Below are 121,896 nucleotides of genomic sequence, written 5' to 3' on the forward strand. Positions count from 1 at the left end.
TTTTCAAGTGGAAAGAACTGAAGAAAAAATTCAAGCCTTGAGTTGCAATATTGAAGGATTCTATAGGGAAAATACTAAACAATGCAGGAAGCACCAAAAGAAGATGGAAGGAATGCACAGAGTCACTGTACCAAAAAGAATTGGTTGGTGTTCAGCCGTTTTAGGAGGATGCATATGATCAAGAACTGATGGTACTGAAAGAAGAGGTCTAAGTCGCAATGAAGACACTGGTGAAAAACAAGGCTCCAGGGATTGACAGAATACCAACTGAGTGCGATGTTTCAACAAACAGATACAGTGCTGGAAGTTCTCACTCGTCTATGCCAAGAAACTTGGAAGACAGCTACTTGGCCAACTGACTGGAAGAGATCCATATTTTTACCTATCTCGAAGAAAGGTGATACAATAGAATGCAGAAATTATCGAGCAATATCATTAATATAACACACAAGTAAAATTTTGCTGATGATCATTACAAAGTGTTCGCAGCAGTACATCCACAGGGAGCTGCCAGAAATAGAGCAAGGTGGTTCAAATCAGGAGAGTTGTGGGTCGGGGTTGTGTCCTTTCACCATACCTGTTCAATTTGTACGCTAAGCAAATAATCTGAGAAGCCGAACTATATCAAGAAGAACAGGGCATCAGGATTGGAGGAAGACTCATTAACAACCTGCAATATGCAGATGATACAAACTTGCTTGCTGAACATGAAGAGGACTTTAAGTGCTTACTGATGAAGATCAAAAACTACAGCCTTCAGTACTGATTACACCTCAACATAAAGAGAACAAAAATCCTCACAACTGGACCAGTAAGCAATATCATAATAAACTGAGAAAATATTGAAGTTGTAAAGGATTTTATTTTACTTGGATCCACAATCAATGCCCGTGGAAGCAGCAGCCAAGAAATCAAAAGATGCATTGCACTAGGCAAATGTTCTGCAAAGGACCTCTCAAAAGTTTTAAAAAGCAACGATGTTACTTTAAGAACTAAGGTGTGTTTGACTCAAGCCATGGTGTTTTCAATCGCCTAATATGCATGTGAAAGCTGGACAGTGAATAAGGAAGACCAAAGAAGAGTCAATGCCTTTGAATTATGATGTTGGTGAAGGATATTAGGTATACCATGGACTGCCAGAAGAACAAACAAAGCTGCCTTAGAAGAAATACAACCAGAATGCTCATTAGAAGTAAGGATTGTGAGACTTCATCTCACATTCTTTTGACAAGTTAACAGGAGGGACCAGTCCCTGGGGAAGGACATCATGCTTGGTAAAGTAACAGGTCAGTGAGATAGAGGAAGACCCTCAACAAGGTGGATTGACACAGTGGCTGCAACAATGGGCTCAAGCATAACAATGATTGTGAGGATGGCACAGGACCGGGCAGTGTTTCCTTCTGTTGTACATAGGGTCGCTATGAGTCAGAACCAACTCAATGGCACCTAACAACAACAACAAGTGCAATCATAAAGCCCGAAAATATTTGATGCCTTGGAACAAGAATATAGCTTTGAAACTAAAGATTTTTTTTTAATTAATTTATTATAAATTTTCATATTTTACTAAGCCAGGAAAAGAAACCGGGTACCAATGCCTATTAGAAAAGTGATTCCCTAAGTTTTGCATAAATGTGAATAGTTTCAGCAGCTTTGTGACATTGAAGTGGGAGGGGTGGCTTGGGGTCAGCCCTGAGGACCATGTATTCCTTGGAGTCATGGTGTTTCTCTGTAGCTCTTCTCAGTAGCCTTTGGTTTAACACTTATCTGGTGAGAGTCTTGTTTTCCTCCCTAGCCTAGCTGGGTTAGAGTTTTTTGATAGTGTTTTACTGCAGCAAGTCTCCACATGAGCCGCTGATTTAGTGTTGGAACAAAGTAAGTGGTGGGGGAGGCCCTGCTTAGAGTGAGTCAGGCAGAGTCTGATGCCACGTTTTTTGTTAAACACCGTTCCCCTCCAGGTATGCACTTTTCCCCAACAGTCAAACACAAGTCTGGGCTTCCCTCTCCCCACTGAACACTCTGTCTATGAAAGGAAAGGAAAAAAAGTCAATGGCTGGAGTTTGAAAACCTATGCTTTCAGTTGAAGGATCAAGAGCCCTTCAACTTGTCAAACATTATTTGAATTTTGTAGAACAAACACTGGTGTTCAATTTACTTCCTCAAATTCAATATTTGGCACATGATAATAATCTCCGGGGGATTCTTCCAGTTGGTGTGCCTTTTAATTGCTTTGAGGTAAAGTGACAGCCCCTATCACATGATTTTAAGAATTTATTTGAGTTACCCCACATTTTTTTAACTGGTGAAGAAACCAAGGCTTAGAGAAGTTAAGTAATTCATCCAGGATTATATAAAACCAAAAACAAAGAAACAACAAAAACAAACAGAAACTCGATGCTGTCAAGTCAATTCCAAACCAGAGTGACCCTATAGGACGCAGTAGAACTGCCCCATAAAGTTTCCAAGGCTGTAATCTGTATGAAAGCAGACTGCCCCACATTTCTCCCATGGAGCTGCTGGTGAGTTTGAACCGCTTAGCAGCTGAGTGGTTAACTATTGCGCCAGCAGGGTTATATAGCTACTTGAAGAGTGGGCTGGGTAGAGCCCATGGCTCTTAATTCTTATCACAGTGCCCTTTCAACTATACCAGATTTAATTCTCCTTTTGATGGTATCAATATCCATTGTAATAAAATTACCTGTCTTGAGTCAACTTGAAAACACACACTTAAGAAGTGATCTGCCAGTAACTACCCGTTTTTACTATTGTTAAACATTCTGACTCAACTTACCAGCACCTGTCATGTTGTGGTCAAGAGTGAAGATGCTAGGGTCAGACTGCCTGGGTTTGCATCTCAGCTACACTCCTTACTAGCTGTATTATTTTAGGAAATTTCATTTACAGTTTTGTACCTCAATTTTCCTGTTAATAAATGGGGATATTAATAATATCTTCCTTACAGTGTTATTGTGAGAATTGAGATAATACTGGTACAGAGTTCGGAATTGAGCTAATACATAGTACATGGCCAATAAATGTCACCTATCATTATTTCTGTGGAGGAAGTGGTTGATTTGGTGGTAGAGTTCTCGCTTTCCGTGCTGAAGACCTGGATTAAACTCCTGACTAATGCACTCCTTGTGCAGCTACCACCTGTCTGTCATTGGAGGCTTGTACGTTGCTCTGATGCTGAACAGATTTCAGCAGAGCTTCCAGGCAAAAAGATAGACTAGGAAGAAAGATCTGGCCATCTACTTCCAAAAATCAGCCAGTGAGAACCACATGAATCCAATGGTCTGATCTCCAAGTGATCGCAGGGATGGTGCAGGATTGGGTAGCATTTTGTTCTGTTGTGTCACCATGAGTTGGGAGTGACTCCATGGCAGCTAATAACCACAATCCTTATTACTACATGGGATAATAAGGACATTTTAGCTTTGGCTCTGTCTCTAGCCTATTACCCTCTGTGCCTGAGTTTCCCCATCTGTGAGATAAAATTCTTATGCCTGGATCATTAATAATTGAATAAATTTATTTATATGCCATGCAATGGAGACACTTTTTCACTTGTTAATTTATTCACTGAAGGATAGATATTTATTGATTGCCGCCTATGTGCCAGGTACCACGTGAGCAAGACAAACATGCCCTGTGTTCAAGGAGTTTATGGTCTGTTGGGCACAGACAGAAAATTAAGCAGGCAGTTACAGCAAAGGATGATAATTGCTATGATAGTTAAGGTACAGGGTATTGTGCACAGCAGCGGCAACTCACATAGTCTGAGGGTGAAGGCGAGGAAGCTTGGGAAGATATCTTAGATGAAGTGGTAATTCAGCTAAAACCTGGAAGATAGGTAGGAGTTAATCAGGCAATGAGGAGAAAGAATAGTCTTCTAGGAAGAAAGAGCAGAACAAACAAAAGTCTAGAGATCAGAGAAAGCAAGGAAAGAGGAAATAAAGTGGCTCTACCATATTTCATCTACTCTGAGATACCACTGATTTTAAGATGCATCATTATTTCATAAACCTCTAAAACCCGTTGCCATAGAGTTGATTCCAACTCATAGAGACCGTAGAGGACAGACTAGAACTGCCCCAGAGGGTTTCCAAGAAGCTGCTGGTGGACCGGAACTGCTGACCTTTTGGTTGGCAGCCGAACTCTTAACCGCTTCACCACTTCCTTACAAAACTCTGGGAAGGAGAAAAAAGTGTCGGTTAAATTATGGTACAAGACTCTATCACTTAGGATTTTAATACTTTTTCAAAGAGCATTTTTATACTTATTTGGATATTTGGATACAGATTTTATCATACCTTACTCTACCAAATATACTAAAAATGCAGTAAAACCTGCAAAAGCCAGAACCTGGATGGGGTGAAAACCTGTCAGAGAAGGAAAACTCAAATATTTTTCACTAATAGAGAGCGATAGAAAAGTGTAAGACTGCATCCTGTCAAAGTGGAAAACTTCCAAGACCCAGAAAATCCTGTTCCAGGTCTCAGAGGTTTTACTGTTTATACAAAATAATTTGGTTTCATATTCCTGAAACTTCACTTTCAGAGCTAGAGTCTTCTGAAAAGTTTTTTGATTTAGGGACACCAATGTCATGTTTTTCCACACAATATGGTCAAGAACACTGGTGACACAGCATTTCCTAAAAGGATTCGTGGAGGAACAAAACCATTAGGCTGGGCTTGTGCAATGGCTTTGTAATCATGTGAATTTATCCTACTTATGATGTCCACTTGGGTAATGTTGCTAAGGAAACCTTGGTGGCATAGTGGTTAAGAGCTATGGCTGCTAACCAAAAGGCCGGCAGTTCGAATCCATCAGGTGCTCCTTGGAAACTCTATAGGGCAGTTCTACTCTGTTCTATAGGGTCGCTATGAATCGGGATCAGCTCAATGGCAACAAGTTTGGTTCTTTTGTTGAACGTCGGTAAATGCCTCTGATTCACACCCACCTCCCCACCGCTTCCTCATAGCCATTTGTTCCTAGCAGTTTAAAGTATGGTCCACTACTGTTTCTGGAGTTTTCTCCCAAGTTAAGACCCATTCTGACAGTTTTGAAGCTGGTGTTTTTGAAGTTTGTGCACCCATGGCAGAAGCAATTAGTTACAACAGTTGCCTGTTCTACAGTGATCTTCAGGTGTGTCCCAATCTGAGCGCTGTTAAGATGTGAAAAAAATATGCATCTTCAAATGTGACAAAATATGGATAAAGCATAGAGTTTGTGTGTGTGTGTGTTGCAGGGGGAAGAGTGAACAAATGGCAGCCTGTGTTTGGATCAAACAACCCAAGGAGTTCTAACTTTATTCTAAAAGTATTGGTGAAGCAGAGGAATGATAACTCTACAGAGTGTGGAATAGATTGTACTGGGAGCAAGAATAATTTAGTGGCCCTAGGGAGGAGGCAGCTATAGAGGATTCCTGCTTTGTAGGTTATTGTAATAAAAAGAGGAGGAATGGACCTCATTATCTCAGGAGTTCTTAGTGGGGGGCTTGCCAATCCAAGGTGTTGGCTTTCCCCCCAATTCCCTGGAAAAAGTGGTGTCCCAGGGAAAGGATTAAACACAGAAAAGCCCTAGTTTTTCACCTTGAACACCAGGTAACTGAAACATTCCTTGAACGACTGTCTGTCAGCTTTTTGATTAAAAAAAAACTCTTTCAATATTGAATATATTTTCATTCCTTCTTCTACTGGGGCTATTCGTAGGTTGAACATGTTGAATGTATTTACATGCCACCTTCTACTGGGGTCGTTAGATATAGAATAACCTTTTCTTACCGAGGGCTATTGCTTTTTGTTGTTAGTTACAACTGAGTTGATTTGACTTATGATGACCCATATCTGTCAGAGCAGAGAACAGCTTCACAGGCTTTTTAAGGCCTGTATTTTTTTTTTTCTTTTTTTTGCCTGTCTTCGAGGCACCTTTGGGTGGGTTCAAACTGCCAGCCTTTTGGCTAGTAGTCAGCACTTAACTACTTGGAATATCAAATTAATTACTGATTGAAACAATTTGCCCTATATATATATTTTTAATAATAATACCTAATACTTGTTTTTTATGCTATAGTTTTCAAAGCATGTTTGCCCCCATAATCTCAGTTGATCTTCACAGCATTCTTGTGTATTCAAGTTGGGTCCTCCCAGAACCAGCTACTAAAGCAAAATGAAAAGTGCAAGAGATTTATTGAGGGCAATGCCTGTGGAAGATAAAGGGAAAGCCTTCAAATACCATGCAGGTCTGACAACTACGGAAGGAAAGGAGGAGGCAGGAGCCTCAGCCTGCAGTGTAGCTCTGAGAGAGTCTGGACAGGTGGAAGGGGAGCTCCTGAGCAAAGGGCGCTCATTAGAGGAATCCCGCCACAAGCAGAGTGGCCTGACTTAGCTCCACTGCTATACTCAGGGATTGACAAGAAGCCGTCTTGGGGATGTGACCCTGACATGAATGCTTGTAGCAGGGCCCCAAACTGTGGCACCTGTCAGCTAACTATACTCCTCCTGGCAGTTTTTCCTCTTTAAGGGGGATCTCAGCAACAACCCACCATGGCTGCCACACCCTGGGAAGTATGAAGAACAGGAACTATTAGCCCAATTTTAAAGAGGGTTCAGGTAGTTACAAATGTCGAGTGTGACAGTGGCAGATTCACAGGTTTCAAAGTTGTCTTGCTAGGTGTTTTTTTTTAAGTTTCAGATGTTTATTATTTAGTGCAAACCCCAATGCAATACAGCAACATGATTTCATGCATTTAGGGAAGAAATACATCCTGGTTACATGGAAAATTGTGCGGATGGCTTCTGGAAGATCTTCATTCTAAGCAGCTTTATGGGAAAACATTTCATGTAGAAGTCTAGGCCTTCTTTCTTCGGTTTGCTGTAATCCACATTCACTGAGTAGAACTTGTATTGATCATTGGGACCCAGCTTGTTCCATGGTTCTGGGTTATTTTTTTCTGTCCCAATAACATCTAGATTAACAATGCTAGATGCAATTACATACAATGGTGCTCCAGTACCTCTAGCTCCAGTAAATATGAAAAAAGGGATCAAGCTTGGTGCTTCCTGTCCTGACTGAGGATATGGTGGACCATATTTGCAGCGGAGACTCAGGTCTAGAAGATGAGAACAAAGCTGGTAGGCCTGGCATCTAGCAGACTTTTGCTAAGTGGGTTTTAAAAATATTTTTGAAAATCCAGTTTTGATAGTTAGTCTACAAAGATAAGGCCACCATCTATTTTGTCCATTCATACGAGTGCACTGGAACCCCATATCCACAGGTGGAGCCTATTGCTGCATCCCAGGAATTTGGCTGGACCTATGCCTTGCTTGGAAACCCTGGTGGTGTAGTGGTTAAGTGCTACAGTTGCTAACCAAAGGGTTGGCAGTTCGAATCCGCCAGGCACTCCTTGGAAACTCTATGCGACAGTTCTGCTCTGTCCTATAGGGTCGCTATGAGTTGGAATTGACTCGACGGCACTGGGTTTGGTTTTGGTTTTGGTTTATGCCTTGTTCTGACCTTTAGAGTGCAGCTAAAGTGACGTTCTGTAGGATTCCTTTCCTCCCTTTTGCAAACCAGCCACCACATAAATTGTCTGACCATAACCTCATTTCAACCATGAGAAAACATTAGACAGAACTAAATTCAGAGATGTTCTACAAAATAGTTGACTAGTAATCGTCAAAAGTGTTTAGATAGTGGAAGTAAAGCTGAAAAATTATTACAGATTGAAGGAGACAAAGGTGTGATAACAACTAAATGCAATGTAGGATCCTAGATAGGATCCTAGGATAGAAAAAGAACATTAGCGGACAAACTAGTAAAATTTAATAGGATTTGTGGTGGTTCAATAGCTATGCACTTGGATGCTAACAGAAGGGTTGGTGGTTCAAACTCACCCAGCGGTTCCATGGGAAAAAGACCTGCCGATCTGACCCTATAAAGATTCCCCACACCACACCACCACCCAGTGCCATTGAGTCGATTCCGACTCATAGCGATTACAGCCTAGAAAACCCTATGGGGGCAGTTCTACTCTGTCACATGGGGTTGCTAGGAGTCGGTATTGATTTGACGACACAACAAAAACAATGTAGTTTATTTATAGTATTATGCCAATGTTAATTTCTTATTTGTGATAATGTATTAAGATTGGTAAGATGCTAACAGCCTAGGAGACCCTATGGGGCATGTCATGGATTGAATTGTGTCCCCCCAAAATATGTGTCAATTTGGTTAGGCCATGATTCCCAGTAATGTGTGATTGTCCTCCATTTTGTGATTGCAATTTTCCTGTGTGTTGTAGATCCTAATCTCTCTGGCTGTAGTTAATGATGAAAGATCAGATTATGTTAAAGAGGATTAGGGTGGGACTGCAACGCCCTTACTAAGGTCACATCCCTGATCCAATGTAAAGGGAGTTTCCCTGGGGGGTGGCCTGCACTGCCTTTTATCTTACAAGAGATAAAAAGAAAGAGAAGCAAGCAGAGTAGTGGACCTGATACCACCAAAAAAGCAGCACCCAGAACAGAGCATATCCTTTGGATCTGAGGTTCCTTTGTGGAGAAGCTCTTAGACCAGGGGAAGATTAACGACAAGGACCTTCCTCCAGATCTGAGAGAGAGAAAGCTGTCCCCTGGAGCTGACACCCTGAATTCAAACCTGTGGCCTACTAGACCGTGAAAGAATAAATTTCTCTTTGTTAAAGCCATTCACTTGTGGTATTTCTGTTATGGCAGCACTAGATGACTAAGACAGGGCAGTTCTACACTGGGTTGCTATGAGTCAGAATTGACTCGATGGTATACAGCAACAACAACAAGATGCTAACTTTAGGGGAAACTGGGTGACGGGTATACAGGAACCCTCTGAACTATTTTTGCAACTTTTATGTGAATCTAGAATTAGTTCAAAATACAAAGTTAAAAAAAAAAAGAATCTGACCATCCTGACATCACTTGAATGAAAGGAAGCCTACATTAGTCTTATGGAGAAAGAGAAGCCATGTAGAGAAACACTACAATGCCAGATATATGTATAAAGAATTTTGGATCATCTAGCCCAATTTAGCTGCCAGTGGATATGCCAAGTGCATGACTCCAGGTGCACCAAGTCGAGCGAAAGAACATTCCAGCTGAGCCATACCTGAATTCTTGATCCACAGAATTGTGGAAAATTGTAAGCTGTAGTTGTCTTAAGCCGCTAAATTTCTGGGTGATTTGTTATGCAGCAGTAGATAACTGGAACACCAGTAGCACGGAAGCAGCAGTTCATATAATCCCAACAGAGAGCTCCTCTGGAGTTGGAGCTGTTAGGAAACAGGGTTCATTTCAAGGTTGGGGAGTAGCTTTTTCTGTGATGTTATCTGAGGGACCAGAAGATTTTGACATCCAAGCAACCTCTTTACTGCTCTATGAAATTCCCATTTTTCAGTTAATCCATTAATTTAAGGTAAGTACCATAAAAACTGGGAGATGTAGCACACACACACAAAAAGTTTGCTTAAATAAACTTGGGAAATAATTTCAGAGTTCACTTTTTGAAGATTCTCAATGAACATTAGTTATAGGAAAGGTAATGAGAAATCATGAAGAAACCCATGTAGCTTTATATAATCTGGCATTTTATTTAGCCACTCTCCAATTGACACATGCAAGGATTAGCTGAGTTTTTCATACTATGATTTGCATTTTTTCCCCGTTTCTATTGAGGACTTAAAACTAATTACTGAAACACTAAACATGATAGAAATAATAAAAGCTAGAACTGTAATGATGATAACCCTCATAATAAAAATCCTACACTAAAGTAATGTTCTTACTGTTGTTGTTAAGAGCTGTTGAGTCAGTTCCGACTTAGCAACCCGATGTGCCACAGAACGAAACACTACCTGATCCCGCACCATGCTCACCATCGTTGTTATGCGTAAGCCCATTGTTGCAGCCACTGTGTCAACACATCTCGTTGAGGGTCTTCCTCTTTTCCGTTGACCCTATACTTTACTAAACACGATGTCCTTCTCCAGGGACTGATTCCTCCTGATAAAATGTTCAAAGTATGTAAGACACAGGCTCATCATCCTTGCTCTGAGGAGCATTCTGGTTGTACTCCTTCCAAGACTAAAGTAATACGTGCAATATATTACTAATAATAAACCAAAGATTATACTAATACTAAAATTCAAAACTATGGTAATAAAACTCAACGTTGATAAAACTCATTAGAAGAATAAAATAAAATTCAGCATTATAATGGTACTAAAACATAAAACTCTAGTAATAATTAGACTAAATAATAAAGTATGAACCTCATTATTTGAACACATTTCCTTTCTTTCTTAGTAGTTAAGAGCTTCAATTCTGAAATCAGACCACCTGGAGTTAAGTCCCGGCTCTACCTTGACTTTCTGAGTGATGTGTGCAGTTCACCAATTTCGTTCTCGTTTTCTCATTGCGTATCAGATATAGTCTACCTCAGAAGACTGTTCTGAGAATTAATGAGAAAATGCAGAAAAGTGTCTGGCACATACTAGGCACTCAATAAAAGTTAGCTCATAGTTGGAGGACAACAAGTGGTTATGTAAATGAAATTCATTTTCTGCTTCACCCTAGGACAGGAAGGCTGCCCCTATAATCTAACCTTCTATGACCGATTCCCTATTTAGCCCTTTCCTGCTATCTTACCCACCTCTACTTAGATTTCCCTTCTAGGCTTGATACCTTCTTATAGACATGCAGTTTGGGACCTGCCTCCTGTCATAGAATCATGAGGCCATTTCCGGACCTCTGTCTTTAGGGTCTAGCCTTCACTTGCACTCGGGGGTCTGTCTATACCCTAAAGCATCTTTCCTTTGTTATAGTTTTATAAAGAGATATAAGGGCATTGGAGCCAGTGAGAGGTGGACTCATATACTGTCTCCACCACTTATTAGTTGTGTGACCTTAGGCAAATTACCTCACCAGTCTGAACCTTTGGTTCACACACGAAGTGGGGTTAGTAATACTTTTCTCATAAGGTTATTATGGAAAAGCACATGCTGGATGGTGTCTGGCACAGTTCTTGGTACATAGCAAGTGCTTTGTAGCTGACATTCCACCTTTTCTCCGCAGTCTGCTATCTGGTCTGATTCAAAGTGCCATTATTCTTTGTTCTAATAATATGTGTTGTGGTAGTGCTGGGGTGGAGGCTGGACTTCGGGTTTGTGCTAACCTCAGAAACCCCCTGGATGATGTGTGTGTGTTTTTTTTTTTTTTTTTTAAGTTCAAGGGGAAAAATAATCAGCTTGTTCCCTTGTGTGCTTTTTCTAGAAATGGAACTCAGCGAAAATTCTGGGAACAGAGAGTTCAGGTTAGCTGGGTTCTGCCTGAGAGGTTTTGCTGTGTCTCTCACTTAAGTAGGTTGGTCCTGGACTGCTTATTTGTAATGCTATTTTACTTACTCTTCTACTTAATAAGTTACTGCTACCTTTTCCTCAGGGTCCTGAAAGAATTCATACAACTTCGGGGACTCTTAGCTGACTATTAGCATTTTTTATTATCACAGTGGTAAGTTTATTATCTCAGTTGTAGGGAATAGATCTCAAGAGATCACACTTTAGTTTTATAGGCTGTGGAACGATGAGTAAATTATGTCAGAGATTCTTAGTGTGCCTTGAAGGGGTTGGAGTTGTTCAGAAACACTGATGGCCATAGTTCCTGGGTAGCTGGACAGGGTCTAAGGTGGTTAGGAACTCCCAGGGATGATTTCTTTGTGGCTGCCAGTCCCTACAATGTGCTGTGCTATAAAAAACGGTATCCTTTTCTATTTGTGCCTTGCCATGGCAAGACTTGGGTTCTTCATTTGTAAAATGAAGATAACAATAGTATTTATCCCATAGGGTACTGTGAGGCTTAAAATAATTACTATATACAAAATGTTTAGAAGACAATCTGGCACATAGTAAGTAATATATGTTAGTGATTATTGTTTTTAGCTATTATGTGTAAAAGGAGGGCTCATGAATATTTTGTTTTATACTTTGGGTTATAATTTAATACTATGTTATTATTTTATTGATCCCATTGTTCCAGTTTTGGCCACTGGAAGCTTTTTTAGGTTGGCTCCAATGAACCTTTGACATGCTTCCACTCTTTTGTTTTTTGAACACATTCTTATTTTCTGACACTACAAGATGCTCAAGGCTCACCTTGTATTTTTTCTGTCCTAGCTTGGAATCAGCCAATTCTCCAAGGAGCCCTTGTTCTTCTTGTTGGAGAATAGTATTAGAAACCAACATGTGGGCACTGGCTGAGCCACCAGATTTTGATCCAAATAAGTGAGCTATTATGGCAATGTCTGTTAGATGAAACACTGAGTTAAACTGGATAGGTGAGGCATTGCAGGGCAGGTTAATGATATCAAGCCAAGCTCAGTGAAAGAATGTGCTAACTGGAGCTTGTATATACCAAAAAGCGAACTCTGCTGAGGGGAGTCCAGGGAAGTAACTGAAGATGATTTTTTTGGGCAATGTGAGACCCAATTATTCTGGAGTACTAATTTTGATGATTCTTGAGTTGTTTAGTATTGTCTTGTCTTTCACTCTTTGGCAGTATTTGACTGCTTCATAACAATTTACACCCAAACACAACAACCATTATTTTTATTACCTCTCTTGGGTTTCTGTGGGTAGGGGTTCAGGGAAAGGCTGTGCTGATGGTTCCGACTTGTGGATGTGGTTTTAGTCAGTTGTGGTTGGAACTGGAAGAGTAGGGATCTGGAGCCACTGAGGACAAACTAGGTATCTCTCTTGTATCTCAGGGCTGCTGCATGTGGTCCTTTCCTTATAGCTTGGCGATCTCAAAACAGTTGGGCTGCTTACATGGTGATTCAGGGCCCAGTGCAAATTTCCCAGTGAGCAAAGCAGAAATAGCCCGACTTTTCCGACCTAGCCTTTAAGCTCACTTCCACTGCGTTCTATTGTTTATAAGTGAATCACAGCCAGGTTCAATCCTGGGAGTATCAAGGTCACATTATAATAAAAGTATGTGGAATGGGAGACTTTGTTTTGGGCATCGTTGGACAAAAAGATTCTACCACATATTCACTTTAGGTTTGCCTTCAAGATTTATTGTATTTGGTAACATACCATAAACTCTCAAAAGCTGAAAGCTGCTGCTCTAAAATCATGCTGCTTTTATTTGGTATCTTTCTGCATCTCTCTTCATCTGTTTTACACTGTCATGGCTTCTTAGGATTCCTTTCCTACCCACTATCACTCATCTGCTTTTCTATGACATGTTTTGAGATTCTCTTTTCATAGGCATATAGATTTCCTTTAAAAATGCTGTTTGTTCAGTGTGGCTAAAAGGCAGCATGTCATACAAAAAAAGCACTTAGATGGAGAGAAAAGACATGAGCGAATAATGGAAAATACAAGAAGAAACGAATGATGATGGGGCAAAAGGTGTCAGTGGCCTTGAACAATGTGTGAGGGTACATGAAGAAGGGACTGAAAAACATTTATGAGTGGAGGTAAGAAAATAGCAAAGAACGGGGAAAATGGCGTCAGCACCCAAAATGGTCACAGGTCTATTTTCTATGGGATAGTGAACACAGAGATCAAAGGTGAGTGTTGGGGAGGTCCTTAAATCATAAAAATTGCATGCAAAACCACATACGAATGGAGGGAGAGGGTCCACAGCACTCACAAAGAGGTATGTGGCCCAAAAAGCTTTAAAATACACTGATACGGAATTTTAGAAGCTCAGAATGAGAAAGGTTTGTTCAAGGTCACGTGCTGGTAGGAGCAAGGGAGCCCTGGCAACATGAGGTCATGTGATCAGGGCATTGTACTATGTCCAGGTTGATTTTTGTCTCATTTTGGCCACACTGTGTTTCCCAGGCCTGTGGAGAACCCTGCTGTCCCTCTCTTGCAAGCTTGTGCATCTGCTTTTAAGTCATTATTCAGTTAGTATTCATTCATTCTCCTGTTGTCCTTACTCAAATGTATTCTATGCCCCCAGCCTGTCTACCAAGCCTGTTGCTGTCGAGTCAATTCCAACTCATGGCGACCCCATAGGACAGAGTAGAACTGCCCCATAGAGCTTCCAAGGAGTGTCTGGTGAATTCCAACTGCCAACCTTTTGGTTGGCAGCTGTAGCACTTAACTACTACACCAACTCTGCAATTGCCGTGATCCCCTCCATTCCACCACTGAGCTCTTTCTCAGCACACACACGCACATACGCACACACACAACTTTGTTCCTTTGGGCATTGGGAGTCACATTTTTCTTCTATGTGCAAAGTAATAAATTAGACATGAGAGTCTCATGAATAAAGATGGTATGACAAAATCCAGAGGTTAGGAAACCTGTAGTCTTGCAAGGAAGGGGCAGGGATCAGTGGATTCAGGAGGGAATTTCTTCCCTGACAGTCAAAAAGTGGGAACTCTATTTTTTGGAGCCAACTCATAAAGTTTGAGAAAGGAAATACTGTGTGCATATTTCATTTATTTTAAATAAAGGCTTTGGGTTAATTTCCAGTACAAACCACTAGATGGAAGTCCTGCTTAAAGAACACACACACTTATGTGCTCTAATTTGTAAGTTTTCCTTCTGGATGAAAACGTGGTGAATTGGAGCACCAGGTGAAAACTTAATCTCCCCAAGGGGCTCCGTATCCTTGTCTTGTTGTTGAACACATTTCCTCTTTAACATTCTCAGCAATACTCCATTTTCTCACTCAAGAATTGCCGCAAGTATGGGTCATTCAGTATTCCATGGTTCATTACATTTAGACAAGTAGAGAAAAAGTTTCTACTTTTTTCTTTTGAGTGCCAGAATGGCCAGTATTGTCTTTTGCATTTCATGATCCTCAGGTGCCGCCTCTCCTGTGAAGAGTTCTTCCTTGTTGTTAGGAGAACTTCGGGTAACTCAGGTAATCCGTATAACTCATAATTGCCATCAAATCATTTCTGACTCATAGTAACCCTAAGGGACAGAGTAGAACTGCTCCATCGACGGCACTGGGTTCTGGGTAATCTTTATAGAAGGAGACTACAGCTTCTGTCTCCTGTGGAGCGGCTGGTGTGTTCAAACAGCCTTTGGGTTAGCGGCTGAGTGCTTTTAACCACTGTGCTACCAGGGCTCTTTAATCCATACAAAAGGTGTAAGTAAACAGTTAAATCTGAAGGAAGCTAAGTTCTCATTCAGGGCACTGAGTTTTTCTGACCCATACCAATTACTTCATAGCTAAGACATTTGTAGCACACCATCTTTTTACTGCAAGGATTTTTAGAAGCAAGAGTACATTTATTTCACATATAAAACTCTATTAATTTAAATATGCTATATATCAACTGGAAACGCTGGTGACGTAGTAGTTAAGAGCTACAGCTGCTAACCAAAAGACTGGCAGTTTGAATCCACCAGGCACTCCTTGGAACCCCTATGGAGCAGTTCTACTCTGTCCTAAAGGGTCGCTATGAGTTGGAATCGACTTGATGGCAACAGGTATATATATATATATATATATCAATTTAGAGGCACTGGTGGTTGAGTGGTAGAATTTTTGCCTTCCACGTGGGAGACGCAGGTTTGATTCCTGATCAATGGACATAACATGCAGCCATCACCTATTTGTCATCGGAGGCTTGTGTGTTGCTATGATGCCGAACAGGTTTTAGCAGAACTTCCAGACTAAGACAGACTAGGAAGAAAGGCCTGATAATCTATGCCTGAAAAGCAGTCAGTGAAAACAGCATGGATCACACTGGTTTAATCCATAAACAATCAGGGGGATGGTGTGGGACTGGGGAGCATTTCATTCCATTGTAGTTGGGGCTGCCATGAAACACGGTCCAACTTGACAGCAGCTGACAACAATAACGGTCAATATAATGAGCTATAAACTTACAAATATTTGACATTTTTTGTCAAATTGTGTCAACAAAAGCTTCAAGCTAGAGATTTATAAGTGAAGCGCAATTCACAAGGTTTACATTTTTCCCTTTAGTGTGTAAAAAGGCAATAACTTTGCATTTGATAAATAATGATTTGTTCTCTGGCTTAACCAGATGAAGAATTAATTACATTACTGGCAAAACTGGATGTCCATTTGCAAAAAAATGAAATAGGACTTGTACCTCACACCATACATAAAAGCTAATTCAAAATGGATCAAAGACCTAAATATAAAGCCAAAAACGATAAAGATCATAGAAGAAAAAATAAGATCAATGCTACAGGCCCTAATACATGGCAGTAACAGGATATAAACCATAACTGACACCACACTAACTCCACACGATAAGCTAGATAACTGGGATCTTCTAAAAATTAAACACTTAATGCTCATCAAAACACTGTACCAAAAGAGTAAAAAGAGAACCCACAGTCTGGGAAAACATTTTTGGCTATTACAAATCTGACAAAGGTCTAAACTCTAAAATCTATAAGAAAATCCAACACCTCTACACCAAAAGGACAAATAATGCAATTAAAAAATGGGCAAAGGAAATGAACAGATACTTCACCGAAGAAGACGTTGAAGCAGCTAATAGATGATGAGGAAATGCTCGTGATCGCTAGCCGTTCAATAAATGCAAATCAAAACTACCATGAGAAAAACAAACAAACAAACAAAAGTTACATTAATATTACACCTGGGAAATCTTGATACCAAGAATAACCTGAGATGTTTTAACAAACAGATACAGACCTGGAGGTGCTCACTCATCGATGCCAGAAGTTTGAGAGACAAGTCCACATATGTGCCCACTGCAAAGAAAGGTGATCCAACCAAATGCAGAAATTATCAAACAATATCAACATTACACGTAACTAAAATCTTGCTGAATATAATTAAAAAAGGATTGCAGCAGAACATTGATAGGGAACTGTCAGAAATTCAAGCCAAATTCAGGAAAAGACATGGAAAGAAGAATATCATTGCTGATGTCAGATGGACTTTGGTTGAAGGCAGAGGGTACCAGAAAGATGTCTGCTTGTACTTTATTGACTGTGCAAAGGCATTTGACTGTGTGTGTCATAACAAATTATGAATAACGTCATGAAGGATGGAAATTCCCAAACAATCGTGCTCATGAGGAGCATGTACAGAGACCAAGAGGGAGTCACTCGAACAGAAAAAGGGGATACTACATGGTATAAAATCAGGAAAGGTGTGCACCAGTGTTGTATCTTTTCACAATATTTATTCAATCTGTTTGCTGAGCAAACAATATGAGAAACTGGATTATATGAAGAAGAACGGGGGATCTGGATTGGAGGAAGACTCATTGACAACCTGCGTTATGCAGTGACGCAACCTTGCTTGCTGAATGTGAAGAGGATTTGAAGCATTTACTGATGAAGATCAAAGACCACAGCCTTCCAGTACGGATTACACCTCAACATAAAGAAAACAAAAACCCTTACAACTGGACCAATAAGCAACATCATGATAAATGGAGAAAAGATTGAAGTTGTCAAGGATTTCATTTTACTTGGATCCACAATTAATGCCCATGGAAGCAACAGTCAAGAAATCAAAGGACACATTGCATTGGGCAAATTTCCTCTTTAAATTGTTAAAATGCAAAGATGTCACTTTAAGGACTAAAGTGCACCTGACCCAAGCCATGGTGTTTTCAGTCGCCTCATATTCATGTGAAACCTGGGCAATAAATAAGGAAGACCAAAGAAGAATTGACGCCTTTGAATTATGGTGCTGGCAAAGAATATTGACTATACCATGGACTGCCTAAAGTACAGTCTGAAAGCTCCTTAGAAGCGAGGATGGCAAGACTTTGTCTCATGTGCTTTGGACATGTTATTCGGGAGCAACCAGTCGCCTATCGTGCTTGGTAGAGGGTCAGTGGAAAAGAGGAAGATGCTCATTGAGAGGATTGACACAGTGGCTGCAACAATGGGCTAAAACAGCAAAGATTGTGAGGATGGCACAGGACCAGCAGTGTTTCTCTCTGTTGTACATGGGGTCTCTATGAGTTGGAACATAACAACAACAACTCCGTGGCACATAACAACAACAAAATAACAGTTTTACGAACCAACCCCATGACAACTAGCAACCACAACAAGTTAGTTATACAAGTGTTGGAAGAGTTCAGAAGCCTAATAAGGGACAGTAAGGCAACCCAGAGAATAACAATAGCAAGAGCTCATTACTACCTTTATGCTGGGAGGGACATAATGTGTTTTCTAAAGCCAGGGGCTGGGATCACTGGTCAGAAACTGAAACGGTGTTGTTGTTAGGTGCCGCCGATTTGGTTCCGACTCATAGCAACCCTATGTACAACAGAAAGAAATACTAGTCTCGTCCTTGCCATCCTCACAATCATTTTTATGCTTCAGCTCACTGTTGCACCCACTGTGTCAATCCATCTGGTTGAGGGTCTTCCTCTCTTTCATCAACCCTCTACTTTACCAAGCATGATGTCCTTCTCCAGGAATTGGTCCTTTTTTAATAGCATATCCAAAGTATATGAGATGAAATCTCGCCATTCTTGTCTCTAAGGAGCATTCTGGTTGTACTTCTTCCAAGACAGATTTGTGCGTTCTTTAGGCAGTCCATGGTACATTCAATATTCTTCACCAGCACCATAATTCAAAGGCGTCAATTCTTCTTTGGTCTTCCTTATTCACTGTCCAGCTTTCACATGCATATGAAGTTACTGAAAACGTCATGGCTTGGGTCAGGTGCGCTTTAGTACTTAAAGTGACATCTTTGCTTTTTAACAATTTAAAAAGGTCTTTTGTAGCAGATTTGCCCAGTGCAATGCGTCCTTTGATTTCTTGACTGTTGCTTCAATGGGCACTAATTGTGAATCCAAGTAAAATGAAATCCTTGACATCTTCAATCTTTTCTCCACTTATCATGATGTTGCTTATTGGTCCAGTTGTGAGGATTTTTGTTATCTTTATGTTGAGGTGTGATTCGTACTGGAAGGATGTAGTCTTTGATCTTTATCAGTAAGTGCTTCAAGTCCTCTTCACATCAGCAAGCAAGGTTGTGTTATCTGCATATTACAGGTTGTTAATGAGTCTTATTCCAATCCTGATGCCTTATTCTTCTTGATATAGTCCAGCTTCTTCGATTATTTGCTCAGCATACGTACGTATTGAATAAGTGTGGTGAAAGGACACAATCCTGGAGCACACCTTTCCTGATTTTAAACCATGCAATATCCCCTTTTTCTGTTTGAATGACTGCCTCTTGCTCTATGTATAGGGTCTGCATCAGTACAATTAAGTGTTCTGGAATCCCCATTCTTTGCAATGTTATCCATAATTTGCTATGATCCATATAGTCAAATGCCATTGCATAGTCAATGAAATGCAGGTAAACATCTTTCTGGTATTCTCTGCTTTCAGTCATGATCCATCTGATATCAGCAATTATATCCTTCGTTCCATGTTCTCTTCTGAATGTGGCTTGAATTTCTGGCAGTTCACTGCTGATATACTGCTGCAACTGCTTTTGCAGGATCATCAGTAAAATTTTACTTGCATATGATATTCGTGATATTGTTTGAAAATTTCCACATCTGTCAAATCACCTTTCTTTGGAATAGGCATAAATATGGGTCTCTTCCAGTCTGTTGGCCAGGTAGTTGTCTTTCAAATTTCTTGACATAGACAGGTGAGCACCTTCAGTCCTGAATCTGTTTGTCAAAACATTTCAATTGATATTCTGTCAGTTCCTGGAGCCTTGTTTTTCACCAATGCCTTCAGTGCAGCTTGGATTTCTTTCTTCGATACCATTGGTTCTTGATCTTATGCTACCTCCTGAAATGGTTGAAATTCTGCCAATTCTTTTTGGTATAGTGACTCTGTATTCCTTCCATCTTCTTTTGATAGCTTCCTATGTCATTCAGTGTTTTGTCCATAGAATCCTTCAATATTGCAACTTGAGGCCTGAATTTTTTTCTTCAGTTCTTTCAGCTTGAGAAATGCTGACCTTGTTTCCCTTTTGGTTTTCTAACTCCAGGTCTTTGTCCATGTTATTATAATACTTTACTTTGTCTCCTGGATCCACCCTTTGAAATCTTCTGTTCAGCTCTTTTACTTCATCATTTCTTCCATTCACCTTAGCTACTTGATGTTCAAGAGTAAGTTTCAGAGTGTCTTCTGACATTCATTTTGGTCTTTTCTTTCTTTCTTGTCTTTTAAATGACCTCCTGCTTTCTTCATGTATGATGTCCTTGATGTCATTCCACAACTGGTCTGGTCTTTGGTCATTAGTGTTCAATGCGTCAGATCTATTCTTGAGATGGTCTCTAAATTCAAGTGGGATATACTCAAGGTGGTACTTTGGCTCTTGTAGACTTGTTCTAATTTTCTTCAGCTTCAACTTGAACTTGCATAAGAGCAATTGATGGTCTGTTCTGCAGTTGGCCCCTGGCCTTGTTCTGACTGATGATTTGGGGCTGTTGCATCATCTCTTTCCATAGATATAGTCAATTTGATTCCTGTGTATCCTATATGGTGAGTTCCATGTGTATAGTTGCCATTTCTGTTATTGAAAAAAGGTATTTGCAGTGACGAATACTGAACCATAGAAGGCCTAATAACCACTTGTCTGTCACAGAAGAAATTTGCTCCACAGGTTTTTCAATGGCTGATTTTTCAGAAGTGGATCACCAGTCCTTTCTTCTGAGGTAATTCTGGGTAAACTCAAATCTCCAACTTTTTGGTTAATAGCCCAGTGGATTAACTGTTTATACTCCCCAAGGACCAGATGTATTAAACAAACCAAAACTAAACTTGTTGCTGTCGAGTCAATTCTGACTCATAGTGACCTTATAGGGCAGAGTAGAACTGCTCTATAGGGTTTCCAAGTTGCTGCTGGTGGATTTGAACAGCTGACCTTTTGGTTAGCAGCCGAACTCTTAACCACTGCATCACCAAGATCTTTTCTCTCACCAAGGCCATATTTTCCAACTACTGAAACTTCTTTCTTCCCAACTTTCAAATTCCAATAACTAGTGATTATCAGTGTATCTTGATCAATTTTAAACTGCAGAAGTTTGGTAAAAATCTTCAATTTATTTATCTCTGGCATTAGTGGTTCGTGTGTAAATTTGAATAATACTGTTATCAACTGGTCTTCCTTATAGGCACATGTGTGGGTATTATCCTATCACTGACAGCACTGTATTTCAGGATAGATCTTGAAATGTTCTTTCTGATGATGAATGCGATGCCGTTCCTCTTCAATCTGTCATTCCTATCATAGTAGACCACAGGATTGTCTGATTCAAAATGGCTAATACCAGTCCATTTCAGGTCACTAACGCCTAGGATATCTATCTTCAATTTTTCCATTTCATTTTTGCACTTCCAATTTTCCTAGATTCATACTTTGTACATTCCAGTTTCCAATTACTAATAGATGTTTACAACTGTTTTTTCTTATATTGAGTCCTGCCACCTCAGCAGATGAAGGTCCCAAAAGCTTGACTCCATCCACGTCATTAAGATTAACTCTAGTTTGAGGAGGCAGCTCTTCCCCAGTCATATTTTGAGTGCTTTCCAACCTGAGAGGTTCATCTTCCAGCACTATACCAGACAACGTTCTACTGTTATTCATTTTTTAGAAGTAAATCTCCAGGTCCTTCTTCCTAGCCTGTCTTAGTCTGGAATCTCCGCTGAAACCTTTCCACCATGGGTAACCCTGCTGGTATTTGAAATACCAGTGGGAGAGCTTCCGGTATCACAACAATACACCGTATGATATTATTTACCTGCAGATATTTATTCAGTCTCTCAAGCCATACGATGCAAACTTAAAGAAGCTTGCAGACAATTTTATGAAAAAATAAATAATAAGATGTAAAAAAAAAAAATAAAACTGTTGAGAAGTATACCAGTGAACAGATTCAGATATGGCTAAAGAACAAATTAAAATATATGAATATGCTCTAAAAATATTCTGCTGTTATTTTTTTTAAATGTTCAGACTATCAAAATAAGAAGTTTTAAAAATTGTTGAAGGTATACAGACATATGTTGTTTTACTTTTTTTACAATGAATTTTTTTGAAAAAAATTTTTTTTCTTTTCATTTCACTGATCAATAATAGTCCAGGAATACAATTAAAACTAATTTGTTGGTCAGTAAAAGAAATACTTAAAAATAATAAGACATACTTCTCAAAAAAGGTTTTTGTGACAGTCAGGCTAAGAAGTGCTCTTTGCTGACACTGATCTCCCCAACAGAGCTTCAGGTGGCAATCCCCCAGAGCTCTTACCTCTTGCTCCCCTTTATTCTAACCACTTGTGGGCATCTTATCTCCCCAGCGGTGGATTTAAGCCTCTAGTGGTCAGAGAGTCTCTGTGTTATATTTTGTTACCGTCCCAGGTCTCGCAGCAAACTGCTAGTAACTCTTAGTGTTGTTGTTGTTAGGTGCAGCCACATCGATTTCAACTCATAGGGATCCCACGTGTCAGAGTAGAACTGCCCCACAGGGTTTTCTAGGCTGTAATTGTACATAGGGTCGCTATGAGTAGAAATCAACTTGATGGCACCTAACAACAACAACAATGTTTACAGAAGCAGATCTCAAGATCTTTCTCCCGCAGAGCCCCTGTGAGCCAACCTCTCAGTTAGCAGCCCAGTGCTTAACTGTTGTGCCGCCAGGGTTCCTTAGTAACCTTTACTAAATGCTCCCAAATAACCCAGAAAAAAAGTTGGTAGGTTCTTGGAGGGGGCAAGATTCCAGTTCTCTTGATTAGACTGTCGGCTATTCTTACAGAATATCTCCTCATGCTCTGCAGTTACATAATTTAGATAACCAGAAAAGATAAAACAAAAGATAAATTGACTGGAAAATTAAAAAAATGCTACAGCCATTAAAGTTAGAATAACAATAGGATAAAACAGTAAGCTAAAATTAAAACATGAGAAGGGAAAATGAGATAAATAAGCGAAGACTCTAAAAAGAAATGAGATAAGAAACAGTGTAAATAATAATAAAAAAAGATAAAATAGACCAAGGATAATGAAAATATACTAAAAGAGTTCAAATGAAGGGAATATAAGATTCAAAGAATCAATCAAACTAAAATTATACGAAAGTAATTGGTTAGCAGCCAAGCTCTTAACCACTGTGCTACCAGGGCCCCTAGCAGTTCGCATCCAAAAGCTTGTCCTTAGAAATCCTATGGGGCAGTTCTACTCTGTCCTGTAGGGTCTCTAATGAGCTGGAATCAACAGGTTTTTTTTTTTTTAATTTTGATTTAAATCAGTAATTACTTTTGTATCATTTTAGTTTGATTTATTTTTTGAATCAATGAGGTTCTAGATGGCCAGGGAATGTGTTCCAACGAAGGTATTGAACTGATCACCCAGGGCACAAACACACCTGTGTCATTTCCAAAACTTCAGGTAAAAGGTGCTGATTATGAGATTTTTAATTGGACAGGCCTCCTCATCAGAATGTGTTACCAAAACACGTTTCCTGTGGCCCCACCTCCCTCCACCCCCATCACTGGAATTTCACTCTTTTCTTAGGCTTTAGTGTACAGATTTATAGAAAGGAGCTGAACTAGGTGATTTTTCTAAATGACCATCTGCTGCACCATGGTTGGTGCCTAAATAGACAGGCCAAAGAAGTTTAAGCTGCTCATAGCAGCTTTAAGCTTCATAGCACTGAAGGCTCTGTACCCCAGAGTCCTTTCCAGTCGTGCAAGCCTTCTAGAACTTACCAGGCCGACTTAGACAGTATGACCAAGATTGTCTTAGCATGAGGGGATGAGACATAGAGCTCTTAATTCTGCTGAGTTTACTTTCTCTTTAACTGATTTGCTTTTTATTTATTTTTTTAAACCAGTAGCTGGGACCTTTTTGCCATATAAGGTAACATATTCACAGGCCTAGGACACCAGCATCTTTGGGGGCCATTCTTCTGCCTACCACAGGAGCTTGTCATTCCCTGCCATTTATCAGATGGAACAGCATCCTTGCAGAATCACCCACACTGAAGATGCCTTGTTCTTCAGCTTCTGGTCCTCAGCACTCTCCTGGTGGGATCTGGAGGCAGGGGATGCCTTGTGACTTCATTAAATGATGGGGGATTGAGCCAGAGTTGGCTTTGAGACTCCACTTTCTCTTGGAATTCTCAACAGTTAAGACCTCTTAACTGTTTTGTGAAGAATGGAGCAGAGGGTTGTGTGAAACTTTTTATAGTACCAGGCATGTTCATTCAACAAATAGGTACAAATGGACATCAGATGTCCATTTTTATCTGGGCATCCGAAACGCATTGGTGAACAAGACTGATTGCTCTGATTTTACTGATTTGCTGTCTTCCACCATGTGCTAGAATATAAGCTACATTACAGCATAGACCTTATTTGTCGTATACACCACTAAACCCTGATGCCCAGCTTTTTAGGGGTGTTGATGGTAAATTCTCAATAAATATTTGTTGAATTAGGAAAAGATACAATCTTTGACCACAGTGGGCTTATAGTTTAATAGACCAGACAAGAGGTTGGCAAATTACGGCCCTTGGACCATGTGTGGCCCCCAACTTATTTTTGTAAATAAAGTTTCATTGAAATGCAACCATGCCCATTTATCTACGTATTGCCTTTGGCTGCTTTCATGCTATAATGGCAGAGTTGAATAGCTGCAACAGACTGTAAAGTTCTCAGTTTGGGGCTAAAATATTCACAATATGGCCAAACAGAAAAAAATTGCTGACTTTTGGTTGACAAATAAATGGTAATAATATTGAGAATAATAAAATCTGTGATAGAAAATATACTACAGATACCATGATAGAAAATATGCTATGCCTTTACAGCACCTGAAAGTAGTGCCACTTTGGTGATTCTTGGAGCTTCCCATGCTACCAAGGTTTTGTCTTTAGAGAGGCTCTTAGGATATCAGTTATCTGTCCACACTGGTTGTCATGAAGACACTCATTTTTACTGCCATCATGGTCACTTTTGATCTGGCAGGTTTGCTGCTCCCATCACCCATGGAAATCTTTGTCAAAGTTGGGAACTCTAATGTCTAGGATCTAGATTCCCTGGTGGGCCACTCTGCCTTCCTTTCCAAGATGTCTCCCTTCCTGTTGTACTCTTATAAGGTAGAGCCTGGGCCCCTACTATTTATAAACATCTCCCTTTTCCCCCAATATCCTACAGTCATTTTCCATGACCTTGTCACTTCTCCCTGTCCCCTCACCTTCAATGTACCCAGTAAAATGTAGTCTAACATAATCTAATTTCTTCAAAAGATTTAGATGTTTACAAAACACTTCAGCCTCTAATTTTTTCCTATCAGAATCCCCAAAGCAAAAAATTACAAAGCTTGGTTACCTGTTTGGAATAGGCATTAGGTAGAATGGAGATAACAAACAAAAGCTGATATTTTAGAAAATTACTTTACCTCATTTGTATTGCTAGGCAGTTTGGACTATATGTTGAAGACAATACATTTTAAATAAGAGGATGGTTTTAAAGAAGAGGGTGATAAGATCAGCTATCAAGGTGATATTCAATATTTAAAACAGGTACATGCATTGAAGATCCAGCCTTAAACAATGACTATGGCTGTATGGGTACACCCTGGCTGATGATCAGCTAGATTTGGGTTTTGGAAATTGATCTGGCTGTCAAGAATAAATGGAAGGTTCTAGAGGGAGTCTAGGGAGAAGAGCGTTACACTAGTCTAGGAGAGAGATAAGGGGTCCTGAACTTGCAAAGTCACAGTAAGGATAGAGTGGATTGTACAGAACATAGAGCTATTATAGAAGTAGAATCAAAGGGCTTGGTGAATGATTGGATGCAGGGAGTGAGGGTGAGGGAAAGACATAGTTTGCTCATAGGCTATAGGCTTGGACAATGGAGTGGATGGTGGAACTCTTCACTGAGTTAGGAAACAGAGTAGAGAAGTGGGTTTGGAATATGTAGGGAAGTTGTGGAATTTGACGGGAAGGTTAGACTTTACATCCTTTGTTGAAGTCTGTCTCTTAATTGCCAGGTAATCGTCTTAGGTACCCAGGGAAGAAGAAGACCCCTGCATCAAGGGAATCGTTCTGTTTTGTACAAGCCAAGCTCAGGAGTCTTGGGGATGGGTACATGTTGTGATGGGGGTATAAATGTTGACTAAGTCCTTCTTTCCTAGTCTTCCAGCATTCTGCATGTGGATTTTATTTTATTAAATTTGGAGCCCTCTTGTCCAATCTCTTTTTCTCTATTATAGTTCCAGATAGTTCTATGTGACATTTAAGATCACATAAAGTCACAGTAAATCCTCTCCATTCTGATTCTATTAAAAGTTATGTTTTCTTTATTTTTTTCCTTCAAAATAAGTTTCATAAAACTCGTAAAACACAACACCTGCTGGTGCCACTTACTGCGATTCTAATATAAATTTTCCTGATAGGACAACAGATAAGGAATAAGGCAAAATGGACATTTGGCTTGTATTTTTTCTAAACTCAATTATCAGGAGGAAAAAAAACCCTCTTCCAAAGGAACCAAACCAAAAAACCAAACCCATTGCCATCAAGTTGATTCCGACCCATATGACCCTATAGGACAGAGTAGAACTGCCCCAGAGAGTTTCCAAGAGGCACCTGATGGATTCGAACTGCGGGCCTTTCGGTTAACCACTACGCCACCGGGGTTTCCCCCAAAGGAACCGAATCTGTCAGTAGTAAAACGGTCACTTTTTAGGTCAACAAATTATAATTTGCCATAGAAACAGACAGCAAAATTGTATAAAGAGAATATTTAAAACTACTCTCTCCTCTCACTCTCCCTCCTCCATTCCTGTTTTTCTCCTCCTTCTTCTAACCAGTATTACTGATTACCATACAATAGCCAAAATACCATTCTCTCTGCCTAGAAATCCCAAAGTAGGGAAGAGGTTAAGGGATGCATTTGTAAGGAATCAAACGATGGAAACTGCTCAATTTTTTTTTCCAAATAATATTTAGTTTCTGATTCAGTCCAAATTCTTTTTACTTAAGTGGTTGGATCAAACTTAGGAGTTCTTCAGAGAATAAAATAAAATGCTAAAAAGCAAAATCATTTTGGTAATTTTCCAATATTAGAGCCTGCTGTTTCTGTCTTTCCCTTAGACCCAAAGCCAGAGGTAGACAGATGTGCTGAAGATGTAAACATGCTTTTAGAGACAGCTTATTATTTTCAAAAATCCCAGAAGTACTCTGTACTCTTCAGTCACACACTGAGGTAACAACAAAACTAATTAACTCATTGAAAATAATTTTATTGGACAAGTATCAGATATAATTATGATGCAACTTATGATTAAATATTTCAGAGTCTTTTGACTTCCAAAACTCAAGTTCTATACACAGTACTAGGATATTCTTGAAAAAGAATTTTGCCTTGAGATAATAGTTATTTGATTAGTAAGGGTCAAAGGTAGAGGAAAAGAAATGTACCAACCTGAAAAGTACAAAGCCAGGGTAACATCTTTTGAGAAAAAGGAAGCCTCGCTCAAATGCACTTTAATCTCATCTCAGACATAGGCAAATTACTTAGCTTGCCAGAGACGTGCAGTTATCCCAATAACATAAACATCTTTCATTTCTACCATCCCTCAGTTTCACAGACTTTTTTCTTAATAGTTCAAATTCTTTTTAAATCAATTTCATTAAGGAATAGTTTACGTACAGTAAACTTCAACCATATGGAGCTCAAGAACGAGTTTTGACACCAGAATCAAGTTGCAGATTTCCATCATCCCCAAAATATCCTTATGCCCCCTTTTCAGTCCGTCCTTCCCTCTGTCTCCACCCCCGGGCAACACCTAGTCTGTTTTTTGTCAGTGTGTAGATTAGTTTGGAAATCCTGGTAGCGTAGTGGTTAAGAGCTATGTCTGCTAACCAAAAGGTCGGCAGTTCATATCCACCAGGTGCTCCTTGGAAACTCTATGGGGCAGTTCTACTCTGTCCTGTATGGTCACTATGAGTTAAAATTGACTGGATGGCAAGGTTTGGTTTATTTTTCTTTTGAGTAGATTAGTTTGCATTTTCTAATATTTTATATAAATGGTATCATACACTATGCACTTCTTTGTATATGACTTCTTTAACTCAGTATAATATTTTTAGTGTTCACCCAAGTTGCATTAGAAATTTCTTCTATTTTATTGTGTTATAGTAGTTCATTAAAGGGCGCCCTGGTGGCTGAGTGATTAAGCGCTCGGCTGCTAACCAGAAGGTTGGAGGTCAAACTCACCAGCCGCTCTGCAGTAGAACGATGTGGCAGTCTGCTTCCATAATGGAAACCCTATGGAGCAGTTCTACTCTGTCCTATAGGGTGCTATGAGTTGGAATTGATTAGACAGCAGTAGGTTTTGTTTGTTTTTTTTTTGCAGTTTGGTTTTTTTGGTAGTAGTTCACTGTATAAGCAGACTACCTATTGGTCTCTATCCGTTTGCCTCTTCTAGATATTTCATATAACCAACCCAAGCCAGTTGCCGTTCAAGTCTATTCTGACTCATGGCGACCCCATGTGTTTCAGAATAGAGCTGTGCTCCATGGGGGTTTCAATGGCTGTGATCTTTCTGAAGTAGGTTACCAGGTCTTTTTTCTGAGGTGCCTCTAGCTGGATTTGAACTGCCAACCTCCCAGTTAGTGGCCAAACACCCATTTGTACTACCCAGTGCAACAAGTCTGGGAATTTAAAGGTTTTCCTTCTATCTTCTCTCTGCTTTTCAGAGCATTTTTACTCCAGACTGCATTCACACATTTCCCACACACCCTAGTCAAGACAGCCATCATCCTCTTCAGAATGTCTCACATTTTCTTGATGGTTCTGGAAATCCACATTTTCCTCCTGATTTTATCAGGTTCGATATTTGGCAGGGAGCCAACAGCCCCTGCTAGTTTGCTATTCATGCAAAAACCTTGCTTTCATTTCTATATAGTCAAATGGCTATAATGTTTATTTTGTAACTTCTGAGTTTCCAGTACAGGTTTACATGTAATTCCCTAGGTTCATTTTAAATATTTTATTCTTTTTCTTTTTAAGTCATTAGTCCATTTATAATTTATTTTAGTGTGTGTTTAAGATGGGGAAGGAGGGGTTTCAGCTTTATTTTTCCAGAAGATTAGCCTGTTGTGCCAGCATACTTTAAAAATAATTCATCCTTTTACTTCTGAATTCAACTACCATTTTTGTTATACAATAAATTATTTTATACATTAGGTTTTATTTCCGGATTCTTTATTCCATTTCACGGATATAAGGCTCTATTTTAGTATCAGTACAATAATGAACACATTAGAATCATCAGTGGCTCAATTGAAGTTACGGTCAGGACAGTCTTGTCACCAAGTGTGAGACACATATACAGTGTTACCAATGCTGAGTCTGTTTTCCCATTCTAATTAGAAATACTTGCTGAATCACTTTAGTGTGTGCGTGTGCCCCAAAATGCAAAAGGTAAAATTTACCAGAAATCTGCATTCATTATAAAGATCATTTGGTTTTGGCTGGCTTATTAGATGAGTAAATTGTATCTGGTTTTCTTTTTTTTTAAATACCATATCGGTTTTTCAAATTAATTTTATAAGGTACATAATTAGTGACTGTTACCCAGGCAAGGCAAATGGCATTTTAGATGGTCTTACTTAAGAGATTTTCTCGTTGGGTCCTGGTTCAGTTTCTTCAGCACATAATCCTAGTGGTGGACAACTTGGTGATGACTTCAGATGTGGGCTTCTTCGAACTTCAGGTCAGGCCTTCCTTTGGTTCATGGGAAGGAAGGCACACTCTTCATTACCACCGACATATTTATTTGTATCCAAGAAAAAATGCCAGACTTTCCAAAGATGATTAAATATTAACTTTCACGAGAGTTTTATTTTGATTATAATTGAATTCAATACTTCAGAGAGCCTGCCTCAAATTTGAAAGCAGATTGTGTGCGTAGGGGGTGGGGGGGGGAGGTGTTTTAACTACCAAATAAGCTTTCTTTTCACTTGCATATTTATATTCATTGCATCATTCTTATCCTCCCCTGCCCCTTACTGGTCTAACACTTAAATCTCTCTACATTTGATTTAACTCAAAACTAGGGTGGTAAGAATTGCAATTTTGTTTAAGTGTATTAAAAAGGAAACATGATGGTTTATGTCTTAAAATGAAACCACGTATCTATATTCACTACATTTTTCCCACCCTCCTGCCCCACCACTGGTCAAAGAATTAGGTCTGTCTATATCAGAATCCACATGATGGCAACTGTTAAGTGGCATGTGTGCCTTAACCCAGAACAACTGGAATGGTAAGACCTGTAATTTTGTATAAATATATTAAAATGGAAACTTGCGATTTATGTCTTTAAATACATACTTAACACTAAACAGCTGGGTCAGCACACACTTTTCTTGGAGAGAAACTGTATCAATATTTGGGTTCATCTAGCATTAATGACAGTGATATTTTCCATATGGCTTCCAGAGAACGCAAAGCTTCACTCAGAGCCACTACTGACATCATACGTAAACAAGCCAAAAGCACCCTTTTTGCACTCAGTGTAAACATTTTCTTATTATATTGATTTTAGCCATTTGGAGCATTTATCACCAGCATCTTCCCAGCCACATCACAGGATCAACACAGCAAGTGCCACTTTCTTCAAAAAGAAAATGAAGGAAAATTCCCTGTCTTTTACTAGGATCAATTATGAAGTTTGGACCATTTCCAAAAGAAAAATTCCGCACCTAAAAGGGGATGCTTTGTTTATTCAGTAAATATTACTGAGTGTCTGAGTGTCTTCTGGGTCTCTTGTAGGTACCCCTCCCTATACTAGGGATGCTGTAGATAAGTCAATGGATCGATGCTGGTAGAAAATAAAAAAGTTTTTGAGCTTAAAATTGGGTACGTGCATAGATAAATTATAGTGTATTGTGAAGATAACAATGCCAGTGAGAACATTTGCTCAGGGAGAAGAACAAATAATTATGCAAAAAGTCCTTTGATTACAGTTGTGGTAAATACTGCCGAGGAAAGTTCAGTGTATAAGGGGAGTATGTGGTGGGCAAAAGGCTGGGGAAGAAATAGGACTTAATGGGGTTGAGAGAGGAATCTAATTGTCAACCCCCTAATCATAGCAACAGAGTAGGTAGGAAATCCTCTCGGGTGTGCCGTGTGCTAAAGGAAAATAAGGGAAAAGCTTGAACAAGGAGAGTGAAGTAAACGCAGATCAAGTGTGGCCTGTTAAAGGTCCCGCAGGCCTTTTCAGTCAGGATTGAAATCCTTCTTTGGATCAAAGGATCGGAGCACTGTTTCTTAAAGTGTGGTCCTTGGACCACCTGCAGCCAAATCCCTGGGGTGCTTGTTAAATTAAATATCCAGATTCCTAGACACAGGCCTACTGAGTTAGAATGGGACTGAACTGGGATCAGCATTTTAAATAAGCTTCCCAGATGATTTTTATGCAAAGTACTATTTGAGAATTTTTGCACTGATTTAGATTTTCATGTCTATGTTTTGTTTGTTCAGGGCTGTGGATTGGTTCCGACTCACAGCAACTGTATGTTCAACAGAACCAAACTCTACCCGGTCCTGCGCCATCCTCATAACCTTTGCTATATTTCAGTCCATTGTTGTAGCCACTGTGTTAACCCATCTCATTGAGGGTCTTCCTCTTTTCTGCTGACCCTCTACTTTAATAACTGCTGAGCCTTTCATTTTTGTCTCTGGGTTAATTCTTGGATTACATCATAGGAAATGTAAAGTAAAGCCATTGGTCAGACAATTGGAAGCAGCAAGGAGCTGACCCAATTCCACATGAAACTGAAAACCTCACAGTGTGGAAAAGTGGGAAGAGAACTGAATTGGAAACCAAAACTTGTGTTTGGACTCTAACTCTGTCATTCACTATATAAGGCCATGAAAAGTAATTTCTCCTCTGATTCTCTTTGCCTATTTGTAAAATAATCAGCATTTTCCAAATTCAGCCAATTCAAAATAATATCGTCAGTACTATTTGTAATATTTTTCTTTTAGTAGTTAAATAAGTTTAATTTGAAAAGAAACCCAATTACTCCATTGAGATTGCACCTGTCTAGGTCACCAATGATCCCCAAATAGCAAATCAACCGTCACTCCTCAGTCCACACCCCACTTGACCTCAGAAACATTTAGCATGGTTGATCACTCCCTCCTCCTGGGGCTCCCAGGGACCACATTTTCTTGGTTTAAATTTTTAGAGACAGTTAAAAAAATTAAAGCAAGTGTATTCCTGAATCTCTAAAATAATCTACTTTTAATAATTCTGTTATCACACTTTGGGGGTCAATTAATTAAATGATATTTCAGATAATTTTCTGTTTTATAAATCTGAATTTTTAGAGTGTCTTGCAAATGGTTATTTCATTATTTCTGGAGAAAAAAAGTCCAAGCTTGTGAAACAATTTTGAAAAAAATCGACCTTGGACTGTTACCAGGCAAAAATGCCATAATAAAAGCTGTGAAAAAAACAGATTTTTTTTCCAAAAGGAAATGACTTTAATGCTACTCGAATATTTAATTAAATGCTTATACCAAGTATATAGTATTTAAGCAAAAAATATTTTTCTTTATAACAACTGCTAACTCAATCCGTTTTTTTTTCCAAATCATTAAAACTAAATTGGAATTACAAAAAATACTACAGTTTTACCAGAAATGAAATTCTAAGTCTGTTCATGGTACATTCATTATTCTTTCACTAGGTGGCTGGGTGGTGGGGTGAGAAGAAAGTTGGGAGGTGGCCAGGGGTGGTGATGACGCTGAGGGAGACAGCTTCTAACGGGAAAGTTTTGTGCCTAAAATTGGGTACCTGCATAGAGAAAGTGTGTAATACAAGTGGGTGGGTGAGGGAAAGGAAATGAGGTTCTGGCACTAGAATTATGACTTTTCTAGATGACTGAGGACCTGAGGTTGAGATCTGGCTTCATTAAGGGTATAAGGAAGGACAGTACACCAAGCAAGAACCAACCACTCGAACTCCATTCATTTACTCAACAAGCATTTAAGTATTGGAAAGGCACAAATGAAAATGTCTCTATCTAAACAGTTCACAACTTATTGGACACTGTTGGTGCTCTACCCGGGTTCTAGATACATGGCTTTATTTTATTTCCTCAGAGGCACCATTTTGTCTGCCACTTCCTGGCCCTAACACATGCTGTTTGCCCACCTTGCTTTCCTTGCCTGCCTCACTCTCCCTACTTTCCTCTCCCTTTACCTGATCAAGTTCTTCATATCTAGACCAGGTCATGTATGTACCATTTGACCATCCTCATCCTAACTTTTTTCAGTTATCCACCATTTTTCCACACAACCTTGCGCACCTCACATTAAGACCACCTCCCCAGCTCCTAAGACAGATTTTGGCTTCTTGAAATTAATTACGGAAATTCCATTTTTCTTTGCCAGCTATTGATTTAGGACTGTCCACTTGACCCAATTTGGTTGAGGAGATATGACAGGATGCCTGCTGAAGGAGTTCTAGGAAAGTCTTCCCTGATCTCAAGACAGAGACACAGGAAAAAGCAGTCATCTTTAGTCCTTTCCATATAAAAAAAAAAAAAAAAATATATAGCCTTGTCTAAATGTGAAACCTGGAACTGCTGCAGCCATTTCACTACCAGACTGAAAATGAAGACAACATATGAAGGACAGAGGAGTCAAAAGAGCTACAGCGAAGCAGTACTGGAGTCCTGATATATGATGCTGGGGGCCTACCCTACTCCTGCATTTCACATTATGCTAGATAAAAATCACCTTAGGGTGATAGAGTGTTAGAGTCAGACTCTATTAATTGAGGCCACAAGTAGCATAATAGCATATTATCCTTCATTAAACAGCTTAAAAATCCCTTCCTCAAGAAATCCTTCCCTGAGCCCCACTCCTCTTATAGCTTCTTAGTCTTTTCTTCCATAGCGTTGACCACAGTTTGTAACTATTTTTGTGGTTATTTGATCTATACTTGATATTTCCACTTGATCATTAGCTCCATGAGGGCCCTTATGTTTGTCTTGCTCACCCAAGTATTTCCAGTGCCCTGCATAGTGCCTGGCACATAGTAGACACTCATAAATATTATAAGAATTAATGAACGCATATGCATAGCAGTGGGAGTTAGAGGACAGGGTGCTTAAGCCAGACTGGGAGAATCAGGGAAGGGTTCACAATCAGGGGAGGTGAAGCTTGAGCTAAATTTTGCAGAAGAGGAGTTTTTCAGGCATAGAAGATGACAGGAAAGGGTATTCCAGGTAGCTGGAAAAATATGTGCAGAGACCCAGAGATGTGCTTAATTTCTCCAGGTCATAAAGTCCAACCAAATCACATCTTTTAAATTTTTTATTGTACTTTTGATGAAGGTTTACAGAAAAAACTAGTTTCTCATTAAATAGCCAGTACATACGTTGCTCTATGACATTAGTTATCAACCCCACGACACGTCAACACTCTCCCTTCTCAACTTTCAGTTCCCTATTACCAGCTTTCCTGTTCCCTCTTGCCTCCCAGTCCCTGCACCGGGGCTGGTGCGCCCTTTTAGTCTTGTTTGGTTTTATGGGCCTGTCCAATCTTTGGCTGAATGGTGAACCTCAGGAGTGACTTCGTTACTGAGCCGAAAGAGTGTCCAAGGGCCATACTCTCTGGTCTTTCTTTTGGAGTTAGAATTTTGTTCTACATTTTTCTCCAGTTCTGCCCAGGACCGTTTATTGAGATCTTTGTTAGAGCAGTTGGTGGTGGTAGCTGGGCACCATCTAGTTGTACTGGACTCAGTCTGGTGGAGGCCTTGGTAGATGTGGTCCATTAGCCCTTTGGACTAATCTTTCCCTTATTTCTTTAGTTTTCCTCATTCGTCCTTGCTTCCGAAGGGGTGCAACCATTGGAGTACTCTAGATGGCCGCTCACAGGCTTTTAAGACCCCAGACGCTACTTACCAAAGTAGAATGTAGAACATTTTCTTTATAAACTATGTTATGCCAATTGAGCTAGATATTCCCCGAGACCATGGTCCCCACAGCCCTCAGCCCAGCAATTAGGTCCCTCAGGGAGTTTGGATGTGTCTATGGAGCTTCCACAACCTTGCCTTGTACAAGTTGTGTGGGCTTCCCCAGTATTGTGTCATCAAAGTTACCACTTACCTATTGTCTATTTAGTAGTGTTTTTCCATCCCCACCTCACCTGTCCCTCATAATCACCAAAGATTTTTTTTTTTTTTTTTGCAAGTGTAAACCTTCTCGGAATTGACTCAATGGCCCTGGGTTTGGTTTTTTGGTTTCAATTTTCTCATGAATTTTTAGAGTAGTGGTCTGACACAATATTTATTCTTTTTGTGATTGATTTATTTCACTGGGTGTAATGTCCTCCAGCTTCATCCATGTTATGAAATGCTTCACAGATTCATCATCGTTCTTTATCATTGCATAATACTCCATTGTGTGTATGTACCACAGTTTGATCATCCATTCATCTGTTGATGGGTATCTAGGTTGTTTCCATTTTTTGCTATTGTGAACAATGCTATAATGAACATGAGTGTGCATATGTCTACTCACGTGATGACTTTTATTTCTCTAGGTTATATTCCTAGGAGTGGGGTTGCTGGATCATATGGTATTTTTATTACTAGCTTTCTAAGGAAGCTCTGTATCATTTTCCAAAATGGTTGTATCATTTTGCTTTCACACCAGCAGTGGATAAGAGTTCTGATCTCCCAGCAACCTCTCCAAAATTTGTTATTTCCTGTTTCTTTGATTAATGCCAGTAATGCCAGAGTGAGATGGTATCTCATGGTGGTTTTGATTTGCATTTCTCTAAAGGCCAGTTAGTGATCACCAGCATTTCCTCATGTGTCCGTTGGTTGCTTGAATGTCTTATTTGGTTAATTGTTCATCTCCTTTGCCCATTTTTTAATTGGATTATTTGTCTTTTTGTTGTACAAGTGCTGGATTTTCTTGTAGATTTTAGAGATTAGATCTTTGTCAGATTTGTAATAGCCAAAACCTGTCTGTAGGTTCTCTTTTAACTCCTTTGGCAAAGTCTTTTGATGAGCATAAGTGTTTAATTTTTAGAAGATCCCAGTTATCAAGCTTATCTTCGGAAGCTTGCCTGTTGTTGGTTGTGGTTTTTATCTTGTTAATGCCATGTATTAGGGCCTCTAGCATTCGTCCTATTTTTTCTTTTATGAACTTCATAGTTTTTGGCTTTCTATTTGGGTCTGTGATCCATTTTGAGTTGGGTCTGTGATCCATTTTGAGTTAGTTTTTGTATGTGGTGTGAGGTATGGGTCCAGTTTCATTTTTTTTTTTTGTAGATGGACATCCAGTTTTGCCAGCACTGCTTGTTAAAAAGACTGTCTTTTCCTCATTTGATGGACCTTGGGCCCTCGTTGAAGGTCAAAGTGGATGGATTTACATCTGGGTTCTCAATTCTGTTCCATTGGTCAATGTATCTATCGTTGTACCAGTATTAGGTTGTTTTGACTACTGTAACTGTATAGTAGGTTCTGAGGTCAGGTAGGGTGAGCCCTCCTGCTTTGTTCTTCTTCTTCAATCATGCTTTACCTATCTGGGGCCTCTTCCCTGTCCACATAAATTTAAAGATAAGTTTTTCCATCTCTTTCAAGGATGTTGTTGGTATTTGGATTGGGATCGCATTGTATTTATACATTGCTTTGGGTAGACGTCATTTTCACAATGCTGAGTCTACCTATTCATGAGTATGGTATGTTTTTCCATTTATGTAGCTCTCTTTTGGTTTCTTGCAGTACTGTTTTGTAGTTTTCTTTGTATAGGTCCTTTACATCCCTGGTTAGATTTATTTCTAAGTATTTTACTTTTTTCTGGGGCTTTTATAAATGGTATTATTTTCGTGATTTCCTTTTCATCATTTTCTTTATTGGTGTATAGGAATCAAACTGATTTTTGTATGTTTATCTTGCACCTTGCTACTCTGCTGAATCTTTCTATTAGTTTCAGTAGTTTTCTCATGGAGCCTTTTGGGTTTTGAATGTATAGTATCATACCATCTGCAAATAGGGACAGTGTAACTTCTTCATTGCCAATTTAGATGCCTCTTATTTCTTTTTCTTGCCTTATTGCTCTTGTTAAAACTTCCAGCACAATGTTGAATAGGTCTGGTGATAAAGGGCATCCTTGTCTTGTTTCTGTTCTCGAGGGGAATGTTTTCAGCCTCTCTCCAATAAGAATGATGTTGGCTGTTGATTTTGCATAGATGCCCTTTATTACATTGAGAAATTTCTCTTCTATACCTATTTTATTGAGAGTTTTTATCAGGCATGGGTGTTGGACTTTGTTGAATGCCTTTTCTGTGTCTGTTGGTATGATCATGTGATTCTTTTCTTTCATTTATGTGGTAGATTATGTTGATTGGTTTTCTAATGTTGAACCGTCCTTGCATACCTGATATGAATCCTACTTGGTCATGGTGTATTATTTTTTGATATGATGTTGAATTGTATTGGCTAGAATTTTGTTGAAAATTTTTACATCTATATTCATGAGAGATATTGGTCTGTAATTTTCTTTTTTGTAGTGTCTTTGCCTGGTTTTGGTATCAAGGTTACGCTGGCTTCATAAAATGAATTCGGCAGTATTGCTTCCTTTTCTATGTTCTGAAATAGTTTGAGCAGTATTGGTGTAAGCTCTTCTCTGAATGTTTGGTAGAATACTCCCGTGAAGTCATCTAGGCCAGTGTTTTTTTTTTTAATATTATTATTACTTTTTCAATCTCTTCTCTTGTTATGGGTCTGTTCAGATTTTCAACATCATTTTGTTTTAGTTTGGGTAGGTAGTGTGTTTCTAGAAATTTGTCCATTTCCTCTAGGTTTTCAAATTTGTTGGAGTACAGCTTTTCATAATACTCTGTTAAGATCCTTTTTATATCAGTTAGGTCTGTTGTAATGTCCCCTATTTCATTTCTTATTTGGTTTATTTGCTTCCTTTTGTGTTTTTCTTTTGTCAGTTTGGCCAGTGGTTTGTCCATTTTGTTGATCCTTTCAAAAAACAAGCTTTTGGTTTTGTTGATTCTTTCTATCGTTTTTCTATTCTCTATTTCATTTATTTCTGCTCTGATCTTTATTATTTTCTTTCTTCTGGTGTTCTCTTTCTATTTGTTCAAGTAGTGTAGATAATGTTTTGATTTTGTCCCTTTCTTCTTTTTTGATGTGTGCATCTATTGCAATAAATTGACCTCTGAGGACTGCCTTTGCTGTGTCCCAAAGGTTTTGGGGTGATGTGTTTTCAGTCTCATTTGATTCTAGGAATTTTCTTGATTCCATCTTTGATTTTTTTCTATTACCCAGTGGGTTTTAAGCAGGGTGCTATTCAGTTTCCATGTAATCGATTTTTTTTCCTCACTTTTCCTGCTGTTAATTTCTACTTTGATGGCATTGTGGTCAGAGAAGATACTTCGTGTGATCTCAGTGTTTTGGATTTTGTTGAGGGTTGCTCTGTGGCCTAACATGTGGTCTATTCTGGAGAACGTTCCATGTGCGAGGAGAAACAATGCGTACCTCGCAGCTGTTGGGTGGAGTGTTCTATATATGTCTGTGAAGTCCCATTGGCTGATTGTGCCCTTTAGCTCTTCTGTATCTTTGTTGAATTAGTATTGCCACTCCTGCTCTTTTTTGATTGCTGTTTGCTTGATATATTTTTTTCCCATCCTTTGATTTTTAATAAATTTACATCTTTGTTTCTAAGGTATAGCTCTTATAGGCAGCATATCGATGGATCCTGTTTTCTTATCCATTCTGTTACTCTGTCTCTTTATGGATGGATTTAGGCCATTTACATTCAGTGTAATTTTTGATAGGTGTGACTTTATTGCTGTCATTTTGTAGTGCTGACATTTTCTTTGTTCCTCTTACTCACTTGTGCTGAATTTCTTTTTCATTTCTTTTGTTTTTTAGATTTTGTTTTTATTGAGAATTTATGTTTTTCTTCTTTATTTTGATGAGTAGGTTTGCTAGCTTTCTTGTGGTTACCTTGAAATTTACCCTTATCTTCATAGATTTGAACCAGTCTATTATTACTTGATATTGCCTTGCCTTCCTCTCCTTTATAAAGTTCTATACTGATACCATTTCTCCCCTCTTTTATTGTTCTGATGTTGTTGTCATTTACAGATTAGCCTCTCTGGTTCCTTTTTGTAATTCTTTCAGTTTGGATAGTCCTTAAGAGTTAATTTCCTAGGTTGGTATCTGGCTGGTACAGTCTTGAGTCCTAGATTCAGGCCGTGGTCTGATGTTGTTTGTTCTCAGACTGAAGGACTCCCTTTAATAATTCTTGTAAGTTTGGTTTTTACATATTCCCTTAATTTCTGTTTATCTGGAAATGTCCTAATTTCACCATCATATCTGAATGACCATTTTGCAGGATATATTATTCTTGGTTGGCAGTTTTTTTCGTTCAAGGTTTTTATATGTCATCCCATTATCTTCTTGCCTGCGTGGTTTCTGCCGAATAATCAGAGCTTAGTCTTATTGTTTCTCCTCTGTATGTGACTTTTTGTTTTTCTCAAGTTGCTCTCAGGATTTTTTCTTTGTCTTTGGTTTTAGCAAGTGTGATTATGGTATGCCTTGGTGATTTTCTTTTGGGATCTATCTTACATGGGGTTTGTTGAGCTTCTTGGATGGTCAGCTCTTGAGCTTTCATGACATTGGGGAAGTTTTCTGTCTGCAATTCTTCATTGATCCTCTCTATGCTTTCTGTTTTTTCCACCTGTTCTGGAAATCTGATCACTCACAAGTTTTTGCTTTTGATTGTATCCCACATAATTCTCAGGGTTTCTTCATTCGTTTTTTCTGATTTTTGCTCAAAGTTGTATCCAAGTGTTTGTCTTCAATTTTGCTGATCCTATCTTCCATCATTTGAAACCTGCTCCTCAGCTCTTCTATGACACTGTCCATTTCTGAAATCTTGTTGTTTATCTTTTGGATTTCTAATTGTTGTTTTTGTATGATTTCTAGTTGTGAATTTGTTTTGGTATTTTGTTCCTGTATTATTTTCCTGAATTCTTCCATTTTTTTTGTCTATTTTTTCCTCATTTTTGGTCTGCTTTTTGCTTCAACTCTTGGATTGCTCTGAATATTAGAGATTTAAATTCCCTGTCAGGTAATTCTAGTGCCTTTTCTTCTACTGGAAGGTCATCGGATGTTTTATTTTGTATGCCTACTGGAACCACTGTGTCCTGTTTTTTTTAATATGTTTTGATATTGTCTGCTGTCTTCAGGATATCCAGTAGTTATTTTCTTTGTTTATTGGTTGTAGATCTGTTTTTTTGTCCCACTTTTTTGTTTTGTTTGGTTATGTCTCAGCAGGCAGGCTTTCATTCTTTGTTGTTTACCTGTCTATGATCAGGATATTTTTCACCTCCTTGTCCAGTGGGCAGGACCAGTCACTCAACTATGGTTCATTAGGGCAGGTCCAGCTGAAGGGGAAGGTATGGGCTGGGTTGTTTGTGGCACATGCTAGGGCCAACAGGGCGGGCTAAGAATCAGTGCTGGGCAGGTTCCTGTAGGCTGTACCTATGCTGCTTGGGGGTGTGATGTTCAGTTCATGGTGCAGGTAGGCAGGGAGGAGGGGGGAGGTTGTGATGTGTGGAACTAATATGGGTATGGGGAGAGGAGAGAGAAATAGCCAAACACAAACAAGGAGACAAACAAACAAAAAGAGTGCTAAGGTAGCTTGGATATTGAAATGGAACACATAAACATCAGTATCCTAGGCATTAGTGAACTGAAATGGACTGGTATTGGCCATTTTGAATTGGACAATCATATAGTCTACTATGTTGGGAATGACAACTTGAAGAGGAATGGTGTTGCATTCATTGTCAAAAAGAACATTTCGAGATCTATCCTGAAGTACAATGCTGTCAGTGGTAGGATAATATCCATACGCCTGCAAGGAAGACCAGTTAATACGACTATTATTCAAATATACGCACCAACCACTAGGGCCAAAGATGAAGAAATAGAAGATTTTTATCAGCTGCTGCAGTCTGAAATTGATCAAACATGCAATCAAGATGCATTGATAATTACTGGTGATTTTAATGTGAAAGTTGGAAACAAAGGAGAAGGATCAGTAGTTGGAAAATATGGCCTTGGTGATAGAAACAATGCTGGAGATCAAATGATAGAATTTTGCAAGACCAACGATTTCTTCATTGCAAATACCTTCTTTCACCAACATAAATGGCGGCTATTTTTATTTAATGATTTCTTCATTGCAAATACCTTCTTTCACCAACGTAAACGGTGGCTATACACACGGACCTCACCAGATGGAACACACAGGAATCAAATTGACTACATCTGTGGAAAAGAGGATGGAAAAGCTCAATATCATCAGTCAGAACAAGGCCAGGGGCTGATTGTGGAACAGACCATCAATTGCTCATATGTAAGGATGGCGCAGGACCAGGCAGTGTTTTGTTCTGTTGTGCATAGGGTGGCTATGAGGCAGAACCGACTCAATGGCACCTAACAACAACAAAAAACAAGGGAGCTTGCCATTAGAGTGGAGAGATGAGAAACTAAGAAATGTAGAAAAATAAAAGGGAAAAAGAAAAAGAAAATAACTAGATAAAAAATTGGAAGAACAAAAAAGAAAGAAAAGCCCCCAGGGGTCCCACTGGTGTGGCTGCAAAAACTGGGGAAGTGGCTCCCAGGCTGCACAATGTAGCCTGGCTAGAGGTGGTGTAGATGTCATACAGTGAGGTATTCAGGACACAGGAAAAGAAGGTAAGTATAGAGAGATGAGAACTGAGAAATGAGGAAATAAAGAAAGAAAAAAGAAATGCTTCCAGGGATCCCACCTACCTGGCTGAGCAGATTGGGGAAGTGGCTCTGAAGCCCTGCAGTGCAGCCTGGCTAGAAGGGGCTCCCAAGTCATGAAAAGAAAAAGAAAACAAACAAATAAACAAACAGAACAAAGAAAACAACACAAAACAAAGTAAAAAAAGAAAAGCCTCGGGGATCCCACTAGTGTGGTGTTGCGGGCCAGGCAGTGGTTCCCTAGTGGAGTGTTGCTTCACAGCCTTTCAAGAGGAAGCAAAGATGGCAGACAGAGCCAGGTGTTCGAGAGAGAGTAGGAGGAGGTGGTTGGAGGCACGGAAGAAACCAGAAGAATTGGATGAAAGCAACACCAACAACAGACAAATCGCACTCAGTGTGGGTGGGGTGAATTCAAGGCAGCCCGGGACTGAAGCAGTTGCCTCCAGGCCAAGAGATTGTGGCTGGTGGGAAACAGTGAAGGCCGCGTCGGGGGAGAAGGGTTGGGGTTAGGAAAGGATATATCGCTGGTTACCAGGTACTCTGTCCTCTGCTAGGAACTTCGTGAAGCTACATTCCCATACTCCTTGTCCGCTGATGTCCAATGCGGGTGGGGTGAATCCAAGGGACATGGATGCTGCACTTCCGTGCTGGCCGAGCCACTGCTGCCAGCCAGGAAGCATGGAGGTAGAGCAGCAGGGAGAGGATGGGGGTTGGAAAAGCGTGTATCGCTGGTTGCCGGGTGCTCTCTCTCTTGCTGGGAGCTCCCTGAAGCTGGTTTCATGTACTCCCTGTCTGCAGATCTCCGACAGGAGCGCAAGGTGGTGAATCCATGCTGCCTTAGCTGAAAGAGGACTTCCTCATGTATCTCTCCTTGCTCTCTCTTCTCTGTCAGTTTCTTATTCTATTCGGTGTTTGACTGAGTCCTTTATCTCTTCATTTGACACTTCAGGTTCCAGGACTGACGTGTGTCTCTGTTTTGCTTAGTTTTTCCAGTCTTTGCTGTGGAGGAATGGCGCGATGCTTCTGTCTATGGCGCAATGTGGGCTGGAGGTCCTCCAACCAAATCACATTGTCAGCACAAGTTCTTTTGGTTCAAATTTATCCCCCAAATTGCATTTAGCATAAATGAGTATTTTTGTTTATAAAATGTCTCCTATTTCATAGTTTAAACTCCTGAATAGAAAAATTACACTCAGCATTACTCAGTTTATTATACACTTTTTTTTTTTTTTTTTTTCATGGAGAGAAGAGAGACCCACAAAGATACCTTGTGACATCTCATTCTGGTGACCTGCGGTGTTATTCTGATTAACCAGCCAAGGAGCTAACATTCTTCAAGTCAAATCAAAGAAATGGAACAGACGGTCAGGATCCACACTGCCAAATAGGGGTAAATTCTAATCCAAGTTACATCAGGTTTATTATGAGTTTGGGGGAAAGTCAAATCTTTAGACCACTATATACAAGAAACCTAATCATCTTCAGTCAGCACCACCTGCCATAGCCCATAATATGTCATATCCTGTGTAACACTTAAAAATTGTTGAACTGCATCCAACCCTTCTGTCCCTCTTCCCAGGGCCAAAATAATTTTGCAACAGAGGTGGAGGCGGCCAGGTCATGGGTGGTGGCTTGGAATGCTGTTTTCTAGAGACAAAAAATGATATGTAAAAGGTTTAACTGATTTTAAATATAGGCCACCACTGATTCTTTGTGCCTTGAGTGTAACTGATTCCACAACCTAGGCCAATTTCCTTAGTTTATTATCTCATAATGCACCATTAGGGTTTGACTTTGGTAACAGCCATTAAATGCTCCAGGAAAACTAGAGTTGGTTACAACCACCATCTACATGGTTTCCAAATGTGGATTTTCATTCCCGATCACTATCCAGAGCTCTGTGTGTATATATCCAGCTGCCAAATGGACCAGCTCAGGAGCAAGCAACTCAAGCTCAGTTTGCCCAAAACAGAATTCATTTTCTTTCTGCTATTGTGGCTTCTCTCCCTGTTCAGGGGATCATCATTAACTCATGTTTTTCTAACTAGAAGCCCGAGGGATATCCTAGACATCTCCCTCATTCTTTACAATCCAGTGGGTCCTCAAATCGTATAGATTTAAACTCCCAAGCATCTCTTCATCTCCTCTCCCGGTGTTCTAATTCAGTCCTTAATTTATCCTCTGGCTTCCTGCAGTAACCTCAGAAGTAGATTTACAGCCTCTAGTCTTGCTCATTTACAATCCTCTCCACAATGAAGTCATGAATGTCTTTAAAAAATGTGTATCTGATCAAGACAGTTTTTGCTTAAAAGCCTTTAAATGGCTCCCTATTGCTGTCAAGTAAAATACAAACTCCTTAATGCAAAATGCATTTAGACCCTTTATGACTTTGTCCCTGTCTAGGTCCCCAGCCTCATATGTCTCTTCTCACACTAATCTACTCTCTTTTTCTACAACCTTTGTTATTATAATTAATAATAATTAACATTTATTTAGTCCTTACTCTGAGCCGAGAACTATGATAAATTCTTTACATAAGCCTTTTCCAAAGTTTTCTGATGATTCATATCACCTGGGGTCCTTGCTAAAAATACAGTTCTTGGTCTTCGTCCCAGACCTATTAAATAATAATTTTCAGGGAAGGAAGCTATTTCAAAAATCATCATGGTGTGATGTTCATCACCTGGGAAGTTTAAAAAAAAAAACTGCTTTACACAAAGTTTCATTTAATCCTCATAAAAATCTCATTTATAGATAGCAAAATTGAAGTTGAAGAAGGGAAGTGAATTTTCCCAGAGACACGTGGTGCCGTATTAGCATTATTAGGACTTGAACCTGGGAGCCTAGCCCTAGGGTCCACACCACTGTCAATGTTGTAATACCTCCCACTGGTAAATCCCCATGTGCATCGCCTTCACTTTCCTCTGTGCCTCTTCCGCTCTTCAACTTGGAAAGACGTTTTCTCATCTTTGCCTGACTAACTACTACTGACCCTCATAATTCAACTCAGACTGAAGCTCTCCTTGGCCTCCCCGGTCTGGCTTGGTCATCTTCTGACACACCATTTTAACAAAGCACATCATCATGTATTTCCTCATCTGCTCCGCTACCGGACAACAGCAGTTACTGTCAAGTTGATCCAGACTCATGATGACGCCATGTGTGTCCGAGTAGAACTGTGATCCACAGGGGTCTCAATGGTTGATTTTAAAAAAATAGATCACCTGGCTTTTTTTCTGAGGTACCTCTGGGTGGACTGAAGCCTCTAACCTTTTGGTTAACAGAGGTGCACTTAACAGTTTTCACCACCCAGGGACTCCTACCAGATTATAAGGGGCATATCTCAAGTCCTTCTATATCTTTAGTCCAGCAGTGCCTGACATATACTAGGTATACCAGAAATATCTGCCCAATGAATAAAAATGTAATAAGTCACTTTAGGTTGTCAAGGGCCTGGGGCTTAGATGCTGTGTGTGGGTGGAGCTAGGGTTACTCTGGCAGATTATTTGTTTTCAGATGCTGAATGTTGCCTGTTAGAAGCAGGTCAAGCTTTCCAACTCACTTGTTTTCACCCCGGGAGCATCTTTATAAAGATGTGATTGGGAATCCAACTCATTCCTTTTGAAGTTCAAAGGAATGAGCCATGCATGATATACTACAGAAGCCTCAATCAAGACCAGTTAATACTCAAGGATAACGAAAGTCTCAGAAAGAGACAGTATTATATGGTGATGTAGACTCAACACAAGAGTTCAGAGTGTCAGAGGAGAGTGCTGACATGGGTCATAGGCATGCTTGATTTAGGCAGCCCAGTGCCTTGGGCACACTTTGTGGAATGAAAGTAAGTGTAAAACAAAAATTAAGATAAGAATGGAAATAGTGTTTTCACTTGCTCTTAAGGTGACAGGCAGAGATTTGCAGTGGTGGCAGTGATGAAGACTTAGCACAGGTGGCTTGGTTAGGTCCAAAAACTTATGGACTAAAAATCTGTACTACCAGAGTAAAAAGTGGTAACACTGAGACTTCCCTTTTCAGTAGAGGTAGGGAAGGGATAGCGCTCAACAGGAAAGGAACTTCCATAGCTGTCATTGATACCTATGTTCCGCTACCAGGGGCAAGCCAGTGGGCACAGAAGAAACCTAGACCAACATCTGACTTTGTCCAGAGGTTAACAGACACCATGTCCATTCTTGAGTGCTATACCCATCTTGGTTCTACCTCTCCCAGTTGTTTGTTGAAGGTAAGGAATAAGGAAAACTAATTCATGGACAGGTGTAAGCAATGAGGGCAGTTCTTAGGAATATTTTTTGGGTCAAGAGAACCTTAAGAAACAAAAACCCATTGCCATCGAGTCAATTCCGACTCATAGCAACCCTACAGGACAGAGTAGAACCGCCCCATAGAGTTTCCAAGGAGCTCCTGGTGGATTCGAAATGCCGACCTTTTGGTTAGCAGCCATAGCTCTTAACCACTATGCCACCAGGGTTTCCAAGAGAACCTGAGGAGACTACATTTTCTGTTAATTTGGCATGTTTGGGTTTGATGTCTTAATTTAAGTAATAAAGAAAATGTTGAGATTGCCAGGTTGGTGAAGTCTGGATGTTTAGGTAATAGAATTCTATAATAAAAGTGAACAAACAGGTCTTTGAAAACATACAGCCTTCTCGTAGGCATGCTGAAGACAGTTAAATGCAGACTGAGAAAGGGGACTCCACAGGCAAAGGAGCAAAACATATTTTATTTGAAACAAATTTTACTAGAAACAAGTTTTATCTGAAATAGAAAGATCATTTGAAACAAAAGCTTTGTTTAAAACAAAAAGCTGTATTTGAAGAAAAATTTTATTTGATATGAAAACTGTAGGCATTCTGGAGACTCTCACATGTGAAGAAAAGAAATTAAAACATATGTATGACAAAACTGAAGAGGTGCTTTATTTAGAAAAGAGAGAACACTACCACAACATCTAAAAAGTTGACAATTTATATGACTACAAGAAAAGAGTACATTTTGGAAAGACTTACGTATTCCATGTCAAAGAAATTAATATCTAAATGATTTAGATAATGACCTGTGGACCCAAATAAACTTGCCCTATCTTACTAAATATACCAGGTGCAATCTTCCTAAAATTATAGACAGGAGATTCAGTTTCCATTTTCGACACTCTGTCTTAAGATACGAAGCCTTGACATCACCACATCCCAGTCCGCATAAGCTCCTTCTAGATGGCGGGATATCTCTGTTCCAGCTTCATAGCTCCGTCGGCCGTGAAGTAAGCGCCAATTATCAAAAGTAATCACATCACCTAGATAAAAGATTTTTTCAATATGAATAATTATGTGTTTAAATGATTTGCATAGCTAGAAAATATACAAAATACCTCTGCTACTTGTTTCACATCAGGAAGTAGTTAATTTATTTCTTCCCATAAAATTGCCCATTCACTTTTTCACAGAAATCAGCCCACTGGAGCTAAACTGCGTTGGCTTTATGACATTTAAACTACACAGCTTGGTAGTAATTTTATACTTATCTTACAAAAATTATCTGGGTGAACCTTTGAATTATTCCTACTGATGTTGCTTATCTCTTAATTAGAAATGTTTCTTCTCAGTAGAACAGATTCAAATAATCATTAAAATAGTGACATTCTTAGTTCCTAACATTTCATGTACATTATTTATTTCTAACTCTACAAAGATTCCTAAAGAGAGAGTATTATTTCACTTTTTCATACATAGAAAACAGGTCCCAAGAAGCTGAGGGATTTGGCTTAAGATACACTACTATTCCTAATTACGGTGTTGGCAAAGAATACTGAATATACCGTGGACTGCCAGAAGAATGAACCAGTCCGTCTGGGAAGAAGTACAGCCAGGATGCTCCTTGGAAGTGAGGATGGTGAGATTTCGTCTCACATACTTTGGATGTTATCAGAGGGGACCAGTCCTTAGAGAAGGACATCATGCTTGGTAAGGTGAAGGGTCAGTGAAAAAGAGGAGCACTCTCAATGAGATGGAATGACAGAGTGGCTGCAACAATGGGCTCAAGCATGGCAAAGATTGTCAGGATGGTGCCGGACTGGGTAGTGTTTCATTTTGTTGTACATAGGGTAGCTATTAGGTGGAACCGACTGGACGGCATCTAACAACAATTACAACAACACACTACTATTAAATAGTGGAGCTCGGATTTCAACTCCTATTTTTTTTGATTTTACTCCCGTGGCATTTTCATTTTACCACATTTTCTCTCTTAAAATCAGTCTGCTGTGACTATATGGCAGTGGATTTACAGCGGTTTCTAACTTTATTATGCCCAAAAATCAATTTAACATGTAATCATAAGTGAAAAGACTCTTCCACATGGCCAAATCAACAGCAGAGAGAAATTATTTACTATTGATATAAAAAAAGATTCTAATTTGATGGCACTTTATCAAATAGAAATGGCCCAAAAAACACAATGCTTTATGATCCTTTTTTTCAAATACTTGAAATATTTCAAGTAATGCTATCTTTGCTAGTAAGTTCAGTAGGTAAACATTATGTACTTTTTAGTGAGAATTTGGGGGATAATTTTTACTTGTTTACCAGGATAAGCATTAAGGACAAGCTCCAGTTTACACTGAGTTATCAGGATATAAGGTACCAATCTATCACACGAGGATTTTATTTGATCTGCCGCTTGTCTTTCAAATGTTTATTCTTTATGTTGGAGGTTCTTAAGTGTTGGTGTACTTAAAAATTACCTACAGGTCCCTGGGTATGCTCAACTATTAACCTAAAGGTTGGCGATTCAAACCCACCCAGGAGCGGAGGAAGGTTCTTGTGATCTGCTTCTGTAAAGATTAGAGCCCAGGAAGCCCTGCGGCATAGATCTACTCTGTAACGCATGGGGACACCATGAGTCAACATAGACTTGACAGCAACAGGTTTTGTTTTGTTTTGGTAAGGATTAACTGGGGAGCTTGTTAAGAATGAGTATTTTTGAGTCAAGAGAACAGGGCTGGGGGTCAGGAGTCTGCTATTTAAGCAAGTTTCATGCTCATCAACATTTTGTTGTAAGGGTTCCACATGGCAGAAAAACAGCTTTGGATGTCTATCACTCTAGATGGTTAAGTTGAAGAAAATCCCTCCTTCAGTTGTCTGAGAAAATGTATTCACTGACCTGGATTCATCTTGAAGGTGAACTTGAATTCTTTGGAGTTCATGAGATCAACAAACTCCTTCAGAGCAGCATAAAATGGCTGAACTCTTTCAACAGGTACATCAAATATCGTGTCTCTGGTAGCATTATTGAAGTTGATGCGAACCACTTGGCCTTTATCATCTAACCTAATTTTTTTAAGGGAATAATTTTAAATACATAATTCAAGAAATGTCTTTTTACAGTTCTAAGGGTCAATTCCTCTTGGAAGAGATTTCTGAAACACAGTATTAAAGAATCCAAACACACATACAGGAAATACCAAGGTTACCTGTGGTACAATGTATACATTCATTTTTTTCATTCATTCATTCAGCAAGTGGTTTTAGCAATCTCACCAGAAGTGCCAGAAAGAGTCAACTTAATCTAAAATAAATATTACTAAGAGATTCAAGTTGAAAATCTTGTTATGCTTAGTGAAATTCATTCATTCTTTGTATTCCTTGTGGGAATGTCATTATGAGGTTGTCTGTTACATCATATTTTGTAGCGATTCACAGTAAAAATTTATTTCAGGTTTTGGAAGTATCTTGAATCTTATAACTAATTATGCTCCCTCCTTGCTTTGGTCTCTGGACACTCAGAGCTGAAATTGAAATCTGACACTAGTAAATGTGCTGGACTTTATGGTAATTACAGACAGCCAACATTTATTCTGCATTTTCTGAGTCAGGAATTATGGTAGAGACTTCCACATATTATCTCTGTAATTTCCACTTCAATTGTACATAGTAGGTATTAGTATTATTCCCTATTAATGGGACTGAGGCTCAGCGAGGGTAAGCAACCTGTCTGAGACTGCATACCTAGCAAGTGAAAGAGCTGTGTTTCATGTGACTGAGTTGGTAACCACTGGAATGCACTTCTACAGCTTAATCTCAGCATTATTTCCTTTGCCCCAGTTTCTTTAGTTTTTACTGTATTGCATTATACCTAATTCTGTCGGCTACCTCAAAGACTTTTTTTGTACTAGGCAGGACATAGACATTTCAAAGAAATTTAAAAATTTAATCACTAGAAAAATTGTATTACACCAAACATTCAGGAGATGGGAGTCCTGGGCTACCTGAAAACCTACTTTATTTCATTTCCTGTTGGAAATATATCAAGTGGCTTAATGTTAACCACTAGGGATACCCTGAGACCTTGCAAATGGCCAAATTTGGTAACTTGGTAATAACAGAGCCAGGTCATGATTCAGATGGTGACATTCAATTAATCTCACTCAATAGCTAAATTTCTTACATCTGTTCACTAGTCTTACAGAATCTGCAATCATATTTTCTCACAAAAAGGCTCATTGCTGTCGAGTTGATCCTGACTCAGCGACCCTAGAGGGCAGAGTAGAACTGCTCCATACAGTTTCCAAGGAGTGCCTGGTAGATTCAAACGGCCAAGCTTTTGGTTTGCAGCCATAGCACTTAATCGCTACGCCACTAGGGTTTCTAAAACAACCAAACCAACTGCTGTCGAGTCGATTCCAACTCACAGTGACCCCATAGGACAGAATAGAACTGCCCCACAGGGTTCTCCAAGGAGCAACTGGTAGATTCAAACTGCCAACATTTGGTTAGTAGCCATAGCTCTTAACCGCTATACCGCCAGGGTTTCTTTTAGGAAATATGATGTTTCTACCTTTTAAATATATTCAGAAACTGAGTTATTTTAACACTGTCATGCTACCACTTAAACTACTCAGTTCCAAGGCACCATCATCTCTAGCCTGGAGTCCTACAGCAGGTTCTACTTTTTTCTCCTTGCTCCCTGCTCAAATGTCCTTCTACACTATATTCAACATAGTAACCAGGGAGATCTATTTAAAATGTAAATCAGACATGTCTCTCTTCTGGTCAAAATCTTGCAGCTTCTCACTATTTCACTCCTAGTAAAAGCCAGTGTTCTTACAATGGTTTACAAGGCCTGCATGAACTCACCCTCATCTGATCTCTTTTCCTGATACTTTCCCCCTCACTCACTCTACTCCAGCCACACTGGACTTCTTGGGGTTCCTTGGACATACCAGACATGTTCTTAGGGACTTCTTAGTGCCTTTGCTCTGACGGACTCCTCTGCCTGGAACACTCTACTGGGAAAACACTGTCACTCTTTAAGTCTGCTCAAATCTCATCTATTCAATGAAGTTTTCCCTCACCATCCTTTTTAATGATACAAAGTTCCATCCTCCCCAAGTGTCTGGTCCTTCAGAGCCCTCCTAACTTGTCCTACTTTTCCTTGTTTCTAGACCACTTAAAATTTTTTAACATTCACTGTAATTTACTCATTTGTTTATTTTTTTTTTATTCTGTGAGTTGGAATAGACTCAATGGCAATGAGTTTGGTATGGTTTCTTCTCCATTAGAATGTAAGCTACACAAGAGTAGAGATCTTTGGCTGATTTGTTCACCGATGTATCCCAAGCATTAAAAACAGTGGTTGGCTTCAACAAATACTTGTCAAATGAATAAATGAAGGCCATATGTGTTCATGATAGGGCTGAATTTATATACTGGGGACTTGATTATCCACTAGATGATTTAACTTTCATATTATTTGGCTATTTCTCTTAAAAAAAAAGAATACAAACTCGATTCTCAAATTGGAAACACTCCCAAAATTCATTAACTTAAGTCTGATTAAATAACTGTCCTAGGAACACAATGTAAACTAATTCTCAAATAAAAGGGCTTAGTGGCCTTTGTAGGCATATGGAAAAATCATGAGGAAATGTTAAATGAAACAGATAGGACACAGACTGTCCTATGCAAGGAATGTATAATTTTTGTTGGCTTAGCATCTTTTTCGGGAGACATCCTTGTTTCCTTTTCAGTTCATGTGGTTCTGTTGGGGCTAACCCTGCATCAGAAGTCCAGAGATAAATATGAGATCCAGGCTAGGCCAACTGGAATTCTCCAACCCCTTGGCCATGGTGATGGCCTCAGGGGTAGATGTGGACATCAGCTGGGCAGTGAGTCACCTAGCCTTTTTGGGGCTATTAGGAAATAAGTTGTTTTCCTTGTGCTGTGATTACTGGCTCTAAAGATAAGGTCAACTGGTAGTTTCTGTTGACTGTTTTTGAGAATGAATCCAACACAGAGAATGGCAAAACTAAAAGGTAAAGAAAAAAGAGAACAATTTCAGATGATATTGATTATCCCCTGGCATTACCTAATTTGGGTTAGATTCTTTCACATCTGGTGAAGAGTTTTGACTAGTGAAATTACATTGATTACAAGTATGTAGAACTTATATTTTAAAAGGAGCCCTGGTGGCACAGTGTTTGAGAGCTCGGCTGCTAACCAAAATGTTGGCATTTTGAATCCACCAGCCCTTCCTTGGAAAACCTATAGAGCAGTTCTACTCTGTCCTATAGGGTCCCTATGACTCGGGATTGACTCGACCGCAATGGGTTGGTTTGGTCTTTTGTATTTTAAAAACGAAGTGTAGAAAACCTATGTTCACATAAGAACCTGCATATAAATTTTTATAGCAGCTTTATTCATCACTACTAAAAATTGAAAGCAACCAAGATGCCCTTCAAAAGGTGAGTGATGGTGCCTTGGAACTGAGTAGTTTAAGTGGTAGCAGTGACAGTGTTAAAATAAGTCAGTTTCTGAATATACTTAAAAGGTAGAAACATCCTATTTTCCTAAAAGAAACCCTGGTGGTGTAGTGATTAAGAGCTATGGCTACTAACCAAAAGGTTGGCAGTTTGAATCTACCAGTTGCTCCTTGGAGAACCCTGTGGGGCAGTTCTACTCTTTGGGCCTTTGTCAAATATCAACTGCTCATAAGTGGATGGATTTATGTCTGGATTCTCAATTTTGTTCCATTGGTCTATGTATCTGTTTTTGTACCAGTACCAGGCTGTTTTGACTACTGTGGCAGTATAATAGTTTCTGAAATCAGGTAGACTGAGGCCTCCTACTTTGTTCTTCTTTTTCAGTAATGCTTTACTTTTCTGGGGCCTCTTTCCCTTCCATATGAAGTTGGTGATTTGTTTCTCCATCTTATTAAAAAATGTCATTGGAATTTGAATTGCATTGTATCTATAGATGCTTTTAGTAGAATTACATTTTTAAAATGTTAAGTCTTCCTATCCATGAGCAAGGTATGTTTTTCCACTTATGTAGGTCTCTTTTGGTTTCTTGTGGTAGTGTCTTGTAGTTTTGTATGTATAGGTCTCTGGTAAGATTTATTCCTAAGCATTTTATCTTCTTGAAGGCTATTGTAAATGATATTGATTTGGTGATTTCCTCTTTGATGTTCTTTTTGTTGGTGTGGAGGAATCCAACTGATATTCGTATCTTTATCTTGTATCTTAATACTCTGCTGAACTCTTCTATTAGTTTCAGTAGTTTTCTTGAGGATTCCTTAAGGTTTTCTGTGTATAAGATTACGTTATCTGCAAATAAAGATACTTTTACTTCTTTCTTACCAATCTGGATGCCCTTTATTTCTTTATCTAGCCTAATTGCTCTGTCTAGGACTTCCAGCACAATGCTGAGTAAGAGTGGTGATAAAGGGCATCCTTGTCTGGTTCCCGATCTCAAGGGGAATGTCTTCAGACTCTCTCCATCTAGGATGATGTTGGCTGTTGGCTTTGTATAAATGCCCTTTATTATGTGGAGGAATTTTCCTTCTATTCCTATTTTGCTGAGAGTTTTTATCATGAATGAGTGTTGAACTTTGTCAAATGCCTTTTCTACATCAATTGATAAAATCATGTGGTTCTTGTCTTTTGTTTTGTTTATATGATGGATTGCATTAATTGTTTTTTTAATGTTGAGCCATCCCTGCATACCTGGTACGAATCCCACTTGGTCATAGTGAATTGTTTTTTTGATACATTGTTGAATTCTATTGGCTAGAATTTTGTTGAGGATTTTTGCATCTAAGTTCATAAGGGGTATAGGTCTGTAATTTTTTTTTTTTTTTGTGGTGTCTTTACCCGGTTTTAGTATCAGGGATATGCTGGCTTCATAGAATGAGTTTGGTAGTATCCCATCCTTTTCTATGCTCTAAAGTACCTTTTGCAGTAGTGGTGTTAACTCTTCTCTGAAAGTTTGGTAGCACTCTGCATTGAAGCTGTCTGGACCAGGGATTTTATTGTTGTTGTTGTTGAGAGTTTTTTGATTATCTCTTCAATCTCTTCTTTTATTTTGGGTCTATTTAGTTGTTCTACCTCTGTTTGCATTAGTTTAGGTAGGTAATGTGTTTCTAGGAATTCATCCATTTCTTCTAGGTTTTCAAATTTGTTAGAGTACAATTTTTCATAGTAATCTGAAATGATTCTTTGAATTTTAGTTGGGTCTGTTCTAATATCACCCATCTCATTTCTTATTTGGGTTATTTGCTTCCTCTCCTGTTTTTCTTTTGTCAATTTAGCCAATGGCTTATCAATTCTGTTAATTTTTTCAAAGAACCAGCTTTTGGTCTTATTAACTCTTTCAATTGTTTTTCTGTTTTCTATTTCATTTAGTTCTGCTCTAATTTTTATTATTTCATTTCTTCTAGTGCCTGAAGGTTTCTTTTGTTGCTCTCTTTCTATTTGTTCAAGTTGTAGGGATAGTTCTTTGATTCTGGCCCTTTCTTCTTTTTGTATGTGTGTATCTATTGATATAAATTGACCTCTGAGCACTGCTTTCATTCTGTGTCCCGGAGGTTCTGACAGGAAGTGTTTTCATTCTCATTGGATTCTATGAATTTCTTTATTCCATCCTTAATGTCTTCTATAATACAGTCTTTTTTTGAACAGGGTATTGTTCAGTTTCCAAGTGTTTGATTTCTTTTCCCTGCTTTTCCTGTTATTGATTTCTACTTTTATGGTCTTATGGTCAGAGAAGATGCTTTGTAATGTTTTGATGTTTTGGATTCTGCTAAGGCTTTCTCTATGACCTAATATGTGGTCTATTCTAGAAAATGTTCCATGTGCACTAGAAAGTGATAGTATACATTTGTGAAAACCCATAGGACTCTGCAACAAAAAGAATGAGCCTTAATGTAAACTACAGACTTTAGTTAATCTATATTGGTTCATGAATTATAGAATTGTAACACAGGGATCAAATATATTGATAATAGGAGAAACAGTGTGCAGGGGGATGAGGGTATGTATGGGAACCCTCTGTACTTTCTCCACATCTTTTTCTGTAAATCTAACACTTCTCTGGAAACCCTGGTGGCATAATGGTTAAGTGCTACAGCTGCTAACCAAAAGGTTGGCAGTTTGAATCCACCAGGCACTCCTTAGAAACTCTGTCCATAGGGTTGCTAAGAGTCAGAATCGACTCAATAGCAATGAGTTTTTGGTTTTTTGGAACACTTCTCTAAAAAATAAAGTCTATTAAAAAATGAAGTTTACATGAGTCTTTGTATCTTCTCTTATGTTGGGAGAAATTGGAGACTTCATGTGATTTGGTAAAGTTTTTTTTTTTTTTTTTTCCTCTATCACTCTAAAATTTGGTTAAAGAGTTAAAAAAAAATAATGCTCTGGGGTTGACCAAAGCTCTTTCTTCTTTAAGCTTTAGGTTAATGGAGTTTTTTCTGTCAACTTTTTTATTGCTATGATAAATTCATAAACAATACTCACTCTATAATTTTGTGCTTAGATTGTACGGAGAAATCACAATAATCGACTCCAATGTCTGTGAAGTCCACAAAGGTGGAGGACAAAATCTGGAATGCCTGAGGGTTTTTTTCCTTGAGCTTTCGGCATACATTGAACCCATCTACAATTTCTGAATCACCTCCAGTGACTGTTTGCTTTATGCAGTGCAGAAACTGAACCTGTAAAAAAGAAATGGAGAAGTGTGATTTAAAAATGATCTGCACAGACTTTTTTTCTCCAGCCTGCCTTTTACAGTTCAGCTGAGCTGATTAGCTTGGCTGCTGACCCTGGGCTTTTAGAAAATCTCTGGGCCATACTTAGAACAAATCACATTGTGTGTCTTGTCCCCACCACCCAATCCCCACCCAAAAAGTTGACTACAGTGGTCATTTCACAGTCATCATTTAGTTCAAAGAAATCATGTGGTGTTTCACAATCAACAAAATAATTTAAAACATGTGAAGCCAGACAGAATAGTTTAGCCAATAGTGGCAAGAACAATGGGTAACAACAGGGGCACAGAGAAAACAGACTGACGAGAAAACATCAGTCGAAATGAAAAAAAAAAAAAAAAAAGGGTAATTTTTTACTTTGGCTCATTTGTCCTTTATTACTTGAAGGATTGCCCAAATTTTTCACTTCCACTTACTTTTGAAGATAGAGATTTGTGTGTAGTTATTTCATTTAGACAATTTAGCTCTAAAAATAGGGACAAAATGTCCTTTAAAAAGTAAATTCTCTGATCATTTACTTTCTGGTTTGACAAAATGATGATTTTGGAAAAATGTAGCTAGTTTAAAGAAATGACAATTTTGTTAAGATGTAGTGGGATTCTCCAGGGGCCTTCAGGAGGAATCTAATAGAACAACACGCGTTGTTCTCTTCCTTGTATTACATCCCTTTGTAATGTATCTTTGTAGCTCCTTCCACGAGAAATGGAGTCTATTGCCCCACCTATTGAATTTGTGCCGGACTTGTGATTTGCTTCAAACAATTAGCATTACAGAAATGACATTGGGCTGATTCCTAGCCTAGGCTTTCAGAAACCTTGCATATTTTGGCTGACTTTCTGGAAACTCTGCAAGCTTCCATGTGCACAAAGCCTAGGCTAGCCTGCTGGAGAATGATAGACTGTGTGGAGCAGAAATAAGCCATCTCAGCAGAAGCCAACCTAGCCAACCAGTCCTTATCCTATTCAGCAGTTGACTGCAGGTATATGAACACAGACTAGAAGAACTGCCCAGCTGAACTTAGCCCACAGTATGAAAACATGAGCTAAGAAAATACTGTTTTAAGCCATGAAGTTATAGAACAGGTGTTTATGCTGCAATAGCTAATTGATACAAATGATGGTCACGTGACTTTGTAGGAAAGCCCTACATTGTGGTCCTGGACTTTATTTTCTCTTTACTTCTCTTGAAAGTTGTATATTTACAAAGAGACCCCAAGGTGTACTGCTGCAATGAAATCTCTCTTCGCAAACCAAAAGGTGGCAATAGTTACTTCCAGGAAGGAAAAAAAAAATATTTAAAAAATGCATGAAAATCTTTTATCCCTTTGGAATGTGAGGCTACTGAAGATTTAGGTAAAGAGATTTTGTGAGTGTGGATTGTTTAGAGAAAGAAGATCCTCATAAGAAACATTACTTACGTAACGTAAAGCCTTCTAGACTTAAATACAAATATATAAAAATATTGGTCTCTGGCTTGCCTTGTGGAAAATATCTTGAGGCTCACCTTACCCCAGGTGGATGATGAAGGGCTGGATAATCAGTGTGAAAGCTTAACTTCCCAGTTGTATAAGCCACATTGTTTGCATCGATTTTGTCTTGCACTTGCCAAGTATGTCTGTTAAATACAAGAAAACACATGTTTAAACAGGCTGTCACTAAGGCAGAGGAAATGTGTTAGAATGAACTTAATACATGAGGGCAATGGAAAATTTTCATTTTATGAAGTAATTAACACAATGACTAAGAGCTAGGAAGGGAGTCTCACCCTTTTTTGTCCAAAATGGCAATTTCAAAAATGGAATCTCCTTGTTTCTCATCTCCTCTGAGCAAAAGAATACATTTAAACATTACTATTTCTTACAGACTTCATGAAGAAGTGAACAGGTGATTGTAGGCTATTTTTTAAATAGCATGTTGAGTTTTTAGTTACATTCTTGTACCTGCTACTGACTGGCACAACTTTACCAGTAACCCTAGAAGCCTTCCATGTGCCCTGTCCCAGTCACGATCTCCTCTCTCTTCTCCTAAATCACCATGACTTCTATAGTTATTATTTCCTTGTACTTCATAGTTTTAACACCAAAATCTGTATCCCTAGACATTGTGTTCCACCACTTGTCTGTCAGTTTGTCATACTGTGGTGGCTTCCGTGTTGCTATGATACTGGAAGCAATGCCACCAGTATTTCAAATACTATCAAGGTTATCCATGGTGGAAAGGTTTCAGTAGAGCCTCCAAACGAAGACAGACTAGAAGAAGAACCTGGCAATTTACTTCTGAAAAAATTGGCCAGTGAAAACTTTATGAATAGTGGCAGGACATTGTCCAATACAATGTCAGAGAATGGGCCCCTCAGGTTGTTGCTGTTGTTGTTAGGTGCCATCAAGTTGGTTCCAGCGCATAGTGACCCTATGTACCACAGAATGAAACACTGCCCGATCCTGCACCATCCTTACAATCATTGTTATGCTTGAGCCCATTGTTGCAGCCACGGTGCCAATCCATCTCGTTGAGGGTCTTCCTCTTTTTTGCTGACCCTCTACTTTACCAAGCATGATGTCCTTCTCTAGGGACTGATCCCTCCTGACAACATGTCCAAAGTATGTAAGACGCAGCCTCGCCATCCTTGCTTTTAGGGAGCATTCTGGTTGTATTTCTTCCGAGACAGATTTGTTCGTTCTTTTGGCAGTCCATGATATATTCAATATTCTTTGCCAACACCACAATTCAAAGGTGTCAGTTCTTCTTTGGTCTTCCTCATTCATTGCCCAGCTTTCACATGCATCTGATGCCATTGAAAACACCATGGATTGGGTCAGGCGCACCTTAGTCTTCAAGGTGACATCTTTGCTCTTCAACACTTTAAAGAGGTCCGTTGCAGCAGACTTGCCCAATGCAATGCATCTTTTGATTTCTTGGCTGCTGCTTCCATGGGTGTTGATTGTGGATCCAAGTAAAATGGAATCATCTGTGACAACTTCAGTCTTTTCTCCATTTATCATGATGTGGCTTATTGGTCCAATTACGAGGATTTTTGTTTTCTGTATGTTGAGGTGTAATCCATATTGAAGGCTGTGGTCTTTGATCTTCATTAGCAAATGCTTCCAGTCCTCTTTACATTCAGCAGGCAAGGTTGTGTCATCTGCATAATGCAGGTTGTTAATGAGTCTTCCTCCAATCCTGATGCCACAGTCTTCTTCGTATAGTCCAGCTTCTCAGATTATTTCCTCAGCATACAGATTGAATAAAAAAAAGAATTGAATAGGTACGGTGAAATGTTATAACCCTGATGCACACCTTTCCTGACTTTAAATCACTCAGTATCCCCTTGTTGTGTCCAAACAACTGCCTCTTGATCTTTGTACATGTTCCTCAAAGCACAATTAAGTGTTCCAGAATTCCCATTCTTTGCAATGTTATCCATAATTTGTCATGGTCCACACAGTCGAATGCCTTTGCATAGTCAATAAAACACAGGTAAACACCCTTCTGGTATTCTCTGCTTTCAGCCATGATCCATCTAACATCAGCAGTGATAACCCTGGTTCCACGTCCTCTTCTGAGTCTGGCCCGAGTTTCTGGCAGTTCCCTGTTGATTTACTGCTATAGTCACTTTTAAATGATCTTCAGCAAAATTTTTGCTTGGATGTGATATTAATGATATTGTTTGATAATTTCCGCAGTGGGTTGGATCACCTTTCTTGGGAATAGGTATAGATATAGATCTCTTCCACTCAGTTAGCCAGGTAGCTCTCTTCCAAATTTCTTATGATAGACAAATGAGCTCTTCCAGTTCTGCATCTATTTGTTGAAACATCTCAATTGATATTCTGTCAATCCCTGAAGCCTTGTTTTTCACTAATGCCTTCAGTGCAGCTTAGGCTTTTTCCTTCAGTACCATTGGTTCTTGATCATATGCTACCTCTTGACATGGTTGAACATCGACTAATTCTTTTCGGTATAATGACTCTGTGGATTCCTTCTGTCTTTTTTTGATGCTTCCTGTGTCATTTAATAGTCTCCCCATAGAATCTTTCACTATTGCAGCTCGAGGCTTGAATTTTTTCTTCAGCTCTTTCAGCTTGAGAAACACCGAGCATGTTCTTCCCTTTTGGTTTTCTATCTCCAGCTCTTTGTGCATGTCATTATAATACTTTGTCTTCTCAATCTGCCCTTTGAAGTTTTCCGTTCAGTTCTTTCACTTCATCATTTCCTCTTTTTTGCTTTAGCTGCTTGACATTCAAGAGCAAGTTTCAGAGTCTTCTCTGACATCCATCTTGGTCTTTTCTTTCTTTCCTGTCTTTTCAATGACCTTTTGCTTTCTTCATGTATGATGTTCTTGATGTCGTTCCACAACTTGTTAGGTCTTCGGTCATTAGTGTTCAACGCATCAAATCTATTCTTGAGATGGTCTGTAAATTCAGGTGGGATATACTCAAGGTGGTATTTTGGCTCTCATGGACTTGCTCTGATTTTCTTCAGTTTCAACTTGAACATGCATATGAGCAATTGATGGTCTGTTCCACAGTTGGCCCCTGGCCTAGTTCTGACTGATGACTTTGAGCTTTTCCATCATCTCTTTCCACAGATGTAGTCGCTTTGATTCCTGTGTATTCCATCTGGTGAGGTCCATGTGTACAGTCACCATTTATGTTGGTGAAAAAAGGTATTTGCAATGCAGAAGTCATTGGTCTCACAAAAGTCAATCATGCAATCTCCAGCATAGTTACTATCACCAAGGCCATATTTTCCAACTACCGATCCTTCTTCATTTCCAACTTTCACATTCCAATCACCAATAATTATCAATGCATCCTGACTGCATGTTTGATCACTGTCAGACTGCAAGAACTGGTAAAAATCTTCAATTTCTTCATCTTTGGCCTCAGTGGTTGGTGCATAAATTTGAATAATAGTCATATTAACTGGTCTTTATTGTCAGTTTGTTGTACTATTGTGGCTTGCGTGTTGCTGTGATGCTGGAAGCTATGCCGCCAGTATTCAGATACCAGCAGGGTCACCCATGGAGGACAGGTTTTAGCTGAGCTTCCAGACTAAGACAGACTAGGAAGAAGGACCCAGCAGTCTACTTCTGAAAATAGCCAGTAAAAACCTTATGAATAGCAGCTGAATGCTGTCTGATATAGTGCCGGAAGATGAGCCCCCCCAGGTTGGAAGGCACTCAAAAGATGACTGGGGAAGAGCTGCCTTCTCAAAATAGAGTTGATTTTAATGACGTGGATGAAGTAAAGCTTTCAGGACCTTCATTTGCTGATATGGCACTACTCAAATTGAGAAGAAACAGCTGCAAACATCCTTTAATAATCAGAACCTGGAATGTACTAAGTATTAATCTAGGAAAATTGGGAATCATGAAAAATGAAATGGAATGCATAAACATCGATATCCTGGGCATAAGTGAGCTGAAATGGACTGGTATTGACCATTTTGAATTGGACAGTCATATAGTCTACTATGCTGGGAATGACAACTTGAAGAGGCATGGTGTTGCATTCATCATCAAAAAGAACATTTCAAGACCTAACCTGAAGTACAATGCTGTCAGTGATAGGATAATTGCCATATGCCCTCAGGTTGGAAAGCACTCAAGATACGACTGGTGAAGAGCTGCCTCCTCAATGCGTTGTTGACCTTAATGACGTGGATGGAGCAAAGCTTTTGGAACCTCCATTTGCTGGTGGGGCACGACTTATCATATGAGAAGAAACAGGTACAAACACCCATTAATAATTAGAATGTGGAACGTATGAAGTATGAATCTAGGAAATTTGGAGGTTGTCAAAATTGAAATGAAATGCATAAAGATTGATATCCTAGGCAATAGTGAGCTGAAATGGGCTGGTATTGGCCATTTTCAATCACATAATCTTATGGTCTACTATGCTGGGAATGACAACTTGAAGAGGAATGGCATAACATTCATTGTCAAAAAGAACATTCCAAGGTTTATCCTGAAGTATAACACTGTCAGTGATAGGATAATGTCCATATGGCTACAAAGAAGACCAGTTAATATGACTGTTATTCAAATTTACCCACCAAGCATTAATACCAAATATGAAAAAAATTCAAGGTTTTACCAACCTCTGCAGTCTGAAATGAATCAAACATGGAATGCATTGATAATTACTGGTGATTGGAATGTGAAAATTGGAAACAAAGAAGGATCAGTAGTTGGAAAGTACGGTTTGGTAATAGAAATGAGGCTGGAGATTGCATGATAGAATTTTGCAAGAACAACAAGTTCTTCATTGAAAATACCTTTTTCAACAACATAAACAGTGACTATACATGTGGACTTCACTGGATAGAATACACAGGAATCAAACTGACTACATCTGGTGAAAGAGATGATGGAGAACCTCAATATCATCAGTCAGAACAAAGCCAGGAGCCGACTGTGGAACAGACCATCAATAGCTCATATGCAAGTTCAAGATGAAGCTGAAGAAAATTAAAACTAGTCCACAAGAGTCAAAGTATAAACTTGAGTGTAACCCATCTGAATTTAGAAACCATGTCAAGAATAGATTTGACCCATTGAACACTAATTACCAAAGACCAGATGAGTTGTGGGATGACATCAAGGACATCACACAGGAAGAAAGCAAAAGGTCATTAAAAAGATAGTAAACAAAGAAAAAGATGAAAATGGATGTCAGAAGAGTCTCTGAAACTTGCTCTTGAAAGTAGAGTAGCTAAAAGTGAATGGAAGAAGTGATGAAGTAAAAGAGCTAAACAGAAGATTTCAAAGGGTGGCTTGAGAAGACAAAGTATTATAATGAAAAGTGCAAAGACCAAAAGGGAAGAACAGGTTCAGTATTTCTCAAGATGAAAGAACTAAAGAAAAAGTTCAAGCTGTGAGCTGCAAAATTGAAGGATTCTATGGGCAAAATATTGAACAACACAGGATGCATCAAAAGAAGGTGGAAGGAATACACAAATTCACTCTACCGAAAAGGTTTGGTTGAAGTTCGATCATTTCAGGAGGTAGCACAGGATCAAGAACTGATGGTATTGAAGAAAGAAATCCAAGCTGCAAAAACAGGATGAAAAACAAGACTCCAGAAATTGATGGAACATGAATTGGGATGTTTCAAAAGATGGATGCAACACTAAAAACACTCACTTGTCTATGCCAAGAAACTTGGAAGACACCTGTACAAATGACTGGAAGAGATCCATCTTTGCACCCATTCCAAAGAAAGGTGATTCTCCAGAATGCAGAAATTATCGAACAATATCATTAATATTGCACAAAAGTAAAATTTGCTGAAGATAATTTAAAAATGGTTGCAGCAGTATATCAACAGAGACCTTGCAGACATTCAGGCCAGATTCAGAAGAGGATGTGGAAGGAGAGATATCATTACTGATGCCAGTTGGATCTTGGCTGAAAGCAGAGAATACTAGAAAGATGTTTACATATTTTTTATTGACTATGCAAAGGCATTTGACTGTGTGAATCATAAATTATGGATAACATTGTGAAGAATGAGAATTCCAGAACACTTTATTGTGCTCGTGAGGAACCTGTACATAGATCAAGAAGCAGTCACTCAAAACAAAGGAATACTGCATGGTTTAAAATCAGGAAAGGTGTATGTCAGTGTCTTATCCTTTCACAATACTTATACAATCTGTATGCTGAGGAAACAATCCAAGAAGTTGGACTATATGAAGAAGAATGAGGCATCAGGATTGGAGGAAGACTCATTAACAACCTGTGATATGCAGATGATACAATCTTGCTTGCTGAAAGTGAAAAGGACTTGTAGCACTTAGCTGATGAAGATCAAAGACCACAGCCTTCAGTATGGATTGCACCTCAACATAAAGAAAACAAAATCCTCACAACTGGACCCGTAAGCAACATCATGATAAACAGAGAAAATATCGAAGTTGTCACGATTTTCCTTTTACCTGGATCCACAATGAAAGCCCGTGGAAGCATCACTCAAGAAATCAAACAGCATATTGCATTGGTCAAATCTGCAAGTTTTTTAAAGCAAAGATGTCACTTTGCTTTTTAATACTTTAAAAAAGTGAAACTGACCCATACGATGGTATTTCCAATTGCCTCATAAGCACTCGAAAGCTGGACAGTGAATAAGGAGGACTGAAGAATAATTGATGCCTTTGAATTGTGGTGTTGACAAAGAATATTGAATATGTCATGGACTGCCAGAAGACTGAACAAATCTGTCTTGGAAGAAGTACAGCCAGATTGCACATTAGAAGCAAGGATGGTGAGACTTCATCTCACATACTTTGGACATGTATCAGGAGGGATCAGTCCCTGAAGAAGGACATCATGCTTGGTAAAGCAGAGGGTCATTGAAAAGGAGGAAGACCCTCAACGAGATAGATTGACACAATAATTGCTACAATGGACTCAAACATAGGAATGATTGTGAGGATGGCACAGGATGAGGTGGTGTTTCGTTCTGATGTACAATGAGTCCCTGTGAGTTGGAATCGACTTGACAGTACCTAAAACAATAACAGACATTATAGTTTAATCTTACTGATTAAAAAACAGCCGTGTTTAATTTACATTTTATTTAGTCTTCTAATCTACAAGTTTCCCCTCTAGCCCTTGTCATTATAATTTTTTGTTTGAAGAATTTAGGGAATTTGACATAGAGCTAGGTTGCTTCTGCTCAATTAGTCTTTATTGGGACTTGAATTCACTTCTTTTACGGTGAGCAAAAACCTCTCCCTGTTTTAGCTGCTCTTCTCAAGTTAACTTGCCAAACTTTCCAGTGAATACACCTATTGGTTGCTGTAGGGGTGTGTTTTTCTTAGGTCTTTAAGACACCTTGTGATTCCTTCTTTTTTTTTTCCAATATGGACATCAATACGCTACCAGTCTTCTGAATGTTGGTGATATGTCCTTACCAGTTCATATTTTGGGGTTTAGATCTTTTGTAAATGTTTTCTTTTTTTTTTGTGGCTATTCTACCTGATTATTGCTCTGATTATTTTATGTGAGGATTTGGAGACATCGAAAAATACGCCCCTTTCCCTGAGTATGGGTTAGTTTGATTTTGTGCCTGATGATATTGATCACTTACTATGTGCGAAGCACTGGGAATGAATGAGGACATTTTATCACATAAAGAGTGAAGGTTGTTGTTGTTAGGTGCTGTCAAATTGATGCATAGTGAAACCACGTGACAGAATGAACGTTATTGTTGTTGTTTTTAGGTGCCATTGAGTTGGCTCCGACCGCATGTACAACGGAATGAAACACGGCCTGGTCCTGTGCCATCCTCATAATCTTTGTTATGCTTGAGCCCATTGTTTCAGCCACTTTGTCAATCCATCTTATTGAGGGTCTTCCTCCTTTTCTCTGATCCTCTACTTTACCAAGCATGATGTCCTTCTTCAAGGACTGATAACATGTCCAAAGTATGTGAGATGTAGTCTCTTCATCCTTGGTTCTAAGGAGAATTCTGGTTGTACTTCTTCCAAGGCAGATTTGTTCGTCCTTTTGGCAGCCCATGGTATGTCATAGATTAAGATCCCAGTTTCACAACTAGCCTTTGGAAAATAAGTTTTGCCTCTCTCTATGTAAAAGGAAGAAATTGAATAAGCTCAGCTGTTTCTAAATTGTGTAGGTAGTAAATCAATAGGAGGTATTTGCTAAAAATGTTCCATGGTCAAATAAAAATTTGGGAATGTTTAGTTAAAAATTTTACACAGGCCTGTAGGATTTTTTCAGAGTTAATATGCCAGGGTTATAGTGACTCGGATCCCTGGTGGTACAGTGGTTAAGTGTTTGGCTAATAACCAAAAGGTCGACAGTTCGAATCCACCCACTGCTCCTTGGAAACCCTATAAGGCAGATCTACTCTGCCCTATAGAGTCACTATGAGTTGGAATCAACTCTATGGCAATATATATGTGTATAGTGACTCCTGAAAAGGGAAATTATAATTTGCATTTTTTTCTTAATGTTGCGTGACCCACTTTTTTCAGAGCCTCTCTTAGAATTCTGATATTGTCTTGAAGCTCCCAGAAATTCTAGAAGATAGCTAAGGTTTCTCTAGTATGAAAGTGTCTATAATTCTAAGTGATTTGATCCAGACATTAACTAACTATAGTGAAGGAATGTGTTGTTGTCCTTGAAATGAAACACTGCCTGATTCTTCACAAACAGAATCCTTTAGAAACTCCTCTTGTAGACTCTAGACTAGCTCCACGTTCTGAAATTTACTACTTGCTATCTATATAATCTCGGACAAATCATCTATTGTTTCTGAGCCTCAATTTATATATCTGTAAAATAGAACAATACATACTTCAAAGACTTGCTGTGAGAAATAAAGACAAATGTCTATGTCTGACACATAGGAGATGCTCCTTAGGACTCTCTCTTCTTCTCATTTTCCTGAATATCCAAATTTTACTTCTCCACTTAGAACTTCAATTAGCACTTTTTGTTTCACTCAATTGGAATTGAAATTGTTGGGTGTTTTGTGAAGATAATTACAATTTTTAAGGAGGTCTCATATGTCTAAAATCATTTAAATATGTCAATACACAATTCTGCCTCCTTTTCTAGATGGTAAACTTTTTTATAGTGGAGAACAACCTTTCACCTAGCCCAGGGCCAGTCCTAAAGCTGGGACTCAATAGATATTGACAAAATGAGCATAAGCAGAGGAAAGGTGATTTTCCATACCTTCATTTTCTTATGATATGTGGTAAAGGGTAGTTGTAGCAGGGAGGGAAGGGATGGAACACTTAACATTCTCTCCCGACTCCTCCCTTGGGAATACCGTAGCAATCTGTAAACTTTTCCACATCTGGGAATATTTTTCTTAATGAGCAAAAGTATGATTTTGTCCCTGTTCTCTGGGAATAAGAATGAAACTAGCTATTTTTTTCTCTGTTTTCCTCATTTGAATTTAAGACTGAAAGCATGGTATGTTTTTCACTAAAGGTTATAGAGTTACCCATATGTGGACATGAACTGGAAAGAGACCGAGGAAATGTGGTGTATATATAGCCTGCTGCAACTCATTTCAAGTATGAGTCAGGCAATCCATTATAATGCAATGACTGTGGCCAAGAAATACATGTTCTCTATGAAGTTCATGTCACTAGGTAAAAAACCAAATCAAACCCACTGTCATCGAGTTGATTCTGACTCATAGCGACCCTGTAGGGTTTCCAAGGCTGTGAATCTTTATAGAAGCAAACTGCCACATCTTTCTTTTGTGGAGCTGCCGTTAGTTTAGAACCACTGACTTTTCAGTTAGCAGTCGAGCACACTAAGCACTGTGGCATCAGGGCTCCTTTCCTGTCACTCCATAACCCATATATAATACACAGCCAGATTATTGTCAGTTTAGGCATTTTGAGAATAATCAACATGTAGGAAAGGATTTAAGTGACAAAAACAGTGATTTCATCAAGTTGCAACACATGTAATATTTTCTAAATAAGAAGATGATGTTGTTGACACTTTCAGTGTGAAAAGACAATTTGGATTTTCTTTTAAAGAGTGGTGATGATTTTGCCTTGATCCACTTACACTCTCTTTCCTGATTCCTCTTATTATCAAGGGTAAACTGATGGAGTTTTGCTGTAGTCAAGAGCTGGCTAAGATTCAAGGTGCAAGGTTTAGCCAGGAACAGATCTTTTCTTTGTCATTAGCTGGCTTCTACAGGCATAGGGCCTGTGACTTGGCTCCATGAGAGCAGTTCTTCAGCCCTCTGAGCTAACTGGCAGGGGATGATAAACATTTTTTAGCCCCAGAGTGTCTTAGGCATGGTATGGAACATGCAGTCTAAAAGTCTGTACTTACACGTAATGTTAAATCCCAGGAAAGGAGCTAACCAATTCCAGTGACAAAACATTCTCCTAATAGTTATACCATAAACCTGGAAACGTCCTAGAAATCTCATCTGGTCTACATTTCTGCCTCCTTATAGAAATGAGTCATGCCAAGAGAACTGCTGCTGATTGTCTATGACTCTAAGCCCCCACTTATCCTTCCCAAATCCAAACCTACAAGGTAACACAGCAGAAAGAATTGCAAATATTATCCGTTGGCCTGTGGAGAAACTATTTTTTAGAGCCTAGCATTGGGGTCTTAGTGATGTAAGAATGTATTCATATGCATCTCTGATTAGAGTCACGTACTAATGTTGCTCTAAGCAAGGCAACAGGTCAAGCAGATCACCTAGAATTGCTATGGCTGAATCCAAGGCACAGGCCCAGATTCTTCTAAAACTGAAGAGGCAGGTTCAACATAGCATCTTAATTCATGAGTGTAGACTTACTTTGTACTGTACTGGGGCAGATAATTGAAAACTATACAAGTAATCCTGCTTTGGAAACCCTGGCAGCGTACTAGTTAAGAGCTACGGCTACTAATCGAAAGGGTCAGCAGTTTGAATCCACCAGACGCTTCTTGGAAACTCTATGGGGCAGTTCTACTCTGTCCTATAGGATCTCCGAGTTGGAATCGACTCAACGGCAATTGGCAATGGGAATCCTGCTTTTGCCAAAGATGCTATTTTTAACAAACTCTCATTTCCATGGCACGGAGTAGGGGACTGACTTGATGTCAGGCAATAACATATCTAACATTGCTCTTATTCACTCCATCAAATTATTGCAGAAATCTTCATGAGACATCAGAATAAAAAACAAACAGGGAGGCTCTGGGATGATGGTAGTGACATAGTTTTACAAATCTCCTTTAATGCCCCACGCAGAGCATCTAGAGTGCAAAAACAAAAACACATGAGCAACATCTAAACCAAAATTAGGTGGCAAGATATCCCCATGAATCCCAGAATATGAGTGGATAGGACAAACACTCAAAAGCCACATGGCTTATGAAGTATTAGCAATTGTGCAGGAGGAAGCAGAGGGAAGCAACAGGGCCCTGATGGATCTGAAAAATTCCCAAGAGATATCCCGTAACTCAGAGAACACTGTCCCCACTTGCCTTTCCTGAGGAATTTACAGTAAATGAGCTTCAGGCAATGAGTAGATAGGCATTGACGTAGAACTGGTGCTAAGCAGACATATGCATTTAACTGCAGAACTAATTATAAGGGAGAAAAAAAGACATATTGAAAAACTAAAAAATAGGGAAAACCGAACTGTAGTGATAAAGGATGTGCTCCTGGGTGATAAAAATCTAAACTAGGACTTCAAGGAAGTGAGTAACATAAAATTCAGGCTAGTGGTTAATTTGGAGAGAAAGGAGGGGCTTGTGATTGGATGGGACATGTAGATGGGTTCTCTAGTGGCAGGCAAAATTCCATTTATTGACTTGGGTGGTGGTTAAAGGGTGTTTGCCTTATCATGACTCATTTGTTTTACGTGGTTTTCTGTATTTGTGTTATATTCTACCATGAGAAGTTATTTTTTTCTTTTTTAAATTATGTTTAAAGATTAGTAACACTCTTAAAAATGAAGACAGGTGGTGACAGAGAGATGACAACTACTTCTAAAAACATGAAGAAAAGAGTTATTACAATTTGCTCCCAGCAAAGACCCCCAAACTGTAAGGGGGAGGGGGAGAGCTTGCACTTGGGAAGAGGAAGAGGCAGGGGGTGGTGACATTCCTCAGTAAGATGGTCCCTACATAGTTAAACTTTAAGCCAAGGAAATGATCTTTATAGGAGTCCTTAATCTGATATGGTCCTTAACTTGATAAAGTCCCTAACTTGATAAGGTCCCTAAATTGGTAATTAAACCTTAACCCAAGGAAATAGTCTCCATAGGGAGTTCTGTCCTGGCTGTTAAGTATTAACAGAGAGAGATATGAGACAAGAAGTATATAAAACCATAAGAAAAGGACTATCAGGGCACTCAGATTCTTTCTCTACCTGAGTAGACCACTTGATGCTTCCTAGTCAAGTGTACTTTTACTACTAACCCTTTGCTTGTTAATAAACCTCTGCTTGCTTGGCACTGTTTGTCTCAGCGTTTGAATTCTTTCTTACACTGAAGACAAGAAACGAGGCCATTCCCCAGCAACATATTCTGGTGCCATGACTCGGATAACAAGCTTCCTCCTCCTTTGTCCAGAAAATGGTGAGTCCATCTCAGGGCGTGGGCTCTCTTTCTTTCCAGCCCAGCGCCGAGGCATCCCTACCTCTATGTGTGTGTGTGTGTGTGTGTTTTGTTTCTTCTTGAGAGAGAGGTCTGAGAGGTGCTAGAAAGATTTGTCTATACTTAGTCTGACTATTAACAAGAATATAGTAATAATGAGTGTCTGATTCTTTTAAACTCCAGAGAAAAGAGTGTTAACCCCCTTACAAAGAATCTGAATGTCCGAGAGTATACAAAGAAGTGGGCTACAGGAACCTACTTTATGACAGTCCTCTGTGCCCTGATTCCCTCTTTCAGTGTGCTAGAACAATTCATAAAGTATACAGAGAGGGGCAGACATGAGGAATGAGTTTGCTGGTTCTGCAGAGAAAAGGAAGGGAGGGGCCCAGAAAATAATAAGATTACCCCCGTTGGGTATGGACAGAAGAGGGGCTCCCACAAATGCTAAATCATCTCCTATGCCCAATTCCAAGGGACCCCCAAGATTATGCGGTGTGTCAGGGGCAAGGCAATCAAGGTGTTAGCTTCAATGGATAGTAAAGTTTGCCAATAAAATGAGGGCTTCCCAGACAGAGGCACAAAGGACCCCCACTCTAAAATGGCTAGCGGAGTATGTGATAATTAGTTTCTTGGCAGAACAAGGACATCAACAAATATGTAGGTTCATGTCCTGCCAAGACCAGTCATAGACAAGAACAAGGACCCCTGAGACAGAGGCAGTAGGAAGTCTCTAGGCAAGAAACTTCAGGATGGACTACACAGTAAGGCCAGTTAATTCTGGAAGCCCAACACAGTAAGAAGTTTCTAGGCAAGAAACTTCAGGGTGGGCTACACGGTAAGACTAGTTAATTCTGGAAGCCCAATGTAAGCAAGGACCCCTAGGACAGAGGCAGTAAGAAGTTTCTAGGCAAGAAACTTCAGGTGCGGGCTATACAGTAAGACTAGTTAATTCTGTAAGTCCAGGCCTGAGAAGGGGCAGCTTCTCTGGGCAGTTATTTAACGTAGGGGGCACAGGAGATATCCTACCCTCTGTGACTCACCCTGTTCCTTTCCAGATGGAAACCAAAAACCAGTACCACTGGTCTCACCCCTGGAATGTATCCTCAAAAATTGGGACAGGTTTGACCTTCAAAGCCTGAAGAGAAAGAGATCAGTGTTCTTTTGTAACACCACGTAGCCTCAATATAAATTGGGAAATGGACAAATTTGGCCACAACAGGGAAGTTTGAATTACCATACCATCCTTCAGCTAGATATGTTTTGCCAGACACAAGGCAAATGGACAGAGGTCCTTATGTCCAGGTTTTTATGGTCTTAAGAGAAAATCCAGAACTGTAGAAAGTGTAAGATAGACCCCACAGTTCTCGCCACTGTTACAAACCATAGACACCTTAGACCCAAACCCTACCAACCTTGCAACCCTGTGCCCCACCCTTAAATGCCAAAGAAATGTCTGTTCCTCTTACTCCTCCCAACTCCAATTCCTTGCCCACAACACCTTCACTACCTTAGCTGTGTCCCCTTCAAGAAGTGGCTGGCCCTAATGGACCAGTCAGGGTACAGGTTCCCTTTTCAATGCAGGATTTAGGAAAACTAAAAACAGAGCTAGGAAGTTTCTCTGATGACCCTAACAACTATATAGAAAAAATTAAGAACTTAACACTCACCTTTGATTTGGGTTGGAAAGACATAATGATAACCTGCAACCAAACACTCACGCAGGGAGAAAGATTAAATCTCACCGAGGCAGCCAGACGATTTGCAGATGGGCTATATATACAAAACCAACAGGCCTACCCCACAGCCACCACCACAGTCCCAGGCATAGACCCGGGATGGGACTATAATATCCAAGGAGGCAGACGGGTGACAGACCACATGTTAGTGTACCTGGTTGAGGGAATGAAAGCTTGAGGGATAAAACTTACCAATTTTAATAAACTGGCCACCTTCGACCAAGGGCCCCAAGAAAACCCCACTGCCTTCCGAGAAAGACTAAAAGAAAAAAAAAAAAAAATAAGCCCTCTTAAAATATACCAATTTAGACCCAGAATCACCAGAAGAAGAACTAGTCTTAAAGGATAGATTTCTAACTCAAACTGCTCCAGAGATTAGGTGTAAACTTCAAAAACGAGGGCTAGGACCTCAAACTCCCTTAAACAAACTGTTAAAGGTCTCTTCCTCAATCTTCTGTAATACAGACCAGGAAGAAGAAGAAAGGCTCTGAGAAAAGGAGAAAAAGGAAGAGAAGAGACGTTCCCGTCTCCTCGCTGCCCTACAGGACAGGAACCACCTGCTGCCGACACGAAGACCCGAGGATACTCCACCCGGTGCATGTCACAAATGTGGTCAACTTGGCCGCTGGAAAAGGGATTGCCCCCAGAACAAACTGCCCCAGTTGTCCTGTCCCAATTGCCAACAGCATGGCCATTGGAGGCAAGACTGCCCTGAGGGTTGAAGGACTCCCAGGCCCAAACGCTCAATGGAAATGGCCTTAGGCTGACAGGACCCTGAGCTCCAAGAGGCTCCTGGTGAGAACACCAAGAACAACAACATCAGTGCAGAGGAGCCGAGGGTCACCCTAGATGTAGCAGGAAGGTCAGTAACTTTTCTTTTGGACACGGGAGCCGCCTTTTCCGTACTAACCTCCTATCGAGGTCCCCTTTCTTCTAAAAAAAGCATGGTTCAGGCAGTAGAAGGGAAACCCATGGTAAAATATTTTACTCCATCATTACAGTGTCTGTGGTTTGTGTTGGGGTGCAACAAGCTTCTCACATCAATTTTTAATCCTTCCAGTATGTCCTGTCCCACTTCTAGGGAGGGACATATTAAGTAAAGTAAAAACTTGACTGATCTTCTCAACAGAAGATCTAACTCTTACCCAAATAATGACCTTACAAATTAACCAAAATGGAACTTGCATAGATATAGATGAACAACAATAGTTAAACCCCCAGGCACAGGCTATTGAGATACCAGGACGGGCACATAATGCCACCGCAGTAATGGTAAGGTTAAAAGACCTCAACAAATTTCCAAGAAAAAAACAATACCCCATTAACTTAGAAGCTAGTCAGTGTTTGCAAAACATAATTACTACCTTTTTAAAACACGGAATATTAATTCCCTGCAACTCCCCTTGCAATACCCCCATTCTCCCCATCAAAAAGAAAGATGGGAAATATAGGCTAGTACAAGACCCTAAGATCATTAATGAGACTGTAATTCCTCTCCACCCTGTGGTTCCTAACCCTTACACCATCTTGGGAGAAATACCATCTAACACCCAATGGTTTTCTGTTTTAGACTTGAAGGATGCATTTTTTTGCATCCCTTTAGACCCGGCTAATCAGCTTCTTTTTGCCTTCGAATGGTCTGACCCTGCTGGTCACAAACAACAGTTAACACGGAGAGCTTTACCCCAAGGGTTCAGGGACAGCCCCCACCTTTTTGGCCAAGTTTTGGCACAGGACTTAGAAGACCTAACACTTGAAGGGGGTGGGCAAGTTGTTCAATATGTTGATGACCTGCTCATCTGCACCTCCAAAGAACAATCGGGATGCCAACATGTTATTCAAACTCTAAATCACCTGGCAGAAAAGGGGTACAAAGTCTCAAAGGAAAAGTCCCAACTTTTACAATAAGAAGTAGAATATGTAGGACTAAGGCTGGCCCCAGGAGAAAAACGATTATCTCCTCAATGAGTTTTAGCCATAGCAAACATCCCCGAGCCCACCACCACAAAACAGCTCAGATCCTTCTTAGGTTTAGTGGGCTTTTGCAGGCTATGGATTCTTGGATACCTTGAAAAAGCCAGGCCACTATATAACACCCTCAAAATAAACAACCAACAGGAACTAATGAATTAATGTGGACCAAAGAGCAGAAACATGCCTTTGAAAACCTAAAAAAGGCCCTCCTACAAGCTCCTTCCTCGGGATTACCCAACCCAGATAAACCGTTCCAACTATATGTAACAGAGAGAAAAGGAGCAGCCCTAGGAATCCTCACCCAAACCTTAGGGCCTGATAACAAATCAGTAGGATACCTATCTAAAGAACTTGATACAGTAGCTCAGGGGTGGCCTTATTGTCTCCGAGTGATGGCAGCAGCCGCTGCTCTTGTAGAAGAAGCTCTAAAATTAACACTAGGGTAGAAAATTGATTTATATACTTCACACCAAATCAACCCCTTGTTAAACAACAAGAGCCCTCAGTGACTAACAAATACCAAAATCCTAAGATACCAAGTAGTTTTAATAGAAAATCCACAAGTCACAGTAAAACAATGCTCCACTCTAAACCCCGCTTCCCTGTTACCTATCCCCAATCCTAAGGACCCAAACCGTCACAACTGCTATGAAGCCATTAGTCAGATCTATGCCAGTCGACAAGATCTTACTGACCAATCTCTCATAAACCCTGATGAGGAATGGTTTATTGATGGAAGCAGTTTTGTCAAGGAAGAGAAACAACACACAGGGTATGTGATTGTGTCTCTATGCCAGGTAATAGAGGCTAAATCTTTACTTACCGGAAACGCAGCACAGTTGGCAGAACTAATTGCATTGACCCAGGACCTCAAGCTGGGACAGAAAAAGAAGGTGAACATTTTCACGGATTCTAAATATGCCTTCCTTATACTTCATGCCCATGCAGCTTTATGGATAGAAAGAGGGTATCTAAACACTAAGAATAGTCCCATAAAATATGGGCCCCATATTTTATGGCTCCTGGAGGGAGTCCACCTGTCTCTACAAGTAGCCATAATACATTACAAAGGAGACCAAAAAGGAGGTAGTAAAACAGCCCTAGGTAACCAACTAGCTGATCAGGTGGCAAAGACAGCTGCAGTATCCAACCCATTAATTGCCCTACTTCCTTCAGCCAACTTAAAATGCCTTTCACTACAGTACAGGAAAAGAAGAAAACCAGTGGGCCAAAAAAAAAAGGGTATTCCCAAGATAAAGGTGGGTGGTATTATAGAGAAGGGGTCGTTTATCTGTCCCAAAATATTCAATGAAAAGTCCTAAAGGGTCTGCATGATTCATGCCACCTTGGCCAAGACAAAACAACTCAGTTTTGCTTCCGCCTGTTTGCAGGTAAAGGGCTTCAGAAAACTGTTAAACAAATTATCCAAGGGTGTCCCCTTTGTACAATAAACACTCCTAAAGGTGCCCACCCACCACCTGTGCTAGTAAAACCTGTCCGAAGAATTGGGTCATATCCAGGAGAAGATTGGCAATTAGATTTCACCCAGATGACAAAATGCCTAGGCTACAAATATTTGTCTTCATAGACACCTTCATAGGATGGATAGAAACATTTCCCACAAAAACAGAATGAGCCCAAGAAGTTATAAATAAACTACTGAAAGAAATCATCCCCAGGTATGGACTTCCTAGGTCTCTACAGAGTAATAATGGCCCAGCATTCATTTCAACCATGAGTCAAAGGGTAGGTACAGCTCTTGGAATCAAGTGGAACTTACACTCTGCCTGGAGGCCCCAATCCTCAGGAAAAGTGGAAAGAGCAAATCAAACACTAAAAAGAATTTTAGCCAAGCTGGGCCTGGAAACCCACCAAAATTGGATCCAGTCTCTCCCTATAGCATTGCTCCATATGAGGATAAGCCCTGCTTCTCATTTAAAGTTTAGCCCCTTTGACATCCTGTATGGCAGACCCTTCCTTAGAACCGATCTGGTCCTAGATGAGGAAACCAATCAACTAGTACATTTTGTAATCTCCCTGGGAAGTTTCCAACAAGCTATTCAAGAGCTAGGAGTACCATAATCTCCAATATACAGCTCAGCCCCTTTATACGAGCTGGGGACCTTAGTCCCAGTCAAAACTTGGAAGGATGGGTCCCCGACATCCCAACTTGCCTCATTGTGGAAGGGACCCTACACTGTTATGCTTTCTACCCCACAGCTGTAACGGTGCCCAGAATTTCTAGCTGGATACATCATTCCAGGGTGAAACCCTACCACACTAAAGATACATTTGAAGAAACCCCAAGCCAACATCAAGAGTAGACGAGTGAACCCATAGAAGCCTTGAAGTATCTGTTCAAAAGAAAACAAGACAATAACAACAGATAAGTCAAAATGCATTGTGTTCTTCTCTGTGCCATAACACTTTCACTTGTCCAACTAACACGGCCCGAGCCTATCTCCCCCTTTATTAAACCATTACAGAGAGACATAAAGACACTTACACGTACCAAATACAACCAGTGCTGCTGGATTTGTCTACAGGCTCGGGGACAATCCGCAGAAAGCTGGCCCACCTCTTGAAAGGTCTGGGCTCAAACGTCAGGCTTTCTTCACTATACCCTCTCTACCGAAGCACAGGGGGTGTTCGAAAGTCACAATAACCAAACTGTACACCCTATCACTGAGGCTGTGTACCAAGGAGTACAAATAAGAGTGGGGCAAACCCCACTGTGCGTTCACTCACCGGGCCCCCAAAGGTACTTGTATCAGGTAGGATCTCTAAGCCGCTTCCGTTGCAATGTAACCATCACGATAACACACAACCTCAGAAACCTAACTACATCTTTCCCTGATCCTCTGTCCTCGTCTAGCTGGTTAACCTTCCCTTCCAATACCTCTTCAGACACACAGACTACACTGGAGAGTTTTGCCAGGGGAGACCACTGGGTTGCGACCGCTTGGCCCTTCTGGCCATTTCCACATGGAAATCCGACAACAACAGAAATAATTGCACCTTGGTACATAAAACTGTCAAGGAAAAGCTTTTCATAGAATCTATCCACAGAATCATCTTCTGAGAAAACCTAGAAAACAATGCCACCCATAACACTGCCCCCTGCTTTAGTCCACTAACTGTGGCTGCCCCAGCTGCCACATACTTTTGGAAATATACTTCCACCTTCAAAAAGCCAACTCCATACAATTACACCTCATCAAGTGTATACCATGTCTCAGGTTGTCTTCCATTAGCTTCAGGCCTATATTATGTATGTAGAACTGCAGCTTATGTATGCCTACCCACAAATTGGACGGGATTATGCACAGTAGGATATGTCCTCCTCCCTCCTGTGTCTTTAGCTGAAGCAGGAGCTCCTATTCCTTTACCTTTAAGCACCACTCATAAGGTGACAAAAAGAGCATGGCCCCTAATTCCCATATTCATAGGACTTAGCAGTCTTATCAGAATGGCCAGCCTCGCAGCCAGAACCACCGGAGTACTAGGAACTGCTCAAGTTTATGCAAACCTCTCACTTTAACTAGCCCAGCTCAAAACCCAGGTAGCAGCTTCTATAGCTATTCTACAAACCCAAATAAATTCTTTGGCACTGTAGTACTTCAAAATCGAAGAGGATTAGACATGTTGGAGGCTAGTCAGGCGGGTATATGCACCATGCTAGGTGAGCAATACTGTTTTTGGGTGAACCAAACTGGCCAAGTCCAAGAACATATCTTCCACTTTTTAGATAAGGCCAGACAACTCCAAACACAAGCCAAACAAGGATGGAACTCTTGGTCATCCATCTGGTTGTGGGGATCTACTGTTCCTTGGCCCTTTAATGTCTTTGATTCTTTTACTGTTTGGGCCCTGCCTCCTTAAAATACTAACTCGTTTTGTATCCTCCAAATTACAAAAGTTTCAATTACAAATGGCTGTAATTCAGACATTGTCAAATAACGCAAGCCCTGAAAGCCCTTTGGATCAAGCTGCCCAGCGCTTCCAACCTCGGCTCCCAGAGTCACGCAAACCCCCCATTAAGGAACAAGTGCCTCTCCTAGGGCCAGCTCTACACCCCAATGGCAGCGAGAAGTAGCTACAGAAGGCAGACAACCCCCCTTCAACAACCCCAAAGATTTGAAGAGAATGGCACTTGAGGGGGGAAAGATGTAAGGGAGAGGGAGAAGCTTGCACTCGGGAAGAGGCAGAGGCAGGGGGTGGTGACTTTCCTTAATAAGATGGTCCCTACGTAGTTAAACTTTAAGCCAAAGAAATGATCTTTACAGGAGTCCTTAATTTGATAAAGTTGTTAACTTGATAAAGTCCCTGACTTGATAAGGTCCCTAACTTGGTAATTAAACCTTAAGCCAAGGAAATAGTCTCCATAGGGAGTCCTGTCCTGGCTGTTAAACGTTAACAGAGAGAGGTAAGAGACAAGAAGGGTATAAAAAGCTAAAAAAACGACTATGACTATCGGGGCACTCAGATTCTTTCTCTACCTTAGTAGCCCAGGTGACGCTTCCTGGTCAAGTGTGCTTTACTACTAACCCTCTGCTAGCTAATAAGCCTCTGCTCGCTTGGCATTATTTATCCCAGTGTTTGAATCCTTTCCTACACCGAAGCCAAGAACCGAGGCCATTCTCCGGTAACAAAATCTTCATTATAAAAAATCAACAATGCGTGCACTGTAAAATAATGAGATAAGTTATGAGGAGTCCACATGAAGCATAGTTAGTAGCTATTTTGAGTGGATGATCAAATCATGCTTAATTTATTTCATCAGAATAAGAAGTGGATACTTGTTTAAGCTTTTTAAAATGTGAATGATGGAAATAGAAACTTTCTTGCTCTTGTGGTGTTGCCTGATCCTGTGTCAGCCTCATTTTTCGTTTGCAAAAACAGTTGGCTCTAATTTGACTTAACAGAGGGGGAGAGAAGGAATATTCTGGTACTGTCAGTATGACTTCCTTTGAAAAGTTTCCATGCAATCCTGTCAAATTCTTCCTCTGAATCTGAGCTGTGAAAGTCGGTAGAAGCCACATTTGACAGGCAACAATTATGATGTCATTAGGAACTATGGTGGAAATGTTAAGATAACAGACTTCCAAGGTAGCGTGGTATAGGAAAAATTTCAAGCTGCTAAATCCAGTAAACCTGGGATTGCAGCCTGATTCTGCTGCCTCAGTTTTCTTACCTGTAAAGTGGGAACAATAACACTTGTCAGAATTGAAGATAGTAACTATAAAGTCCTCTTTTCCATGCTTAGCATAGAAAAGGTGCTTAATAGAACATGATTTTCTCCCATTTTGATAATAACAGCAGCCTGTTCTGGCTGCACAGGGTATCACAGAGAAGGTACTGGGGATCACAGGGCTTGTGGAGAAGCAACTCCCTCACTAGGGTATCTTCTCAATTTCCTCAAGTGATTTCTAGAGAAGCAGGAGACACAGAAATTATTTTTCCTTTCATTCATGAGATGACCTCATGCTCAAGTGGCTTTGCTGGCAGCAGCATTAATTACTGAGAAACTTAATATTACAAAGGGAACCCAGGGGACTAGCTCTTGGCCGATAACACAAGCTGGGCTTCACAATAGCCAAAAGAACATAGTTTTCTATTTTTTAATTTACTTAGGAAACCCCAATGCTCGCAAGAGTACACACGGTAAAGTTGTTTTTCTTTTTCTTTTTTTGCTACTCAAACGCTATGGTCAGTACTATATCTAAAACAACTCATCAAGAAATCCCAACGTGACTTTTTTTACAAAGCAGGATGGAATTACAGCTAAATTCAGAACTCAAACATATTTTCTTTATTTTCATTCCAAGTCTGAATAGCTTTTAGTTTGGGATTTCACAACCCAGTAGCCATTTTTATTCAAGAAAGACTGCGGTTTTCTTAAGTGATTTCTTGGCTAGAAGCTTCAACAAAATAGGTAAACTTGTTTTTCATTTCCCTTTTCAATCCCCCAAACTTCACAAATGTTTTCCTGTAACACATATATTAAGTAAGTCACCATTTCAAAGTCAGATTTGGAGGTATTGCTAATGGTAGGAGCAATTTCTAAGTGGCCACATGCCGAGGAATAATATTTTTTACTCATATACCCTCCATCTCTAACACAACCTAATGTGTGAAGTGCTGCTGGGCTGGCTTACAGACGACTTTCAGAAACGTCAGCAGAAGTCCAGTGGATCCTGGAAAGGCTACGTAGATATACTCTCCAGAGGCCAGTTCAATAATATTAATTCTTTAACTGGCCTGGCTGGTGTAACTGACAAACATCCCACTAGAAACATTTTCTGTTTGACTTTATTTTATTCATCTAATGAAGTTTGGGTGCAAGGCATTCATGCAATGCCAGGCTGGGCAGTAGCAGTAGCATTTTACATTTTTCTAGCAAACGTTTATCCCAGGTTTTCAGAGGGTACGGCAGGTATTAAAACACTCCTATAGAAAGAATGAGGCAAGTACTTAGTAGGGGAGAATCACAGCTACCCGGGAAATTACATAAAATGCTTAGATCAACTTCTGCTCTACAAATAGCCAGCGCTGTAGCCACAAATAAACTCTGGTTCCCTGTCGGTCCTGTGGGCAGCTGTCTGGGCAGTAATGAGACACAGATGCTCCGGGGTGTTTGGTTTTCAATTCCTTCCTAAACTCTTAGGAAAGGAGTGTTCCAGCATATTTATTTATACGTTTCCATTACAACTTGTGGCCTTGTTAGTTTTGTTTAACAATTATACAGCTTCCATGCATGTCTCCACTGGATAAAATTTAACTTACACCGAGACCCATAAGTTTCTTTTCTTTTAGCCATCTTCCTCACTGTCTGTCCCCCTCTTTCTTTTGTTCTTGAAGTTAATATTTCAGAAAAACATTATTTTTTCATTTTCACATCATTAGTCTTATCAGTCTACCACCCACCTGTCAATTTGTTGTACTGTGGTGGCTTGGGTGTGGCTATGATGTTAAAAGCTATGCCACTGGTATATTTCAATACATCACAGGTATTTCAAATACCAGCAGGGTCACCCATGGTGGACAGGTTTCACAAGAGCTTTCAGACTAAGACTGGGAAGAAAGGTCTGGTTGTCTGTTTCTAAAAATTAGCCAGTGAAAACTCTAGACAGAATATCACGACAGAATATTGTGCAATACAGTGCTGGAAGGTGAGCCCCTTAGCAGTGGCATCAGTGGGGTTGGTGTCACCCAGTGCAGTAACTCACGGTGTCACCCTGCCCATGGACCTCTTCCTGTACCCAACCATACAGAATCCTTACTAAAGTTTTCTGTACTAACGTTACTCACCAATTGTAATTTCTGTATACCACTGAATGTAATGGCAATGGTAGTGACATAAACAAGTAGCAAAATTAAAATTACATCTTTAAATTACACCACCATACACACAGCCTAAAAGTATTTACGTTTACATAGTTTCATGTGGTTAAAGTGAAAATTCAGTAAGGAAACAATAGAATTCAAAGTAAAAATGTTTAAGAACCACGTGAAAATTATGTTCATTTTAATGTTAAACTTTATCATTACATGAAATACATTGACCGATTAAGTTTGCATAATCAATAAAGGCCCAAATAATGTAGAAGTTGTAGACAGATGGACATGGAAATATATGGTAGCAATGAATGCCTGTAGTGCACGTGGAGGAAACCACATAATTCAAAGTGTCGTTGTAACTGAGTAATAATTACAGCTTTGACTGGCATGCATTAGAAGGTTCAAAAAGTAAATTATCACACAGTTTTAGACTTGTAGGTATATCGATACATGTAAGCTGGGCTTATAAAAATTTTTTTGTTGTTGTTACAACAAATGCCAAGGTTATTTTTATAAAAAATGATAAATTTCTGCTGAAGCAGTGCACAAAAATTTTATAGATAGCCATTTTGGTGTCATTCCCTCCAATAGTGTCATCTGGTATGGTTGACACCCCCCACACCACCTTAGTGATGCCACTGCCCCTTAGGTTGCAAGGCTAGAGCATTCTAACAGTTGTGGAGAGGGCCCAGGATTGGGCAATAGTTTGTTCTGATGTATGCTGTTGCCATGAGTCAGAGCTGACTTGATGGCAGCTAATAACATTCTTGGTATAACCTTTGCTGTATGTATTAATGTAACTTCCTTGTGCCAGCAAATGAAACATTCTTAAAAAAGAAAAAAAAATTTTTTTTTTTTCTTTTTTGAGAGAGAATCAAATCCAAACTCCTGGGCTCTACTCTGGAAAGGGGGCAGGCTTACTAGCTGAGGCTGAAACTGCTAGACTTTTCTGATGAAAAAGTTGCCCATGAGGTTAGTTTTTAAACCAAGGACTGGTAAGTATCTACAATGCTAAGAAAGAATTTTTGGAGGTCTTCAATATTTTGGCACATGTTCCCTTTCATTAAAATTTCCTCAGAGCTAGATAACTGCGTGTTAAGCACTGAGCTATTGTTAAAGGTACAATGCTGACTAGGCCACCGTTTCTTCATGCAAAGAGCTCAACATAACAATGGCAATGGCAATGAGATGTGCATGTTTTAGTTTCAAAGCCTGTTCTGACTAGTAGGGTTACAAGCAAGACAACTAGGTAAGACACAATACCGATGGTAAATATTTTCTTTTTAAAATTATCCTGACTCTCTCCTGCAGTCCCCAGCTTACTCTCTCTGTCCCTCTCTGTCACACACATACAACAAACATAGGCATAAATGAGCTTATGTAAATTGTAATACCCTGACTTAGCCAGCTTATTTAACAGTCCGACTAATTAGAAAGGCAATTTTTACTGTTTGATTTTTGCCTCTTTAGGGATAATGATCTGAACTTCTCAGTGTTGTGTCATCAGAATTATAGTCTCAAAAGACCACACATCACTACAGCCCAGCAAACAGTGATGATCTCTTACAACAGAGTTGTCATTTTCTTTTACACTACACACATTGCCACTAAACAAAAATCTTTAATGAAAAATAGAAATTGCCTTATTCTATGTCATGAATTTGTGGGACAGAAGACAATTTCCACATCTCTTTCCTGATGGGCCATCCAGAGTGCAAAAGTGGATCATTTGGTTGAGGAGTAAAATTATTTCGTTCTATCATAATTTCTGGCCTTGGGATGAAGTACTGGTAGTCATCTCCCAAAGCAGAGGCTGGAAAGGGTATCTCTTTCCTAGACCTGCAAAGGCTGCCAGACCAAGGGAGGATCTCAGCAAGTGTGGTTGTTGGAACGGAAGAGGAAAAAAGTTAGTAGGTCAAATGAGAAGGTCCAGAGAGGGCAAAAGGCAACCAAAAATAGAGGCAGACTTGGAATAGGTTGTTTGTAGGCAGAATAAAAGGCTAGGAGAAGGAAGAGATGGGGAGATGCATGCAGAAAACAAGGAACAAGTAGGAGAGGAGTGAAACAGCCCTGAGAAAACAGTTGAGAAAGGGACTGTGGCTGTGATTATCTCTTACCAGTTATTTTTGGCAAGATGGCCAGGAATGTGAAAGAGTGGCATAAGCTAAAAATGACTTGTGTTTGAGCTGGATTAGCTTGGGGATGGGGAGAAAGGGGATGCAGGGCATTACATAGCCTTAATTTAATAAATGCATTTTTAATGCCACACCTATTTACACAATAGCTGTGAGGTGTCTGATGGCTGTAGCTGGACCATGCTTTGCACCATTCTGGGGGAGTATCACCCTCCAGTTATGTATTCCCCTTGAACGACTGTTGTCATGTACTGACTCTGCCGTGTTCCTTGATTTGTAATATCAAAAATCGAGGTTTCCTTTTGAGGCTGTTCCTTGGTTTTAGTGAATTTTTATTGGGTCAGAGTATTTAGATGAAGTCAACCCAAGTATTGATATTCATCAATGTACAACAATCGCCAGAGGTAATTTGCCATGAAGTAGAAACTGGAGTTTAGTTCAGAACAAAATACCTAGCATAGTGCTTTGTACCTACTAGTGTTCAAGAAATTGTTGTTGCACAGATAAGTAAAACAAGGATGCCACAGACGAAGAGACCTTCCGTTTGACTGCCAACAGTTGCACATTTGCAGGGTTTACTCTTGGCGGGGGGAGGCGCTGTATTCTTAAAAACATTCTTACTTGGTCTAATCATTGACGATGGCAGTATATAGGTAGAGTATAGGTTGCAAAGACTGTTTCCAATTGGCAATAGATAATTTCTTCAATAACATCACCTTTCCCAAAGGGACTCCCCCCACAAAAAAAGCAAAACCAAGCCTGTTGCCATCAAGTCGATTCTGACTCATCCAGAAAGCAGTTTTTACTGACTTTTTTGGGGGGATGGGGAGGCAGGGACATGGATGAGGTTTTTTGGCTCTACTCTGTAGAAACAAATTGTCCATAATCAAAGGTCTAAATCCTCCTGAAAAGGTGACCTTTTTACATACTGCTCCATATCTAAAACATATATATACTGAAAACATTGATAGTGGGAGTTCCTTTACCAGCTCTTATTCTTTTCTCCCTGGAAAGCTGTTCATCATCATTGAGGCAATAAGGCTTCTTCGCATGGTTGCAAGAAAAAAAAAAAATTATTTGGATGATGTGCTGACAAAATAATGACAGTTATCTCAGGAAGTACAGATGGTGGAGAATGACATGCACTTTCGTCCTTAAAGCTATTACCATTTTGATTTGAACACAATTTTATAATCATGAAAATTTCTAATAATTATTGTATTTATTTGCTGATTTATAGCCCTTTAAAAACATTTAGGCATGCATCTATTCATTAAAAATTTATTCATTGCTTGCTGTATACCAAGATTGTACAAGATGCTGAAATTCATTTGTTTTTGTTCATCCAACCAACCACTTAACGATTGAAATGACTGCTACAGCCAAAACAGATATTCTCATTTTAGATTTCCCAAACTAGTAACCCTATTAGAATGGAACAATGCTAGTGGGTATTAGTTTCCCCAGAGAAGCATGTCTAAAGTGACACCAAGTTATTACTGTTTTTGGCATCTAAGCAAGAGCAGGCACCAGGCTCCTTGAAAAATTTACATGGAAAGCAAAATTATCTTTAACTTGCTTTTACTTTTTTTTCTATTCCTCTCCTATCCTTGGGAATTTTTCTTCTCCATTATTTATTGCCTTTATTCATTTTGTTTCGTTTTATTCATTCCATTCATCCACTCACCAACCATTTATCAAACAAGAGTATGGTACTTTCCCAGTGGAGAAACAAAAATATGAAAGAGAGGGGCCCTATTTTGAGTAGCTTCTGACTCTGTTATGAAGATAAGCTATGACTAGTCATAACAACAGTAGGAGGAAGAACATGATAAATGAACATTCAGAGGACATAAAGCATCCAAGCTCTACCCCAACTGAGACATACCTTCTCTTGAAGTACACCTTAAGTACCCCTTCTTCTCAAATAGTGGTTCTCAACTTTGGGTGTATCCGAGAACCACCTGCAGAGCTTTTAAAAGTCTTGATACCCTGGCCAAAGTACAGGCCTAGTAAAAAAAAAATCTCTGGGGATGGGACTTAGTCATTGGCATTTTAAGAATTGGCTATTCAAATATGCAGCCTAAGTTGAGAACCACTGTTCCAAATATTCCTCCTTCTTTTAAACCCTGTGCTACCCAAACTTCAATATCACGTTTTTCGCATTATTGCGGAGAGGAGAAGGAGAGAGAGGTAGCTTATGAGCTACTAGGGAAAATATTTGCCTTTTTTCCCTCTTAACAACAAAAACAAAATCAAACCACCCCCCAAAATCAAACCAAAACAAACAAGCAAACACAGACAAAAACGATAACATTTCAACTGTTACCCTTTATAAGTTCTTGAAATAGAAATTAAAGGTTGCCAAAAATAATATGGAAACATCTTGGTAATCAATGATCAGTGATGGAAATGAGAGTAGAGTGGCAAGAAAGGCAATTCTTGGCATGTGGTGTAATTTGAGAGACCCAGGGAAGAAATGTAACCATTTGAGGAAGGTGAGAGAGGATAGTTAAACCTATCTGGTTAGATGGGAAGGTCTTGGACAATGGAAATTGAATAATAGTAGGAGGTCTGTTTGTTTTGACAACAGTCCTTTAGTATTTATTCCAATACGTTTCAGTGGTCAAATTATTGGGCCCTTTTATAGGACTTTATCCTGTAAAAACAAAAACAAAACCCAAATCATGAATCAGGCACAATATAATGATCCTTGATGTGATGGGTGAGCAGTAGTTCAGAAACTCCAACAAAGAACCCCTAAATTTGGCCACTGTTATGAAATTGCAAAATGTTTTGGAATAGACACAAAAATCTGTTGTCAGAAAATAAAAAACTAAGTAAAAAAGCTTAGAAGAGATTTATTTTGATATCTACTTCAAAGTTGTGGGAACTAAATAACAAACAAAATATACAGTTGAAGTGCTTAATAATTCTAAGTCTTGTCCTCCTCTTTCCTTTGTCTTTTATTATTGTGGTAATCTCTAGGGCAACTCAAATCCTTGAAGATGTAGGGAAGATACAAATTTTATACAACACCAGTCTGCCAATGGTAAATGTAAGTTCTTGCAGTAGGGGTGGAGACTGGGTGATCCAAGTTTAGAGCAGAGCCTTCTGCCATGAATGCACTTGCCTGAATCATCAAGGGCAAGTGGTCGAGTATATCTGATCCTCTGTTTATGTCTCCAAAAGGTCTTCCTCTAAATCAAAGTGTCAAGCTCAAAGGCTAGCAGAGCCCTTACAGGCTTGGAGTGGGATTGGGGAGGATTTGGCAAGCTGGAGAGTGAGGCTATACTCTCTCCAAGGTGCAGTCCCTACTTATATCCAGCAGATTATTGGCATGCACAGGTTTAGACACAGTTGTTTCCAGATTTGATTTTTCAAAACAAGCCAGAAATCCAGATTTTTGATGTAAAATCTCCCAATTTGTAAGCGTTGACTACTAATTCCATTTTTTTCAATATAACGTGGGCCAGGCAAAACACATCTGAATACGTACAGCTTCTTTGTTACCGCTTTGCAACCTTTGGATTTTGAGGGTCCCTATGATATCCAATGCTTTTTACTCTATGAGCCCCAGAGTAACTGCATCTATTTTTTGGGGGGGGCTAATAATAATAAGGAGCTCACTGTAAAGACTAGAAATATAGTTATATCTATACAACCCAGATTAGTGTTTCCTATTGTTAGTGTTTCACTATTCATAACTAATATTACCTCACAGGCAATTCCTATGCAAATAGCTTCTTGTTAAAAATCAATTACATTTCCTGCTACTAGCTAAAGTGTATAGACTTTATTTTCTGCAACTTAGTTTCATCTTTTTTTAAACACATCTGGTGCCTAGTTTCAATTCCCCAGGACCCCACTTTATTTTGTGCCAATTCTTGGGGGAAGGTAAAATTTTAATGAACCTTAACATTTGTAAAGCTGAGTAGTTTATAAAAAGCTTAGAGACACAATCTTCCACTTCACTTACAATTGGGCTGATGTCCTTGATGCCTGGTATCTTTGGGCTTTTAGGTTCCTTAAAACTTCTAGTCATTCTCTCAGAAATTCCATTTCTAGATTTGTCTTTCCATCTGACTTTCTTCTCAAGACATTATGGAAATTTCTATATCTCTACTAAAAGGAGTGCCTCCTCTGGGAAATACATCAAACTGTATGCACAGCAGAATGCAAAGATTTCATGACTCACCCATAGAATGTGAGATAAAGGAAACCAATCCTTTTCCCTAGTTTTAAAACTTCTCCTCGTTTGTCAGATGCTCCAGTGAGTCGCACTATGCCTACTTTCTTGAGGGTGGAGAGCCACTTGTATGCATGTTCATCATTGTTTAAAACATCTTCAAAATCCAGAGTAGGTAGCTGGAATTCTGAGCCCCAGTAATGACATTCTGTGAATTAAGAAAATAGAGACATCAGATGTGATTATGTTTTACATACAATGGCAACTTCAGAAAAGCAATTAGTTTATTAGAGTGAACTTTTGATCTATTGTGGAGTTTACTAAATTTCAGACATTCCAGAAAAGGCCCAGTCACCAGGCTTTTTTTCCCTAAAGCCGTATCAGTAGTCCATTTTATACCTCCTGTCCCATCTGTGCGTGGCCCATAACCAAAAATCCAGTCGTCATCATGTTGATTCCAATTCCATCTGTATCAGAATAGAACTGTGCCCCACAGGATTTTCAATGACTGATTTTTCAGATGCAGACCACTAAATCTTTCTTTTGAAGTGCCTCTCGGTGGATTTGAATCTCCAGCCTTTCTGTTCGCTGCAGAGCGTGTTAACTGTTTCTACTACCCAGGGACACTCTGGTGTGTGATAGTTATACAATGCGCTTCATTTGTTGAGGGAGTGTTATTTGGTTTATGGATGACTCTGGGTCTGTATGTCATTAGAGCTGCTCTGCCTGGATACTACTTAGAAATGATCCTGAGATGCTGTGTGTGTTAAAGCCAAGTTATACTGCTCAACTCCAAACAGATGATAAAATCAGAATGGTGCACTGGAGCAGCATACTCCCATTCCAAGAGATAGACTTTGCCATGGTAGGTACAGCTCCTTCCTCCTTTTATTTCACCTGATAAGAAACTTTCTCTTGGGCCAGGGAATTTTGGGGGGTCAACGAGTGCTGGCTATATGGAAGAAAAGAGGAAATTTTTTCCTGGGATGTGTAGACCCTGTGGAGGCAACGCCACAGAAATATGGCCAAATGTCTTCCTTTAGCTTTCTGATTTCTAATGATTAAATGCTCATAAAAATATTTACTTGAATAAGCATAGGGAAACAGTGATTGGCTTACAAGCCAAGGTCTCCTCAAGGAGGTAGAACCCAGAGGAAATCTAATTTTGCCAAGGGAAACAACTCATATACTAACTACTGCATTCAGGAAAGACAACTCTAGTTACTCCGTTTGATTTCCTGTTGGTCTTTGTCACATACTGTTAGGAACCTTCCTAACAAGTGAGAGAATGAGAACTTCCCATCTCAACGTCCTCCTGAGTGATGCCTCACTTTTTATCTGGAGAATATATGTCATGTTATAGAAAACAACCCCAAAGCCCCCAGTTTAAGAATGAAGAATGGGTCAGTGTCCTCGTGCAGTAGCTGTGGACTGGAAATCGCTCCCTCTTTGACGTCGGCAGGTCTGTTTCTGCATAAATAGGGATTCCTCAGGAGTCAGAGTGACTCTAGTTTCAATAGATTCATGCAGGTATGGGAAACCACTTCTTGCTCTTTCACAAATGTTTGCAGAAATGAATAGGTGTGTGTGGGTGGGAAAACTTAATCAGCCTGTAAATGTATATATTGACAATGTTTCTGGGTTATTAAGCACAAACAACTTGCATAATGAACCAGAATTTCCATAGCCTAAATTACAAACTGTAAATTAGGCCTCCGTAGTGACGTGACTCCACGGCACTGGAGCCTTGTTGGCACAGTGGTTAAGAGCTATAGCTGCTTACCAAAAGGTCTGCAGTTCAAATCCACCAGCAGCTCCTTGGGAGCCTTATGGGGCAGTTCTACTCTGTCCTATGGAGCTGCTATGAGTTGGAATTGACTTGATGGCAATGCTTTTTTTTTTTTGGAGTGGCTGCATTCGTTCTTTTGGACTGTGTTAATATTCTTTAGTAACGGATACTTTCCACTGGTCCAAGTGATTTAGTATGTCTTCTCAGGAAGTCCATTTTATACCCAGCCATTTTTTCCTAATTTCTCATTTTGGCATTTCTCTCTGTGTGGGACTAATTAGAACTGAAAAATGAAATAACTATAGCCCTTCCTGCTTTCTTTCTTCTTTGTCTTTTTCAGCATTTTTTATGGAGTGTTTTCTACATTAGAGAAATCCTTTGAGTTTAATATTAACCAAGTCACCTTGGCAAAGAGAAAGTCAGCACTCTGGTCACATTGTATCAGGTTAGAGCAAGTTGGGTAAAGCAGTCACAGATGATGAGGTGTGAAGGTTTTGAGATAATAGTTATGTATTTGGGAGGGGGGAGCATAGTTTAATGTACAGGTTCTTGGTATGCCTTAATTATATTCAAACAAACAAACAAAAAACCAAACCCGTTGCGGTCAAGTCAATTCTGACCCACAGTGACTTTATAGGACAGAGTAGAACTGCCCCATAGGGTTTCCAAGGAGCATCTGGTGGATTCAAACTGTTGACCTTTTGGATAGCAGCCAACCCTGCACCACCAGAGTTCCTTGATTTTATTAAGGATCCACTCATAATTCATTGGTTTGTCTTTTCAAAAACCATACCGTTTTACCATCTCTTAAGGCACTGTGGTAGGTAGTAAGTTTCAAGGAGCTCATAGTTTATAGGAAAGTTGGATATGCAAGCTGACTATTAAAACATAATATGATAGATGCTATACTTGAAGTGTGTTCAGGATACCAAGTAGGTAAGAGCAGAAGAGGTCAAAGATAGTGTCCGAAAGTGATAGTACTTAAAATAAGCCTGAGATAATGAACAGAACTTCATATGCAGAAAATATGTGGGTGAATGGGGCAAAGAGGATTCCAGGTGAAGAAACAGCATAGGCAGAGGTCTGTTCTCTAAACTTGGACCACCCAGTCTCCCCTTAACCCCAAGAAGTTCCTTTTACCATTAGCAGATTTGTGTTGTATAACATTTGTATCTCTCCTATATCTGCAAGCATTTTCTCTTCCTTAGAGATTAAAGCAATAACAAAGACAAAGGAAAGAGCAGGAGAAGACTTGGAATTATTAAGGGTCTCAATTGTGTTGTTGTTAGGTGCCATCAAGTTGGTTCAGACTCATAGCGACCATACGTACAATGGAATGAAACCATGCCCAGTCCTGCGCCATTCTCACATTCATTGTTATGCTTGAGCCCCTTGTTGCAGCTACTGTGTCAATCCATCTTGTTGAGGGTCTTCCTCTTTTTTGCTGACACTCTACCAAGCATGATATCCTTCTCCAGGGACTGATCCTTGCTGATAACACGTCCAAAGTATGTGAGACATAGTCTCACCGTCCTTGCTTCTAAGGAACATTCTGGTTGTACTTCTTCCAAGACAGATTTGTTCATTCTTCTGGCAATCCATGGTATATTCAGTATTGTTTGCCAACACCATCATTCAAAGGCAACAATTCTTCAGTCTTATTCATTGTCTAGCTTTCACATGCATATGAGGTGATTGAAAACACCATGGCTTGGGTCAGGCACACCTTAGTTCTCAAAGTGACATCTTTGCTTTTCAACACTTTAAAGAGGTCTTTTGCAGCAGATTTGCCCAATGCAAATTGTATTATTTGTTCTTTATTTAATTCTCACGACAATTCTCTGCAGTATTATTATCCCCAATTTAATGACGATATATCTGAAGCCTAGAAAATTAAATTATTACTCAAGTTCCCCAATGATAATAGAGTTTGAATGTGGGTCTGTCCTTTTACAACTTCATATAGTGGCCTAATTTGGGGGGTCTTTGTTGGAGTTCCCTAACCTCCACTCTTATCCACCACACTAGGGGTAGGGATCTTATTTAGGATTTATGATTTTTTGTTTGTTTTGTTTTTACTGCAAAGTGTCCTATAAAAGAGCTTAATATTTTCTTCTTTTAAAATTATACAAGGATGGCTTTATATGAAAGAACCTCTTCCTAAAGTAGTAATCTACTTGACTTTGTTTTGAATATTAGATTATGTTGCTGTTTGCTTTGCCACTCCTATTTGCTCACTGTATTTGAAGTTCCTAGATTTTAATGTTTGATACCATTCAAAAGGGTCTGAAAAAAAGAGGGTTATATATGTCATGAATATTGCCTATTGATTGACTAACTAGAAAAGTCATTTGTCTTCTAGTTAGAAGGAAAAACTCCTGGGTAAAACATTAGTGCTAAGGACATACATAACAAATCACCGTCACCTCTTCCAAAACTTACACCTAAGTGGACTACATCCAGAAACTTCAAAGAAATATTGAAAGCATCTTTAAGTTTTTAGAGACCCAAATGGAAATCATGGACCCATGGAGATTAGAGGTAGATAAAATGTTAGAGTCACATGTAATTTCACATTGGCTTTAGGATTTCCCATTTCCATTAATTCTTATTGTTGAGCAAAAATGTTACCTAAACTGCTGGTGGAGATTCTCCCTGTTCTTAGGTATGTGGTGTTCTGCTAAAGGACATATTTCCCATTCCTATGTACCTAAAACAAAAGGAAGAAATAATGAAGTAAAAGAACCGAAGATTTCAAAGGGTGGCTCAAAAGGACAAAGTAATGTAATATAATGACATATGCAAAAAGCGGGAGATTGAAAACCAAAAGGGAAGAAAAACACTCAACAACTCTCAAGCTGAAAGAACTGAAGAAAAAACTCAAGCCTCGAGTTGCTATAGTGAAGAAATCTATGGGGAAAATATTAAACGATGCAGGAAGCATCAAAAAAAAAAAAAAAAAATGGAAGGAATACAGTCATTATACCAAAAAGAATTGGTCAACGTTCAAGAGGTAGCATATGACCAGTAACTGATGGTATTGAAGGAAGTTGTCCAAGCTGCACTGAAAGCATTGGCAAAAAACAAGGCTCCAGGAATTGACGGAATATCAACTGAGATGTTTCAGCAACCAGATGTAGTGCTGGAATTGCTTACTCGTCTATGCCAAGAAATTTGGAAGACAGCTACCTGACCAACCAACTGGAAAAGATCCATATTTATGCCTATTGCCAAGAAAAGTGATTCAACAAAATGTGGAAAATATCGAACAATGTCATTAATATCACATGCAAGTAAAATTTTGCTGAGGATCATTCAAAAGTGGCTGCAGCAATATATCGACAGGGACCTTCCGGAAATTCAGGCTGGATTCAGAAGAGAATGTGGAAGCAGGAATATTATTGCTAATGTTAGATGGGTCTTGGCTGAAAGCAGGGAATACCAGCAAGATGTTTACCCGTGTTTTATTGACTATGCAAAGGCATTCTACCGTGTGGATTGTAACAAAGTATGGATAACATTGCAAAGAATGGGAGTTCTGGAACACTTAATCGTGCTCATGAGGAGCCTGCACATAGATCAAGAGGCAGTTGTTTGGACAGAACAAAGGGATACTGTGTGGTTTAAAGTCAGGAAAAGTGTGCACCACAGTTGTATCCTTTCACCATACCTATTCAATCTGTATGCTGAGCAAATTATCTGAGAAGCTGGACAGTATGAAGAAGAATGGGGCATCAGGATTGGAGGAAGACTCATTAACAACCTGCATTATGCAGATGACACAATCTTGCTTGCTGAAAGTGAAGAGGACTTGAAACACTTATTGATGAAGATCAAAGACCACAGCCTTCAGTATGGATTACTCCTCGACAAAAAACAAAAATCCTCACAACTGGACCAATAAACAACATCATGATAAATGAAGAAAAGATTGAAGTTGTCAATGATTTCATTTTACTGGTATCTACAATCAATGCCCACCGAAGCAGCAGTCAAGAAATCAAAATATGCATTGCATTGGGCAAATCTGCTGCAAAAGGCCTCTTTAAAGTGTTGATAAGTAAAGATGTCACCTTGAAGACTAAGGTGCACCTGACCCAAGCCATGGTATTTTCAATTGCATCATATGCATGCAAAAGCTGGACAATGGATAAGGAAAACCGAAGAATTGATGCCTCCGAATTGTGGTGTTGGTGAAGAGTACCGAATATACCATGGACTGCAAAAACAATGAATAAATCTGTCTTGGAAGAAGTACAGCCAGAATGCTCCTTAGAAGCAAGGATTGTGAAGCTGTGTCTTACATACTTTGGACATGTTGCCAGGAGGGATCAGTCCCTGGAGAAGGACATCAGGCTTGGTAAAGTGTGACTAACAACAACAATGTAGACTTTTGGATGAAATTAACTATTGTGTACATGACTATAGTAAATGTGTTTTCTTTATCACAAAGTGATAATTTATGAATGAACATTCATTAAAATTAAAAAAAAAATTTATGTCCTATTTTGAACATGCCAGCCTAGAGAGGTAGCATGGTATAGAGTACAGTGCTATCTAATGGAACCTTTGGCAATGATGGAAATATTCCATATCCATGCTTTCCAATATGATAGCTACTACTCACATATGACTATTTAGATTTGATATGTAGCTAGCATGGCTGAAAAACTTATTTTTTTATTTTATTTAATTTTACTTAATTAAAATTTAAATAGCCATATGTGATTGGTACTGTACTAGAAAGTGCATGCATAAGGAAAAAAGCCCAGAGGCAAAGAGGCCTGAGGCTGAATCATTGTCCTGGCTTATTGTGGGTAATATCGGCCTCTTCTTTGAGCCTCTGTCTCTTAAGTTATAAAATAGCCACTATTATATTTACCTTGCAGACCTTCTTTGTCTACGTAATAAAATTATGTAAGGAGCCTAGTGAAATGCCTGGTTCATAGTAGTTTGCAGTTGGTTGCCGTCGAGTTGATTCTGACTCATAGAAACCCCACGTGTGCAGAGTACAACTGCTCTATAGGTTTTCAAGGCTGTGACCTTTCAGAAGCAGATCTCCAGGCATGTCTTCTGAGGGCTTCTGGGTGGGTTCGAACCACCAACCTTTCAGCTAGTAGTCCGGCACTTAACCATTTGTGCCACCCAAGGACTCCTTGGCTCATAAAAAACCCACTGCCATCGAGTCAATTACAACTCATAGCGAGCAGGCCTTTAATACCATGCTAGCTAATATTTGCTGAATGCTTTCTAGGACTCTGGCACAGTGCTAGGTGGTTTTGATCTGTTGTTTCTTTAATTTCTACAACAAATATATGGAATGAATGCTTTCGGTATTTCCATTTTTTAGAGAAGGGAATGGAGGTCCAAGTAATGCAGCTAATGAGTTGCAGAGATAGTCAAACCCAGTCAAAAGTCCAGAGTCTGTACTTCTAACAACTACACATAAAAACGTTTCTGGATGTCTCTCGAAAAACTGTCATCGTAAGTATTTTCATGTCTGATATCTGAATGTCCATAGCCTATTCCATTTATTATAAAGGAAATCTAGCAGATAAAAAAGAAAACGGGGCAAGTAATAATTAGGAACACTTTGTCTGAACTTGTTCAAGTAGAGTGTTTAAAGATAAATCTTGGCTCCAAGTAAGAATTCTAAATGGAGAAAAACATTATGAGCATGTTTCATTGCTAAGCACAACAACAACATTGCTATTCAGCTTTTGTAACACAAACCAGGGATTTGGCTATTTAAAAACCACCTAGCTTCTCTTCTTTAATTTATGTCAGTATATTTCAGTGGCTCATTCCTTTTTGGCTTAGTTTAAGACACTATCAGTTTCCAAAGAGTTTTATTGACTATGTGGCAGGGAAATAAAATCAGTAGAGACAGAAGAACATTTTTACAAGATGTAAATGTTTTCAAAATCTTGAGTTTGTATTTTAAGTACTTTGAGGATTCAAGAAGGATGTGTTTAGGATACACACCGTATACATTTATAGCATATTTTCATGAATTTTTGTTTCTGCATGAGTAGCTTCCCCATTATAGAATAACACATGCACACATATCCTTTGTTTTAAAAACACTGTAAGAGGGAGATTCTTTCAACAAATATGTCACTCTTTGAATGTGTGAAAAAAGAGACCAGTACAAAGAAAGGCTATTGATACTTAAAGTAATTCCATTTTACAGGATTTTACAACTAGAGTGTGGTTACAATGATGTTTAAGTTTGCAAAGTCTATAATATTTCAACCATAGCTCTCATTTTGGAATTTCCTGCCAGGAGCTTTACAGAAATCAGAAATCTAGGGCCACAGCCCATCGCAAGTAAGACTTTCAGAGATAGGGCTGTGACTAACCAGTTTCCAAATTCATTATAATGTCCTGAATGTAAAACATTCTAATTTGGGGGAAAAAAATAATTTTTTTTTCATATTTTACTAAATCTCCTAGTAAAATCCTTCTGTGGCATCTGCAAAGAAACTTGAACATCGGAAGAGTAATTTAAAGGCATTTTCCCAGATCCCCTCCCTTATCCCCAACTGTAGAACATTAACTATTTTGAACCCAAAAGAAAGCACATTTGACTGGAGTAAATCATTTGTCAGGAGAATACATTAAAAACAAATGTAAGTTTCACACTTGGGTCTGGATACATAAACAGTGTGGAAAATGGTGGAATATTTAAGGTATGAACCACCCTTTCTAATTTAACTTATGGCCTTACTAATAAATACTTCCTTGGACATGTACTTCACACATCATAAAGTTTATGCACAGGCTACATGCTGGTTTTCAAGGAACCATTTGTACAATTCCCTTCTCAGGGTTAAGCAGCACATTCCTGGATCCTGAGTTGAATTTCAAAAGGAAAAGACACAAAGAAACTTTTTAGTTAAAGATTCATGGGCACAGCATGTTGAGTTGCAACGTGTTATTTCAAGAGTTTAGGACCTTCTGTCCACCTGCACTGAACTGCATTGTTGGCTCTGAAATGTGCAGGAGATCAGCCAATCTCTTAATATCTTTTACTATAAATACCTTCTGCGGGCCCAGCCAAACAGCAAAAAATTGACCTTTAGTAGAGGAAAGGTCCCCGAGTGGAAATGGGGGCTTTGATTCTCTTCCCCTGCACTTAGAGGGATCTGCCCTCTCTGGATGTTCTTCAACTTCTTGTTTAGTGAACTCCATGTCTTTAAGATTCTGTTCACTCAAATTGCCTTTTCTTAAGTAGAGTTCTTTGAGTAGCCAATCCTGAGATGCAGATCTGAGTGCAAGCAAATTACTATGGAAGTACTAATAAAAGATGTGGAAGTGAGGCAAGGAAGAAAGCTTCTGGAAGGTCTTTTTTAACGAATGGGTTATTGTTTTTGGCAACAGGAATCAGCACCACTGGGGCATCTTGGGGACACTGGAGAACACACTTCAGAGTTGTCCTTCCTGGGGCGAGGCGGCTGTGGTGCCCAAACTTCTAACACCTATCCATCATTGGTTGAGGGCTGCTCTTAACAGCAAGAACACTGAGGCCCTTCTGAACTTGGTATTCTGGCCAAGCATGTTCCCTCAGGCAGTGAAAGCCCTCCAGAGAAGTGGTAGTCTTACATGGGAAGCTCCTGGCGTGTCTGGGAAGGGAGCTGAGGGACTATTGTCTGGCACTGACAACCTCTACAAAACCTTCCCCATCTGGTAAAGGTGGGTTAGATGTCCTTCCTTTCTGGTCCCCAGAATCGGTACATACCTCAATCACATTTCTTATGTTGAAATAATCTTTAATTTTCCAATACATATTTGTTGAAAGTCTTGCTATTGGAAAGAGATCACATTAGTTAATAAAGACAGATGAAGTCCTTGCCCTTTTGGGAGAGAAAGTGAATGAACAAACAAACAAATCAATTTATAAAACGAAAAATTGTGGTAAGTGCTATGGGGGTAACAAATGGAGTACATTGATAAACAATTGTTGGGAGTAGGGCGGGGACTTATTTAGAGAGTGGTTAAGAAGTCCTCAATGATAAAATGCTATTTCAGCCAAATCCCAAAGTGTGACAGGACTGAGTCATGAGAAGGGCAGGAAGAAGAGTGGGCAGGAAGAAGAGTATCCAGGCAGGCAGGACAGTGGGAAGATGGGGAATCACTTGGCTTGCTTGAGGAACTCAAAGTCACTGAGGCCCGAACACAAAGGGCGAGAAGGGAGGGTGTACCTGATTAGGTGGAAAGGTAGGCAAGGGCTGGGTCAGGCAGGACCTCATCTCTCTCTCCCACTAGTGTGTAAGTTCCTTGTGAACGATAGGGATCATTTCATTTTTTATTTCCTCACTGCTGTTCCTTCTCTTGCTGCCTACTTCCCCCACCCCTAGTATGCAGTCTAGGCCTGCCACCTAGTACGTTTTCAGAAAACTAATGTGCTCTCTTTCTTAAACAAGTCTTTTCTCATTTCTTAATGATGGCTACAGACTAGAAGCAATTCATGAAAAATAGGATTGTGACTGAGCACATTTTAGTATTTCAAAATAAAAAGTCCATAAAACAATTTCTCAAGCTAATTACCCTATTGAACTCTAAAATTCCCCATAAGAGTGTACAGAAGTTTTCCAAACAAGTTTAACTTGCTTTCAATGAGAGAAACACATTTTTGTTTTGGGCTATTAGGTACCACCTATTTTTTTTTATATTCTATTTACTCAGCCCTATGACAAGAAGGACCACCGAGTTGGGGAAAATAAGAATTCAAAAAAAAATGAGGTGGGGGCGGGACCAAGATGGCAGACTAGGTAGACGTTACCTCGGATCCCTCTTGCAACAAAGACTCGGAAAAACAAGTGAATTGATCACATACGTAACAATCTACGAACCCTGAACAACAAACACAGATTTAGAGATGGAAAACGAACAAATACAGGGAAGCAGTGACTGTTTTCGGAGCCTGGAGCCAGCGTCCCAGTCAGGTGACCTTGGCGCCCGGTTTAGGTCAAGGCCCAGCGCAGCCCTACCCCCCTGAACTCACCCCGGGAGGGGGCCCAGCCAGTCCGCGCTGGCGGCGTGACGACGCAGCCGGTGAGAGAAGTCCCCGGGAGGCAGTGACTGGTCTTGGAGCTGGGAGTGCAGCATCCCAGCTGGGGAATCTTGCCGCTGGGCTTCTGACTGGGCGCTGTCACGGCACAAGCATGGGGAGCAGCTCCACTCCCCTGAACTAACCCCAGGAGGGGGCCCAGTCGGTCCCGTGGCAGTGCAGCAACGCGGCTGGCGGGATGAGAAGTCCCCGGGAGGCAGCACCTGATTTTGGAGTCGGAAGTGCAGTGTCCCAGCAGGGGAACCTTGACGCTGGGCGTTGGACTTGCAGCAGAGGATCCGACCGCTGCTTCAGCGGGCCAGATCCCCGGGGGCAATCTCCACTCAGGCAGCACACATAGGCGACACGCCCCTCGGGAATCTCAGATAAAAGTCATTCCAAGCAAGACAAGCACCTCTGGCTATATACCGAGGTGCTACTCTCCTAAATCTCTGATCCCTCCCCCACCCTCCCCAGGTGGCTTCATTAACATTGGAATTTCCTGAGCAAAAGGGAGAGCGGCTCCGGCTCCGCGGGGGCTTTGCTTCCCCCCCCCTTTTTTTTCTTTTGGTCTTTTCCTAACCCACTCTTCCGGCCTGAGAGAAGGAACCACAAAAAAACCCAGGGACCAAAAATCCATCCCTAATTGGACTAAAAACACAGAACCAGCTACAGCCAAGCATATATGACCCAAATCTCAGACTTTCATCCTTACAGGGAACAAGGTGGCGGTTATAATCCAAAGGGAGTTCTGATAGGGATCTAATTGAATTTTTTTTTAGCAGATTTTCTGGAAAAACTAGTTTCCCAGTGATGGCTCGAGACAGCAGTCCATTTCAAACCACATAAAGAAGGAGACCATGACAGCTTCTCCAACCCCCCAAACAAAAGAATCAAAATCTTTCCCAAATGAAGATACAATCCTGGAATTATCAGATACAGAATATAAAAAACTAATTTACAGAATGCTTCAAGACATCAGAAACGAAATAAGGCAAACTGCAGAAAAAGCCAAGGAACACACTGACAAAACAGTTGAAGAACTCAAAAAGATTATTCAAGAACATAGTGGAAAAATTAATAAGTTGCAAGAATCCATAGAGAGACAGCATGTAGAAATTCAAAAGATTAACAATAAAATTACAGAATTAGACAACGCAATAGGAAGTCAGAGGAGCAGACTCGAGCAATTAGAATGCAGACTGGGAAATCTGGAGGACCAGGGAATTAATACCAACATAGCTGAAAAAAAATCAGATAAAAGAATTAAAAAAAATGAAGAAACCCTAAGAATCATGTGGGACTCTATCAAGAAGGATAACTTGCGGGTGATTGGAGTCTCAGAACAGGGAGGGAGGACAGAAAACACAGAGAAAATAGTTGAAGATCTCCTGACAGAAAACTTCCCTGACATCATGAAAGACGAAAGGATATCTATCCAAGATGCTCATTGAACCCCATTTAAGATTGATCCAAAAAGAAAAACACCAAGACATATTATCATCAAACTTGCCAAAACCAAAGATAAACAGAAAATTTTAAAAGCAGCCAGGGAGAAAAGAAAGGTTTCCTTCAAGGGAGAATCAATAAGAATAAGTTCAGATTACTCAGCAGAAATCATGCAGGCAAGAAGGGAATGGGACGACATATACAGAACACTGAAGGAGAAAAACTGCCAGCCAAGGATCATATATCCAGCAAAACTCTCTCTGAAATACGAAGGCGAAATTAAGATATTTACGGATAAACACAAGTTTAGAGAATTTGCAAAAACCAAACCAAAGCTACAAGAAATACTAAAGGAAATTGTTTGGTCAGAAAACCAATAGTATCAGATACCAGCACAACACAAGGCCACAAAGGAGAACATCCTGATATCAACTCAAATAGGGAAATCACAAAAACAAATTAAGATTAATTGAAAAAAAAAAATGCTCATAACAGGGAATCACTGAAGTCAATATGTAAAAGATCACAATAATCAAAAAGAGGGACTAAATACAGGTGGCATAGAACTGCCAAATGGAGAGTGATACAAGGCGATATAGAACAATACAAGTTAGGTTTTTACTTAGAAAAATAGGGGTAAATAATAAGGTAACCACAAAGAGGTATAACAACTCCATAACTCAAGATAAAAGCCAAGAAAAACGTAATGACTCAACAAACATAAAGTTAAACACTACGAAAATGAGGATCTCACAATTTACTAAGAAAAACGCCTCAGCACAAAAAAGTATGTGGAAAAATGAAATTGTCAACAACACACATAAAAAGGCATCAAAATGACAACACTAAACACTTATTTATCTACAATCACGCTGAATGTAAATGGACTAAATGCACCAATAAAGAGACAGAGAGTCTCGGACTGGATAAAGAAACAAGATCCGTCTATATGCTGCCTGCAACAGACACACCTTAGACTTAGAGACACAAACAAAATAAAACTCAAAGGATGGAAAAAATATATCAAGCAAACAATAAGCAAAAAACAAGAGGAGTAGCAATATTAATTTCTGACAAAATAGACTTTAGACTTAAATCCACCACAAAGGATAAAGAAGTACACTATATAATGATAAAAGGGACAATTGATCAGGAAGACAGAACCATATTAAATATTTATGCACCCAATGACAGGGCTGCAAGATACATAAATCAAATTTTAACAGAATTGAAAAGTGAGATAGACACCTCCACAATTATAGTAGGAGACTTCAACACACCACTTTCGGAGAAGGACAGGACATCCAGTAAGAAGCTCAATAGAGACACGGAAGACCTAATTACAACAATCAACCAACTTGACCTCATTGACTTATACAGAACTCTCCACCCAACTGCTGCAAAGTGTACTTTTTTTTCTAGTGCACATGGAACATTCTCTAGAAAAGACCACATACTAGGTCATAAAACAAACCTTTGCAGAATCCAAAACATCAAAATATTACAAACCATCTTCTCAGACCACAAGGCAATAAAACTAGAAATCAATAACAGAAAAACTAGGGAAAAGAAATCAAATACTTGGAAAATGAACAATACCCTCCTGAAAAAAGACTGGGTTATAGAAGACATCAAGGAGGGAATAAGGAAATTCATAGAAAGCAACGAGAATGAAAATACTTCCTATCAAAACCTCTGGGACACAGCAAAAGCAGTGCTCAGAGGCCAATTTATATCGATAAATTCACACATACAAAAAGAAGGAAGAGCCAAAATCAGAGAACTGTCCCTACAACTTGAACAAATAGAAAGTGAGCAACAAAAGAATCCATCAGGCACCAGAAGAAAACAAATAATAAAAATTAGAGCTGAACTAAATGAATTAGAGAACAGAAAAACAATTGAAAGAATTAACAAAGCCAAAAGCTGGTTCTCTGAAAAAATTAACAAAATTGATAAACCATTGGCTAGACTGACTAAAGAAATACAGGAAAGGAAACAAATAACCAGAATAAGAAACGAGATGGGCCACATCACAACAGATCCAACTGAAATTAAAAGAATCATATCAGATTATTACGAAAAATTGTACTCTAACAAATTTGTGAACCTAGAAGAAATGGATGAATTCCTGGAAAAACATTACCTACCTAAACTAACACATTCAGAAGTAGAACAACTAAATAGACCCATAACAAAAAAAGAGATTGAAACGGTAATCAAAAAACTCCCAACAAAAAAAAGCCCTGGCCCGGACGGCTTCACTGCAGAGTTCTACCAAACTTTCAGAGAAGAGTTAACACCACTACTACTGAAGGTATTCCAAAGCATAGAAAATGACGGAATACTACCCAACTCATTCTTTGAAGCCACCATCTCCCTGATACCAAAACCAGGTAAAGACATTACAAAAAAAGAAAATTACAGACCTATATCCCTCATGAACATAGATGCAAAAATCCTCAACAAAATTCTAGCCAATAGAATTCAACAACATATCAAAAAAATAATTCACCCTGATCAAGTGGGATTTACACCAGGTATGCAAGGCTGGTTTAATATCAGAAAAACCATTAATGTAATCCATCACATAAATAAAACAAAAGATAAAAACCACATGATCTTATCAATTGATGCAGAAAAGGCATTTGACAAAGTCCAACACCCATTTATGATAAAAACTCTCACCAAAATAGGAATTGAAGGAAAATTCCTCAACATAATAAAGGGCATCTATGCAAAGCCAAAAGCCAACATCACTCTAAATGGAGAGAGCCTGAAAGCATTTCCCTTGAGAATGGGAACCAGACAAGGATGCCCTTTATCACCGCTCTTATTCAACATTGTGCTAGAAGTCCTAGCCAGGGCAATTAGGCTAGACAAAGAAATAAAGGGCATCCGGATTGGCAAGGAGGAAGTAAAATTATCTGTATTTGCAGATGACATGATCTTATACACAGAAAACCCTAAGGAATCCTCCAGAAAACTACTGAAACTAATAGAAGAGTTTGGCAGAGTCTCAGGTTATAAGATAAACATACAAAAATCACTTGGATTCCTCTACATCAACAAAAAGAACATCAAAGAGGAAATCACCAAATCAATACCATTCACAGTAGCCCCCAAGAAGATAAAATACTTAGGAATAAATCTTACCAAGGATGTAAAAGACCTATACAAAGAAAACTACAAAGCTCTACTACAAGAAATTAAAAAGGACATACTTAAGTGGAAAAACATACCTTGCTCATGGATAGGAAGACTTAACATGGTAAAAATGTCTATTCTACCAAAAGCCATCTATACATACAATGCACTTCCGATCCAAACTCCAATGTCATTTTTTAATGTGATAGAGAAACAAATCACCAATTTCGTATGGAAGGGAAAGAAGCCTCGGATAAGCAAAGCATTACTGAAAAAGAAGAAGAAAGTGGGAGGCCTCACTCTACCTGATTTTAGAAGGTATTATACAGCCACAGTAGTCAAAACAGCCTGGTACTGGTACAACAACAGACACATAGACCAATGGAACTGAATTGAGAACCCAAATATAAATCCATCCACGTATGAGCAGCTGATATTTGACAAAGGCCCAGTGTCAGTTAATTGGGGAAAAGATAATCCTTTTAACAAATGGTGCTGGCATAACTGGATATCCATTTGCAAAAAAATGAAACAGGACCCATACCTCACACCATGCACAAAAACTAACTCCAAGTGGATCAAAGACCTAAACATAAAGACTAAAACGATAAAAATCATGGAAGAAAAAATTGGGACAACCCTAGGAGCCCCAATACAAGGTATAAACAGAATACAAAACATTACCAAAAATGATGAAGAGAAACCAGATAACTGGGAGCTCCTAAAAATCAAACACCTATGCTCATCTAAAGACTTTACCAAAAGAGTAAAAAGACCACCTACAGACTGGGAAAGAATTTTCAGCTATGACATCTCAGACCAGCGCCTGATCTCTAAAATCTGCAAGATTCTGTCAAAACTCAACCACAAAAAGACAAACAACCCAATCAAGAAGTGGGCAAAGGATATGAACACACACTTCACTAAAGAAGACATTCAGGCAGCTAACAGATACATGAGAAAATGCTCTCGATCATTAGCCATCAGAGAAATGCAAATTAAAACTACGATGAGATTCCATGTCACTCCAACAAGGCTGACATTAATTCAAAAAACACAAAATAATAAATGTTGGAGAGGCTGCGGAGAGGTTGGAACTGTTATACACTGCTGGTGGGAATGTAAAATGGTACAACCACTTTGGAAATCTATCTGGCGTTATCTTAAACAGTTAGAAATAGAACTACCACACAACCCAGAAATCCCACTCCTCGGAATATACCCTAGAGAAACAAGAGCCTTCACACAAACAGATATATGCACACCCATGTTTATTGCAGCTCTGTTTACAATAGCAAAAAGCTGGAAGCAACCAAGGTGTCCATCAACGGATGAATGGGTAAATAAATTGTGGTATATTCACACAATGGAATACTACGCATCGATAAAGAACAGTGACGAATCTCTGAAACATTTCATAACATGGAGGAACCTGGAAGGCATTATGCTGAGCGAAATTAGTCAGAGGCAAAAGGACAAATATTGTATAAGACCACTATTATAAGATCTTGAGAAATAGTAAACCTGAGAAGAACACATACGTTTGTGGTTACGAGGGGGGGAAGGAGGGAGGGAGGGAGATGGTTTTTTACTGATTAATTAGCAGATAAGAACTGCTTTAGGTGAAGGGAAGGACAACACTCAATACATGGAAGGTCAGCTCAACTGGACTGGACTGGACCAAAAGCAAAGAAGTTTCCGGGTTAAACTGAATACTTCAAAGGTCAGTGGAGCAAGGGCAGAGGTTTGGGAACCATGGTTTAAGGGGACTTCTAAGTCAATTGGCAAAATAATTCTATTATGAAAACATTCTGCATCCCACTTTGAAATGTGGCATCTAGGGTCTTAAATGCTAACAAGCGGCCATCTAAGATGCATCAATTGGTCTCAACCCACCTGGAGCAAAGGAGAATGAAGAACACCAAGGTCACACGACAACTAAGAGCCCAAGAGACAGAAAGGGCCACATGAACCAGAGACCTACATTATCCTGAGACCAGAAGAACTAGTTGGTGCCCGGCCACAATCGATGACTGCCCTGACAGGGAGCACAATAGAGAACCCCTGAGGGAGCAGGAGATCAGTGGGATGCAGACCCCAAATTCTCATAAAAAGACCATACTTAATGGTCTGGCTGTGACCAGAGGAATCCCGGCGGTCATGGTCCCCAAACCTTCTGTTGGCACAGGACGGGAGCCATCCCCGAAGACAATTCATCAGACATGAAAGGGACTGGACAGTGGGTGGGAGAGAGATGCTGATGAAGAGTGAGCTAATTATATCAGGTGGACACTTGAGACTGTGTTGGCATCTCCTGTCTGGAGGGGGGATGGGAGGATAGAGAGAGTTGGAGGCTGGGAAAGTTTTCACGAAAGGAGAGACTGGAAGGGCTGACTCATTAAGGGGAGAGCAAGTGGGAGTTAGGAGTAAGATGTATATTAACTTATATGTGACAGACTGACTTGATTTGTAAACGTTCACTTGAAGCACAATAAAAGTTAATAATAAAAAAAAATGAAGCGACACTATAAGAAGGCATATGATTAATAATTTAAAAATAATAATAATTAACATTTATTGAGCACTTATGATTTGCAAGCACTCTTCTAAGCACTTTATATGGATTAATTCATGTTATCCTCACAACCCATAAGAGAAGTTCTATTATTGTTTGCAATTTATAGATGAGGAGACAGGCCCAAGGAGCATAGGCAATTTGTTCAACATCACACAGCTAATATGTATCAGAGCTGAAATAAACACACAGATAATTTTACTCCAGAGACTGGAAAAAAAAAAAAAAGAGTTGCATGGTCAAGGACAACAAGCACCAAGAGACGACAAGAAGAGAGAATATTATTCTAGACTTCTTTAGAGATGGCAGGGGAAACAGATAATCTGATTCTTTATTTGTGCTATGAATATGTCCTGTGACATCCATCAAAAGTGCTATTCACACTACTCTGTACAGGGCAGCTCATACTGGTTTCAGACAGCTCCTGTTGTCACAAACTTCTTCCTTTTGCTGAGGCACAATCTACCTGTGTCACCTTTCTTTTAAACCCTAATTCTGTGCTCCAAAATCCACAAAATTTGGCAGTCTTGGAAATGTGTACAAAGACAGCTACTGAACTAAGTTTTTCTGTCCAAGGGTAAAGAGTGTCTTTTCTCCTACCCTTCCCCCTTATTTCCTCACGCTTTATGGCTCCCAAGCCTTCCACAACCCTTTCTCCTCCTTTGGATAATGTGTTTAAGTTTGCAGATGCCCTTGCTGACATTATTTATTGGTGAAAGAGTTTGTGTTTGGAATCAGATAGCATTACAGGTATGGTCTGGCCTATGCTTGTATGGTAGGGCTCTCTACTACATTTTTATTCATATACCACAAATCTAATTAGTCTTTTTGGCAGTGTTAACTCTGTTGACTCATATTTACTCTTCAGTCAACCAAAACTCATATGAATTGCTTGTCAGCCAAGACTTCTCCTTCTGTACTTGTGCCCTTCATCTCAGAACCTAGTTCACTGAGAACTTACAAAGCACATACAGTGATGAGGATGCAGGTCTAGTCTGATAGGGACATTTTGTCAAAGTTAATAATCCAAAGTTCAAGGGAGGCAGGGCCAAGATGGTAGAATAGCCAGACATTTCTTGTGGTCCCTCTTACAACAAAGACTCAAAAAAACAAGTGAATTGATTATATACGACAATCTAAGAGTCCTGGACATCAAAGCAAAGTTGAGGAGTCAGACTGAGCAGCAGGGGGAAGGAGAGACAGTTCAGAAGCAGTGAGGATATACAAGACCTGACCTGGTTGGCACCCTGCAGGCTGGATTGGCCAATGCACTCAGGCTGAGGCAAGCAGTAGCACTCGGGACTTGCTTTCCACACTGGGAGAAACTGAGCAGCTGTCTTCACAAGCCTCCAGAACCGGGGGGAAGGAGGAGAAGGGGTGCCACTGGATCTGTGAGCGTTAAGTGCAAGGTCTCTAACCTATGGCGCATGGTCAAAAAGTCCTTCCCCCTCTGAGAAGTACCTTTCTCCCATTCATCCACCCTGTCCCCACTATGGATTGAGATGTTTCAGCAGATGGATGCAGTGCTGGAAATGCTCACCTGTCTATGCCAAGAAATTTGGAAGACAGCTACCTGGGCAACCAACTGGAAGAGATCCATATTTAGGCCTATTCTCAAGAAAGGTGATCCAACTGAATGCAGAAATTATCAAACAATATCATTAATATCACATGCAAGCAAAATTTTGCTGAAGATCATTCAAAAGCAGCTGCAGCAGTATATTGACAGGGAACTGCCAGAAATTCAAGGTGGATTTAGACAAGGATGTGGAACAAGGAATATCATTGCTGATGTCAGATGGATTCTGGTTGAAATCAAAGAATACCAGAAAGATGTTTACCTGTGTTTTATTGACTATGCTAAGGCATTCAACTGTGTGGATCATAACAAACTATGGATAACATTGCGGAGAATGGGAATTCTGGAACACTTAATTGTGCTTATGAGAAATCTGTACATGGACCAAGAGGCAGTTGTTTGAACAGAACAAGGGGATACTGCATGGTTTAAAGTCAGGAAAGGTGTCTGTCAGGGTTGTATCCTTTCAGCACACCTATTCGATCTGTATGCTGAGCAAATAATCTGAAGAAGCTGGACTATGTGAAGAAGAATGGGGCATCAGAGTTGGAGGAAGACTTATTAACAACCTGTGTTATGCAGATGACACAACCTTGCTTGCTGAAAGTCAAGAGGACTTGAAGCACTTACTGATAAAGATCAAAGACCACAGCCTTCTGTATGGGTTACAACTCAACATAAAGAAAACAAAAATTCTCATAACTGGACCAATAAGCAACATCATGATAAATGGAGAAAACATTGAAGTTGTCAATGATTTCATTTTCCCGGCATCCATAATCAATGCCCGTGAAAGCAGCAGACAAGAAATCAAAAAATGCATTACATTGGGCAAATCTATTGCCAAAGTGTTAATTGAAGATGTAACTTTAAGGTCTAAGGTGCTCCCAAAGCAAGCCATGCTGTCTTTAATGGCCTCATATGCATGTGAAAGCTGGACAATGAATAAGGAAGACCAAATAATTGATGCCTTTGAATCCTGTTGTTGGTGAAGAATATTGAAAATACCATGGCTGGCAGAAGAAAGAACAAATCTGCCCTGGAAGACGTACGTACAGCCAGAGTGCTCCTGAGAAGCAAGGATGGCAAGATTTTGTCTCTCATACTGTTATCAGGGGGGACCAGTTCCTGGAGAAGCACATCATGCTAGGTAAAGTAGATGGTCAGGAAAAAAGAGGAAGACCCTCGAAGAGATGGATTTACATCATGGCTGCAACAATGGGCTCAAGCACAACAACAATTGTGAGAATAAGTATATGTACGGAGCTCTGGTAGCACAATGTTTAAGAGGTATGGCTGCTAATCAAAAGCATTGCAGTTCAAATCCACCATCCACTCCTTGGAAACTGCATGGAACAGTTCTACTCTGTCCTATAGGGTCACTATGAGTGGAATCGACTCAACAACAATGGATATACATGCATATATATATATATATATATATATATATATATATATATACATATATGTATATACACACATATATATATAATCTTAAGATAAATTGATTTTTTTCTATTTTAGTCCTATTAAGTGTTGTCTTAGCAACCTTACTTGACAGCAACAGTGTTTTTTTTTTTTTGGTCATTAAGTGTTGTGAGCCCTGGTGGCACAGTGGTTAAAAGCTCGGTGGGCTAACCAAAAGGTCGGCAGTTCCAATCTTCCAGCTGCTCCTGAGAAACCCTCTGGGGAAGTTCTACTGTGTTCTATAGGGTCACTATGAGTTGGAGTTGACTCAAGGCAATGGGTTTGGGTTTTTAAAAAATTTTTTAAATTATATGTTGGGAATTCCACAAAAATGAGTGCATAATTACACTAAAATTCACAAGGAAGCTAAATATAATTACATAAAAAATCATGTTCCTAATATTTTAAGATCCTCATTTTTTAACCATATATTTGGAAATGTTAACATGCTAGTCAAGTTTTAAATTGGAAGGGATTAGGGCTAGCAACTTCCTGTGGTACAGGTCAATATATATTTCTCTTGAATGAAAATTCTACCTCATCCTCTCTGCCAGTTGCATAGTTAAAGCTCTCATTATCTCTTAAACAACCATTTCTAGTCTATGCTAAGGTCACCCTGTTCCCACTCACCCCTCAACACAGTCCATCCAACACACAAGGGCCTTTCTACAACACAGATTCGATTACTTCCCTCTCTTTTGAAAGACAAATACAAATCAAGAACTGTTGGGACACGCTGGAGGAGGTGAGAATGCAACAACAGAAAAATGAAGCAAAGGAGACATTTACGACCTTGCAGGCATTTGAGAAATTATATTTATATGACCTAAATTAGAAAGAGGCAACACTGAAAATGTAAAATACAGATTAAAAAAAAAGGGGGGGGAATCTTTGTTAAATCTATAAATGTCTTATGTTGTCAGGTGCCATTGAGTCAGTTCCCACTCTTAGTGAGCCTATGTACAACAGAAGGAAATGCTGCCTGGTCCTGCTTGAACCCATTGTTGCTGCCACAGTGTCAGTCCATCTCATTGAGGGTCTTCCCATTTTTCACTGACCCTCTAATTTACCAAGCATTATGTTCTTCTCCAGTGACTGAGCCCTCCTGATAACATGTCCAAAGTACGTGAGATGTAGTCTCACCATCCTTGCTTCTAAGGAGCATGCTGGTTGTACTTCTAAGACAGATTTGTTCATTCTTTTGGCAGTCCATGGTATCTGCAATTTTCTCCCTCAACTCCACAATTCAAAGGCGTCAATTCTTCTTTGGTCTTCCTTATCCATCGTTGAGCTTTCATTAAAAAAAAAAAAAATGTGTATGAGGTGATTGAAAACACCACGGCTTGGGTCAGGCACACCTTAGTCCTCAAGGTGACATCTCTACTTTTTAACACTTTAAAGAGATCGCTTGCAGCCAATTTGCCCCATGCAATGTGTTTTTTGGTTTTTTGACTGCTGCTTTCATGAGTATTGATTGTGGATTCAAGTAAAATGGAATCCTTGACAACCTGGATTTTTTCTCCATTTATCATGATGTTGCTCATAGGTCCATTTGTGAGGATTATTGTTTTCTTTATGTTGAAGCGTAAATCCATACTGAAGGCTGTAGTCTTTGATTTTTATCAGTAAGTGCTTCAAATCCTCTTCAGTTTCAGCAAGCAAGGTTGTGTCATCTGCATAACACAGGTTGTTCACGAGTCTTCCTCCAACCCTGATGACCCATTCTTCTTCATATAATCCAGCTTCTTGGACTATTTGTTCAGCATACAGATTGAACAGGTATGGTGAAAGGATATAACCCCGACAAACACCTTTCCTGACTTTAAACCATGCAGTATCCCCTTGTTGTGTTTGAACGACTGCCTCTTGATCTATGTACAGAATCCTCATGAGCACAATTAAGTGTTCTGGAATTCTCGTTCTCAGCAACGTTTTCCATAATTTGCTATGATCCACACAGTCGAACGCCTTAGCATAGTCAATAAAACATAGGTAAACATCTTTCTGGTATTGTCTGGTTTCAACCAGGGTCTGTCTGACATCAGCAATGATATTCCTTGTTCCACGTCCTCGTCTAAATCCAGCTTGAATTTCTGACAGTTCCCTGTGAATATACTGCTGCAGCTGCTTTTGAATGATCTTTAGCAAAATTTTGCTTGCATGTGATATTAATGATATTGTTCGATAATTTCTGCATTCGGTTGGATCACCTTTCTTGAGAATAGGCCTAAATATGGATCTCTTCCAGTTGGTTGCCCAGGTAGCTGTCTTCCAAATTTCTTGGCATAGACAGGTGAGCATTTCCAGTGCTGCATCCATTTCTTGAAACACGTCAATCCATTTTCCATCAATTTCTGGAGCCTTGTTTTTTGATAATACCTTCAGTGCAGCTTGGATTTCTTCCTTTAGTACTAGAGATTTCTGATCATATGTTAACTCCTGAAATGGTTGAGCATTGGCCAATTCTTTTTAGTATAGTGACTGTGTGTTCCTTCCATCTTCTTTAGATGCTTCTTGTGTCGTTTAATATTTTTCCCATAGAATTCTTCAGTAATGCAACTGGAGGCTTGAATTTTTTCTTCAGTTCTGTCAGCTTGAGAAATGCTGAGCATGTTCTTCCCTTTTGGTTTTCTATTTCCAGGTCTTTGTACATATCATCATAATACCTTGTCTTCTCGAGCCACCTTTTGAAATTTTCTGTTCAGCTCTTTTACTTCATCATTTTTTCCTTTTTTTTTTTTTTTAGCTATTCAATGTTCAAGAGCAATTTTCAGAGTCTCTTCTGGCATCCATTTAAGTCTTTTATTTCTCTCTTGTCTTTTTCATGACCTCTTGCTTTCTTCATGTGTGATGTCCTTGATGTCATTCTACAACTCATCTGGTCTTTGATCATTAGTGCTCAACACGTCAAATCTATTCTTGAGATGGTCTCTAAATTCAGGTGGGATGTACTCAAGGTTGTACTTCCATAAAAGTCTTGGACTCTTTTTTTTTTTTGTAGCTTATAGGAATAGAATCAGCCTGGGTAAGCTCATGGATAGGAATATTCCTGAGCTCTACATTGAAAAAATTCCTTGCCTATGTTTTAGGAGAAGCTTCTTAGTTGGGCACTGAAAGCACTTTTTTCTTCTCTGTCCTATAGATCTACGCTCCCCCACCAAAAGAAAAAATAATCCACCGCCTTCAAGTCGATTCCGACTCATAGGCACCCTATAGGTCAGAGTAGAACTGTTTCATAGTGTATTGGAACAGCTGGCCTTTTTGGTTAGCAGCTGTAGCTCTTAACCACTGTGCCACCAGGGCTCTGTACATTTCTACCCATGATCCACCTTAATAAGTCTTGCATTAACAATATTGAACTACTTGCAGTTTCCTATACTCTGTGTTATTTTACACCTCTTTGATTTCCTACATGCCTTTTTCTCTGGAAAATTCTCTGTCTGGAATTGCTTTCCTTTCTCTTTGCCTAACAAACTGATTGATCCTTCAAAACCCAGCTCAGACACTACCTTCCTTCTGAGGATCATTTCCTCATCTCTGTTGATTCTTTTCTCTATGTTAACAGTGACCTTCTTTGCCTGTCTTTAATACAGTTGAAATAATGTATTATACTTTTTTGTGTTCCTGGCTATTACATGCCCTTCTAGACCTGATAATCCTCCAGGATATAACTCATGTCTTTTTTATCTAAGATATTTTCTTACAGAGTTCCTGGCACAAAAAAAAAAAAAAAAATGCTCACTACATGTGCAAACGAATAGAAATTTGTGAGGGGATGGTTATTACCAACGTCTTCCTTCCAGCTATGAATGTCCCATGACAAAGAGTTTTTTGGCTGTTACCTTTCACTTTTGAGTTCAACAGCTAGTGCCAAGGAAAGTCAAGGAAAATCTTGACACCAGATTTTGAAAGGCTTCTAGCCTTCATTCTGAGAAAAAACCAGGAGAGGAAACATTGCCATTGAGGACTAAAACCAAAAATTCTTTCACAAATGTAACTGAATTTCTTTACATGGTTTGGAGTATAACTGTTTGAAAATATGCAATGGCGGTGTAACAAGCTGTTAAATTCTACAGGCTAAAAGCCATAGAACCAATATACCAAAAATGGCCCATTAATTTCTTCTTTAACCCACCAACTGCCCAGCTTGAGAATGTATTTTAAAAATCCAATCTCGTTTTAAACCATTAAAATATTTTCCAGCGTCCAAAGAGCAGCCAGTTAGTTCTCCATATACTAATCATGATTTCAGGCTGTCAGCATGACCAGTTTTTTCCACTACTTAACTGAGGGCAGTATCATTTCCATTGTGCTACTGCCTGATAGTACTGAGAAATGTTAGCTATAAAACTGAACTTGTCAAGAAATATTAATGGAGGAGGGTGGGCATATCCTTTTACAGTGTTTAAAACCTTAAGCTGTCATAATAAAAACTTGGCTTTTATGCCCTGAGATAATGAAAAGAAGAATTTGAAGGAAATTAAAGTAAAATACAACAGGATTACAGAATTAGAGCAGAGTTAATGAAAAATATTTTGAGTACCAGGCAAAACCTAAGTAAATAAAAAATAATAATATATTTGTGATACTGGTATTTGACGCAGACAATTCCAAAAAAAACAAAAAAAATTTTTTTCTTTTTTTTAATTCCTACTCAGTTATGCGATTGGAGACTCCTCAAAGGATCTAGCAATGCACTCGTTGGAGGAAGGTAGGAAAACAACCTTTCCCCAGATACCCAACTGTATTCAACCAGTTAACAGGCTTGATAAAGCAGAAAATGGATTCCTGGTGGTTTAGGTAGCAAATGCTGTAGCAAAACGTTGTCATCTGTCAGAATGGTGATGAGTCTATGCTTAAAGACGAAAGGTAAATGTCACGCCCTATTGATAACCAAGGGAAAAGAAATCAGTCCGGTTCATGTTGATTCATTAGTACCATTTCCATACCCAGTAGACTGTAAAACCAGAGTTTAAAACCATGGGGAGTTACCACGCATATGTTTGAGAATTTTAGATTTGAAAGGGACAGTAAAGAAAGGAGTAAGTCAAAATCCCTATCTTGGTGGGTATCTCAGAATTCCCAGAAGTGTTGCAAAATTCAAACAATCTGAAGTTAGTCGCTCCAAGGGACAGCGATAGAATATATCTCATTAAGAGTAGAAAAGAAAATTCAGGGAAACTTGCTTTGTCAGTGTGTTTGTAGAAGTCAAGGTTCTAGTAGATCACATTTTTTTTTTGAAGTTTGCTGTTGACTCACATAATCCCACGTAATGAATCTTCAAAATACACAGAGCGAATCATCCAGATACCCACCCTTCGCCAGTGCCTCAGTGGAACAGTTTATCAATTGAGTTCTATTATCGTGTATTTCCTAAGTGTTATATTCTAAAAAGAGTTTTCAATCTGTTTTAAAAATTTATTTTTGTTGCCCAGCTCAGCGGTAAAATCTTCTTTTTCCACTGAATCCTTCCATTGCACCTTTTGTGAACATTTTTGTGGTTGCAGATCCTCTTGAGACCCATGTAGACTCTCCCCAGATACATGTGCCTGTGTGTGCACATGCACGCACCCACCACACACACACAGTCACATGTACACTCAGTGCTGTGCATACCATTTCACGGGGCTTGCAGATCACAAAATTCCACCTATGGATGCCAGGTGAAGAATTCCTGCGTTATTAATTTTGTATTGTTTTGGCCTTAGGCAAAATTGCAAAGAAGGGCAAGTCTGCTTCTGGTTTGTCCTGCGCCTTCTTTGCAGTGGACACTTGCAGAGTGCCTGCAGAGTGCCAGAGCCAGCGCTAGGAGACAAAGAATAGGTTTGCCGCACTTTTTTTCCCACTTCTTTAAAATATCCAGACATGCTTTATACTCCTTTCCTTTTCTACCCTGACAATCTATATTGGTAGACCTTTAGTTAAACAATTCACATAGATTACAACAACATTTTAACCAAAGCACAAGGGTTTGAATTTGCTTCCAAGTAGCTCCTTATTAGAAGACTTTGAAGAGGTATTAAAAGCTGTGGCAGATTTACCTGGCAAAAACAATTCTTTTTGGAGTGTGGCTCTGGCCTGCTGGGAAAAGCATCTTTTCTTCAGCCAATCAGCTTCAAATTCGCTGCAGTGCTCATCTGGCCATGTGATGTACACCTTATAATACAGAAGACCAATATCACCTATATGTACATTATGTTTCTAATTACTTCTGTTCTCCACTGGTATATGTTTTTACAACTGTTGTTTAAGATAATCAGGGAATCCAATGATCTCTCTCTCTCTTTTTTTTTTTCCTTTTTAATTATGTATTCACAGGCATAGTGTAAGGTTTGGGAAAACAAGGAAACCTGAAGCCGAAGGAATGATACATTTGAAGGGAGGCTCCTAAATACCAAGCAAAAAGTAGAACCTGGCTGGACCTGAAGTTCAGCAACATGTGGTTCTAAACACGTGGTTTCCAAACGTTTCATGATGACTTCAAGATAAATATCGATTCAGATCCTTGCTAAGGTTATTAGCAACAGGAATGATAATAATGCTAATAGCAATAATAACAAGAACACCATTTTGGGGACTTCCTATAAAGAGGCACTATCTAAGTGCTTTATAAAAATGGTCTTCTTAGTCCTCAGAGTGAAGGTAGATATAGCACTACTGTTATTCACATGCTTTAGGTGAAGAATATAAAACATGTCTTTTTTTTTTAAGGTCACCCAGCTAGCAGGCAGTAAAACCTAGAGTAAAATCCTTGAGTAGCAATGAGTACAAGAGTTGGGGAGAGAGAATGACCTTGCTGGTCATATTATCTCTTCTGATAAGAATCCTGGTAAATTCAGAATAGAGAAATATGGGGTAGAGGCATCCAGTTTGTGGTTTTGAGAACAATGGTTTTAAGAAACCTCAAACGACCTTACCCATCTATCCACTAATATGACTAAAAATATTGATCAATACTATATTTTGAGCACTCACTGTATGCCAGCCGCAATGCTAAACATTTGACCCAGTTTATCTCACTCGACTCTCTATGAGCAACTCCTGGTAGCATCCCTATTTTACAGGTGAGTAAGCTGAGACCCCAAAGTATTACTTTACTGTAGAAATAATTTTGATTGTGTCCTTAAGGCTACTATTTACTGAAAAAATAATGAGTAATACTATATTTTAATATATCTATACATTTATTATATAAAGACATATTTGTAAATAAATGTATATTTATAAATAAAATTTAAATAAATTTATTTAAAAGCAGAAATAGTGATAATAAAAAAACAATAGATAATAGCAGAGGCTTCCACTTATTGAGTTTGCTTACCTTGCACCAAAATTATTGGAGACGAGCCCCTTTATTTAATTTGGGAAAGAAAGAGGATAAAAAGAAACTACTTCCGGAGATAATTACCTTTTTTCTGTCAAAAGTCAGATCTTTAATTCTAATGTTTACATCCAGACCTTCGATGAGAAGTTTCCGGGCTTTTGCAGAATCCAGGTAGCAGTCAGAGCACTGGCAGTTGTCTCTCAGCCATACAGCTGGGTAGAGCGATTCTGCACCATCATGCCAGAGGACCTGCACCAAATGAGCTCCTTTCAGTGCCTCTACCCTTTGGAAGGTGCACCTCATGTTTCTGGTCTTTGGGGGTCAATCCCGTCAGCTACCGGCTACCAGCAATCAGGGTTAGAAGGAAACTCAAGCAGATTGGATCTGAACTTGACCTTTAAGAGTATGAACAGTTCAGGTGGTTTCTGGCTCTGCTATTCGATCATCTGCCAGAGTCCAAGGGTTGGCTTTCAACACCGGAACCTTTATTCTAGTGAGGGTACTTCATATGCTGTAAATAGAAGCACAGTGAGTAAATCATTACAATAATGTGCTGAGTCAGGATCCAGATGAAAACGGTGGCTCGGTTTTCTCACAGAGATTTTAGATAATGAGTTTAGAACCAATGACATATGCACGTTTGTAATTATATTTGTAGACAAGCCCTCAGATTTTTTTTAGGGAGAAAAACGTTCCACAAATTAAAAGTACAACAATCACACCTGTGCTATTTTGACTGCTACCCCAATTCACATAGCTCTGAAAACTAAAACAAAAACTTTCTATCATCCTAAATTAGTCAACTTGCTTTCACAAAGGCAATATTAGTGCAATTTATTTATTTGAGGGGGTACTCTAATTTAGTGTGTTGTGCTATCTGTTCTATCATGTGTTGTCTTACTTATACAATGCATTTTCTCAATAAAATATAAAAGTTTCTAGATTCTGCAAGGATTTCCTTGTTTGGTTTGTTCCCGAGACTTTCTGCGTTAATATACATCAATATAGCTTGCCTTGATATTTTGGCTAGTTTATTTTAAGCCCTTACTGAGAATTTTTGCTTGGGAAAACATGACTTCTTTTTATTAAATCCACAAATTTGAGGACATGCAGTACTTGTAAGGAAGGAAATCAAGCGAAAAAGAGATAGTATGGTTGGTGCTATGGACTGAGCACCTCAGAGCTGATCCTGGTCCCATTAATCACTATATATTTGACCTTGGGATAGCATGTCAATGTTCTAAATTTCATTTGCTTTAAATATTATTTTCCATAACTCTAAACTTATATGGAAGAAGCAGAGTTCCTTAACACCTTAATAGGTGATGTGTGACAATGGAAATAAGACTTCATTGCATTAAGGTGAAGGGGAGGCAGATACACACACACACACACACAAACACACACACACACATGCACTCAATGACTGCTTATAAAAGGTTTTCTATGTACCAGCACTTCAATAGACACTAAGAGATTCAGTGACAAGCAAGTTGAAAGTACTCCCTACATGTTTAGAATTTATAGGAAGACTTTATAAAACATTAAATAACTAGCTAAAAGTGAAAACAGCTTTCAGGTGATTGTTTGGTACATACTTCCCCGCCTGGAATGTGGATGTGCTGTTGGGAGTGGAGCAGTCATTTTGTGACCATGAGGCAACAAGTGGAAGAAAAAAAATCTAAATGGAGCCAGGGTTCCTCATGGTCAGGTTAAATTCACATCACCAGCACTGGGCAGCATCTCTAGACTTCTTTTTACTTGAGAAAAATAAAACCCTTATGTATTTAAGACTCTATCTGACAGCTCGTCTCGATACAGAGAGGTTGGGACAGGAAGAAATGTTTGCTCCTTCCATGGAGAAGAGGCAGAATGAGACAAGGAACCAATATGAAATTATAGCTAGAATGTGAGCAATAAAAAAGTGTTTGGTTTGGCTGGAGCAAAAGGCTGTGAGAGGGGGAAGAGTGATTGAGAGAAATTAAAAGCCATGTGGAAACCAGATCACAGAGCACCATGCATAGCAAGATAAGGAGTTTGGGCTTCATTCTGTTATGAATGGGAACTCTTTGAATTTTTTCAGGCAGAAGATTGACAGGGTTAGATGGAATCATTTTGTCAGGAAGGTGATCATGACTGTGTATAGTGCATTGGAAGAGAGTAAAAGGACTAGAATCAGGGAAATTAGTTTGGAGCTTTTTGTAGAAATCTAGTTGGGTGGAAATGAGAACCACGACGGTAAAGTGTCAATGTAAATGGAGAATAAGTGTAAATAATGTTGCAAAGATATATTTTAAATTGCCCTTCAGTTTCTTTTCTCATAATAACTTGTCATTTCTTTCCTTGGCTGTATTGTTAAAGAATGTTAGGAAAGAGAATGGCTTTGCTCCCCTTTTTTACAAAAAAATATAATTCTTTTATGAGCTATTAAAGACAGTCATGAAATGCAACACAGAATGCAATTGTTCATATGGTCCCCCATGTGGAGATGTGAATATGTTTACTCTGCAGTTATGACAAGTTTTCTTCTTGGTACAAGGCTACACCTCCTCAGTGAGTGGTAAGCAGACTGAAACTTCTGTTTTCACAGCAATTACACAGATGATAAAAAAGATCACAAGCAACATAGCAGCAGGAAAATATTTTATGAGTGTATCCTATTTTGGCTGTCAGGTTATTCTTTTTGGTACTTGACCTGATCTATTGGTAAGCTGATAGATAATTCACTTGCTAAAATTGCTTGTCAAGAATCAAAGGCAAAAAACACCAAAAAACATCCGCACACATGGCTTGAAACCTGTCTTTTTACACTGAGAATGTGCCTATCTTTTAAAACACATTTCACATATTGAACCTAGCCTGGTTTCTCAAAACCAAGTAGGATGATTTCTCCCACAATAACAGCCCTTCAGTTATTGCAGACTGCAATCATGTGTTCCCTTCTCTCTCTTCTCTAAGTTAAACCTACCCCCCTTTTCTTATCATTCTTTATAAGACGTGACCTTTCAAAATTCCTGCCATGATTATTCTCCAGTTTACCAATGTCTTTCAAAATCTGGGGCCTCCAATTTTACAAGATATCATTGATGTAATATTTCCAGTATAAAGGACAGGAAAATTAGTACCTTATCTGAAGGAAGAATAAAGAATATCTAGAAAGTCTTTTTTTTAGCCTGAGGATTTGGAAGAATATGGTAAATACAGGATCTTAAGAAAGAGCAACCAGTTTTGTTTTATGATAAGAATATTGATTTTAATTATATTGGCAGTAAGTTTACAGTTAATGTAATTAACTGGCGGTAGGCTAAGGTCAGTGGTTGGAACCCATCAGCCACTCCATGGGAGAAAAGATCTGATGATCTGCTCCTGTAAAGATTACATACAGTCTAGGAAACCCTATGTGGTAGTTGTACTCTGTCCTATAGAGTTCTATGAGTCAGAATTGACTTTACGTCACATAACAACAGCAACGAAGTAGCAGCAGTAGTCTACGTTTACATTTCCTGATGCTTTCTTCATGCCAGTCATTGTTCTTATGTGTTTCTTATATAACAACTCATTGAATCTTCATACAACCTATCTTAGTTATCCAGTGCTGCTATAACAGAAATACCAAAAGCAGTTGGCTTTAACAAATACAGGTTTATTCTTTCACAGTCTAGTAAGCTAGAAGTCTGAATTCAGGGAGCCAGCCAGAGGGGATGACTTTCTCTCTCTGTCAGCTCTGGAGAAAGGTCCTTGTCATCAATCTTGCCCTGGTCTAGGACCTTCTGAACACAGGAACCTCAGGTCTAAAGGATATGCTGTGTTTCTGGTGTTGCTTTCTTGTTGGCATGAGGTTTCCCTCTCTCTCTGCTTGCTTCTCTCTTTTATATCTCAAAAGTAGTTGATTTAAGACACAACCTAATCTTTTAAATTGAGTCCTGCCTCACAGCATAACTGCCTCTGTTCCTGCCTCAGTAACATCATAGAGACAGGATTTACAACACATAGGAAAATCATCGACGGCACTGGGTTTTTGGTTTTTAGGAAAATCAAATCAGATGACAAAATGGACGAACACACAATACTGGGAATCATGGGCTAGCCAAGTTGACACACAAATTTTCTGGGGACACAATTCAATCCATAACACAACCTAATAGAAAAATTACTGCAATTACCCATAAAAGCAGCAGAAGAAAAATGTTTGTAAATATCAGTACATAGATGATTGTAGAGTTCATCATAAGTTCTCAAAGAGAGTAAGGCAATTAAAAAAAGTTCTTATTTATTTTAAGCATCAAATTTCCATGTGTAAGTATGTATCCTAAACTCAACTCATTTTTAATGATGAGTTCCTTAATGAGTTTGAAAATGTTTTGGTTGAAAGGATTTTTATACAACTTGATACATTGGGTATACTCTTTGTAAGGCATTGTTTTGGCCACACTTAACATGGTTCCTGTACTTAAAGATGGCACAGTGTCCATGTCACACCTACTGTTGATGCAGTTACACCCACAGATACCTGCACCAACGAACACTAATTACATTCCAGCCTGTTATTTTGATCTTTCCCTCTCTCTCTTTTTCTTCTTCTTCTACCTAGCAGGTTTTAACTATACAGAAACGAAGCATATTTTTTAGACATTAGGGGAACCTGAGATTTTCCTCCAACCCACCAAGCCAAATGAAATCCTGAGAAAGATTTTCTAAGAGATGGGGAGATATCAGGACCTTGGCTGATGGGAGGCTGCTTGAGACACAGGAGAGTGTGGAAGAACTGGAATGACTTGGGTGTTGGTGAAGTTAAATTATTTGGGTATCTATGAAGGAACTTCGCATGATATATCTATACTTCACAATCTCTTTCTTAATTTACAACACATGTGAATGCTAATCTAAACAAAAACATGGTGAAAGGGAAAATAATCCCCCACCTTAAACTTTCTTGGCTTATTTATAGCTCTTTTGGGGAAAAGGAGGTGGAAATTTAAAAAATGAACAACAACAACAAAAAAAAAACAAAACATCCAAATGGTCAGTAATTATTTTAAAACAAAGATGAGAATGTGAGAGAATAGAGATACTAGATTAATGGAAACAGAACAACCAGAATGGAAATAATGAAAATGTTCACACATTGTGAAGAACATAAGCAATGTCATTAAACAATTTGTGTAGAAGCTGATGAATGGAAACCTAAACTCAAGATTGTTAGCTGTTAGTTGACTTCACAATCAGATATTTCGGCTTTGGAGGGAGAAGGCAGAAAGAAGGAATGATTTCCAGATATTACACCATAAAGCCTTAAAAATATTATTAAATACTATAAAATTGTTTTATATTTCAAACTTTAAACCATAAAAATCCATTAATTTCCACCTGGTGAGGATAGAGGGAGCCCTGGTGTTGCAGTGGTTAAGTGCTCGGCTGCTAACTGATATTTAGGCAGTTTGAATCCACCAGCTGCTCTTTGGAAACCCTATGGGGCAGTTTTACTCTGTTCTATAGGGTCACTATGAGTTGGAATTGACTAAATGGCAACGGGCTTGTTTGTTTGTTTTTGTAAGGGTAGAGGTGAACCAGACTGTATTTGTGGTGTCTGAACTTTAAAACAGTTTAAATATAGACATATGCCACTCATGTCACTGGCTAAGTCCCTTCAACTCAGAGATTTTCTTAATGTGATTTAGGAAATGTCTAAAATTCTTTTTAATTCATGAATATTTTCTCATGTGAAGAATGAATTCTACAAAGACATTGGATAGCCAGTCCACTAAGTATCAACTCTCTCCCAAATACTTCCTTTCTAAGTTATAAAATGGGTAACTCGAACTTTACTTCAGTGGAATTACCACGTTCATACTGGAGCTGAATTATCAAGGCATTTATTTACTGATGTAATATAGAGAACTGGGACTAGATTTTACAAAGATTCCTGAATTCTTTGAACCAGAACATATATTCACTAAGAGAAAGCCTACACATTTAATAGAATTGATTCAAAATACCTATCATATATCATCTCAATTTTCATTCAGGGAGAAAAACAATGAAAAGCGCACACAATGACCTTAATTAAACAACATTCTAAAGAAACATGTGCTGCTCAGCTTTTTGGGTTTGACAAAGGGCCGAAGTATAATATGTAGTCACCTTTCTTTGGACTGGGTTGTGGATTATTCAGAGAACATTTCCAA

At 39.3% G+C, this 121,896-nt stretch overlaps 1 protein-coding gene across 1 annotated transcript; it reads right to left on the bottom strand.

The window, feature by feature from the left end:
* Positions 1-46,871: 46,871 nt before the first annotated feature.
* On the bottom strand, positions 46,872-116,014 carry BBOX1 (gamma-butyrobetaine hydroxylase 1). The gene is made up of 7 exons (XM_003412311.3): positions 115,796-116,014; positions 114,429-114,543; positions 87,339-87,537; positions 57,358-57,463; positions 55,599-55,795; positions 48,971-49,137; positions 46,872-47,105 (listed from the first exon to the last, which is right to left on the bottom strand). The coding sequence occupies exons 1-7, from the start codon at positions 116,012-116,014 to the stop codon at positions 46,945-46,947; spliced, it is 1,164 nt and encodes a 387-aa protein (XP_003412359.1). The 3' UTR covers positions 46,872-46,944.
* Between the last annotated feature and the right edge of the window lie 5,882 nt (positions 116,015-121,896).

Source organism: Loxodonta africana, chromosome 7, assembly GCF_030014295.1.
Source record: "Loxodonta africana isolate mLoxAfr1 chromosome 7, mLoxAfr1.hap2, whole genome shotgun sequence".
Classification (NCBI taxonomy): Eukaryota; Metazoa; Chordata; class Mammalia; order Proboscidea; family Elephantidae; genus Loxodonta; species Loxodonta africana.

Bases quoted from the DNA above. Each gene is read 5' to 3' on its own strand.
- BBOX1 (XM_003412311.3), bottom strand. From the start codon at position 116,014: ATGAGGTGCACCTTCCAAAGGGTAGAGGCACTGAAAGGAGCTCATTTG. The intron at 114,544-115,795 runs GTAATTATCTCC...CTGTATTATAAG, and splicing joins TGACTTTTGACAGAAAAAAG to GTGTACATCACATGGCCAGA. The intron at 47,106-48,970 runs GTCAGTGAATAC...TCTTTTATCTAG, and splicing joins CACCTTCAAGATGAATCCAG to GTGATGTGATTACTTTTGAT.